Raw genomic sequence first — 144,179 nt, 5'->3', positions numbered from 1 at the left:
ATCAGAATTACCAGTGGAAGATTCACCTGCATAGAAATTGTTAGGTAACTTACTCTTTAAATTTTTGTCATCATCTTTTTCTGGAGTAGAGTGAGGTTGGGCAGGTTCATTTGCGAATGAGGAAGATGTTGCTGGTTGAGGTTCTTGACACTGCTTTCCTGAACTCAATGCAATGGCACTCACATTTTTGGGATTCTGGACAGATTGAGAAGGTAATCTGTCAGAATTCTGGGACTGTTGTTGATTTAACTTTGTAGCCAATTGTCCCATCTGATTAGTTAAGCTCTGAATGGAGGCTCTGATCTCTTGTTGAAACTGCATGTTTTGCATAGTCATTTGCCTCTCAAGTTCTTCAAGGGAAGGTAGCAGAGGAGCCTCAATTGTTTGCTGTTTCTGGGGCTGTTGCTGTTGTTGCTGCTGGATTGGTGGAGGAACGTATGGTCTGCTTGGGCCAGCAGCATTTTGAAAATAAGGTTGTTGATTCTGCTGTTGTGAAGGATTCGACCATCTAAGGTTGGGATGATTCCTCCACCCGGGATTGTACCTGTTGCTGGAGAGGTCATAATTGTTCTGTTGTGGCTGATTTTGTTGCTGAGGTTGAGGAGGTCTGTTGTAGATGTTTGCAGCATAAGCTTCAGGCTGTTCAATTGCTTCAGATTGTAGCACAGAAGGGCAAAGGTCTGTGTGGTGGTCAGAAGAGGAGCATAAACCACAGAGTCTGGCGACAGGTGCAGATTTTTGAATCATGGCCAGTTGGGTTACCAGGTTAACCAAGACATCTAGTTTACCTTCAAGCTTCTTAGTCTCGACTGATGAAGATGAATTCGTGGCTACTTCATGCACTCCTCTAATGACAATAGCATCATTTCCGACACTAAATTGTTGGGAGTTGGAAGCCATCTTCTCAATTAAATTTCTGGCTTCAGCAGCGGTCATGTCTCCAAGGGCTCTACCACTGGTAGCATCTATCATACTTCTCTCCATCTTACTGAGTCCTTCATAAAAATATTGGAAGAGAAGCTGCTCAGAAATCTGGTGGTGAGAACAACTGGCACATAGTTTCTTCAATCTTTCCCAGTATTCATATATGCTCTCTCCACTGAGTTGCCTACTTCCTGAAATATCTTTTTCGATAGCCATGGTCCTGGAAACAGGGAAATTTTTTTTCTAAGAATACTCTCTTGAGGTCATCCCAGCTCGTGATGGACCGTGGAGCAAGGCAATAAAGCCAGTCCTTTGCCAGTCCTTCTAAAGAATGAGGAAAGGCCTTCAGAAATATGTGATCCTCCTGGACATCTGGGGGTTTCATGGTGGAGCAGACAATATGGAATTCCTTCAGATGTTTGTGTGGGTCTTCACCTACAAGGCCATGAAACTTTGGAAGCAAATGGATCAGTCTAGTTTTAAGAACATATGGGACATCCTCATCAGGGTATTGGATGCACAAGCTTTCGTAGGTGAAATCAGGTGCAGCCATTTCCCTTAGAGTGCTCTCACGGGGTGGAGGTTGTGCCATGTTCTCAGAATGTTCAAAATCAAAATGTTCAAAACTATAATGCTCAAAATCACCAATAACAGAATGCTCAGGATGCTCAAAAGGTACTAAATGATGTCTAACTAATCTATGGAATGTCCTATCTATCTCAGGATCAAAGGGTTGTAAGTCAGATGGATTGCCTCTAGTCATACACTATATTCAGCATGCACAACTAGTTGTCTTCTTATGCAAGTAACAGTGAAGGTTTGAACTACAGCTACCATTAAATGATATCCAAATGACTTGAAATTTTGTGAGCAACCTTATAAAATGATGAGAAGATAGCACAAAAAATTTCAAATGAAAATTAAAAGTCTAACTATAGAAACTAAAAATGATAAGTTAAGAAAAGTAAGAGAATAATACTTGGAAAATAAAAAACTTTTGACAGAATTGCAATTTTTGGAAGCAGGAGACCTCAGCCCGCCTATGGCCAGCTGCCACAGCATGGGAAACTTTTTTTCTACCCCAAATACATATATAATAATTGCGATTCTGATAACCGGAGCAAAAGTTATGGCCGTTTGAAGTTTTGACAAAAATCAAATTTGCTACTTTTTTGGAACTTTCAAATCTGACCAAACTAAGGGCTCCAGCTTTAGTGCGCTTAGCACGATAGAAGAATCTGGAAGAGCATAAATATCAAGGATGCGCGCTAAGCGCGAGATCCGCTCACTAAGCACGATAGTTGTCTTTAGCCAAGCTCAGCGCATGATTGGCGCTATGCTCAAATCCACTAATTCGCGCTAAGCGCGAGGGTGGCGCTAAGCGCATCATCGTGGATTCAGAGCCTATTTAAAGCCTATCTTATGCAGAATTAGGGTACACAATTTTTAGCAAGCAGTACAGAATTCCAGAGCAAGTAGAGATTAATGAGCTGTAGAATGATTGTGAGATGCTGAGAAGAGGATGAGGGATCCCCCTACTTGTGTAAGGAACAATTATTCTGTACTCTCAATCTCATTTGTGTTAGGGTTTTTCTGTAATGGCTGGCTAAACACCCTTGTTGGGGATTTATAAGGAACAACTGATGTAATTACTTTAATATCTAATTAATTGTGCTTTATTTGTTCAATGCTTCTTTCAATGCTTAATTCCTGCATGCTCTTGGTCTGATCACCCATTTGTGTGTACAGTTAGGTGACTTTAGCATTGGGAAATGTATTGTTTCCTTAGAACTTGATAGAAGCAGGACTGAATAACCACATTACCAGGGATGGATTATTGGGGTTTTGGTTTTCTGAATATGTTGTTACGATAATGCTGTTTAAGTTAAGCCTATTCTTACAAAAGGGATCTACGGACGAAGCTTAGGTTAAATTAGTCTAAACTTAAGAGGGATTGAGGTTTAGTATTTTAGGCTACAACATAGAACACAAAGACATGGTTGATTAGAGAAATATCTTTATATGCATTAGCTTGTTGGTTAGAAAGACCCAATGCTTTTTACCTATTCCTGTCAAGTTTTACTTACTTGCATTTTCTGTTTTTACCATAGAAGTAGTTTATTTCTGTTTTTAACCATCGTTTATGAATGTTGCTCCAACAATGCTTTACTTCTGAATAAAACTCTGTCTAATAAGTAAGTTCCCTGAGTTCGATACTTGGATCACTCCATTTTAATTTTAAATACTTGACGACCCGGTGTACTTTTCGGTATTTCATTTCCCTTTAATATATTTGTTGAAAATTGGAGAAAAAGGAACAATATGGGAAATTGAACAAAGTATTTATGGCACCGTAGTCGGGGAACTTAATTCATTAGAAGAGTTCAGTTTAGTTTTAAGGCATTGCTTTATATTTTTCTCTTTGATTCATTGATTCTTTTTGTTCATATTTTAGTTATTGTACAAATTCATTGTTCTTTTGAATTGGATAATTGTTGTTTTGTTTTTCTTGTATGCAAAGAAGATCTACTGTAGGTGATTTGATCCCCATCGATTTGGAGATTAACGCTACTTGCAGGAGGCGCAACGCAGAGAGAATTAGAAAAATTTTGCAGGACTTAGAAGTAGCAGCAACTCCAGAAAAAGAACCTTGATCTTCCGAGGCGTCTTCTAGCTTTCCTATTCTAGAGCAATCTCATACAGATTTAATTGAAGAAGTTATCATGGCTAAAGAGTCAAGGAGAGTGACCCTAGAAGATTACTCAAGTTCAAGTATGCCACAATTTTTCACCAGCATTGCACAACCAGAGGTTCAGGCACAAACAATCACATCCTCCTTCTTTGATACAGCTGATTCAAAATAATCTGTTTCATGGTCTACCAAATGAAGACCCATACGCACACCTGGCCACTTACATTGAAATATTCAATACTATTCGATTGGTTGGTGTACCTAAAGATGCAATTCGATTAAGCTTGTTTTCATTCTCATTGTCTGGAGAAGCTAAGAGGTGGCTTCAGTCGTTCAAAGGCAACAGTCTTAAGACTTGGGATGAAGTAGTTGAGAAATTTCTGAAGAAGTATTTCCCAGAGTCTAAGACTGCAGAAGGAAAAGCAGCCATCTCTTCTTTTCACCAATTTCCAGATGAATCCCTTAGTGAGGCCTTAGAAAGATTCCGTGGTCTATTGAGAAAGACACCCTCTCACGGATTCTCAGAACTAATTCATCTCAAAATTTTTATTGATGGGTTAAGGCCACAGTCCAAGCAGCTATTAGACGCTTCTGCTGGGGGAAAGATAAAGTTGAAGACTCCCGAAGAGGCCATGGATCTTATTGAAAATATAGCTGCAAGTGACATTGCTATTCTCAAAGATAGAGCTCACATACCAATAAAGAAAAGTCTTCTGGCATGGAACTTACATCACAAGATGCGTTGTTGGCACAAAACAAGTTGTTGTCCAAGAAATTGGAAGCATTGACTGAAACACTAAGTAAGTTGCCAACTCAAATACATTCTGCGCAATCTTTACCATCTACTATTTTGCAGGTTGCAGGGTGTGCCATCTGTGGTGGAGCTCACAGTTCTTGCTGTTGCATCCCCAATGAAGAACCAACTCATGAAGTCAATTATATGGGGAATCAGCCAAGACAAAATTTCAATACAGGTGGATATTATGGATTTCAGCATGGTCAACCATATAATTCACAGCAGAGACAATGGCAAAATCACCCTGGTAATCAATTCAACAAAGACCAAGGTGGTCCATCTAACAGGCCACAATAGCAAGGGCCTAGTCTCTATGATCGAACAACAAAGCTGGAAGAGACTCTAACTCAATTTATGCAGGTATCTATGTCAAACTAGAAGAGCATAGAGTCCGCCGTTAAGAATCTGGAAGTCCAAGTGGGCCAACTCGCAAAACAATTAGCGGATAGGCCGTCAAGCAGCTTTACTGCAAATACTAAGAAGAATCTAAAGGAAGAATGTAAAGTTGTAATGACAAGGAGCAGAATGGAAATTCAGGCTGATGAAGGTAGAGCTGAAGAGAAGGTGGAGGGATATAAACAACAGCTGGCAGCTGAGCCGGCACTGGAACTAGTTTCTGACTTTGTTGAACTTGAGGAAGTTGTGGAAGATGAAGATGACCAACAGTAGAGAGAGACACCAATAAAAGATAGTCAAGAGGGAATAAAGGTGAAGGAAGAACAAGAAAAAGAAAAAAAAAAGAAAAAAGAAGAAGTAGAAAAAGAAAAAAATTAGAAAAATGAAAAATAAAAAGAGAAGGTTGATGAGGAGAAAAAGAAGAGCAAGAGTGAGGTTTCAAGAGAGAAAAAGAGAGAGATTACTTCAGCTGAAGGCAAGGAAGTACCATATCCATTGGTACCTTCCAAGAAGGAGAAAGAGCGACACTTAGCCAGATTTTTTGACATCTTCAAGAGGCTGGAGATCACTTTGCCTTTTAGAGAAGCTCTCCAATAGATGCCACTCTATGCCTAATTTTTAAAAGACATGCTGACAAAGAAGAACCGGTACATACACAGTGACACAATAGTTGTGGAAGGAAATTGTAGTGCGGTCATTCAGCGCATCCTTCCTCTGAAGCATAAGGATCTCGAAAGTGTCACTATACCGTGTTCTATTGGTGAGGTTGTTTTGGGTAAAGCTCTCATAGACTTGGGAGCTAGTATCAATTTAATGCCCACACACATGACCCTCCAATTGGCTGATCGCTCCATCACAAGACCATATGGAGTGATCGAAGACGTTTTGGTTAGGGTCAAACATTTGATCTTCCCAGCTGATTTCGTAGTGATAGACATTGAAGACGATGTTGACATTACCCTAATTCTTGGAAGACCTTTTATGTCCACCACAAGCTGTGTGGTAGACATGGGGAAGAGGAAACTACAAATGGCCATAGAAGACCAACAAATCAGTTTCGATATGTTTCATGAAGAGAAAGCTTTCCCTGACCAAAATGTTTGTTTGAAGGTGAATATGATGGAGGAAAAGAGACTAGAGAAGAAGGTTGTGGAAGTTGGAACCTTGTTGGACCCAGGATAACAGGATAATGCATCAAGCTAGTGACGTTAAAAGAGCACTTACTAGAAGGCAACCCAACTTTTCTTTCCCTTTTCTCTTTTTAATTCTTATCTCTTGTATGCAATTAGGATAATTTCTTGTGATTGTGATTAATTTTTCAGCTTGTTTAGTAGTGAACAAGAGGGTTTTTAAGCTTATGTGAAGAGATGGACAGAAAAGCATAAAATTTTTTTAGTTGTCCATCCACTAAGCGCAACCCTTATGCTAAGCACCATGTCTTCACGTGCTAAGCCTGAGCTTTCTCGTGCTAACCGCTTAGACCCCTGACTAGTTGGCTGAATAGTTCAGCTAAGCACACATCACTGCGCTAAGCCCATCATCTTCACTGGAAGTAAACTTCAAGCAGTGGGCTTAACGGAGATGATGCACTAAGCGCCACTTCTTTTCTGGAAAAATTTATTTTAGCAGCGCTAAGCGTGTTGTCCTGAGCTAAGCCCCAAATCCATTCTGGAATTGAACTTTCATGAGTTGGGCTTAGCGGTAGGATGCGCTAAGTGCCAATCCCTTACTGTTTTTGAAATGCTTGGAAGTGCGCTTAGCGTGCCTGTTGTGCTCTGCCTGAAGTACTCTCTGTAAGTTGAAGCTTGATTGCGCGCTAAGCCTCACATCTCAGGCGAAGCGCAAATTGCAGATATTTTTGTGTTGCAGAAAGCGCTAAGCGCCACCTGCTACGCTAAGCCCCAGATGCTTACTGGAATCTAAAACTTCAAGTTGGGCTTAGCGCGAAGTTAGGCTAAGCGCTTGGGCTTTAAACTCAAATGTCACGTTGGCACGCTAAGCACAACTATGCGTTAAGCACACCAAATGAAAATGCTAAAATGAATTAGAACTACCTTAGGCATGTGTGCATTTTGTTGTTATGCCTCAAGTACTTTCTGCATCTTCCTTGCTTCTTGCATTCCATCACAATCAAAGTAAGTAGTGCATCATTTTCACTTTCATTTTCATGCTTTGAACCTTAGGATAAACGATTTCTTGCTTTGTTAGCTTGCATTGTTGTTTAGGTTAGGGTTTCTAGCTTTAGGGTTTGTTATTTTAGGATTTTAGGTAACTTAGAAGCCCATTAGGGGCAATGCGGCTGAAAAGAGTGAAGACCCCTGTGTTTATGTTTAGAAATCGCGATGAACGCGCTAAGCGCACCTGCTGCGCTTAGCCTGTTCATCGCAAATGTTAATTTTTTTGGATTTCCAGATGATCCCGCAAAGAGGACCATGTCACACTAAGCGCATTCATCCCTGCTGATGAACAATAGCGATGAACGCGCTACGTGCATTTGTGCGCTAAGCAGGACTAGTGTTTCAGACATTTAGGATTTTTAAAATTTTTGTTCAGCGCTAAGCTTGACCTGTCTAGCTAAGCGCCAATATGCTTCTGTTTTTTGGTCTTTTGAATAAGGCTAAGTGCAACTGCTATGCTAAGCCCTTGTTGTCTGTCAAGGAGGTTGAGCTAAGCGCGCCATGCTGCACTAAGCTCAACTCTCTCACTGTTTTTGATTTTTTGTGCTTAGGCTAAGCGCGCCCTGTGTGCTAAGCCTAAGGGTCATTCTGCTAAGGCTGAGCTAAGCCCAGCATGCTACGCTAAGCCCAAACCCTCTTCTGTTTTGAAAATTGTAGATTTAGGCTAAGCCCAGCATGCTGCGCTAAGCCTAATCTGCAAGAAAATATTTTGTGTCTTTAGGCTAAGCGAGAGTCTGCTGCACTTAGCCCATGAGTTAGGTTTTATAAGGCGTGCTAAGCGCCCAGATTAAGTTTTAGTTTTATTTTTTCTGTTTTGTTGAAAATAACCCTGATTAATCTTGTTGTTTGATCTTATATTTTCAGATGGCATCAAAGAAGAGAAAGGCACCTGCCACAACTTCCCAGGTCCGATATGACCGATCTAGGTTCACTTCTCCTGAGGCCTGGGTAATCGACATCGTACCCAAATCAAATAAACGTTAAAATGCAGTAACTAGGAAGTGATCCTAGGTCGTTTCCTAATGAGCAATGATACACCAAATGTTCATAACAAATAGTAACGAATGGGGGGGGGGTTGTTTGCTTTTGTAAATTAAACAACGAATAGATGTGAGTTAGAAAATATCAGAATTAAAACACGTTGCTTCCCCTTGATTCACAAGCAAGTCTGTTATCCTAGGTTACGAGAGTTTATCCTTATTCAGTTCAACCACTTAATCCAACCCTAAATTAAATTACTAAGTGAAATTTAATATAAGGCATTCATTATGTGATTAAGCAACACATACACCAATTACTCATAAACAATCATTAAGCATGAACATAAATTAAGCGCAGAGATAATTAATCAAGCAATAAGAATGCATGAATTAATAGCAACAAATTCAGAGTAATTAGTGAAGAGGAAAAACTGAACAGAATTTAACAGTAATAATAAAACCTCAAAGAGAACTGTGCTTGATCCTCAAGAGAAAATAACGCTGGGGACTTAGCCTTCCATTAATCAATAGAGAATGAAATTATAGATTGCATAACGAAATTTTATTGCTGAAACGAAAAGTAAAAGATGGAATTTCTAAATGAAAATAATGTCTAAAAGAAGAAAAGCCTAAAACTAAAAACTAAAATAGGAGAGAGAGAAGAGAGACCTAAACTAGAACCTTGATGCTGTTATATAGTTTTCCAACCCCAAAGCTTACAAATCTGTTTTAAATCAAAGCCCATAAATAAAATAAAATCAAATGTAGATAAGATAAGATAAGATAAGATCTTGATGAAATAATATCTAGATGAGATCAAATCTAAATAATATCTAGATAAGATAAAGTCTAGATAAGATAAAATTTTGTAGAATAAAATAGTCTGCCCTCTTCAAGTCCAAGCCCAATTCTGGATTCAAACCCAATGCTTCATTAATTCCTGAAATTAGATTAAAAACATCAAATTAGCTGAATGGGCCCAAATAATAAAACTTCCTAGTTAATTTGATAATTAAGATTAATCAGTACTTAAAATGGTGCAAAAAGGGTTAAGAAATAGGAGAAAATAATGGCACATCACTGGAAAAGGTACATTGACATTGTTGTACCTAGGAAGCTGCTTCCTGAGCGGAATATGGTAATCTACCACACTAAGTTTGATGAGTTCAAGGAAGAATTGGAGAGAAGAAAATGGGACGAGGAGTTGACTAGTTTTGATGAAGGCAGCATTGATGTTGCCATTGTGAAAGAGTTTTATGCTAACCTCTATGATCTCGAGGATAAATCACCTAAGCAGGTGAGGGTGAGAGGCCATTTGGTGAAGTTTGATGAGGACACGCTGAATACCTTCCTGAAGACCCATGTAATCATCGAGGAGGGGGAGACATTATTAGCTTACTCTAGATTTGCACTCTTGGGGCCTGATCCTCAAGAGTTGGCTGCTAAGCTCTGCATCCTAGGGAGGGGATTTGAGCTTAATGTTGATGGTCAGCTTCTAAAGATCCTCGGGAAGAACATGACCATACTCGCTCAGACATAGAGTGTTCTTTCTTACTCCAACTTGATCCCTACCTCCCACACTTCTGACATCACATTGGATCGGTCTAAGTTGATTTATGGCATTATTATGAAGATGGACATGAATCTGGGCTACCTCATCTCACACCAGATTTCTATTATTGCCCAACATGACTCCTCTAGGCTTGGATTTTCAGCCTTAATCACAGCTTTGTGTAAAGCTAGAGGAGTCACATCAGATTCCAGATCTTTGGAGAGCCTTAGCCCTGCCATTAACTTGGCGTATATAAAGAAGAACTGTTGGAATCTAGATGATCCAACAGTGACATTCAAAGGGCCAAGGAAGGCCAAGGGTAAGAGATCTGAGGCTCCCCTTACTTCAACAACACCAGATACTTTTGCTCCTTCTTTACCAGATCCTTCTACAGCTCCTTCCATTACTGTTCCATCTTCTTCTACTACAGCTCCCTTATCAGCTCCATCAGTTCCAGCTCCTCTTACAGGACCCTCCTCATTCACCTTTGAGACATTATTTGCTATGCTACAGAGCCTGCACAGAGGCCATATCATCATCATACATAGGTTGCAGAGCTCTGGCCAACAACCATCTATGAGTATGGAGGAGTTCCTTACACAGGTGGCTTGTCCAGGAGTCCAGCCTTCTTCTGGAGGGGGTGAGGCCTCCGCAACCCAAGAGTTTGTGCCAGATGTAGAGGATGAGCTTGTTCCTCCTAAGCCATTTATCTTTGAGACAAATCCAGTCAGTCAGGAGGAAGCAGCAACTTAGGAGCCTATTTCTCCAATTCATATCTCTCCAGCACCCATTTCTGAGGACACCAGCCATGGAGCCAGGGCAGCCCATTTTTCAGGATGTACCAGCTGCTTCAATGCTGGATTTAAATGAAGATCAGCCACAGGATGAGCAGGATGTTTAAATTCTGTTTTGTTTTAATTTTTGCAAATCATGAACAATTTAGTTGCTTTTTGTTTCAGTCATTTAAATTCCAGTTATTTTAGTGTTGATTGCTTGTACAAAAAGCTTGTTTGAATAATGAACTGATTGATTATGATATTCGGTGGTGTGATTTCTTATGAATGAGTGTTTGTGAATGACTTGAATGAGCAAATGTATGAATTGAGTGGATTGGAATGTTTAGATTTTTCTCTAATCAAGCTTGCAGCCATTAGAAGAGAAGAGAAAGAACATGTGATTAGATGTATGACTGAAAATGTTAGTCAGTTTGTCAGATTTATTGTGAAGGAATGCATTGACCGTATCCCAGTGAGCGTGTGATCCTTAAATTTTAAGAGAAATGACTATCATTTAGTACTGATTTTTGCATGAATCTCTGAAGTATGGACTGAATGCATGAATTAAGGATGATGAAGGCCATGTTTGATTGTGATAGCCACTTAGCCAAAAAGCTGACCACGTGCTTGAATGATTTATCCCTTGCACCCAGTTTGAGCTGAATGAATTACTAATTGATTGAACCTTTAGCCTATACAGTGTTATCTCCTGCTACCTTGTTTTAGGTTGTAGGAGAGCATCATCCACTAAAAGCTTGGTTCAAATTAAGTAAATTTGTCCCAAATTTGGGGGAGTAATTGCCAAGGTAAATTTGTTCCAAATTTAGGGGAAATATTGGGTAAAGAAATAAAATGGTTAAAACAGAGCAGCATATACACACTGTTTTCTGTATATAAAAAAACTGTAAGTATAAATAAAAATGTATAAAAGTGTGTGTGCTGCAAATCAAATCAATGAAAGCTAAGTGCCTAAAAAGAGGCAAGTATTGGGGTGAGAATGAATGAAAAGTAGAGGTTTATCTATGGATGAATGTTCTCCTAGAATCTAAGCTTTTGAATCCTAGAAAAACCATGATTTGTTGGCAGCCCAACCTCATTACAAGCCTAGAAAGTCCTTCAGATTCATATTGTGTGTTTATTTCTGTATGTTATGAGATGAAATGCAAAGATTAGGACTTGTGTTAGTTGTTTATGATGGAATGAGCCTAAACATTTGTGTTTGAGTGAAACAATGACTGTGAGGCTTTGGTTGATGATCCCTCCTTGATATTTGTCATTCTTATTAGCTTATTTCAGTTGTGAGCCTAATAAATATGTTCCTATCTTTGAAAATCTGCATGTTTGTGAAGGGAAATTGATTGAAGTATTCCATGATATTCACTTCATATTATTGAATTTCTATGTGAAGCAAACACTATTTGAATTGACCACTATATTTTGTCACTTGAAGACAAGTAAACTGTTCTTTCTTTGCTTGAGGACGAGCAAAACTGTAAATTTGGGGGAGTTTGTTAGTCGTCTTATACGACTAACTTTTGTATAGAAAATATTTTCTAAAACTTGTATAGTTTCCCCAATTTATAGTTATTTTGGGATTTGTAAATAAATCTTGTTTTATTGTTATAGTTGTCTCTAGAGTATCTCCCATGTGATTTAATGATAAAATTTGCACAATTTCAGGTCAAAAGAGGCTAAAATCTTGAGGTGCTAAAGGGAGCAATTACGCTCAGCTCACCATTTGGGCACAACGCACATCCAACACTAAGCGTAGCTTCAGGGCACTTAGCACAATAGAAGAATCTGGAAGAGCATAAATATCAAGGTCGTACGCTAAGCGCGAGATCCGCTCACTAAGCGCGATAGTTGTCTTTAGCCAGGCTTACCGCATGACTGGTGCTAAGCTCAAATCCACTAACTCATGCTACGTACGAGGCTGGCGCTAAGCACAACGTCGCAGATTCAAAGCCTATTTAAAGCATGTCTTGTGCAAAATTAGGGTACACAATTTTTAGCAAGCAGTACAGAATTCTAGAGCAAGTGCACCACAGTGCAAATTTTGTGATAGAAGCTCTGGAGGCAGAAAGAGGAGCAGCTTTGAAGAGAAGCCTAGGGTTCTTCAATTAGAGAGAGATTAGTGAGTTGTAGGGTGATTGTGAGATGCTGAGAAGAGGAGGAGGGATCCCCCTTCTTGTATAAGGAACAATTGTTTTGTACTCTCAATCTCATTTGTGTTAGGGTTTTTCTGTAATGGCTGGCTAAACACCCTTGTTGGGGATTTCTAAGGAACAACTAATGTAATTACTTTAATATCTAATTAATTGTGTTTTATGTGTTCAATGCTTCTTTCAATGCTTAATTCCTACATGCTCTTGGTCTGATCACCCATTTGTGTGTACAATTAGGTGACTTTAGCATTGGGAAATGTATTGTTGCCTTAGAACTTGATAGAAGCAGGACTAAATAACCACATTACCAGGGATGGATTATTGGGGTTTTGGTTTTTTGAATATGTTGTTACGATAATGTTGTTTAAGTTAAGCCTAGTCTTACAAGAGGGATCTGCGAACGAAGCTTAGGTTAAATTAGTCTGAACTGAAGAAGGATCGAGGTTTAGTATTTTAGGCTACAACATAAAACACAAAGGCATGGTTGATTAGAGAAATATCCTCAAATGCATCAGCTTGTTTGTTAGAAAGACCCAACGCTTTTTACCTATTGCTATCAACTTTTACTTACTTGCATTTATTGTTTTTACCATAGAAGTAGTTTATTTCTATTTTTAACCATCGTTTATCAATGTTGCTCCAACAATGCCTTACTTCTGAATAAAACTCTGTCTAATAAGCAAGTTCCCTGAGTTTGATACTCGGATCACTCTGTTTTAATTTTAAATACTTGACGACCCGGTGCCATTTCCGGTATTTCATTTCCCTTGAATATATTTGTTGAAAATTGGAGAAAAAGGAACTATATGGGAAATTGAACACATATAATTCTTCTTAATTTCATTTCACAGAAGATGTTCTCTTATGTCGTCTAATGCTTGTTGTCTTTCATTCAAATAGTTTATACAAGGACAAAAATATTTTCCATCCTTACCCAAATTGACTTCTTTCAAAGGTAAATTGCCAGAACTATTCAACGTTTTCCTTATACACAGGGCTCATGCAACTTTGATCCATCTAATTAATAACTTTATGATACTAACAAAGTTATTCCATTCATGGAAATCTCACATTTTTCATTAAAGGTGTGACCCTATCCCATTCAGGAAGATATTTTTCTATAGTAGATTCATACATAAAGGTTAAGTCTTTTTTCTTTTAGGAAAAATAGATTTTTAACTAACATTCATCACTTAGGATATGGGTAATTCCTTGCACAAGTGTTCAACTCATTTCCTAAACATAATCTATTTGGCCCCAGAATGGGTGACATTCCCTTTGGACAAGTGTTCAACTCATTTTCTAATGAGTTTTGCTTATGAAAAGCCTATTTGCATGGCTCACATGACCATAAAACTCAATTTTAGACATGGACCAGGGTGTTCATTTTATGATAACAATGATGTCCCATCAAACAATTTCACAACCACATCAATTTTGTAGAAGAAATATATTTTGATGTTTTGATGATGCCAAAGGATCAAGTGCTTCTCAAGTTTTATTCAAGACAAGAATTCAAGAATCCAAGAAAATCAAGATATATGATCAAGTTGATCTCTAGAATCTTAGGAAGAAGTTTCCAAATTGAAAAAGCAAAAGGTTTGGCCAAAGAATTTTATCTAAATCATTTTAAATTGAGATTTACTCTCTGGTAATCGATTACCAGGGGATGTAATCGATTACCAGTGGTCAATATGCTTTTTGAAAATGTTTTAAATATTTTAGAAAGCATGTAATCGATTACCAGAGGTTTGGAACATTTTAAAACAGCCATAAGAAATTTGAATTTAAATTTCAAAGTTGTGTAATCGATTACAGTAAGTTGGTAATTGATTACCAGTGTTTAAATATTCAAATTTTAAATGAGAATAGTCATAACTCTTCAGAAGTAACTATGTAATCGATTACACCATTATTGTAATCAATTACCAGTGAGGATTTTCGAATATAACTCCCAACAATTACATATTTTCAAATGTTTTTGAATGGCCATCAAAGGCCTATATATAAGTGACTTGGGATACGAAAATTCTTAAGAGTTTTTATTGCCCAAAAAGTCTTATCCTCTCAAAAGATTAAGAGAGTTTTTCTGTACTGAAATGTCTTATCCTCTCAAAAAGGATTCTTTGGTCAAACACTTTTATATTCAATAAGGAATCTTGATTAATCTTCAATTGTAATATCTTTCTCTTTCAAGATATATTATTTCTTCTCTTCTTCTTACTTCTGAAAAGGGATTGAGAGACCGAGGGTCTCTTGTTGCAAAGGATTCCTGAACACAAGGGAAGGGTTGTCCCTGTGTGGTTTAGACTTTGTAAAAGGAGTTTTATAAAGAGAGTGAAAAATCTCAAGTGGGTTGCTTGAAGACTAGACGTAGGCACGGGAAGTGGCCGAACCAGTATAAATCAAGTTTGCATTTCTCTCTTCCCTTAAACTTCTTTTATTTATTGCTATTTATCTTTGGCTTGAAAGAAGTTTATTTTGAATTGTCTTTTGAGTAATTCATGTTAAGGGTGCATTGTTAATCCAAAAAGAGAGAGTGAAATTTTAATTGGGGGATAGTCTTTGTATCTTAATTCAACCCCCTTTCTTAAGATAACTGAGGCCATTTGTTTAACAAGCGGTATCAGAGCAGGATTCTTGTATAAAGTTTAAAAACTTCAAGAATAGATATGGCCTTATCCAACTTTCCATTTCCTGAGGGAAATTCTATTAATAGGTCTCTTATGTTCAAGGGCGAGAGTTGTCACTATTGGAAAACCCGAATGCAAATCCTTATTGAAGCCATAGATTAAAATATATGGGAAGCCATTGAAGTTGGTCCCTTTATTCCTACAAAGTTTGTGGGAAATGCAACTATAGAAAAACCAAGAGAAGAATGGAATGATGATGAAAGAAGAAAGGTTCAATACAATTTAAAGGCCAAAAATATAATCACTTCTGCATTATGCATGGATGAATATTTTAGAGTCTCAAATTGTAAAAATGCAAAAGAAATGTGGGATACATTGCAAGTAAGCTATGAAGGTACAACTGATGTCAAGAGATCTAGAATAAACACTTTCACACATGAATATGAACTGTTTAGAATGTTTCAATATGAGACCATAGAAGATATGCAGAAGAGATTTACTCGTATAGTTAATCATCTTGCATCATTGGGAAAAATATTTCCTAATGAAGATCTTATTAACAAAGTGTTGAGATGTTTAAGCAGGCAATGGCAACCAAAAGTAACATCAATTACACAATCAAGAGATCTCACTAATATGTCTCTTGCCACTCTCTTTGGAAAACTTCAAGAACATGAAATGGAACTTATGAGACTCCATCAACATGAAGAGAATGATATAAAGAGAAAAGGAATAGCACTCAGAGCCTCATCATCTTTTATTCAAGAAGAAAGTGACAAAGAGGACTTGACTGAAATAGAAGAAGATGATGATGATTTCAGATTCTTTGTGAAAAGGTTCAATAAATTTCTAAGAAACAAAAGAAATAAAAGGGAATCAAACATCAATACAAAGAAGAAAGAATAAGATTCCTCCTTAGCCCCAACATGCTATGAAAGCAATCAAACTGGGCACATGAGATTCGATTGTCTTGTCTTTAAAAGAAGAATAGAAAAATCCGACAAGAGGAATCTCAAAGAAAAGAAAGAAAAGAAAGCATAAATCACTTGGGAAGATCATGACATAAATTCTTCAAGTGATTCAGAAAAATAAAATCATAAATTTGGGTTCCATGTTGAAAGACTATGAAAGCGGAGAAGAGAAAAGTTGATACATTGATAGTAATTTCTCCAAACACATGGTGGGAGATGCATCAGAGTTTATTCATATTTCTCCCAAAGATAGTAAATATGTGATCTATGGAGACAACGAACAAAGGTCACTTGCGTTTGATTAATTACTTTTAATTATTTTTTGCTTATGATTGTTAACTCTTGATTGAATTTTGATGCTTGTTTTCTGCTTAAATGTTGATTGTCTTTGATGATTGTTTTTGAATGAGGTTTTGATTGTGTTTGAGATTGATGTTTGATTGTGTTTAATTGTAAGTATTTGATTGTGTTTTTGATTGATGTGTTATTGTGTTTTGATTTTGCTTGATTAATATTGTATGCTTGTTAGTATAATTGATTGATAGAGTTAAATGATGTTCTTAGATAATAGAAATATGCAATTTTTAGGAGAAAAGCCTTGTTTGGTGTTCTGATAATCGATTACCATTACGTGTAATCGATTACACAAGAATAGGTAGCCTATAATCGATTACAGATCCCTGTAATCGATTACCAGTAAGCAGTATGGTCCTAAAATTGATTACCAGTAGGCAATATGGCCCTGTAATCGATTACCATTCGTCCTCGACTATAAATAACATGTGTTTCAAACATTGCAGTCACGAAACTCATGATTGTGGCACCCTTTTTTTTTTCTTCCCAAACTTAAAATCCTCATATCTTCTTCGTTTCTTAACCAAATCAAGTTCCACAAAGCTCAAACTTCATCATTTTCTATCCTCTTTTGATTACATTGATTGAAATATGAAAAAACTTCCTCAAATGGCTGAATCGATGAAAAAGCAAAAGGGCTCTTCCACCACCACCGCCGCTGCTGGCCATCGACGCCACGGACCATCTGAAGCACCCACAACACCAGTTGCTCCTTCCTTGTCATCTCCATGATCATCTACTCTATTTTCTTTAGATGATCAACGTCTACAATACTCTTCTCAATTTTCTACTAGAATAATATTAGACCCTAAGTACCTAGACACAACTTTCTTTGATGATGAGACATTTGATTGCTATCAAGTATTTCAAAACTCTGGCTTATTTGATTTTATGTCTTTAAAGTTGCCTCATTATCCTGAACTAGTTAGAGTCTTTTACAATAACTTAAGAATTTAGGATAGTACACTTTACTCTAAGGTGCATGGTATTCCTCTTGTCATTGATCATTCTCTGTTTTTCTCATTGACTAAATTACCCATTCAAGGTGTTCCTTTTGAGGGCACTATTGTTGATGACTGGAAGTTTGATTATTCGAGTCATGATGCTCAATGTATGGTCTGTAATGACCAGGCTGATATGACCAGCAGATTACTTGTCGGGTCATTAACCTTTGATTGCTGCATCATGCACTACATCATTGTTAGAATTTTGTTATCCCGTTCGTCTAATCTTGCTCAAGCCTCTGAGAAGGACTTGATTTTGATGTGGGCTTTTCTTACCAATCATCAGATCGACTGGGCCCACTTGGTTAAGTACCGTATGCATAAGGCATTACGAACCAATGCACCTCTTCCGTATCCTCAGTTAGTCACTCTTTTTCTTCGTCACTTTCAAATTCCTCTCGATGATGAACCTTTTGTTCAAGTCAAGAGATCTTTTGCCATTGGTGATGGAGCGGTAACTTCTTTTGGGTACCGTAAGGATATTGATGGACAGTGGATTAGGAAACAAGATTTACCACCACCAATTCCTGATGAGCGTACTCCATCTCCTCTGCCACAGAGAGATGCTTCCTTTACTCTTATGCATGAAGTCATTTCTAAACTACGTGGCCTTCGAGCATTCATAGGTGACCGTTTGGATGCCATGGATGCTCATTTTGAAGGCATGGATACACGGATTACTCAGCTTAAAGACAACATGGGTTTCATTCGCCATTGCTTCGATCCACCGGCTGCCCCATAGTTCTTTCTAGTAGTTCTTTATTTCAGCCATGTATTTGGCTTTTATTGTTTTAATTATGGTTAACTTGCACTTTTATTACTATTTCTAGACTTTAAATTGATTGGTTAAGACTTTGTGTGGTCTGCTTCAGTTTATGACTGACTTTGTTTACTATTGATTGTTTTCCATAGTTTTTTCCCTTATACGTTGTTGGATTTTTTATGTTGCCAAAGGGGGAGAGAACATGGGTTAGAAATCACTAACTTAGGCGTAAATTCCAAAAGATAGGGGGGGTAAGGGTTGTGTGTACGCGCTATCAACTCGTATATAGTTTATCTTGATTTCAGGATATTGTCATCATCAAAAAGGGGGAGATTGTAGAAGCAAGATATTTTGATGTTTTGATGATGCCAAAGGATCAAGTGCTTCTCAAGTTTTATTCAAGACAAAAATCCAAGAAAATCAAGATATATGATCAAGTTGATCTCTAGAATCTTAGGAAGAAGTTTTCAAATTGAAAAAGAAAAAGGTTTGGCCAAAGAATTTTATCTAAATCATTTTAAATTGAGATTTACTCTCTGGTAATCGATTACCAAAGGATGTAATCGATTACCAGTGGTCAATATGCTTTCTGAAAAGGTTTTAAAAGGTTTTAAATATTTTTAAAAAGCATGTAATCGATTACACATGGCTTGTAATCGATTACCAGAGGTTTGGAACATTTTAAAACAGCCATAAGAAATTTGAATTTAAATTTCAAAGTTATGTAATCGATTACAGTAAGTTGGTAATCGATTACCAGTGTTTAAATATTCAAATTTCAAATGAGAATAATTATATCTCTTCAGAAGTAACTGTGTAATCGATTACACCATTATTGTAATCGATTACTAGTGAGGATTGAGAGACCGAGGGTCTCTTGTTGTAAAGGATTCCTGAACACAAGGAAAGGATTGTCCCTGTGTGGTTCAGACTTTGTAAAAGGAGTTTTACAAAGAGAGTGGAAAATCTCAAGTGGGTTGCTTGAGGACTGGATGTAGGCACGGGAAGTGGCTGAACCAGTATAAATCAAGTTTGTATTTCTTTCTTCCCTTAAACTTCTTTTATTTATTCCTATTTATCTTTTGCTTGAAAGAAGTTTATTTTGAATTTAATTGGGGAATAGTCTTTGTATCTTAATTCAACCCCCCCTTCTTAAGATAGCTGAGGCCATTTGTCTAACAAACTTCAGCCTGTGCCTGTTGCATCATGAACATTAGACAGCCAGATAGAAGATATGATCTACATTATATGCTTAAGAACCTGACTTTGCATTAGTTGAAAAGTTAAAACCAACTTCTGAAACTAATTCATTAGCGACAACTAATTCTAATGTTTTTTTATTGACTCTTTATTGAAATTAATAAAGTTAATCACAGGACATTATTAATTAAAATTTTCAAAATGCATTCAATTGTGGCTCTTTCTATTATTAAGTAGCATGTGATGAAGGTTTAAAGGGACATGGACAGAGAAATTATAGAGATTATAATGCTGATAAATTAATTACGATGAAAACCTAAAATGATTCAAAATAGCCCCACTTTTGACCATCACAGCCTACCAAAAATGAATAATGAAAACTACTTCAACACCCTAGAGCAACAAAATATGTCATTGGCAAACAAAATATTCACGATACAACTTTTCATACGAATTAATATGAAAAACTATGGATATGATATGACAAAGATACAAATTTGTGATTAAAATTAAAGGACCATGAGCTTCAGCTTCTGGAACTAGCTTAGCTTAAAACCCTTTTAGCCCATGATTTGTGTTAGAAACAGAGAACACATTTTCAGTACGAATATGAGTAAGTTAATACACCAAGCACTTTAAAATGTGAATGCAACCACCCAAGTATATAGCTCGAACAAGAAGCAAAGGCGTTGCTCAGAGAGCACATTTTCTGGTGCTAACATGAAGAGGAAGTGCCACCATAGAAACAAGCCACGAAACCAAAGAGGGCTTCAAGTCGCGAGGTAGTGAGAAGACAAAATGGTGACAATGTCATAGCAGACCACGTGGGAGGCAGTGATGGGGTCACAACAGTGAGGGAGAGTGAGAGCGGTGAGACTGAGGGTGAGGACCGTTGTGAGTCAAAGTCGTGAGGGAGAGGAGCATCACAAGGGTGAAAGTGAGAGCTTTGGTGAAGGGTTTGGAAGGAACATAACCGACTTTACATGAAAAGAGAACAGAGTGATGATTGGGATTTTAATTTGGGTTAAAACACAATATCGGTTTTTTTTTAATAAAAACCGATGTTAAGAATTAATAAAAAATAACATCAATTTTTATAAAAACCGATGTCATTTTAGCAGTTGTTAACATCAGGTTTTTTTTAAAAACCGATGTTAACGAATTAGTTTTTTAAAAATCGATGTTAGTGAACTCAAATTATTTATGAATATGCCAGTATATGTTTGTTAACATCAGTTTTATAAAAAGCAATGTTAACGTAGTGTTGTTAAAAACATTCTTTCTAGTAGTGTGAGTTTGTTGATTAGATTGTCATTCAGACTCAGGCTTGACTACATCATATGGTTTGACCTCATATGTTCATGGAAGATTAGACAAACCAATTTACATATTTTTTTTATCACCTTTAAGATTTTATAGTCTCGTATCAAACATTAGTTCATCATTGAACTTGACATTAGGGGTGAATCCAAATCGGAAAATCCAGATTGGTTCAGATCATTTGTTCGAAATGGATTGAAAAATTACAAATTTAATGAGTTTGAATCAAATCTCAAATTTCACTTGTGAAAATATAACTCGATTTGATCCACCTGATTACTTAGTAAATTTTTATTTTATTTTATTTTTTAATATATTTTTTAACCTTTAGATTTGGGCTTTTTAGCCTACCCAATTTATCGTATATTTTTCATGTTAAGGCTAGTGATCTAATATTACTATAATTATAATATATGACATGGTTTAATTTTTAACTTGAAATGAAAGATCTTTCATATTAGACCAGTGATTAAAAAATAGTTTTTGATTTAAATATATTAAATTTCTTACTATTAGTATCACTTTTTTTAAAAAAATGTTTTTTTATTTTAATAATAAATTTGATGATGCAATCTGATTATAATATGATTGGTTCGAATCAGATTGCAGACTTAAGTCTTACACTACACAAAATCAATCCGATCCAAAGCAATTACAATTGATCATATTAGATAAAAAGATGACACAAATACAATCAAATCGACCGTGCCCATCCGTACTAGACTTGGATAGATTCTTCAACAACTAAAGTTTTAGAGTTCAAAACTCTACAAGCCTTTGAAATATTAGAATATCAAAGGAGAATTCCTTTGTTCGCTATTAAATCAAACATTGTAAGCTGATCTTTGGTACTAAGGATAAAAATCCGATTATAATATGATTGGTTAGAATCAGATTGCAGACTTAAGCCCTACACTATGCAAAATCCAATCCGATCCCAAGCGATTACAATTGATCAGATTAGATAAAAGATGGCACAAATACGATCAAATCAACCGTGCCCACCCATACTTGACTTGGATAGATTCTTTAACAGCTAAAGTTTTAGAGTTCAAAACTCTACAAGCCTTTGAAATATTAGAATATCAAAGGAAAATTCCTCTATTCGCTTTTAAATCAAACATTGTAACCTGATCTTTGATACTAAGGATAAAAGACTCATATCCAAAAGGATGAAGTATGAAATATTGAGTCTTCTTCCTCTCCATAGTTCGTAAGGAATCTTATCAAGCATAGGTCTGATTAATGTTTTGTTTTGAACAGAGCTTCCTCCTGTACGGTCCCTCCGGCATCCAAAAATCAAGCTTTATCATAGCCATGGCTAGTTTACTCTATGATGTCCACGACTTTGATCTCTACAAAATCCCTAGCGATTCAGATATAAAATTGCTCCTCCTCCAAATGACGTCGAGTTGGGCTGTTAAATCAATTAATACTGCCTTGCAAGCGAACGGTGATAGCAGGGGGTGCGGCTTGATGAGACGATAAACAAAGGATGATGTAATGGATGAACCTGATGGGGTTGTGTGTGGTGAGGGTCTCCATACGTTAAGGATTTGCTGAAACTATACGATTTGGGGGCAAGCTTTTCTTGTTCATAGCCGAATTAGTCCCAACATTTGTTTATTGGATGCAACATTGGATTTAGAACTCATGGAAACTGTTGGTAATTTGTACGGTACTGCAAATCTTTAGATATAGATTGGTATATTGCATTGGCAAAAGAAAATTATCGAGTAGAGTTTGTTTTCCCATTTTGATGATGGTGCCGAATGCAGAAGGATGTGTGAATAGAATGTAAAAGGTCGCATGGTGGAAGGAGGAGGGAGTGGATTGAAGAAAAAAAGTAGGAAGAAAAAGAGAGAAGAAGAAAAGGAGGAAAAACTTATATTTTATGGGAGTTTTCAGCATCAATACTTTTATTCTATTAATGACAGTTATTTTTTTTAGTAAATTTAAATATGTAAATAATATTCCTTAAGTATTATTTGTCATTTTATATTTTAATAAAATTTTCTATTCTTTTATAATATTTATTGTAGAAATAATTGTATTTTTTGTTCTTTTTAGATAAAATATTTGAGTATTATTTTTAAAAGTTATAAATAATTGTAGTTTGTAATTAAATGATTTTATTAGCCTTTGCCAATGGGTCAAACTTTACAAATACTATGTATAATTGATAACTTAAATTTTGAAACACATTAACAAGCATTTTATCTTTCTTTCACCATATTCCTATAATCTCTCATTTTTTTTTGTCTCGTCTTTGTTTTTAATTTTTATCATTTGCGAGGTTTCATTATGCTTTTGATCTTAGTGCACATATTCATACTCTGTGCTATATAAATCTTAGGAAAACAAATTAGATATCAAGTTACACAAAATGTTTGTCATAACTTGTTTCAAAGTTGTAGCCTTTGTCATAATAAATATTTTTCTTCTTCAACTTTCCAACTTTCCCAAAGTAAATTATTCTGCCATGGTTGTTGGTTGGTAACTATTGTCCTAAAAGATAATTTAATGAGTAACATAACTAATTCAAATTTAGTAAGTTTTGGAATATGAGTAATAGGAATTTTCGTAAGAAATATATAGTTAACATAAATTCCAACTTTTATTATAAATTATGAAATTTGTTATTGTAATTTGTAATTTAAGGTCTATAAAAATATATTTAATATCTTATGTGAAAATGTATGTTCTTGTATGTTTTTAATCATTTTAGAAAAATATATAAATATTTTGTATGAATTTTAATGCTTACATATTTATTTGATTAATGGTGTGAAACTTTAGATGGATGAAAAAATCTTTTTGAATCAATTTAAAAAAAATAAAGGATCAAAATAAATTTTTTAAAATATAAATAATCAAATTGAACATAAAAAATAAGATAAAAGATCAAATAAGTCATCTAACCTTTTGAATATAACAAATAATGTTTACAACTTACCAAAAGTGTTTGGGAACTGAATTTTCACTAAGGCATAGTCCTAACTATTTATTGCAGAGTTTTATTTTTCCTTTTAAGCATGACCCAAAAATGTTAAAATATTTTTCATTTTGAAATCTTTGTCAAAATATTTCAAAGTTATATTTCTTTCCTTCAAGATCAATGTTTTGATTGGTCTAAAGAGATCCATTTGCAATAGTTACAATTAAGGTTATCAAACTCGAAAGTTTACGCAGACTCGTGAGAGTTTCATAGACTTGACTCATGACTCAACTCGTAGACTCCTAAGAGTATACTTCATATAAAAATAATAACAAAATATCTATAAATAACATATTAATTAAATATTTTAACAATATAATAAGACAAAATAGTAAATCATAATGTTCAGAATATTTAAGTAACTAAGTCTAGTAATAATGCATCACTACCAGATAATAACTCGCAAAAGTTATAGTAGTGGTAGATCATTCTCATCGAGAGTTTGATGTTATTAGAGAACAAATGTTTGATATTATTAAAGGTGAGAATTTTGTATTTGAGAATAATACACTAAATGAAGGTATGATGAATGCTATAAAGACAAAAACCTAAAATAATGACTTACATTTTGGTCTAATTTTTTTAACTTGCTAACTTGTTGAATCGGTATTAAACTCGAGAGTTTATAGAGTTTGTCTAGAGTCTACTAAAAAAAGAGTTTACTCAAGAGTCAACTAGCAGCTGACAAGTGGACTCGTAAGAGTTAATGAATTAACTCGAAAGTTTGATAACCATGGTTACAATGCTCTCACTACAAGAAAAATACCTATGCCTACGGACAAAAACCATCACTAGATATTAAAAATATTAACTTGTATCTACAACCTCCAACTGTGATAAAAGTGATTAAATTGTGTCTATTATTGAAAGACTGTAGATTCAAACCATTTACTTGTACTTATAGGTTTTAATTGTGGGTAAAAGTCACTTAATAAAAAACTAACATTAGTGGTTATCTATTGAGATGTTTATGTTTTCAAATTATTATTAATATTATTATAAAACAAAATCCTATTTTGATACCTTTGACAAACCAAAGAGACTTCCATTCACTTTTTAAACATTGAATTTCCCACATAATTGTAAATAACAATTTAATTTCCCTCGTTTAACCACATATAAAAGCTGAAGATGACATAATAATTACTTTAATCTGTTGATATTGTGCTTAATTTAATTGTTAGATACCAAATGAGCTTCGGACATTATTTCCGGTGGCACAACTGATTCTGTATGGAACCTGCTACGTACAAGTCGACTCAGCGGCAGATAGTGGCAAGCAATGCCAATGGGGGTGAACTTTTCGCAGGTGGTGGTGGATAGTGATGACCAATCCAAGCCGGATAATTGATCATGACGGAATCTTTCTGTGTTCCCTTCAATTCTCCAATAAGAGGTTTCTATAATGCAAGTTCAGCAGTGTTGTTTGTAGTACGTTGGACCTCCTATAAAATGTAATCATATTTGATATTACATAAACTACAAGTTTAGCTTCAAAATGTCCAACTTTCATCTAAAATTTCTAGTTTACTCAGATCAATTACATAAGATATTAGGAGCAAAAATATCCCAATTAATAATTGCAGCTCAGGAATCAGACTTGAGAAGATGAATCAGGTAAAGTCATGGATCCACTAATACAAGTAATAAAGAAATCATATGTGCATTGCATGATCTATGAAAAAAAGAATGGAGGCTTTATTATCCAAATGAAACCGAAAATGAAACCTAGGTGATTTGGGAAAAGAGAAAATACTTACAGATTCTTGAATTTCTTGTTTGACAACGTAGAATGGATCTTGAGCCAAAGGCATCGTATCTTGTTGTTTCAGCTTAAATATGCTGCTATTATTATTTAAGCTGAAAATTATAAAGTTTGAGGCTCCCACTGTAACTTAGGACTAGAGTAAGAATTTCTCTTTATTAGTTTACATCACACCTCATCCATTTAAGCCAAAACAGCAGTTGTACCAAAAATAAATCTGCATAACAGGTGTTGGAACGTACCTCACAATAATATTCAGCAGATATTCTACAAAACTTGGAAAATTATGGGACCTAGAAGGCTGCAAAGAGAACTTCCAGATCTAAAGTCCCCTAAAATATCAAAGACTAAGTCTTCCATACCTTAACATATGAACTTCCACAAGACAGCCTATCTGCTGTCAAAATTTGGCAGCAACCACTAACCATTTCAATTCTAAGCTTTCTTGAAGTTTTAACCATCTCACTCTTAACTTTTGTCAAACCCATTGTGCTAAGATTGTTAAACCTTAGAGTTGAGCTTATTTAGAAGATTTTACCCTTTTGGTTCAAAACACTCTAATTAAATATAGGTCCAATTAATCCACCGGATGAAGCACAACTTCTTCACAAATAATCCAAAACTCCTCATGAAATAAAAAAAATTACAGCTAAAAATAAACTATTGAAATTGCTTTCACCTTGTTCCAGACAACAAGGCCATTGGATTCACTTCCAATAAATTTTAGTTAAAAGAATGCTTTCTGACTGTGCTGCTTCCTAATCTCTCAAGCCACCAACACTGTTTCAGACCCACCTTGAGCTCCTGTGACAAGCATTTAAAACAACTACAGTCAAACCAAATATGTAAAAGAATCTCGTAGGACAAAGGACCAAAATAAAGAAACTATGGATGGCCAAAACACCTGAAAATATCCACTCTTTACACATACACATGAAAACAATAGAGTTAGTTTGAAAAAGTTTTTCAATAGGCACTTGTAAGAAAATGAAAAATATAAGGACTGGTGCCCAAATATAAGAGAAGTTGTAATGTACACAACATATTGGAGAAAAACATAGAAAATTCATCCTGTGTCAATGAAAGCAACTTTTCCATTGCCTCCATGCATATTAGTTGGCAGCTGGGAGGGGTCAGGAAAGGTCAGTAGTATACACTAAATATTTTAGTGTGAGTGAAAATAAGACTAGCACTGTACGCATACCAAATTCATGAGTGTTTAAGAAGCTACAATATGCATACAATAAATAGAAAAATGTGCTAGACAAAAAGAAAAAAAGTAATATAGTTGTAATTCAACTAAGTTCAACAATTATGAGAGTAAACCCATCCTAAGGATGCAAGATAGAAAAAAAAAACTGAGTGGAAACACAGAGAGTGTGGGCAAGAAAATATGAGAGCACAATTCATTTACAAACACTCATTTATAGTTATTAAGACCTAACATGTCATGATCAAGGATGCAAGATAGAAAAAAACCTGAGTGGAAACGCAGAGAGTGTGAGCAAGCTGTGTTTTCCCAAATCTGAAACATAATAAATCATATCTCATAATGAACTTATGAAATTAAAAATGAGTCGACTCTATCCGAATCCAGATATGAGTTGTGGAAATACATGCGTGCTCAATAATTATTATTTATTTTCTTATTAAAGTTACAACATAATAAAAAATTTATATATGTAGAATAATGATGCATGCACATACTAGATTCACAATTTTTCTTCAAATTTCTATTTTAAAAAAAGTAGAACAAAGTAGACCTACACAATTTAGCTCTAGAAACAAGTCACTAGCTACTGTTAATCAATTCAGCTACCAAAATGCGAACTCGCTCTTCAAAATCCACTCATAGTTTACAAAAACAACACACTAGGTTCACAAATTAAAGTCATATTCCATTTCAAAATTCTTCAAATTAAAATCGAAAAACGCGAAGAAATCACTCACTTAGTGAACATGAAGGGAATCAAGTGTCCCAAATGCAAGGCTTCGGAGGAAGGTCCGTGTTTGGTGTACAAGTAGAACCTATCTCCCCTCTCATATGCATCCAAAATCTCCGTGAAATCATTGTGACACAAAGAAACGACCTAATCAAATTTCCATTTAAGCTGAAAGAAATTGTTTCCTTGAATAATTCATTAAGCACCATTCACTTATATACAAGATTACAGGCTAAAATATATAAGCTAATGATATGGCTAAAGATAAATCTAATAGATATAACAACTATAAAACTGAAGATAAGTCTAATAGCTAAAGATATAATTAAAGATAAATCTAATAGATATAACAACTATATAAAATCAAAATATATTATCATATCTTCTAACACATTGTCGCAACCTACCCTTTTGCAGGTGAGCGAGGCGAGGCTCACAGGTGCGTCTTCCAAAGGAGGAAAATGCGCGAAGTCGCCACCAACGTTTATTAAAAAAAACTCTTTCTCTTTATATCAACATGGTCTATATAAAACCTCTATTCCCTTTTCAAAGATTTCTTTTTCCTTTTTCAACATACACTCGTTGTTTATACAAAAATTTTCTTTATATACAATCATTGCTTACACACAAGAATTTCTTTTCACACATTATTTATATACACAATCTTTTCATACACTTTTTATATACAAAAATTATTTTCTTTTCTTTATATACAGATATGAAATTTGTTCACAACGCCTCTTTCTTTTCCTATTCTTGGTGTTATCATGATGTTTGTTCATTTTATTTTAGGACAACATTCCTAAATGAAAACTCTACACGGTTCCGGAATTTCAACAAACATTATCGACAATAACGAAGTAAGCACTAACGCAATAGTCCAAACAAAATGTATGCACAAAACAAATGACAATCAAAATAACAAAAACAAACGTTAGTCCCTCAAGTCATAGAAATAAAATAACATGTAAATGATAAAGGATGAAACATAAAAAGGAATGAATCTGGGGATCCCATGGTCATGTGGCTCCGCTCCCACCCAAGAAACCGAGCAAATCCATCATCTCCTCATCCATGCGGGCCTCCTCTGCATCGCCGAGAGCCTCTGCAGGCGCCTCTCCTGCCTGGGCCTCGAGCCAATCTCCGGGCCACGCGACCTCAGACCTAAACTGATCAAGAGTAGGGCACGCAAAAGGAACGAAACCCTGCCCTGCTGACTGAGGTTGAGCTGGTAGAGACACTCATGTATCTGCACCTGCCCCCGGTGGTTGGCCGCCTGCTGGCGAACCAAGTGTTGTAGATACCGCTCCATGCCTAATGACCCAGCAGGATCAACCTGATGAGGTGGTGGCGGTGCGTCTGCAGCCTGTGGTGCATCACCATGCGCCTGCCTAGGCGTGCAATACTTCTCAATGAAGGTCAGGGTGATCGGTGGTCAGATCACCTTACTAGGTGTGATGGGAACCCCGAATGACTGGTAGAGGCCTGTGATCAATGTTGGGAACCCCAGGGCCCTATTAGACTTATCCGGGTTTAGAGGGTGTCTGGTGGGTGGCATACCTGCAAATAAATAGATGGCGTCAGCAATCAACTGAGCCACATGGACGCTCATCCGCGTTAGGATGACATACACCAGCTGACACTTTGGCAGAGGAAGGTCGGAATTATGATCACTAGGCAAGACATTGCTGAGCAGCAATGTCATCCACATCTGGGTCAAGGTGGTCATGCTGGTGCGCATGATCCACACCCGCCTCCCTGCAGCGGTCCGAGCGAAATCCTGACCCGGTTTGCATAAGAGCTGAGCAATGGCCTCTTCGTCGAACCCATCGGCCCTGTTCCTCCCTTGACTAAACTCGCACTCCTGGCCTTCCTCTAACACTAGCGGGTCACCCAGGAACTGGCTGAGGGCATCTGCGTCAAAGGGAATCCATTGACCCCTCACCCATGACCGCATGTCCCGCACTCCCTCTTCTGTGGGCCACACATTAGCATAAAACTCCAGGACTATATCTGGGTCAAACTTAGCCATGGGAGTGACTAGCGACGTCCAATGTCGGCGAGCTATCTCCTCCTAAAAATCCGTGTACTCATCGTCCCTGAGCTGGACTCGTCTCTCGTAGTGGAACGACCATCCTTTGATGGCCTCGAAGCGCTGCTGGTGCTCGGCGCTCCTGAAACGGTGGCTATCAAACTCAGGAGCGGCACTGGTCCCTTCAGCCGTGACGTCCCTCCTAGATCTCTTCGCGGAAAGCTTTCTCGGAGCCATTTCCTGCGAGGACAAAGTTTACAAGAAAATACCAATCATTACGAACAAGAGCCAAACAACACTTATATGGTGCGACTGTCAACATGCGCTTTACAAAATAATCATATTGGGACATGTGCTATTTTATGACACATATCTATATACATGCATTTACACATGCACACATAAAATTTTTTGGTGAAAGGCATTTTATGACACACGTCCATGTATGTTTTTGACAAGCCTTTCCATGCTACATCCCACATATATGCACATTTTTTGAAAGGCTCCTTATTCCACCTACTCACAAATTTTGAAAGGCATTTTTTGCGCTACCTATTCAACATATACAAATTTTGAAAGACATTTTTTTGCTACATATTCACACACTTTGCAAGGCATTTTCATGCTATATATTCACACACTTTACAAGGCATTTTCATGCTATATATTTACACACTTTGCAAGGCATTTTATTCACATATATACATACTATTGAGAGGTATTTTTTATGCTACCTAGGTGCAAGGTATTCCTCATGAGGCAGCAAATTCAAATTCTAGTCAAAAACATCTCAAACATGTTCTAATATTCATGCATTTTTTACATTCAAAACCAAAAACTTAGATTCCTAGGCGTAAGTCGTGCTTTTGGCACCTTGGTCTAGCTTCCACAAAACTGCCCACGCACTCACAATGGCAGCTATATGTGCATAATTTCTTTCACAAGTTAAGTCTCACAAAATCATGCGTAAATTCCATTGAGGCATTTCACCGAACACTTGGTGGGCGCATGTTTAAGCATGAAAATCAAAGGAATGGGGGCAATGTGGCATGCCCCATTATCTCAAAATGCACCATAGGCCTAGGGCCATCCCCTACAACCCCTCAATTCATCAAAAACAAGCAACAATCCAAGGATAAATCCCCCACGTTTTTTAGCAAATACATGCAACTTAGAGCACCAAAATACATCAATGGAAAGCTAGAAAGCCCAAGAATGAGGTACTTACTTGTTGGAGATGAATAATAGAGCAAAATGAAATAAAAAATGTGAAAAATGGTGACCTAAGGGCTGCAAAATTCGTGAATCCCGTGAGCTCTTGCTTTTTTGAATGAGGGGGGAGAGTTTTTGGTGCAGAAACCTTCCCCCTCCCCCTTTTTAACCCATTTTGTACAGGGGTTGCTCGCCCAGGCGAGCTAACTTGTAGTTTTTTTTTGGGGGAAGAAATAAGTAAGGCTTCTATAGGTCGGCGTTCGCTTACTCGAACCCCCTCAGGGTATATTAGGCATCCAATATTTACTTTAAAGACATAACAATAATAATTACTGGGAATTTAAAGGATACTGGGTTGCCTTGCAGCGGTGCTTTCCGTTTGTCCAGAGCTGGGCAAGGGACGACGATCCATCGGTCGTGACCCTAGCCTCTACTTGTGTCCGTCCCTAAGTACCTAAAAGTAGGAAATGACATTGCGCGGCAAACTGTGGCCGCGTTACCATTTTACCTTGATTGGTTTCTGCCTTTAGCTTCGTCCCGACATCTGACCACTGCCTAAGACGATTCTGCCCCTATTATCACAAAATATGTGTGCGTATACGTATGCATGAGTGTTTTCAAATGCAACAATCTTCTTAGTGAAAGCTAGTTAGGTTCAGTTTTAATTAAGCGCTTGGGGCACCCTATGAACTGAGCGAAAGGGCTCAGGTTATCATAAACTGCACATGGTTTAAAACCAAAGTGAGGACTGAAGCCTCAAACCCATGTTCTCTTCTTTTAAAGAACTGTGACGAGAAAATTACAGCGGACAGGAATCCCTGGGGGAAACCAAGAAGAACACACAAAAATAAAAGAACATGCAGTGCTTTCCTCAATTGCCCCAGATCTTAAGTGTAGTATCGCTTGACAACATCGGAGTTCACGGGTGAGGGTAGCTCCTCGCCATCCATGTTGGTGAGCACTAGAGCCCCTCCAGAAAAAGCCCTTTCCCCAACGAAAGGCCCTTCATAGTTTGGGGCCTACTTCCCTCGATTATCTTTAACAACGTGGGATATCTTTTTCAGCACAAGGTCCCCCTCGTTGAACTTGCGCGGGCGCACCTTCTTGTCGAATGTGTTCTTTGTCCTTTGTTGATACAGGCGCCCATGGCTCATGGCCGTCAAACACTTACCTTCAATAAGGTTGAGTTGGTCGTAGCGTGTTTGAGCCCACTCTGATTCTTCTAGGCCTGATTCCGCTAGTATCTTCTGGGAAGGGACCTCTACCTCAAATGGGAGTACCGCTTCCATCCCATAAACCAAGGAGTACGGCGTTGCCCCAGTAGAAGTTCGTACCGAGGTTCGATATCCATGCAGGGAAAAAGGCAACATCTCATGTCAATCTTTGTATGACACCGTCATCTTCTGAATAATCTTCTTAATATTTTTATTTGCCGCCTCCAAAGCCCCGTTCATCTTCGGCCGATAGGGGGTGGAGTTATGATGTTGGATCTTGAAATCCTCGCACATTTCCTGCATCATTTTGTTATTCAGATTGGTGCCATTGTCAGTAATGATTTTTCTAGGGAGTCTGTATCGACATATCAGTTCCCTCTTTATGAATCTGACCACCGCACTCCTCGTGACATTGGTATAGGAAGCCGCTTCGACCCATTTGGTGAAATAATCTATCGCCACGAGAATGAAGCGATGGCCGTTCGAAGCCTTGGGTTCGATGGCCCCTATGACATCTATCCCCCACATGGAAAAAGGCCAAGGGGCGGACATGACATTCAGAGGATGTGGCAGAACATTGACATTGTCTGCGTACGCTTGACATTTATGGCATTTCCTTACATGGGTGCAGCAATCGCTTTCCATAGTGAGCCAGTAATAACCTGCTCTAAGGATCTTCCTGGTCATAGCATGCCCATTGGCATGTGTGCCAAATGAACCCCCATGGACTTCCTCAATCATGTAGTTCGCCTCTTTGGCATCTACGCATCGCAGGAGGGTCATGTCATGGTTTCGTTTGTACAGGACGGTACCACTCACAAAGAAACCAGTAGCCAATCTCCTTAACGTTTTTTTGTCATTGTTGGAAATCCCTGGTGGATATTCTTTGTTCTCGACATACTGTTTGATGTCGAAATACCACGGTTTCCCATCTCTTTCTTCCTCTATCGCACAACAATGTGTCGGCTTGCCCCGAGATCTGAATTCAATGTACAGCAGATCCCCGTGTGGAACAACTAGAAACATGGATGCCAAGGTGGCCAATGCATTGGCCATTTGGTTCTCTTCCCGAGGTATATGGTGGAAAGAAATGTCGTCAAAGAATTCGGCTAACTTCAAGATATAAGTTAAATAGAGTATCAATTTTTTATCCCTAGTTTCCCATTCTCCTCTCAACTAACGTATTACCAAAGCCGAGTCTCCATATACTTTGAGTAGTTTTACGTTAAAATCAATGGCAGCTTGAATCCCAAGGGCGCACGCTTCATATTCGGCCATATTGTTGGTACAATCGAAACTGAGCCTGGCCGTGAAAGGGATACATTGATCATCTGGGGATACAAAGACTGCCCCTACTCCATGGCCCAAAGCATTAGATGCCCCATCGAAACAAATGATCCATTTGTCTATATCCTCATGCGTTCGCTTCTCTTCGAATAGGGCCATGATGTCTTCATCCGGAAACTCAGAGTGCATCGGCCGATAATCTTGGAGGGGTTGTTGGGCCAAATAATCTGCCAAGGCGCTTCCCTTTATCGCCTTTTGGGTGACGTACACAATATCGAATTCAGATAGTAGTACCTGCCACCTAGCGATCCGTCCTGTGAGGGCCGGTTTCTCAAAGATGTATTTCACGGGATCTATTTTGGAGATAAGCCAAGTGGTATGACTGAGCATGTACTGCCTAAGACGATGTGACGCCCATACCAAGGCGCAGCATGTACTTCTTGCTTAAATAGTAAATGGCTTGTTCCTTCTTCCCAGAGTCATCGTGCTGACCCAGCACGCACCCCATAGATTCGTCTAACACAGTCATGTACAGGAAAAGAAGTCTTCTTGTTACAGATGGCATGAGCACCGGGCCTCTTGGCAATCGCTATTCCACAGGACCGCCTGGTTTTTATGCAATAGTTTGAAGATGGGCTCACAGGTAGGGGTGAGTTGCAAGATAAATCTCGCGATGTAATTCAACCTGTCCAGGAACCTGCTTCTCCGTGCGTGGCTCTAGCATTTCAAGAATGGCCTTCACTTTCTCGGGATCTATCTCTATCCCTTTCTGGCTCACGATAAAACCCAACAACTTTCCTGACTTTACCCCGGAGGTGCACTTGGTGGGGTTTAGTTTCAGTTGGTATTTCCGCAGCCTTCCAAACAGCTTACGCAGATTGACGAGGTGTTCGTCCTCGGTCTGAGATTTGGCAATCATGTCATCTACATAGACTTCTATCTCTTTATGCATCATGTCGTGGAATAAAGCTACCATGGCACGTTGATAGGTTGCCCCAGAATTTTTTAGCCCGAAGGCCATCACTTTGTAGCAGAACGTCCCCCATAGGGTGACGAAAGTGGTCTTCTCCACATCTTCGGGTGCCATTTTTATCTGGTTATACCCTGAGAAACCATCCATAAATGAGAAAAGGGCGAACTTAGCTGTATTATCTACTAGTATATCATTGTGTGGTAAGGGAAAATTGTCTTTAGGACTGGCTCAGTTTAAATCCCAATAGTCTGCGCACATCTGCACTTTAGTTCGGTTTCCTCTTGGTGAGGCTTCATTTCGCGTTCTTCCTGGGTGATCAATCTCTCCAACTCTGGTGAAAGGACGTCCTCTTCCTCTTCTTCGTTTATTGTTTGACTTACTTCTCGGTCAAAATCGATTATCAAACCCTCAGTGTTAGGATCCTCAAAGGATCGATCCTCACATCTATACCATTCAAGACAAAAAAAAAAACAAAAACATGCAAAATGATATGAGAAAAGGTGGAATCGCAAGAACAGACGAAACAAGATCTCTTTGTTATTTAATAAGGTAGGTTTCACAAAATAAAAGAGAAAGGAATTTATAGCCTCCAATTACATTGAATCAGCGGTATAGACTTCCGACTGGCTCATCACGTGCTAGTTCCCCACTTGGAAATTGGGATGGCACGGTCGCACAAAACTCTGCGGATCTTGTGGAGCCTCTTCTCCTATCGCCACCACCTCTTCCTCAAACATTATCCCGACACTTGTGAAACACTGGTTAGCATGACCGGGCCATGCCCTATCTGCTCGGAGTCTTGATGGTGCATTCCTTCTTCCAGGTTTCCTGGGTACAAACCCCAACCCATATTTGTACGGGTTACCCCTAATGTCAACCACATTGGCATTCTCATGGCTGTCCTTGCCCAAACCCATTCCGGGCTCATAACCGTGCCTGAGCATTACTCGCGCCACCATCAGGGCCGCATTAGAGAGACAAGGTAGCAATGTACCTGTTTCCACAGAGGCACAACTTACCACCTCGAAGGATTGGAAAGTTGTTTCCAATGATTCCTCCACTGCCTCTACATATGGTGTTGAGGAGGGGCAACTTACCAACATATCCTCTTTGCCCGACACTATCACCAAGAGTCCACCAACCGCGAATTTCAATTTCTGGAGAAGCGTCGAAGGGACCACTCCTAGCGCGTGAATCCATGGCCTCCCCAAAAGGGAGCTGTAGGCGGGATTTACGTCCATCACTTGGAAAACCACATTGCAAGTGTGGGTGCCTATCTGAATGGGGATGTCAATTTCCCCCATCACCTCCTGCCGACTACCGTCGAAAGCTCGTACTACCATCGAACTTGGTTTTAGACGTGACACATTAAAAGGAAGTTTCTCCAAGGTGGTTTTTGGCATCACATTTAAACTTGAACCATTGTCGATGAGTACCTTAGCGACGACATGGTCCATGCATCTGACAGACACATGTAGAGCTTTGTTGTGCCCTCTCCCTTCAACTGGAATCTCTTCTTCCGCGAACGCGATATAGTTATTGGTAGTTATGTGATTAACAATGCCTTCGAAACCCTCGACTGAGATGTCATGTGCTACGTGGGCTTCGTTGAGGACCTTTACCAATAGTGCACGATGAGGCTCAGAGTTTATGAGCAGTTCGAGCAAAGAGATCATTGCTGGAGTTTTATTTAATTGCTCAACTACTTTAAACTAACTTTGTTGGATGAGACAAAGGAACTCATAAGCCTCTTCCAAGGTCACCGCCTTTCTTTGGAGACCTTCCTTCTTTTCAGCTCCCTTTACTACTGGAGGATCCACTTCTTTTGAGGGGGTGGCCACGCCCGCGGACTCTTGGGTCATAGGTGCTTTCCCCTTGGAGGGCAATTCCGCTGAGTGAGGGGTAAAGAATACCCAGCCACTGCGGGTCACGCCACTAAGGCCGGTAATGTTGATCACCTTGGCTGACAAGGAGTCAATCTCGGTTGCAACCCCTTCTCCAAAAGCGGGAGGGGGTATATTTCCATGGGACGACCTTATTGCTTTGATAGGAAAATGGCATCGATTTGGGCACTGTCGGGGGGTACTCGGACCTGGGGCCGGTCATATTCCTAGTGAAACATATTACTAGGGCTTTGGGGGTTGGGGGAGCCTTCATTTCTGCCGACTGCTTGCAAATCTGCGGTTCTTCCCTATCTTTCTCGGACACTTCGAGCTGCCCCCTGTCCATGAGCCATTGAAGTAACTCTTCCCTAACTCTGATATGAATGATGCAATGCACATGCATGAAACGAAAAGAAGAAAAACAAGTGGTAATTCACATATACGAGACCGAAAAAGATCCATATTTTTAATACTACGCTCTAGGCATTGCGGCGCCCCAACGTATGCATTTAAAAAGTGACGCGTTACTCTAAAGAGACAAAATATCACTAGATATACAGCAAAACTATAATTTATGAGCTATTCACAGAAGAATGCATGAGAACAAATGGTACATAGCGTGCTTGCTCCATGCCCCTATTTGGGGACCTATAGGATAATATCTAGGGGTCTCTAATAACTACTCCCAACGATCCATATCTTACATGGCTGTTTTCTAGAGGTATCATCACTCAAGATAATAATATTGCGGCGGTATGGAATACCAGCGACAACACATTATAAAGAGAGAAAGCTCTAGACGAGGTTTTACTATTATCAAGCAAGTTGAAGACCTAGCATGACCATAGATTCACCTCCACTCCTTAGATTTCCATGAACCCGGGTATAGGGCCCCTTTTTACTCAAACCCGTGGGTGCTTAGAATGCAGTGTAAAAATGTGGAAAAGACAGCATTTATTATTTTTACACAGTTCAAGAAAAGATGCACACACAGAGTTTCATAATTCCACATTTTCCTAAAATAGGCCTAACTCACAAAACGATCCCCAGTGGAGTCGCCAACTGTTGCAACCTACCCTTTTGCGGGTGAGCAAGGCAAGGCTCACGGGTGCGTCTTCCAAAGGAGGAAAATGCGCGGAGTCGCCACTAACGTTTATTGAAAGGAAAACCTTAGAAAAACCAAAGGAAACCGGTCATGAAGAATATTCCAGATTCAGGAGTTATCTTTACGTTTGAGGAAGGTATTAGCACCTCTCACATTTGTCCCAAAGGACAACAGCCTCAGATTAGAATTGCGTGAAATTATGTATTTAAACCTTTATTTCTTTTATTTTTTATTTTTTTTGAGGTCGACAAAAGCGGAGCTCTTGCTCCTACGTATCCTCCATTGAAGAGGAAATCAGACCTACGTAGTTCTTTCAAAAGGGGCGAATCAAGTGATTATTTTTTACTTGGATGGTGGTCATTTAAGGCGTTGGGCCTTAAAATGATCCATTTTACTTGGTGAGAAAAGCTGAGGCATTGGACCTTAAAACGTTTTTTCAGTGATTTTTGCAGACATTTTGTGAGTTGATTTTAGCCTTAGTTTCACTTTAGTTATTAGTCAATTCAATTAAGAAAGAAAAATCCCAAAGAGAAACGTCCGATTGATTTTTTTGTTTTATTTTACTAAAAGATATTTTTTGATTATTATATTATTATTTTACCTCTTTTTTGGTTTCCAACGTGGTTACGGCATGATCGGTGGAAATTTATTTTATTTTTTTATTAGGCGAGAAAATGACTTAAATAAATGACTAAAGCACGTCAAAAGGGGGTACAGAAAGTAAATGAAATGAAAATAAAAGTACGCGAAACAAGTGGGAACCACCAAGGGTACATAGAATGAATTAAAAAGTTCGATTTCGAGAACTTACCGGTTGAAGACCGAAGAACGACGGAGAACGAATGAAAGATGGCGGAAAATCTTCACGGAATCACCCACGGAAACGTTTCGGCCACGTTACGGAAGCGCCTCAGCGTGGATTTTCTTCACGGAAATGACTTTTTTCACTAATTTCAAGAGATCCCAAGATACCAGGAGGGATGAACGTTTTTCTTCTTCTCTCCTCCCCCTATTTATAGGAAAATGAGGGAGGAGCTTGCCACCCAGCTCGCCCAGGCGAGCTAGGTTGCTTCCTCCAGAAGCAATCGCCTTTTGGAGGAACATCCGGGAAGGCCCAAGTGGGCCCGGTTGCTATTTGCACCCCCCTGTTTACTAAATACACCCCCTGCTTTTTTTTTTTTGCTGATTCTTTTTCCGTAATGTTACGAAAATTTACGAACTTCGTAACGATAGTTGTTTTCCTTCCGTAATGTTACGGAACCTTACGGATTAAGTAATCATCCCTTTTTTGGCTTTCGGAATGTTACAGAACCTCACGGATTGCGTAACAATGTTTCCTTTTGGTTTCTGACATGTTACGGAATTTCACGGATCGTGCAACAATGTTTTCTTTTGACTTCTGGCACATTATGGAACTTTACGTATTGTGCAACAATGGGTGCCAAGTACCTCGAAGCGATCAAGCAAAGGTTGCATGCCATCAAACAATGGTCCCCATACAAAATTAGGGTATGACACACACCCCTACAGTTGAAGCAGGAGGTCGACGGACACTGAGACTGTCTCGAAAATCCTCAAATAACACCAAAGGAAGTCCTCTGGTAAATATGTCTGCAATCTGATAACAAGACGGGACATGTAAAACTCAAACTTGACCACGAGCAACTTTTTCAGGAACAAAATGTATATCCATCTCAATGTGTTTAGTGCATTGATGTTGAACCAGATTACCCGCATGATATATCGCACTCACATTATCACAATAAACCAATGTAGCCTTCTGGATCGGACAATGAAACTCCAAAAGCAGATTTCGCAACCAACATGACTCTGAAACTACATTGGCAACCCCTTGGTATTCAGCCTCTGCACTAGACCTAGACAAAGTAGCTTGTCGTTTAGCTGACCAAGAGATCAAATTATCACCAAGAAATACACAATACCCAGAAGTAGATCGTCTCGTATCCGGTCATCCACCCCAATCAGCATCCGTATAAGAAACATGAGTGGACGTAGATGATGGATAAAGATGAAGATCATGATCTATAGTACCCTGAATGTAGCGCAATATGTGCTTAAGAGCGTGCATGTGCTCATCCTTAGGGTCATGCATGAATAAGCACACCTGTTGCACTGCATATGTAATGTCAGGTCTGGTAAAAGTAAGGTATTGTAGAGCCCCAGCAAGGCTCCTATAGAGAGTCAGATCCTCAAATGGAGTGCTTGATGTAGCACTAAGCTTTGGTTTAGTATCAACAAGGGTAGGTGATGACTTACAAGAAGACATGCCAGCACGATCAATAATCTCCATGGCATATTTCTTTTGAGATAAAAACAAACCACCTGCATGATGAGTTACAACAATGCCCAAAAAATAGCTCAACTGTCCCAAGTCCTTCATAGCAAATTTTTAGCTAAGAACGGTAATAATGGACTTACGAAGCTCATCAAAGGAAGCAGTCAAAATGATGTCATCCACATATAACAAAATATAAGCCATAGAAGTACCTTGTCGATAGATGAAAAGAGAATGATCCGAAGTGCTATGAGAGAACCCGAGTGTATGAACAAAATTAGCAAATCTCTTATACCAAGCCCACGGTGCCTGTTTAAGCCCGTATAGATACTTCTTTAACAAACAAACATGATTAGGTTTTTATGGGTCCCTAAAAACCATAGGCTGATGCATGTAGATAGTCTCATTAAGTTCACCATGTAAGAAGGCATTTTTGACGTCAAGTTGATGAATGGGCCATGCCTTAGACAAAGCCAGACTCAGAACTGTGCGAATAGTTGTTGGTTTGAGCACCAGACTAAATGTGTCACCACAATCTACGCCAACCTATTGAGTTTTGCCATCACCTACAAGACGGGCTTTATGCCTCTTAAAAGAACCATCAGATTTTTCTTTATGAGCAAAAATCCACAATGAACGAATTACATTAACATCAGGTGGACGGGGCACCAACTCCTACGTCTTATTTTTAATAAAAGCATCAAATTCATCATCCATAGCCTTTTTCCAATTCGGGTCATGAAGGGCCGACACGGGGTTACGTGGCAAAGGGGAATTAGCAACAGTGGTATGAAGATTAAAGATCTTCTTTGGCTTAACTATCCCATGTTGGTTGCGTGTAATAGCCCGAGGAGGTGGGTTGGGACGTGAAGAAGGGGCTGGACTAGGAGGAGGGGAAGCAGTCGCTGGACAATTCGTATAATTAACAATATTCTTCTTTGGCTCAATGGTTGGGCCGGTTGCAATATTAGGGGAGTTAGGCCCGAATGGAACTAGACCAGGAGTTTGAGCATTAGGAGTGGTGGATTGAGACACTAAATGGTGGACCACATATGGGTTTGGGCCATAATCTAAGAAATCATAAGTCTGAATATGAGGAGTATGTAATTTAGCAAATGGAAATTGTGTCTCATAAAAAATGACATGACGACTCATAATTATTTTCCTAGAAGATAAGTCATAACATTTATAACCACGATGATTCGAAGGATATCCCAACAAAACACATGGAGTAGAGCGAGGTTGAAGTTTATTTATGGTAGTGGAAGGAAATAGAGGATAACATAAACACCCAAAAACCCAAAGATGAGAATAGGTCGGATCCTTATGATAAAGAACCCTAAGAGGAGATTTATAGTTTAATAACTTATGAGGAAGAATATTGAAAAGGTAAGTTGCCATTTGCAAGGCATGAGGCCAAAAGGAAGGAGGTAATGACGCATGGGCAAGTGAAGTACGAACAATATCGTTAATTGTATGAATTGTCCTTTCGGCTTTCCCATTTTTGAGGAGAAGTATGAGGACAAGACAATCGGAAAGAAATACCATTCACTTTACAAAAATCCCAAAAAGGCTTATTATTAAACTCTTTACCATTATCACATTGTATATTCTTTACTTCCCGTTCGAATTGAGTTCAGATGAAAGTTCTAAAATTTATGAATGTGGAATAAGCATCTGATTTGTTTGAAAAGGAAAAGTCCACAAAAATTTAGAATAATCATCTAACAACAAGATATAATATCGGTGCCCTGAGGAACTCAAAATAGGTGATGTCCAAAGATTAGTGTGAACAATATCAAATGGCATAAGAGTATGAGAATGTGACAAAACAAAAGGTAACTTAATATGTTTTCCAAGAGAACATGAATGAAAAATACGAGAATCTCTAATTTGATTACATTCAATAAATTTATTCTTCCTAAGAGAATGCAAGATAGATACTTCTGAGTGTCCCAACCGCTCATGCCAAAGAGAAGGAGCTAAGGCAACAAAAGTAGAGGAAGAAGTGGCTGGAGTGGTGGACTCGGTGATAGGATAAAGCGCGCCCCGACTCTCACACCTCATTAAAGGCATCCTTGTCTGAAAATCCTACACAGAAAACCAAAAGGGATCAAATTCAACAGTCACAGAGTTATTAGTGGTAAATTTTCTAACCGACACTAAGTTTTTGATTAGTTTAGGAGCATGAAGGACATTTTCAAGGCTAAAGGAGGATGTGGGGAAGGCAAGTTAGTTTGACCATGACCACGAATAGGAATTGATTGACCATTACCAACAGTGATACCACGATGATTGCTCATATTAAAATAAGCCATGCGATTACCTGAGGTGGATGTCATATGAGAGGTGGCATCGGTGTCCATATACCAATTCGGATCCGGAAAAGTAATATCGAGGGTGTGCATTGCAGCCTCGATGTCTGTTGGAGTAGAAGTTGTGGTTGTGTATGCCTGCTAAGGTCTAGACCCAAGAATATCAGGCTGTTGGTGCAGAGGTTGTTGATAATTGGGCCTGGCCGATGGAGCAACTGGGTATGGACAAGGAGGAACGACCCACTGTATCCATGGCCAAGGCCATTACTGACCTGCACGCCAGGGGTTGTTCTGGGGCTGCTGCTGTCCACCCCCGCCATTGCTGCCACCGCCACCAGAGCCTCCCTTGCCAGTGCCTCAGTTATCATGACCACTAGTGTTGTTGCGATTCTTTCTAGAATTGCCACGGTTTGAATACCGTTTTCCACCATTATTTGTGCAGCGTGCTGATGAATGATAAGACATCTCTTGAGATTCATCCGAGTCACGAGCCACCATGGTGGAGGACGAGGTCTAAGCCGCCTTCTTGAGGTCGGATTCTTCGAGAACAAGCATCGACCATGCTTGATAAAACTGAGGCAAGGGATCACTTTGACGGATGAGTGTGGCCACTCCCTTGTAGGGTTCAATGAGACTGGACACCAATTGCAGAACCAACCTACTGTTATCGACCGGAAAGCCGACGTTCTTGAGTTGATCTGACAATGACTTGAGATGTTGACAGTAAGCAGAGACACTTGAAAAGGCCTCCATGGTTGTATGGGTGAAATCATACTCAAGTGTAACGACACGAGAGTGTTTGTTATCTTGGAACATATCACGCAACCTATTCAAAGCCTCCATTGTCGTGGTGTCGGGTTCAAGAATAGTATGTAAAAGATCATGAGAAATGGTGGCAAAAATCCATTGTAGAACGGTGGCGTCTAGTGTCAACTAGAGTTATGTCTCCTCCTCCGTTGGTGGCGCCTTCTGCTTGCCATCCTGCAGAGGAATTATATAATCAATTACCCTATGGGATCGTGCGTGAATTTTGAAAAGTTCAGTCCATGTCGCATATTGGAAATTTTCCATCTCAAGAATGATTGGGACATGATTCTTGATGTTGGATACAGCAAGAGCAGGGTGAAAGGTAGATTTTGAGTCAGACATGGTGATGGAGAAGAAGCGGAGAAGAAGAAGAAAGGGGTTGAACGACACTAGGGTCTATGTGCGGAAGGCTGGGGAAGGTTCAAAAATCTTTCCCTAAGCAATCTGATACCATGAAAGAAATTGTTTCCTTGAATAATTCATTAAGCACCATTCACTTATATACAAGATTACAAGCTAAAGATATGGCTAAAGATAAATCTAATAGATATAACAACTATATAAAATCAGAATATATTATGATATCTTCTAACATAAGCAAATAAGGGGAGGAGTGACGGGCGGAAATGGTTGGAGGTACCGGTGTGCGAAGAAAAATTGTGTAAAATGAATAATTTTAAATGGTGAGTAAATAAATCTGACTAAATAAATTTATTTTAAGACATAAAATAAGACATTAAAATAACTAATTAAATATATTTTTTTATCAAGTATGATGGATATATCAAATGCTGATATTAAAGAAATTTCAGAGTACAAAAAAAGTTATACAAATATAGTCAAATTTGTATTTATTTTTATGTTAAATTTAAAAAATATATTTTTTTGGATATCAAATAATATTTAATAGAAATTAAACCTACGAATACACAAACATTTTTTTAATTTTATATTACTTTAATGAAAGTCATTTATAGTTTCTAAAAAATGTTAGAATTTATCTTCCTTGCATGAACAACTGTATGTGACATTATCAATATTACAACATGTCGAAGGATTAAAGATAACGAAGATGAAGATTATTCAAATAACACACGATCTTAATAATGCAAGTTGGAATACCACAATACTTTTGCGTTATTAAATTAATTACCATGGGCGTTTAGTACTCTTTTTAAAATTCTTTACACCAAGTGTGTTAATTGTTTATATTCCTGAACCTTGTTGAGAGTTAAGGACATGTAGTTTAAAGCGGACATAACCAATAACATGAAGAGCTCATGCTCGTGGCTAGAGTGGGTGAGAAATGGGAAAGCAAACCAAAAAACTGTTGGGATAATTATTCTAACAAAAAATTATGAGAGGAAAAAATAAAAAAAATTAAAATGAGTTAAACTTTTATAGAAGTTAAAATTAATCTACTTATTAATTAATTGATAAAGCCCTCCCATTTGACTTTTTTAAAAGCTGATTTTAACAGATATATAAGATAATTTTAAAAATATCCAAATAAAATTATAGGATGTTGAAAGAGACTCAATGTGAAAAAGGTCAGAAAATGCGTGAAAAAACTATTTTCCTTTTTTTTTCATTTGTTAAGATACAATATTCTTTTCTTTTTACCCGTTCTATTATAGGATCTTGATTGTTGAGTAGATAAAATTATTAACAATAAAATATTTTCTTAGTAATGTTAACACAATTATATTTTTAATAATTCTATTTCACACCACTAATTAAACTAAAACTATATTACACAGTGAGAAAATATAGTAATACGTTTTATTTATTTATTTTTACTCGGGCAATGTCTTTTTTTCTGATTTTTTGTCGTTTCATACTTAATTTTCTTTTTTTATGTATAGAAAATATCTTTTGAAATGTGTTGCTTTTATATAAAGCCATGTGGGTAGGCTTCAGTGTTATGCAAGTACAACTAGAAACTAGAGAGTTTGGTATAGCTTGGTCTAGTAGAAACAGAACATACTTCTATGGTCACAATACCTCTCTCCCTCTTTCTCTCTCCATATATCTGGTGAACATTTGGAACCAAATGAGAAAATTTTGATCTTTTTTGAGGGCCAATATTGTTTTTCCATATTTTGGAGCTATCAGCGCCATAATTGACAAAAATCTATATCGAAAAAAATAAAAAATAAAATGTATTATTTGTTTTGGTTGGGTTTTCCTAATATTTTCCAATGTTGCCCCTTACAAAAGTTTCTTTTTTGACTTCTGTTGAGTTGTTTTTTGTTTACCTGGATGAATTGCATGTTGATAAAGTTCATGAATTCACGTTGGTAACTTTGCAGGAAATTTTCACAATTCGTTCTTTGGCAACAAACTGAGAAATTGGTCTTGATTCTTGAATTTGGCCTATTCAGTATATCTTTGTGGCATTTCTGGGACCACTGGAATGAGATTTTTTGAGTTATAATGGTGGAGTAGGGGCACGAGTGTGATACATGTTGGATAATTATCGTACACTATATACATTGACATTCCTGTAACTCTTAATGGATGAAAATGAATGGTTGATCTTCTGGGTTTCCTTGGCAGAAGATTTTCATCTCTAGAGCCTTAAATTGTTTTGGAGGCTTTGATAGGTACTCAAAAAGGCATCACAAGATTCTAGCTTCAAAAAACCAAAGAGACAGGGTTGTGTTTGCTCAAGGTGATGAGAATAAAAACCTTGGTGGTTTTTTTGGTGTATGTGAGGACAAAGTAGGGGTTGAACTTGAGACCCTTTTATTTGTGCTATAGAATGGGTGATATTAGCTTGAGGCTATGGTTGGATAAACCTGAACGATCAGTGAATATCTTTGAATGCTTGCACATATTCAGGGAAATAATAGAAATTATTCATGCGGCTCATTCTCAAGGAATTGTTCACAATGTGAGGCCCTCCTACTTTGTCATGCGATCTTTCAACCATGTCTGGCTTATCGAGTCAACGACTTGTTCACATTCTGGATCAGATACTTTAGAAGAAGTTGTTGAGATCAAAACTCCAACATACACCTACCTTTATCCATGATATGCATCAGCAGAGATGTTTAGGAAGTGAAGATTTTGTGCCTGTCAAGACTTCAACAGCTTCTTTGACAGACTCCAGTTGCATGTTATCAGGTTTGGTGTTTCTGGAACCTGCTCATTCAACAACTTTTATTTGGGTCCTTTTGATCTGATTTTTCTTCTTTTTCATTCCTGTTGGAGTACAAGTGTGAAGTGAAGTCCCACATCAGGTAGAAGTAGAAAGGTTGAGCACCACATAAGTAAGGAGAAGACCCATAAATCTGAGCCTTAAGGTTTTGGGTTAGAGTGTGGTGTTAGATTTCCTTATGTGGTGGCTTCTGGTCCACAAGTGTACCCCTCGTATCTCCCCAACAATTCCAATGGAACTATAAAGTTTTCGCAGATCCTTTGTTCTTATTTTCGTAGCCTAACACATAGAGTTCTTCCTCCACACTTACTTTTAAAGTGGCCTAAAGAAGCTTCATTTTGTTTATGGTTATTACATCCTGAGCCTAATAGTCGTCCAACAATAGGGTAAATTCTCTTCATCACATGTTCCAATTACCTTCCACTTGTATGCATTGTTTTCTTTTTTGTTTCTGTGATCCATTTGCTTAATTGTTGATTGGAAGTTTGAGATTTGGCTAATTGGCTAATAATTTTTAATAAATTAAGATCCTCAAGATGGTTTTTCATAAGGGCCAACACTGCATTTAGGTCTTGAGATTATTTATTGTTTAGGGTTTGTGATCTGCATTTCTCCTTGATGGACTCAACCTTGAGTTTGTCTTTTAGATGTTTAATCATGGATAAAAGTAGTGCAATCAAACACACATGGAGAAAAGAATGTAGAGATTGAGTGGGAAACAAAAACAGAAAAGAGAAATTGATTTTGCATAATTGATGACATGCAATCAATTGAATAGCATGTAGTACAAGTAATTTCAATCAAATGATAGTTTTCATCCTTAGTAATGCCAACTGAGTGATGTCTCAACAATCTTCATCTAAATTTCTGTGATTGATTCTATATCATCATCATCATCATTATTTTATTGTGTTGTAAGGAGTTGTTGCAGAGTGATTTTATTAATGCACCAAGAGATGATATAGAAAAGTGTGAAGCAGCGGTAAAAATTGGAAAAAGGATAGATGACCTGGAGTTGTTGCTAGAATTCCTTTCGATAATTCAACAGAAAAAAAGGGAAGCTTCTGAGAAGTTACAACAAACTATCTCATTTTTGTGTTCAGATATTGAAGAAGCGACTAAGCAGAAAACTGTATTTAAAGAAATGACTAGCACTGAACTAGGGAGTGATGATTGTTCAACATCAAGTTTCCCATCCATTACTGTTATTGAGAATGAGGATTCTGCTTGTCTAGGGACCAGAAAACGGGTTAGAACAATTCCCTGTGTTGATGACACTGAAGGATGTGAACGTGATAGTAACATGGGTGATGATAAGAAAAATGACATGAGTATTCTTTCAAAAACTCCACGGTTTTTGAATAATTTAAAGAAACTAGTGTCAGCATACTTTTTGACACGATGCAAATCTTCCTATTCCTCAGGGAAACTTGTGGTTCAAGATTCATCTATTGATACTACTAATGAAAGAGGGTCTGTTGTTGCGGCTGAAAGGAGTTGTGCCAAAATAGTAGCATTAAAGGAGAAGAAGTTCAGGGAGGACAAAAGTCCTTGGACAAATCCTTTCCTTGATGGTTTGTGCAAGTACCTATCTTTCAATAAGTTTAAGGTTAAGGTTGATCTTAAACAAGGGGATCTTTTGCAGTCTTCCAACTTGGTATGCTTACTCAGCTTTGATCGCGATGCAGAATTTTTTGCTACTGCAGGAGTAAATAAGAAGATTAAAGTTTTTGAATGTAACACAACCATATATGAGGATCGTGATATCCACTATCCAGTAGTGGAGATGGTTAGCCAATCAACATTGAGTAGTACATGTTGGAATACTTACTTCAAGAGTCAAATTGCTTCAAGTAACTTTGAAGGTGTTGTAGAGGTAGGCCATCACATGAGAAATTATAAAATGATTTTGGACCATTGTGATCCCTATCAATTTCCACATGATGCATAGTCGAGCTTTATTAATTCTTTTTTGTAAATTAAAAAATTCGGCTGTTGTCTCGTAGAGATTAGCTAAGACCATAGTTATGTGATGGTTCTGACTTCGGAACTATGTAATAATTTCTCGTCAACACATAGTTTGTCTATGATTTCCATACCATTAATTGTACATTACCACTTATCATGTTTCAGTTATGGGGTGTGACAAGAAGTCGAGTGTAGTCTGAAATGAGGGAGCATGAGCGAAGGGGATTTCTCATCATCAAACCCAACATTGTTAGTAAGTGATGATGGTTCTGTCAAGCTACGAAATATCAATTAGGCAATCAGACCAAACATTCTTTTGCATGTTTTATGTGTTTAATCTAGATGCATGATGGATTGTTTCCCTCACATGTGCTTTTATTGCAGGGAGTTAGTGTTGGTACCATCAAAACAAAGTCAAATGTGTGTTGTGTTCGGTTTCCCCTTGATTTTGCTCATTTCCTTGCATTTCGTTCAGCAGATCATCAGATATATTACTATGATCTTCGCAATCTGAAAGGGCCTCTTGTATAATGGTTGGACATGATAAGACTGTGAGCTACATCAAGTTTGTAGACACCATGAGCCTAGTCTCTGCATCCATAGATAACACATTGAAGCTTTGGGATATGTCCATGTGTGCTTCTCGAGTTATAGACTCACCAATTCAATCATTCACTGGTCTTATGAATGTTAAGGTATATTTGTTGACAACTATTATTTGTCTCTTCTCTGGAAAATGAAGAAGCTTTGAAAAAAATATATTTTAAGGAATCACTACTAGAAAATAACTTTTAACGCCGGTTATTAAGGACTTTCTACATCAGTTATTAATCGAAGTTAAAACTATCGACGTTAAAAGTACATCGGTTACCATAAAACAACATCGATTTTTATAAAAATTGATGTTTTTTCTCGCGAGCATCGGTTTTAGAAAAGTCAATGTTGTTTTTGCACAACAATGTTTTTTGGATTTTTTTTAGTATCCTATCTCTTTTTTTAATTACCTACTATAATTATACATAACACAACTTATCATTCAAAGTTGTAAAAACTCTAAAAATAAACAAAATTTATAAACAATATATATCACAAAGTTGTAAACAAGAATTTACACAAAATATATTACCAATATACCACCAAGAGTGATAAACAAAAATTTCCCACAAATGTTTTCAGGATGTTTTGAGCATCATTTCCCACAAAATATACCACCAAGAGTTATAAACAAAAATTTACAGATATTAGTATAATAAAATGTACTTAAATTACAAACAAATCTAAAATAAGACAAAGTTAGATGTTGCATCTGGAAACTCAAATTCATCTTACAAATTTTGAGATTGTGCAAAAGTCCTTCCTCCATAGCCAATTTTTGCAGACTTCCTCAAATGATTATAAACAATCATACATTCCGTACTCCCTTCCAAATTCAGATGGATGAATCTTGCAGCTTTTATAAATGAGTACATGGTACTCAGCACATCCTATAATTAACATTAAGTTCATTTTAGATATGTATATGATTTTAAAATTTGATAGACAGAGGAGTGTTTAGTTACTCATCAAACTATTGCAAGTCACTTTGTACTCATTCAATAGGACTTTAAAAGTGACTAAATTAGGAATTTTGTGGTACAAGAAGTGTCATTTAGGATAAGCTTTTGGTTCAGATCTACCTTTGAAGATGGTCGGGAAGAAAACTCTGTCCAAAATGGATCATGGTCACTTGATGATTTCTTGTGAGTCCATAGAAATCTCTGAGTTCTATCCATCCAGTTAGTATAGTTGGATTCACCATATCTTGGTTGTATGTAATAGAGTGAATGTTGTCATTACTGTCTAGTATATGCAGAGTATGCTTTAGTTCATCCTTCCATCTTACATCAAAGGACCTACTCACTTCACCATAAGGCTACATTTAAAGAACACTAATATAAGCAATACTGATGTGTTATATCATGTCATGTTTATTTGAGAATAGTCTTGAAATTCTTAACCCGACCCTTAATATGAACTGTGTCGAACATTTCCTCTAATTTTTGCTAATCTTCATCATTGTCTTAGCCATTTCATTCCAATTCTTTTGATCTTTATTCATTATTTCTAAACTCCATTTACAATATAAAAGTTACTATTAAAAATAAATATGCATGCCTACCTACTAGTAGTAAACCAAGACATATGAGATTGATCTAGTACATGCCACGGAGTTGAAAGACACAGTGCACATACCCATTTTTGAAAACCAAGAATTATATTCCTATTTTGAAAAAAACAACTGGTGGCCTAAGGTTGTGGCAAAATTCTCACACCGGCCAGCACAAAGTCGCATTATAAGAAAGCAAACAAAACATATAATTTAAGATTAAATTCAAATTTGACTGCTTTATCATTTCTGGAAAACAAACAAAACATAGAATTCTCTCACCAGCACAAATCCCATATGAAATAGTATATTCAAAGTTTCAAACAATCAGTATTTGTAGTCATTAAAGCATAATAGAGCCAGAAAATAAAACCTATCTTGCATAAGTTTCAATATTTATATATCCGAAGGGCATTAAAAACCAAGATCTGTGTCAATCACAATGCAGCTTGTATCACAAGGCAAAAGTGTAACATGTTTTCAACAACATACATTAACACCTATCTTGCATAACTTGCATGGAGTATTAATATGTAGAACTTAGGACTTAGATAATCTACACTTAGGTTCTATTTTAACATGACTAGAGGTAAGGTATATCATTCACATAACCAAGTCTAACTCACTTAATTTGCACACAAATACAGTCAAAATCAAGCTCGTAAGATAGTAAGATACACACATTAACAAGAGTGATAGAGTCTCCTAATTCAAAAACAATATGCAAATTAACAAGAATTTTCGTGTTAGTAATGTACTATACATTCAAATAATATAAGGAACTAGCCCTAGCTTATCATCTACCATCACCATCAAAACCAAACACAAAAACAAGCATTTATAGAAGACTAACCTTTTGTGACCGAGAACAAGAACGAGAACGAGAGTGAATAGAGCTGTGAGTGAGAGTGAGAACGAGAGCATGGGAGTCAGAGACGACGGGTCACCATGCCGTCATAGAGTGCGCGAGAGTGATAACGAGAGTATCGTATCCACAGGGACTTTATTTTTATTTAGGTAGATGAATATTTAATTAAGAAAAAGATATGAAAAAGGTAGTAGAAAATAGTAAATTAAATTGCTGAAAATTAAATCAAACAAGAGGATAAATTAAACAAAAATTTAAATTAATTAATTAAAGATAGAAATAATGAGAAAATCCAATACTATTGTAGAAGAAAATTCAGAAGATGAGAATATTAGAAACTTAGCCTATCAGAGCTACTCTTTGATGTAATGTTAATGATTTTTCTCTATTTATAATTAATTCAATTTACACCTGCATCTACTAGTATACTCTAACTTTGGTCCTTGCAAGAAAAATCCAATATTATTGTAGAAGAAAATTCAGAAGATGAGAATATTGAAAACTTAGCCTACCAGAGCTACTCTTTGATGTAATGTTAATGATTTTTCTCTATTTATAATTAATCTAGTTTACACCTGCAGCTACTAGTATACTCTAACTTTGGTCCCTTGCATGGAAAAGCCTAATTTAACTATTTTCTCTCCCAAATCTCTTTGCAGAGCTAAAATAGTAAAATGAATTAAGAATAGAGATGTATAACTAGCTAAACAAATATCAACATGTCCCTAGCGATGACTTTATTTAGATATTCTTTCCTAGTTCTATTAGAAAATAATGTTTTCCAACGTTACACCTAAAACTTACCATGCAAATGGGTAATCAAGCCACAAGCATTAATGTTAAGCACAAGAAAATATAATGCAAATGTAATATTTATAAATAGATAGGAAGACAAAGTACATCAAGAGTAGTTGGTTGTCAAGTTCCTAACAAAGGGAATTTAGTCTCTCATTGTCATGGAAGTTTTCCAATTGCAAGAAGGGAATATTTAGTAAAGGGGGAAAAGATAAGAAAGGAAATGGAGGGAAGGAATGACTCTCAATGCTTGCTTCTCCTTCTTCTAGCCTTTGCCTTCTATAAGGAATTGTATTCTCTTTGAATTTTTGTGTGTCTTTTTCTTCTTCTCTCTGCTTCTTTTATAGGTGCAGATTGGGAATAGAGGGAAGGAATTACTCCCAATGCTTGCTTCTCCTTCTTCTAGCATTTTCCTTCTATAAGGAATTGTGTTCTTTTGTAATTTTTGTATGTCCTTTTTTTCTTCACTCTTCTTCTTTTATAGGCTTCTTGCACTAAACTCGCCTTTACTTTCCTTAATTATTCTTCTTTTTTTAATTAGTCATTCTTTTCTCAATTAATCTCTTTTCCTTAATTAGCCCTATTTTTCTCAATTAGTCTTCTTTCTTTAATTAGTTCTATTTTCCTTAAATAGCTTTGTTTTCCTTAATTAGCTTTATTTTATTCACTAAGCATCATAAATTCATCACTATTAATATTTTCTGCACAAAAACTTAAATGGTATTAATTTAACAATTATTTGCTAAAAAAGGAACAATTATGAGAAAAATTATAAATTCCTATGTAATTTAACTCCAAAATATACTCATTTATTAGCAGTTATCAATAGTACTCCAAAATCCAATAGGTGTAAAGTGAGACAAACTATAGAATTCCATAGTAAACTACAATGGCTAAGGAAGAAGCTTGTTGGGATTCTTTAAGTTGAAGGTATCCTTTATTGTCGTAAATATTTATTTTGCATTATTTTAATTTCTTTATCTCGTAGAATTGTTAATCAAACCTCTTGTGTCCACATGCCTTGGCAAAATGGTGTTGTTGTGAAAAAAATTAACACTTGGTTGAAATAACTCATACCCTACTACTTCATTGCAATGTTATTCTTTGATTATGGAGTAATGCTTTTCTTAGAGTGTTAATTGACTAATCACATGCCTTCCTCCATGCTTTAGAACAAAGTCCTCATTCTTTATTGTTTCCTCACAAAGAACTATACTTTGTTCATCTCTAATCTTCAGTTGTACATATTTTGTCAGTGATATCACGTAAGTATAGACAAATATTTTGCTAAATCTCTCAAATGCATTTTTCTTGGCTACTTATGTCTTCATAAAGGTTATCGTTTCTATTCTTCTACACTTATAGTATGTGTTGATGATATTGCCATATAGCTTTTGTCATAGAATTTGAGAGCTTTAGGTAAAAGAAGCATTAAGGATGATGAGCATTGTTCCACCATGTTCGTAAACCTTCAAACCTCAATTGCCTCTTATATTCCTCCGGTTCCACCAACTTGAGTCATTATCAATTCTCATTTGACCAATTGCCTCAACTTGTAACTCCTTCCTCTAATCCTATAGACTTTTCTTTCCTCAACTGAGCTTCTAAATATTACACTTTCACTTGAGCTTCTTATTGCTCTAAACAAAGGTATTTAGCCCTCCTGCAAATCCAATCTTTTCTATGCTTGTACTTTGAATTATAAAGCTTTATCTCCTCCTATTTCTCTTTCATTTCCTCTTTGGATTTTGTGACTATTTACAAATCTATAGGAGAAGCCATGGCTGATACCAGTGGATGACAAACTATGATGGACAAAATGTTTGCTTTGCATTCTAATGGCACTTGAGATCTTGTTCCCTTGCCTCCTAGCAAGACTATTGTTGGTTGTCAGTAGGTCTATACAGTAAAGATGGGACCAGATGACAACATTGATTGATTGAATGAAGGCTCATTTGGTTTCTAAGGGCTATATGCAAATTTTTAGCTTCAATTATGGGGATTCATTTTCTCCAGTGGTGAAAATCACTTTAGTCAGTCTATTTCTTGCCATGTTCCTCATTCACCATTGGCCTCTCCACCAACTAGACATTAAAAACACTTTCTTGCATGATGAATTATAAGAAGTTTAGATGGACCAACATTCCGATTTCAGTATTTGTAGTTACTCTGCCCTTATTTGCCCACTACGCCACTCTTTCAGTGGTTTCAAACGAACTACTTGGGCTTGGTTTGGTCATCTCAGTTTTACCTTGTTAGAATTTTGAATAATCCAATGTGAAGTCAGCAGGTCATCTAGTCTTCTTCACCTACTCTCCTCTAGTTGTTGCCTTTTGAGAGAAAGGAATTAATTAACTCACAGTTGTTTGATGAGATTATGTTGTCTAAAAAAAACCTGATGACTGGAAAAATACTTTAATGTCTAATTGAAAGAACAAATGAGATGTACAAAATTCTACAAATTACTGGGGGGATTAAGCTCATTGGTTACACTATGAAGCTATGAGAGAGGATTATTGAATAGAGATTAAGACAAGAAATTCACATTACAAGTCAATTTGGTTTTTCACATTAAAAGGTTGGCTATGGAAGTAATTTACTAGCTATTGACAATGACAGATGGAGCGATATGATAAGAATAAAAAAGGCTTACATAACACACGTTCTTCATTGATTTGTTAAAGACATACTATTGGGTGCTAAGAGAGGTATTATGGAATTCCCTATATTCAAGCAATGAAGGATATCTATGAGTAGGCCGGTTACAACTACTGAGAATCCAAGGTGTGTGGAGGCACAGGGGGGTTCACAACATATTTGACTATAATTATAGGATAGCATCAAGAGTTAAGTATGAGCACGCACCTATCTTCGTACTTTGGTCTTGGATGGGATTATTTATCATATACAAGTGTTATTTTTGTTTTTTGAAAGGCAGCATTTACTAGTATCGGTGCCATGATGCATGCATTTTGGTGATAATATAACCCTATTGGTGGAAAGTTAGAGATGTGTAGACAAAACTTGGAAGCACATGACTTTTATTCTAAAGTAGAAGTAAGACAATATGTGGAATGTACCTAACTCAATCTCAAAAACTACCATTGGGAAGAGGCTTGTCCATGTTTTATAAGAAACATTGTTTTAAATTGTGGTTGTGATCGTGGTTACGTTTAAGTGAGTTAAAAAACCTTTATATTACGGGAAAATGCAGCTGATGCGGTCGCAATTACGGTTGCGGTTGCATTGTGATGAGTCAGAATACATTGGTATTGTAGCCACAATTGTGGTTGTGGATGTTATTTAAACCCATGATAAGGAGTATTTTGTCTGAATTCCCAGGCAATGTGGGAGATCTTTATTCTTAACACACCCCTCGTGCCTAAGACAATATCAAGAATGTCAAGTTTGCAGGTCCAGACAATTTTCGATAGGCCTAACATTAAAACTAGATAAGCTTGACTCTACCATATTAGAAATGCACTAGGCCTAATAACAGAACTGATAAGGCCAGGTCAAGGGGGAACAGTACCCAAGTGTTATGTTATAAGCAGTATTCTGGCGAAATTGTTAGCCATGTGAGACTTCTTAGTAAGACATTATGGTTTATTTTAATCCCTGAATTGGACTTACTCGGTGAGAAAAAGCCTTGGTGGTTGTTTGAGTTCCTCAAGTGGTATGGTTTTTTGTTTTTATATGAAAAGTTTCTTTCTTCAGTAATGAAGTAAAAAAAAATCTTGTAACATGAATAATGACAGTATACCTAAGAAGTTCCTTAGAACCTGTTTTGACAATTACAGGAAAAACATGATGATTTAGCTTCCATCTTCCTGAAACATACAGATACCGGAAGTTAGAGCTTTTAGATCATGATCTACTTTAATAATTTTGCATGTCATTTCCTTAGTTCTTCCCTGCAAGTAGGTGACTATGTAGTGAAAGTACAAGCATTATATGCATAATTTGGGCCATTTCTAATTAACTACTGCAAATTTTTATGTATGGAATTTAAATTTCTGCGGCAATATGATGATGCACCTTCCCTTTGTTGCAGAACTTCGTGGGGTTGTCTGTATCTGATGGTTACATTGCTACTGGTTCAGAGACAAACGAGGCTAATTTCATTTTTCCTTTCTCATTGATTTATTAATTATCGTTGATATATAATTGTTACTGAGTTTCTTTTATTTGATTTTTCAAAATGTTACACTAGAAGATATTGCTTTTGCATACCTTTTTGATAGATTCTATTATAGATCAAGTTGTTGAAATATAGGAATTGTTTGCATGAGAAGAGAAAAGACAATATATTTCACTAATTCCACTAATTAGGACTATGAGTAATACTGATCTTATATGGTTTGAACCACTAACCTTATACTTCTATTTATACTGTGGTTTTGATCTAAAATAGCCAAACTTCAGGCATTTTTTCTTGAATTGCATTGTATTAATTAAGGTCTTATTCTATGTTAACTAGGTGTTCATATACCACAAGGCTTTTCCCATGCCAGCATTATCTTTCAAATTTTACAGTAGTGACCCTCTTTCTGGTAATGAAGAGGATGATTCTGCACAGTTCATCACTTCTGTTTGTTGGCGCGGTCAGTCGTCCACCTTAGTTGCTGCAAATTCCACAGGAAATGTCAAAATTCTGGAGATGACTTAAGTTGGTCTTTAGTTGGGAATAGTTTTCTACATTAGTTTACAGAATCATTGTTCATGCATGGTTAGCTTTCTGTTGCCAGATAAGGCTATAGAAAACTGTAAACAAATTCCATGATTACTACTTGTGATAAAATTTTGCATTAGATCACAGAGGAAGCAGTGAGAAAAAATAGTGAAAATGATCTTTTCCAAAAATGTTCTGTAGATAAAATTCTATATTAGAAGAAAAGGAAAGTGAAAATATATATTAGATTATCATACGGTTATGCTCCATATTTATTGACTCTCAGAAGCTCTGATTTCTTGAATTGGCTCCTTGGTCAATCCAGTTTGTTCTTAAGAATTTTTGTTATATCACTTTAATTAAAATAAAGGTTAAACGTTAAATTGTATTTTGCTCCCTGTATTTATTTATGAAATTCAATTATAAATGTTTGATTCGGTTCTTTTTTTTCAAAAAAAAAAAAAAACTTTAACTTTGTCATTTATGTTAAATTGACGGTGATATGCTCTTTTTATGTACAGCAACAAAATCAGATATTTTTCTGACATAATGTCAGTAATACCAAGGAAAAATGTGTTTTCAATCCTTATATTTCATAAAATCTTGTTTTTAGTTTCTTGTAGTTATATATCATTCCATTTTTAGTTCATATATTTTTATGAAATCTGATTTTTAGTCTGGGATAGTTTTATATCATTCAATTTAATTCATAATCTTAAAAAAAAACTTATTTTAGTTAATTCTTACATGTTCAATTTTAAGCCATGTGGGTTAGGCTAAAATAGCCCATATAATAAAGGGGCAATAAGTCTATAAGAAACGCTCCTAAAGAGTAAAAACCTGGTTAGCCATGAGTTAGCACTGAGACATTTTGTTGGCATAGACAAAGTAAAGGCAACACTAGTATTGCAAAACTTGTTGGCATAAAGGCCACAAAAGTGATCAATAGAAGACTGGATACATGCATTACCAAAGTAAGCTAGCTATTGAAAATCTTAGTGTTTCTATTACGGAGTCTAAGGTGTGAAAGTTAAAGAACTTACGCACCATGCAAAGCTTACATGAATGTGCAGAGAATCATGTGTACCATCAGATTTAGCAATAAAAAATAGAAATGGACAGGATTCGTTTATGTCTATCGGTTTGGGGGGTATTTGTAAATAATAATTAAGGTTACTGAAAATGTTTTATTTGTGTAGTGGTGAAATGTTTCTTATTTGTTTCGTAGGCGTGAGCTCGATCAGGCTACAATCCCTTGTTCTCTCTTTATTTTTGTTAAGGTTGTTTTTGTTAACAAAAAAGAAAGAGGAAATATTAATTGAAAATAGAAGTGATTAAGGGTCAAACTCACTACATTTCTGTCGTGGCCATTAACATTAAGTTATCACCATTCAATAACCAGTTAAGCAACTATAAATATTTTATAAATTTTACATGTTATCTAATATGTTTAATTTCACTTAAAAACAAATTATAAATTATTTGATAAGTTTTAATTTGTTATATGTTATGATTTCATGTTTAACATTTATTTGAGCATGCAACATTAAGTTAAATATTTTACATACATTATAATTAAGTTTTTACTACCTACAAAATATGTATTTAGTACCCAAACTTTAAATTTTTTTATTTTAGTATCGCATATATTTTTATTTTTTTATTATATTATATATCGTTAATTGATGATTCAAATAACAATGTGTTTACATCAAAGTCTATATCATTTAAAAATTATTGACTTACGATATCTTTCTCAAAAGTAAAAATTTGTCAAAAATCAAACAAAAATAAAATGTTAGGAGGATCGTTTCAATTAGAATTTGAAAAGATTTTAAAAGTTCCTTTATTTGATAAAAACTCGTATAATTCAATCAAGAATTTTTTTCAACTTAAAAAAAGACTCCTTATCTTTTATTTGTTATCTTTTTCATCCACTCTAATAATTTTAAATTTTATAAAAAATTCATAAAGTCTTTTAAAATCTTATAAATATATAAAGTTCTTTTGAATCATATGAACTTATATTTTATAAATCCATTAAATTATATCTAAGCTACAAAATTTTTCAGTATGATATTTAATTATTTAACTATTGTTAAGTCAAAAAACATGTCTTAAAGACGAATTATGACTCCTAATTATTTTAATTGGATGCAAATAAATACAAATGATAAAAATTGTGTCTGATGTGTTATCGGATTATGGTTTGTATTTCTGGGTTTGAGTTTTTTTATGTTACATCAATATAAGATGATCTTGTCATAACATTAAGTAGTGCATTTAATTAATACCTACATTTAATATTTTATGTATGAGATTCTTTGTTGCGGAAAACATTCTCCTAGAATCTATTAAATCCTATGAATAATAAATAAAGTCCATAGTCTGAAAGTGTTGATCTTCATCAAAAGACGCACTTTGCTGGTGCATACCTGCTATGATGGAAGAAGTGACTTTCTTGTTGAAGTATAAGACATGTCAACCTAGCTATTAGCATAGACTTTGCATGAAGAAGAGACGTGCATTAAATGCTCCAAGAGCTTCAAGACTTTAATGAAGAATATAGTGAAGAACCATCCGTTGAGGGACAACAAATACTTAAAGTTGAAGGCTATAAATAGAAGAAGCTTTGAAGATACAAAACACGAGCAACTTATGCAATTTATTCTTTCATTCTTTCTTGTGAAAAACTTTTTGTAAATCTCTATATAGATACTAAGCAATCAAAACACATTGTAAATCTTGAGAAAAAAGACTAAAGTGTTAAGTGATATATCTGTTAGTAAGACGATCACATCACTACTAAAAACTTTATTTTTTACTACACACATTCTAAGATGATTATGATGAACTGTCTTAGAATGCACGTAGTGACAATTTTGTAAATACGGAATTGTTCACAAAAATGATTTTTAAAATCGTCTTCGAAACTACCATTTTACGACGGTTTTCCAAAAACTGTCTTATAATGGTTGTCATTCCAAGATGATTTTACGAAAACCATCTTAAAAGTTAGTGTTTCTAATTTTTTACTCTTCCTCTCATCTCTTGTTTTTCACTCTCCTTTTCAGATTCTCCCTCTCCCTCTCCTCTCTCATTTCAATGCTGACTCAGAGATTGCAATGAAATTCTCAAAAGAATGGAAGTCATTCTCCCTAACAGGCGCATCCACAATATTCCACCTTCATCGCCACCAGCATACCATTCACATGGAGTACAAGTTGAGAATGTCCAAGGACAAATCCGTCAACATTTCATGCAATATGGTCAAGTTCGGTCGCAGTTTAGGCTACAATGATGTTAAGTTTAGTGCTCAAGATGTTGGAATGTTACTACTACTATTTATCACTTTCACTATGAAATGGTTTTATGAATAAAATGGCGTCACTTTGTACACTGAGTGTTGGTTGTTTTTTTGTTTTTTTATGTTTGTGCTACTTACCAGGTTGGATAGGGAGTTTCTTTATGAAATTCTTGGAGAAGTTATTAAGGCCGGGGCCACCATGCTCAACATACCTATTGGTATAACCATGCCAAATGAATTTGGAAAGTTGATTGCTAATATTAAAGCTAATATCCCTGGAGTTAAAAATTATTTCCACCCACTATCAGAATGATCTAGGACTTTCTACTACAAACACTATAGAGTTATGTTCAAAATTGTGTTTTACTTAAATCATGTAGGCAGGGAGAGTGAATTTTGAGTTTGTGTGCTCTTGGATGCTTTCAAGGTGTGCGTGCTGGTGCAAGGCAATTGGAAGTGACAATTAATGGGCTTGGTGAAAGGGCTGGAAATGCCTCCCTAGAAGAGGTGAGGGTCCATTTTCTTATGCTTTTAAGGTTATGATGGCCTTGAGATGCGAAGCACATGCATGTCAATGGCAATCTCTACACTGGAATTAATACAGAGCACATCTTTCTGAGGTACAGGATGGTCTTATATATGAAACTGATCTTTATGTTATTTCTTCTCCCTTTTAAAGGCTGTTAATGATCGTTCCATTTATCATAACCTTTTCCTATAGATCGAAGAGTACATTGGTTCGTAGGTACAGCCACACAAGGCACTTGTGGGAGCTAATTCCTCGCCCATGAAAGTGGCATAGATCAAGTTGGTTATGTCAAAATACATATATCCTTGTATATCTATGTAATACGACTTTAACATCGTCCTATTAACATCGGTTATTTGAAAACCGATGTCGTTAAGCACTTACAACATCAGTTTTCAAATAATCGATGTTAATATAAACTTTTTTTTAATTATTTACATATTTTTTTAAAAATCATATATTCAGTTATTAATTATATTTTAATTAAAAATAATATAATAATTAATAAACAATAACAAATTCAAAAGGTAAGCATTTAAAAATATTTGAGATCCTATAAATATTTTAACAAGATCGTACTGAAATAATTTTTCATTGACTGACGGTATAAATTTTATTAATTAAAATATTTTATATAAAAAATTCACTAAAAATTAGTTAAATTTTTCAATGTAGAGAAAAACATCATCGGCAACACAATACTAACGAAGTAGATATTTTTATATAGGGTAAAAGGATATATATACTACAGTATTTTTTCAATAAATGCTGCCCCTTCTTTTTAAAAATATTACAGTACCAATGCGTTGCCTCTTCGTTGAACATATATATATTATTTGGGTGTTGCTAGGTGCACCCAACAGTATTGCTGGTGCACCCAGCACTTATTGTGAAAAGTCACAAATACCCTTGTTATTTTTTTAAAAAAAAGTGGTGCACCCAACGACCCTTTCTTCTTCCTAATCCGCGGTTTTTTTCCCTATTCCGTCAGCCTTTCTTCTTCTCATTTCTTCCTCGAGCCTCTTCGTTTCTTTCTTTCGCTGGCGGCCCTTTCTTCCTCCTTCCTCATTCTTCTACGAGCCCCTTTGCTTCTCCAACGCGAGGTGGTTGTTCTTCTTCTGTGCAAGCTGCTGCATCTCCCTCCTTTGAGTGCGCTTCTTCTTCCATTCTCCCGCGAGGTGCTGCTCTTTTGTTCTTCATCGAGGTAAGGTCTATGTGCCTTTTGTTGTTTGTTATTGCTTCCATTGGTGATTGCTTAAGTATTTAGGTCATCCGCAGTAGAGACAAGTTAGGACCTAGGTGATCCGCAAATAGGGTAGATGATTCGTAGGTTGTGTTTATGTTATGTTCTAGGTGATCCGCAAATAGGGCAGATGATTCGTAGGTTGTGTATATGTTGTGTTGAACTTGCGAAACACGTTGATCCGCAAGAAGAAAATGTTGATCCACGTGCTTCATGCGGATCAAGTTGATCCACATGAAGCTTGTTGAACCAGTACAAATCTTGTGTTTGTCTTCTTCCCTACACTCTTTAATTTCCGCTGTGTACTTTTAATTGTCGCTTTTACTTTTGGTTAAGTTATTGTTTTTGTTCTTTACTTTCTCAACTTAATAGTAAAAGCCTAGTTGAATCTAGTAACATTAAGAAGGACAAATTTTTTAATTAGTCAAAACACATTAATAATTAATTCAACTCTCCCTTCTTAATTATTCTGAGGCCACTTGATCCAACAATAATGTATATTAGCATTATATTGAAAAAATTTCAAGAGTTACCTTTCTTTTTTGTGACTCAAGATCATTTATAGTAGCAAACTCATCATGTTTGTTGTGCTCTTAATTTTCACTTGAAGAATTTGATCAAAGTCCCCCTTCATATTCAGGTACATAGTCTTCATCATCATCATCATTTACCTTCTTTTTATCCTTTTGCCTAGCCTTTTGAGTTTTATCCTTGAAAATGGCAGCCAATTTGGACAACCTTAAAGCTTCTATTTTTGCTTGATTCTCTGCAATTCTCAGTATTCTAAGTTCCTTGTACTTGGAACCTTCAACCTTTGACATTATTTTCTCCTTCTCACTAAGAGCGAATGCTTATGGTTCCAATTTGTTCCTTAACTTTTTTCACTCCGCAACAGGACTTACCCCATTCGAAGTTACCTTTGGCAAGAAAGCCCCGAGCATCTCTCAATACCTTACCGAAACCTCTAACATAGATGTTGTGGATGACTTCCTTGTAAATCATGATACAACCTTTGCTATGTTAAAGAAGAAACTGCTTACGACATAAGAGACCATGAAAAAGTTTGCCGGTAGCAACAGACGCGAGGTTCACTTTCAAGAAGGGGATTGGATGCTGGTTAAGTTACGACCTCGCTACCAAATGTCTGTCGCCGGATAGACTACCTCTAAACTAGCCAAGCAATATTACGGTCCATTCCAAGTCTCACATAAAATTGGCCCAGTTGCTTATCATTACTCAAGCAATTCCATCACTCCACCACTTTGGCCTCGCAAGCCATTGACCTTCCCCCTCAATCAGAAGATAATGAACCCATAAGTTACCCCCCTTGTCATTCTTAACACAAAGTGGGTTACGACAGACACTGGGTCAGAATTGATGGTCCTGGTACAATGGCAGGGTCTGTTACTTGAGGACACTTCATGGGAATCATAGGCCAAACTGAAGGAAGCTTATCACATTGAGGAAAAGGTGCTTTCATATGAGCAGAGGGATGTTATGAATCAACCAACACACAACACAAGCAAAATACTACCAGACAAAGAATAGACAAGCACTCACCCGAGAATCAAAAGGCAGAGCACCAGGCCTCAGTACCTAAGGGACTTCATAACGAACTTGGACCATGGACGCTAAGCTGGCGTAGTAGCATTGGCCAAGTAGAATATCCTGTCTGCTAGAATATATCTTTGTGTTAGGATATTTCCAAATTCTGTTATTGCTAGCTATAGCACCTATGTAGGACCTGTAGAAGGAATTAGCCTTACCCTTAGCATTTGGTGCCTATAAAAAAACAATACATGTAATAGAAATGCAAGCAGAAATAAAAATCTCCTTCTCTTATCTTGTTTTCTAGAGGATTCCTAGACCTCAAACTCTAGGAACTTTCGCTGATCATAACATATACCCTTGAGAATCTTTTCGGGAATTTGTCATCAGCCACCGAAATAGGACTTTAAGTGTCACATAACGCCTATGTTTCACTGCAATATGTAGTGCGGTCTCACTTCTGGTAGTCACATCCTCAATGGAATCTGGACAAGCCTTGAGGAACTTATCCAAAAGCTCAGTTTTACTTTGTTGACTTGCAAAATGCAGTGGAGTGAAGCCTTCACTCCCTTTGACTCGGACGAGATCTTTGTTCATTTCTACAAGGCGAAGGACCATTTTATCATGGATGCATTGTAAAGCAAGGTGGATGGGAGTGAAGCCTTCTGGATTTAGTTTCACAGCAAGTTAAGGTTTCAGTGTCATGATCTCAGTAGCAAACTCAAAATGACCAAGAGATGCAGCAACATGCAAAGGAGTTTCAACAAATGGGATTGAATCTATGGACTCCAAAACACGTGGATCTTGCTGAATCTCTTGGTAGAGATCGTCTATGTTATTCCCTTCGGCAGCAACTTTCAACGGGTCAGAAATCATTATGTTGAGGGTACTTCTTGGCTTTGATTGAGAGTGTGGCTTTGTGAACAGTTGCTGCCTATAAATAGAAAGAAAATGATATTTTTAATGGGTAGATATCAAGAAAAGTATAAAACCTTTATTCTAATTAGGATAGGAAATTAGTCATTTAATTTTTATTGGCGAAATACCCCTTGATACGTTAATTCTAATGGGTAGTATTTTTAATGGGTAACCTTTATTCTAATGGGTAGATATTTTTAATGGCTAGATATCAAGAAAAGTATAAAAAAATAAACAATGTAATCTAGTTGAATTAGTTGAACAGGATGTGTAAATTATTATTAATTTTTTACCGGTTGTTCTTCTAAACAAATGTAATTAGTGCATATTCCTCTTAGAAAGGGTGTTTTCATGCCAACCCTTCCTTATCCACTTCCTTCATATTCCCTCTATCCTTTTTTCACATTCATCTTGTTCTCTCTTAGAATGTAAACGTTTTAAGATTATGTTTTTAAAATCATCTTGAATATATACATTTTAACACTATTTTTTGAAACCGATATTGTTTATTTTTAATGTTTATTTACCACGCAAGTAAAAGTTATTAAATTTTATGATAAATATTTTAAAGAATTAAAATAGAATTTAATTAAAATGTTCTACCAATAAATTGTATATAGATTTTTTTATGGTTTGTAAGAGTTGGCATTGTTTTACCTGAATGAAAATGAATGCATCATGTGTTAGGTTATGCATATGATCAATACATAGGCAAGCAAGAAGATAGGAAAAATAAAGCCATAAATTACCATATCTAAGGTCCCACATCTTGATGGTAGTGTCATGAGAACCCGTAACAACTTGGGGATTCTGTAAACAAAATATGAGCATAATAAGGCCTCTGAAGAGCAAGGAAATAAAGGTTTAAAAAAGTAGAACAAATTAAGACATGTTTGAAAGCTGCATTCAAATGACAGTCTGTTTTCACATTTATTATAGTACGACTAAACAAATCTGATAATCTGTGCACCAGTCTTTGCAAGCGGGGCATTAATTACCTGTAATATTGATACTGGGTACGAACGGGTATACGCTCCCAAATTTTCGCAGATATATATATTATTTTGGCAACATTTAACTTGTTTATGGTCACCAGCAGAGAACATGTAAGAATGTCTGTTGCTAACAGCAAGACCTGTTAAAAAAGCACATTGTTATTATTAACCTGGTTCACAATCGCTACCACCATCCATAATACCTTAGCATCTTACCTCTAACTTGTTCAATGTGGACTATTAATGTGAGCTTCAATACTCCACTTGCCAAGTCCCATAACTGTCCAAAGGAACAACTCGAGCAAAAAAACCAACTAATGTTACTGGGATCAACTGCAACCCATCCCAAATGACCGCTGATGACCTACAGAAAACGTATCAAGGTTCAACTCACTCAACTAAAACTATATCATAAGTATTACAATTTAAAAAGGCCTCTGAAAATTATGTAGGTCAGACCTCATTAAAACAAAAGACTACAAGAATCAAGACAATAACATAGAAACCAATTATTTTAATTTAGATATTATGTCAGAGTTTGAATGGCCAAGATTCAAAATTTAAATTTGCTAAGCTGAATAGAATCAAGACAATAGTTTATTTAGACCAAACACTAAAGCAATTCGCCATTTTTTATTAGTCAAATTGGCAAATTTAGTATTGTTTAATTAAAAGATTCTCTTGAGTAACCAACTTTTCCCAACAATACATTTATTTTCTATGAACTAATCTTGAAATTATACATGATCATTAAACATGATCACTCATGTTAAAAGGACTTGAATCCAACACATATTAACATTTAATATATGATAAATTAATTATGATATTAATATTCAAAATATTATTTTTACAATTCATCTTATTATTATACTTAATATTAGTTTCTTAAAAATAATTAATTATTACCTTAGGATTTTTTTTAAATTTCAAATAATGAAAAATATTGAAAAAAGAAGAACTCTTAACTAAGATCTCATTATTAGTATATTACTAATAACGCTATTATAAAATACCATAACAACTCACGTTTTAATAACGTGGTTTTTTTTATTATCATTATCAACGTATCAATTTTGTCTCAAAAAAGAAAAATCAACGTATCAACTAATTAATCATTGTCTTGTACTAAAGAGGGTAACTTCTACAAGTAAACAAATAAGTGTACTCATTAATTTATGTTGAGTCCCATATCATATTACTAATGTCCTAGCCAAGCGTTTACAGTAGGCGCGTGCCTACTCGAGAACTAATATATCACTTTGTATTAACACTCACCTGACTTGTGTTTTTACTTTTCACTCTGATTTCATTTGACTATATAGTTGCCGAACGAAATGGTACTAGTAGGAGTTGAAGACTCTGTATATTATAGACCTGGAAATTGTTTCAAATACATAATAGATAAGTTTTTCTTTGATTTCAATCAAATTACGAAATCCTAACTTGATATTTTGACTATGATTTCATTAGACTATGGTGTAGTCTTTAACTATACTGTTGTTGCTGAATGAAATGTACTAGGAGTTACGAAACTATGTTTCATTGGTTTTTTCCCCCAAATAAATTGTACAACTCTCATTAAAATTGTTGAACTAATCACAATCATAATTGGGTGCTCAGAAAATAGACTCTGCAGATTATTTTCACCACAAGACTTTGAAATTTTTTAAAGATATATTTCTTTAAAACTCTAACTAAATTCAAGTGAGCACATCATCATAGCTATATTCTGTTCAGTAAAAATAAAAATGTTAAATAATCAAAGCAAAGCAGCAATAAAGCTCTAAGATTCCCTCAACATTCTGGTGATTACTATGGTTGGGAGGAGAAAATGAACCTAATGTTGAGCCTGAGCCTCCAAACAAGCCCAAGAAATAGAGGCAAACAATTTTCATCTTTACTGTATTCAACTTCTGAAACTCTTAATATGACTCAAAGAAATGTAACACCAAGGATGGTATCAAATATAATGACCACGAACAAACTTTATGGGCCTAGCTAATATGACTCAAAGTGAAAAATCACATCTAATGACATCACAAGAATTCATTTTGCAAGCAAGAAATTCAAAAGAACAAGTATTTCAGGAACATGTTTATAGTAACTAAGTATGGTGGATAAAGAAACAAGTTCACAATGACAATGCAATAAACTAGCAAAATAATCAGCTCATCCTGAGAAGGGCATAATGCTTTCAGCAAATGGCACACACACAAGCTTGGGGAAACACTTAACTTGAGTAATTGACAAACAAGTTCCACCAAATCATTCATTCCATGTAGCACATTTTTCTTACTTCAGTCACATCTGAAGAAACACTTAACTTTCGGGGTCCTTTGGGAAACAAATAGTGTTGTTAACATCTTACCAAATTTGAAAATCATTACCATTCATTGGTGATGATTGCAGATTTTCTAATAAATAGAATCCTTTTTGCTGATAAAACAATACTGGATATTTGCACTGGCTCAAGGTAGCAAAGGGAAGTCAATAATGCAAAGATATATATCGTATTAATTACCGAAAACTATTTCACATTTTCACATTTCAGAACATGTGACAAATTTCCAAAGGCAGTATACCACAGTAACCGATTTTTTCTTCAGACTAATGTAAGGTAGACTTTACCAAATTGCTCCATCTTTATTACCTTACACTCTTGCAGTCGGATCCACAGCTAAGATCAATGGTAGTTCACTTAGAAAATTAAAGATATCTAAATTAAACTCCAAGATAACATGCATAAAAAGGGTATTCTCTACTTCTACATTATAAGCCATTTCTAGAAATTAAATTCTGTGTTTAAATTGTGTGCTAATTCTTTAAAGAATATGCAGTGAACCAATTTCTAACACAACACAACTCAACTAGAGGTATTAATGTCATGTATCACTACTACAAAAAACGCTTTCTACGTCAGTTTTACGACACAATCAAAGACGTCTTTGAAGTCAACGTGTTTGACATTTTAAGGGTCTTAATAAAATATCAGTAATCACCAAAAACACATTACGTTAGATTATCAAGAGAGGTTGTGAAAAATATTTGGATCCATGATAAGCAGCAAAATTGATGAGTCTGAGAAACTGTTAGTTTTGTGTTCTTCCTCAACCAAATCATTGTTCTTCTTTTGGGACCTTAAGTTTCTCGTCGGATGGGGAGAAGAGAATAAAATTTCTAGTTTGGTGTATTGGGGACCACAACCTTGCTTTAGGTTTTAACCTTTCTCATTATTCTCTAACGGGTCAAACTGGTTTTCGCGCTTATCAAGCCCATATTAATTTTTGATGATAGTCCAATAGGCTCACCAAATTAGATCACTTTTATTGAACTCATAAATGTAAATAACTAATATAAATGATAAATATAATATGTAGCTCACACTCTTTCTTCATGTGTCCAGACTTCTTGCAGAAGTAACAGGTAAATCCCTCATCTTTCTTTGGTTTTTTTTGCTAAGAAGACCCTTTAGCAGCACCCTTATATATATATATATATATAACAAGACATGTGCAAAATAGTTCACATAACAAACCCATCACAAGATACTCAACACAACATTAATTCATAGTATTTAGACAGAGAAATTAATTTGTAATTGATACTCTTAACGCAATGATCAAATATTGACAATAGATTCTATCAAATCATAGTCTTTCTTTAGAACGACTATAATTCACTTGAAAATATCTTAGAATTGTCACACATTTATCATCACAGGTACAAAATTATTTGGCCAAATTGTGTCTTCCTTTGGGCTGAGCACAATTAACATAAATAATTTTATACTATAATATCTATGCAATTTTAATTAAATTAATTTACGCAATAGAGATTGCTTTGACAATATATTGTTTCAATCAACTCAATCAAAATTACCAAACATAAAAAAGGAATAACTTTGAGGGTTTGTAATTTCTGAATTTACACCAAAACATAATGGGAATCACCAATTAATACACATAATTCACAAATAAAAATAAGGAAAACAAAAATAAAATACAAAAGCCAAAATGCATTTAACGATACGCAACAGGGGTTTTCTTATGATGATATAATAAAGCAAAAGATTATGTATCACAGGTTTATCATGTCATGGATTCATGGCATGCATGAGGAAACAAAACCAACAACAAAAAAAAAACAAACACGTGAACGAGAAATAAAAAATGAATGACTATTCTCGAGCGAGAAAAAAAAAGGTTTTTCTCATGGAATCCAAACGCAAAACATGAACGTGCATATGATGGTTACTATATCATGATTGAAAAGAAAAAAATTTCAAACTTACAATCATAATTATAATTGCAAAGATAAAATCTCAAAATAAAATTAGGGTTCATGTAACAAAATAATACAGGTATAACACAAACCAAATAACTTTAATTCTCAATAATCTAACAATAATGGTAGCTCTGATACCACTTGTTTGACATTTTAGGGATCTTAATAAAATATCAATAATCACCAGAAACACATTGCGTTAAATTATCAAGAGGGGTTGTGAAAAAATACTTGGATCCATGATGAGCAGCCGAATTGATGAGTCTGAGGAACTGTTGGTTTTGTGTTCTTCCTAAATCAAATCACCGTTTTTCTTTTGGAACCTTAGTTTTCTCGTCAGATGGGAAGAAGAGAATACAATTTCTAATTTGGTGTATTGAAGACCACAACCTTGCTTTAGATTTTAACCTGTTAGAGTTTTCATTATTCCCTAGCGGGCCAAACTGGTTTTCGCTTATCAAGCTCATATTAATTTTTTATGATAATCCAATAGGCTCACCAAATTAGATCACTTTTATTGAGCCTATAAATGCAAATAACTAATATAAATGATAAATATAATATGTAAGCCCACACTAATTAATTAATTAGGAATTATAAAATTCCTAACACAACGTTATGGAAAGTCAATACTTTCCACAACGGTTCCCATAAAAACGTCTTAGAAAAACTATAATTCTAAAATGATTTTTAGATAAATAACTGTCTTAGTGACATTCTAAGACGATTTTCAGTATCATCTGAAAAAATATTTTTTAAATAAAAAATTAAAAATTCTAAGACGATTTTCTCAAAAATTATCTTAGAATCAAAAATCGTCTTAGAATGTAGACATTAACGATACTAAAGAAGAATTGAGAAAATAAGGCACTTATACTAAAGATGTAACAAAATTGAGTTGAACTAGTTGTATTTTCCTTCTTCAACACCATTCATTTTGATGTCTTGTATTAAGACTATATGAATCACTAGAAAGAAGAAAATGCAACTCTTAAAATTTCAAGGCATAATAAACCTATTTAAGCAGATTTTTTATGACTGAGAAAAGAAAAGGGGGGAGGGATAGTTAGTAGTATACTTTAGAAAAACAAGTAAGGGACACACATGTACATAGGTCACACGCGAGTCTTGTAATATGTTCCCTTGCTTACGCGTTTGCCATACACCATTTGTACAGAGAATTTTGAGTAAATTTATCACCAACTGCATGCATGATATTTTTACATATTATATAGTGTCTAATTAAACAAATCATGAGATTAATCATATAGGAATAATATCGTCATTGAGTTAGAAAATCTAAGTTGATTATAAAAATTAAACAAAAAGACAATAATTGAGCCTTCATAACTTCTGGTAAAAAGATGATCATGATCAAAAGCATGCATGTCTATACAAGTTCAAGATCACATACAAAACAGTGAGAGAATTTATGATATGTAGATCATTAATAGTATGCCATACCAATGGCTATAATTGCATTACTTTTCCTAGTTGCATCATAAATTCATTTTTCTGAATGTCGTGATTCTCTGTGACTTCAGGTAATCTGGTAGCTCTAGTGATCATAGAAAACATAGGATCCCGACCATAGAGTTTCCCGTCCTGGACCAGCAAAAGCTGATAACAAGTTTTAATGGTGTTAGGACAGATAATCAAAAGTAAAGGTTACAGTGAAGTTTGGTGAACATGTAAGTTGACTAATAGGGATTAAGTTTATGGATAATGAGGGAAGAGGTGAGGATTGGAAAAAGCTATAGCCTATGTGATCAAAAGCACCAAATCCAAGATCCAACAGGGTGTAGATTGGGAGAGACAAACTATGGAATTTCCTCTATAGGCTATAATGGCTTAAGAAACGACTTATTAGGCTTCCTAAGCTGAAGGTACCCCTTGTATTCATGGGTTGAGAACAAACTAAGGTGATTTCCCTCAGACTTAATCTTTTGCTCAATAGCCAAATTTAGAGATTGAGAAATCTTAACAATTTTATATGGAAACCCATGCAAAGAGTAGCAGTTGTCTTGAGCATGCCCATCTTGCTTACAAGACTAATGAAAGTTACCTCTATCACCTCTTCCACAGTCACACATCTCCTCCATGATTACTTGAGTAGGAGAGAAAAGCTAAGGACACAACTACAATCAGAGAATCGATACAAGTCTAGGTGAAAGGATTCAAATTTGGAATAAGATGATCAATTAACCCCTTCACAACTGGGGATATTAGGACTTGTCAAGGTTTGAATTCTAATAGATTCAAAGTCCTCGCAGAGATCATGGAGAATAAAAACCAAAAAATATATTATTTAGCCTTAGCAATTTCACAATCATCGTAGATTAATATTAACTTGATCTCGTCAATTGTTGATTGTGCCTTGTTCTTTAAGGACATATCATGGTTTGTCATCTAGAGTGTAGCTAATCTATGAACAAACTATGCAACCCCTGTTTATCATTGACATAAATATATTGAGCTTTCTTCCAAGCATCATAACAAGTTGATAATCCACCCATTTCCATTCATCTGTCTCTCAATAACAATGATATCCTCTACCATCTTAGTGAGATTCTCAAAAAGACCTTGACTGAGAAACTAGACATCAATAGTAGTCTATCAATCCAAGTAATTTTTGCCATTCACCATAGGGGAATCAACCAAGGTTTTAGCCATTGAAACAAGTCACTCAAAAAACAAAACCAAACTGCAATAGTAGGCTCTAACAGAGATAAGGTAGGAACAACCAAAACCCAACACCCAAACAAGCAAAGCAGAAGAAACAATTAGGCCAGCAATCAAATAGTAAGGGGTCCTACACAGAAAGGGAAACCCACTGAACAGATTTGGCCAAAAAGAAAAAAGAAAACAAGGATGGGCAGCCTGGATAATGGCTAACAAAGACCAAAAATGAATCAGAGGAGCTCTAATGCCAACTTGAATTCAAAATTGAATGCTTCATTGATTTCCTGAAGAAGAGAACCCTCAACTAGGGCTGAATATATATACACATGATACAAGAGATAAAGCAAGAAATAATTATCTCTTAATCTTAGGGATTAATATAAAAATAGTCAGAGATATCTAACTTATCTAAAATAACAGAAAATATTAAAAGAATATTTCATTTGATAATTATACAAAATCAACTATAACTAACAACAACAAATGGAAAAGGGATACCACCAAACAGTCCAAACCCTTGGTGTGTTTATACTCTTCTCTTTCTCTTTTTTTTTTTATTCTCTGGAAAGAGAAAATTCAAAATAGCTATGCTATTTGTATTGTGGTTGAACAAAACCATTAGAGTCATAAGAAAATGGGCTAACCTTTAAGCTTTGATGATGATCCCTTTGAACTACGGGATTTTTGCTAGGAAGATCCTTTCACCCATAAAGAAAATGACAATTCAAAGTGTTTAAGACAACTTGCTTCCTATGTAAAAAAATCAGAAGATCATGCTCATAACTTCATCATTAGCAATCCAAACAAAGAAGGTATGGGTACCTGTTCAAGACATATAAGCGAAGTACTTGAAAGCTCATAAGAGAACCATCATTACGCTCGAGTATCTGAAAGCTTAGACAGATAAGTGCAGAGAAAATCATGTGAAAGCAATGATATTTACAAAGAGAAAAAAATTTAGTGCATATACAAAATATTAACTTACTGTCTTAAACTCATCGCAACATTTAATAGGATCTGCATATTAGCTGCAGAAGGAAACAAGGCCCGTTACAAGGAATTAAATGTGCAAGTGCACGCGTATGGATAACCATTGCACCCCTTTCAAAAGTACATTCCAGTTACAAAAAGAATATTCTTCACCAAAAGTATGTGCAAAACGATTATACAAACATGCACTATATTATATAGAACATAAATATGAAAAAGTACTACTTACTATGTATAGCTTCCATAATGCCTAACAAGGATGTCTCCTTGCAATTGTTTGGTCCGTTTGCTTGATTTAACGCTCTTATTAACACTATTATCATCAACAACCTACAACAAAGTCAATCATTTTTTTTTAAAAAAAAAAAGATAATTTAAACATCAGTTAGTTAACATTAAACAAGGCATTTTTGCCTTTCATGAGGTCATAGAAACTAGCAAGCATGAAAATTGACTTACCTGTGCTGCCCATCATGAGCTACCGTGAAGCTTGACAAATATCACATCTCCCACACTAGCCACGGAATCATTTTCACCTCCTTCACTTATCTCACTTTTCCCTCTGATACTCCTACAAGCCATTATAGTTTGAATCCGGGCTAAGAAAACCCAGAGGTTCTAACCTGTTAGTTTCATCACTAAATAATGCACTAAACACACAAGAATCAGTTGCCTAGAGTAACACAAACAAACACGTCGAAGCATGGATCACACTAATCAAGTTGTCATGTCATTCTCCTTCAGCCATAATTCTATTGTCATAAAGACGAGGAGCAAGAACTAAAAATTGTTGAAAATGTTTTACCTAAACCAAATCTTGAAAGCAAATGGAAGTGTTTCACATTTCTTCTTTCACCAATGACATGCAATTATAAATAAAATAAAATAAAATAAAATAAACAAAAAACGAAGGTGTGTTTGGTAGAGACTTGAAAAGGAATGTGTAAGCAGTAGCGAAGAAGAGAGTAGGAGGGAGAACAAAGTCAGGCTTGAGTTCAGTGTGTAGGAGATAACCCCAAACAGCATCAATTCATAGAAACGTTGATTTCCCAAAAAAGAACAAGTTTCAGATTTTGACACCGAATTGACAAATTGTTTATCATGTGTTTATAAATATGCTAGCTACATTATCCATTTTTTTAAATGCCGGTGCATCAAGTGAGTCATGTGATTTTGAATCTACGGTGAAAAGGAATAAAAATAGGGAAGTAAAACCCTAGAAAAGGGATAGAGGGAATACTTGCGAAGAGTGGAAACCATCTTGTTGGTGAGAGCATTGATGACGATCAGACTGGTGAGGGCTGGGCCTAAAAATGATGTCGAAGCGATCAAGATCATAGCAGGCAGCGTTGGTGTGTGTCATTTTGGTGGTGCAGCATGCGAGGCCGAAGGTCATGGGCCAAATGGAGCTACGACGAGCCTAGTTCATCAGATCGTCAACCTTCAACATCACGAACTTTTCCACCTTCTACACATCAGCAAGAGAGGAAGCACGAGCGAAAGGGAAATTTGAGAGGAGAGAGCTACGCACGAGAGAGTGAGAAAGCACGAGGAAAAAGGAAATAAAAAATGTAAATGGAAAGGGACTTCAAAGACAATTTTATGAAAAACGTCCTCGAACAATTTCAATTAATTACAAAAATATCGCTATGGTTATAAAAACAACGGTCTTCATTCAACTATCTTTAAATTAATGTCGTTGAAGGTAACTTTTGTAGTAGTGTACACTACAACAAATGTGTATTACACTGTGGCATATTTCCAATCACACACACATATGTCTACATGATTTTTCATGCTGGAATTAAATTCTGAACGTAACTCTTCTTGTACTATGTCAATTTATATCCTGACAACTTATAAGTTATAAATCAAATCATGCAAGTTTAGGAAGTTATATATATTCTGATTAGTTTGCTAAATTGATAATGACATGAAAATTCTTCTATACTTTTTGCTCAGCACAGCTTCCATCTATTACTTTCATCCTAATTTCTTTTCCATCATCATGTCTCTAATTTGGGGATTTTTCTCTGGCCATTAGGGACACTGTTTTGACATAATTAGCATATAAAACCCAGACACCGTCTTAGTCCCAATTTGGAAGCATTAATTGGTGTCCCCCCCTAAGTACCTCTAATCTAAGTAAAAACACTGCAACAACCTCCACCACTCATTTCAATATCCCACACCCTGAAGAAAACTAAAACTAGTCTGAAAATAAATGTGGCATGCTCACAATTATTTGAAGGAACGAACTCGAAAGGACCAAAAAGCCCCACACAACTCATCATTCATTGTATTAGTCCTACTCTTATAGAAATGCAATATTAGATCACAGGAATAGATTAAAAAAAAAAACGCTTACTTGAACAGAAGTGCAGAACCTACAAGAGTCTATGAGAGTGGCTGATGCAAGAATCCAAGCAATACATTGAAGGTAAATGCGCTCCATGGATAACTACTGGATCAAAGAAAAAATCCTAACCATAAAAGAAGCTGATATATGGTCTTAAGATTTCAAGATAAAAGAATGCCTTGATTTATGTAGCTTCAGCTTCAAATTTCTTTCCTTTACAAAGAGGCAAAATTTATCCACCCAAGACAAGGTGCTTCTTCAATTTTGATGATATATTTTCACTGACACCACTATTTATTATACACATACTCTACTGTTCAGTCATTGAATCATGTCCTGTGTGATAGCATCTCGTTCGGGTTCAAAGAGCAGGTCATGTAAGAACCCATCGTATAGTCTGCTAGTTTTGTCAGATGAGGAGGCTTCCACATATAATTTTTGAGAAGCAATGGAATCAGCAGTGCCATGGAGAACAAAAAATGGAACACTCAATTTTCTCAAATTTTGCTACACATAGCACTTAATTCTTAGAATCTTTAACCTGTACGTACTCTAAGAGGTCCAGTACATACTAATGAATGAGAATATTTAGCAATTATATTAGTGCCTCTTGGTCTCTAGACACTGGCGACCCCTTCTTATATGTAGAACTACATTGATACGTTGGCAGCAAGAAGGATCCACACCCTCTTCAATCTCGTTGTCGTGTTTGTTATCCACAGCCATTAGATTGCAATACACGTGGTCACGATCCACGCCTTCTAGAGCGAAAGGGACCAAATGAGGTTGTTTGCCTGTAACAGAAGGATGTAATCATTGACAAGTCAGAGCTCCGAGTCAGAGCGGTGGACTCCACTTAAATAAGGGATGTCCATGATTACATCGAGGATTTTTAGAGGCGAGAGTGAGAGGGAGAGAGAATTTAGGGCTGTGAAGTAGGCAATGTTTTAGTAAAAGAAAATCTTCTAAGACAATTTTTACAAAACCATCTTAAAATAATAGTCTTCTAAAACGGTTTGTGTGAAACAATCATGGAATGATAGTTTCTAAGACAATTTTTGGAAAACCGTCATCAAATGGTTGTATTTATTCACAAAATACTGTCGTGTTTTATTCCTCAATGGGTTTTTCTCAAACGACGTTAAATTGACGTCGTAAAAACACATTTTTATAGTAATGAAAGAATGTCATTTGTGTCATTTTATGTCTTTATAACTTTTTGGTGATTGTTCTTATTGAATGGGAAAATATTTGGGATTGAAAATTGATTGGGTTTATAATTCTTATTATTATCATTCATTAAAGAATGCCTTTTGTGTTGTTTTATGTCATTGCACATTGTCTAATGCATGGGTTAAGATTTGGGATTGAAAATTGATTAGGATATAATTCTTATTATTATCATTCATTAAAGAATGTCTTTTGTTTCATTTTATGTCTTGGTAAATTTTAGTTATTGTTCTGATTGAATGTGAAAAAATTTGTGGAACGTGACTACTTATTAATGGCATGTAAAGAAAAACAGAAAGAAGTCTACATTTTTACTTAGTGTAACACTAACCTGGATAATACATAACTTATTTATACATTTAAGTTATATTTGACAAGAAATTTTAATTAACTTTTAACTTTTTTTACTAACTAAAAAACTCATTTGACTATTCAGTAAATCATTTTTTTTTGTGCAGCTTCTCAATAGCTAGCATTTTTTGAAACGCTACTTGTCTTTTATTCCACTTTTATCCTCAATATATTCATTCATTTTTCTTGTTACCTTTTTTTAATAAATCATATATGGTGGTATTATTTTTCTATCATTTTACATTATTCAACTATTTCAATAACTAATTTATCGAATACTTCTAATTTAATAAACTAACTTTTGAGCTTTCAGCTTCCAACTGCCAGCTGACTTTTAATTTTCCAATCAACTTTTCAGCTAGTTTTATCGAACATAACCATACATGCATATGCATAGAAATTAGAATATAGAATAATTAATGAGCTATTGTACGTATCATTGGGCACATTCCAAACAATACAAAAGTAATACATTTAAAAGAGAAATTGGCAAAGTGGAAAAAAGGCTAAAATATAATTTTTGTCATCCTATTTTTTTGAATCCGTAATTTTTGTCCTTCTATTTTTTAATTGAGGCATTTTTTCTTTCAATGTTTGAAAATCAACAATTTTAATCCCCCAATTTCTTAGTTATATATTTTGTCCCCCACTTTCTAAAAAATTTGCAATTTTAATCAACCTTTTCAATTTCATAATTGACAATGCACATTTCTAATTCTTTTTTTAATTAATTAATTAATTTTGTTAACAATTAAATAATTTTTAAAAAATTATTTGTCATGGATAATAAATAAACGCATGTCAGTCAATGTTTATTGAGTACATAAGTCAACATTTGAAATCAGTCACAAGGATTAAAATTACAGATTTTTTAAAAGTGGGAGACAAAATGTCTTAATTTAAAAAATAAAGACTAAAATCGCAAACTTTTTAAAAGTGGAGATGAAATATGTCAATTAAAAAATAGGGAAACTAAAATCACTTATTTAAGGACGAAAAAAACACTTTAGAAAAGAAAAAAATAACATATAGAAATGAAAATAAACGAGGAAGTTCATATTCAAGATGCCTAAGTACACAGATAGCAACAATTGTCCTACTTTGTACTTCCATTTTGCTTTCGCCTTGTGGCTGTCATTTTTTGTTTCTCTCAAAAGTAAAATTGTTATCTGGTATTCGAAGAGGCAAAAATAAAAAAGGGAAAATGCTTATTTGAGAAGTAGAAACATGTATACCCATGGTTTTAAAAGGAGAGAGATGAAATATAAGTTGGAGATGCAAAGTTATAGTTTTTGTGCTTGTACTCTATTTTGTTCTTGACCAGAAAATGACTTGCTAATCTTCAGACCCCAAAGCCTCCTAATTCCAAATATCTTCTATGAAATTTGATTTAAATGCCTCACGTGAAACAGAACCCTATAAATCAGAATGGGATTTTACACTATTAGAAAATATGCTTTCTACATCGGTTATTTATGACTTTCAACATCGGTTTTTTAATCGATGTTGAAAGTATCGACGTTGATAGTATTATCGTTAACATCGGTTTTTGAAAAACCGATGTTAACGTAAAATTACCAACATCGGTTATATAAATAACCGATGTAGCTAATATGAATTACACCCAGAAAATGTATATTAATGCTGAAAGTTAACATCGGTTTTTACAAAAAAACCCATGTTAACGAATGTGTTACTGTTGACAGTTAACATCGCTTTTTTACAGAAAACCGATGTTAACGAATGTGTTACTATTGACAGTTAACATCGGTTTTTTAAAAAAACGATGTTAACCCACGTTAACATCGGTTTTTTATTTTTTTATAAAAAACCGTTGTTAACGAATGTGTTATTATTGACAGTTAACATCGGTTTTTTATAAAAACCCATGTTAACGAATGTGTTACTATTGACAGTTAACATCGGTTTTTTCAAAAAACCGATGTTAACGTGGGTTAACATCGGTTTTTCGATGTTAACGGATGTGTTACTATTGAATTTTAACATCGGTTTTTTATAGAAAACCGATGTTAACGAATGTGTTATTATTGACAGTTAACATCAGTTTTTTCAAAAAACCGATGTTAACGAATGTGTTGCTATTGATAGTTAACATCGGTTTTTTATATTGTTTTCAGGAATTTTTTTTATATAATGTCTTTGTTTTTACAAAAAAACCAAAATTTAACCTGTAAATTTAAAATCAGACCACACAGCACACAACATATATCATTTGCATTCAGTTTTCAAATAGATTTTAGCAAAAAACTAGCTATCAACAAAGGTTGTTCAATGTTAAGATGAAACAACAATTGTAAAAAATGTAATTCAAAGTATGTAAACTAATTAATTAACCTAAAGTTACATAGTTGCCTAACATCCTATGTTTGATTTCTAACTTTTAGATAATACTGTGCCCACTGTATGCGAAGTGCCTTGAATCTCTCTGCTTCCAATGGTCTAACTTCATTAAAATACTGCATGATCAAATAAAAAAAATAAATTAATAATGTAATAACAATTATAAAAAAACCAAATTTATTTGTAATAAACAATTACCGTCTCCCAATTATTCCTGAAAGATCCTAAGATTATCGTGGACATCCAGTGCATCACGTAGTAGCCACATTCAGTGATTCCTTTTTGTCTATTACACTAAATACATAATGAAATTTGGATATTAATTAAACGTTAACTACAATTAGTGTACACACACATAAAATATATATAAGTAGAACTTTTATTTAAATCACGTACCTTAATAACAATCCACCTAGCAGCAGCCTTGGATTTCGGTTGTGGAGTATCATCAAGTCCTTTCAAAGCACTAGTGTTGAATATAAGGAACATTAAAATATTGATGTTGTTGAGTTATGCCAATGAAAATGTATTGAAAACAATACGGACCTGTTAATTATTCCCTTAAGGTAGTTGTCTGGCCTGTTATGCAAAGAACAAAACCAGACAACTAGGTTTTCCTTAGGTAGAATGACGACCATTTGCCAGTGTCCATTGCAGTAGAGACGAATATGGGTTATTGTAGTAGTATAGATTATTTAAATTCAATTATTTTGTTTGACTTACCTATTCAGATAGGCTCCAAGGTAAACATCTCGTTTTGAACTCTGTATCCAACTCTTAATGTAACTTTCGGATTCAAATTGTGATTGCCCAGATCTCTGAATGGACTGTGGCTCGAGGAATCCATACACATCAGAATTCCCCGCTCGCACACTTGTCTCAGTCAGATGGTTGTGTTGTTAAGTCAAAGTTAATTATGTATGAATTTAAAACAATTACTTTGGTAATTAATAATAATCTAAAATGACTTACAGAATCCACAACTGTATAACAGATATGCTGAGACATTGACCACCATGTGCAATTTCAGAGAGATCTTCGTGCTTTATATACAATGGGAAGTTTTGATTAAACACCCCGAATATGGTAGCATCCCACATAACTTGGAGCGGCTTCAAAAACAGTTGTGGGATGGTCAATGTCATCAGGTACAGGGGATCATCAACCTCTTCATCCGGGCTTTCTGGAGGTTTTGCTGGAGACACAGCTGCCTATTGATAAAACATAGTTAATTAGCAAGTTTTGATTACAGTGAACAAATTAATTGAAAACAATAAACATATAATCAAAGTAAAATACCTGTTCTGATAAACGCTTCACAAGATGTGTTGGCCAAGCAAGGAAAGTGTTAAGTGCCTGCCCCACTAAGGTAACCTCGTCAGTGGGTACAGGAATGAGAGCCTCTGTATCTTTAACCTCCTCAACACCAACCTTGACTTGGCCATGCAACAAAGGGAAGTTGTGAACTGTTGTGGATCCCTCGTAAAGTCTTCCTAGGGCAACCAAGCGGGAAGGATTTTCTTCAATATATAGGCCGCATTTGTCTGAGTCACCCATCCCTGGATCGTTCCCTGAGGGAGCAACACAACTCTCCTTTGTGCTGACACGAGGATCTGAGGGACCAACCTCTGGCTCTGGAGGTAGTGCAATTCCCTGTGATTGCATCTGAGACTGAAACTGGGACTGCATCTGGCTGAAACATTCCATCATCTTTCGAGTCACTTTTTCTGTGATTGACTCCTCCAGTTGGTCTCTGATTTGTTGGGTCAACTGTTCTAGGTCTTCAAGAGGCATGGAGGAAGAACTGCGGGATGTTCGTGAAGCTGATCCAAAGTATTGCTTTATGGTGACATCGGCTCCAACAGCACTAACACGGACAGGGTGCTCTGGTCGCCCAATGGCAGCAGTCAGGATATCCTGACGTCCATGGGGGACGAACGATCCCTGTGACGCCTGCTCGTCCAAAGAATCCTGTACCGAACACATATTTGTCCAAGGAATTCACAAAATACACAAAGATAATTACAATTATTAATTAAAAATGACTTACAATCCTGTCAGCTATTTCCTTTGCTACCTCAGACGTCATGTGTCCAGTTTTCTTCGTGCGGACCATCTTCCATTTCACGTGGCGTCTGATGGGAGATGGAGGGTCAATGATGCCCTCAGTGCTTCCAGACTGGGCAGCTTCTTCCAGTCTTTTCTTTGTCTTCTCAGCCATGAGCTTTTCTTCTAAATATTCATAACCCCCACGAGACAATACGTGGGGGGCAGTGTTTTGCTTCTGGGAGGCCTGTGCCTTTTTTCGTACATCCTGGAAAAGTTTAACATTAATGAAAATGATTATTACAATAAATTATAAGAAGTGATTTTGTTGTGGAAAACAACTAAAATGACAAAATACATACCTCCCATGAGGGGTCTCTGCGGGTCTGACAAAACTGAGTCCATTTCTCCTTGCTAATGCCATATTTTTCACAGACAATGTCGTCCACACCGTCCTTGTCGACTGCAAGTGCCCATTTCCTAGTCAAGTCAGATTTAAACTGCCTCCAGCGCTCGCCGACAATCTGAAGAATTTCTTCTTTGTCATACTGTCAGAAGCTTCAGGGATTTGAAATTACGCCTGACAAACAATAAATTAGGTTTTATTGTAAGTAAATAACAAATTTAGACTATTAAAGAAAATCAACAAAGAAAACTCAAATACCTGAATATCCTCCCATATCAAATCCTTCTGAGCAGTAGCAACTTCCTTCCAGGTGTCATATGTCACGTCGACCTTATCACGAGTGACAATCCCCAAATATGTTCTTAATTTCTTCTTGTGGGGACCGTCGACCTTGCCGGTAGTAGGATCGACATTGACCACAGGTCTTTCTGCCCTAGGTGGTCTAGTGGACAATGATCGTAGCCGTGTCGCCTTGCGTGTCCGCTTCAACGTAGATGGAGACGCATCAGCGTCTACAGGAGGAGGAGGAAGAGGAGGAGGAGGCGAGGCAGGTGGAGTAGCCATGGTCCTTTAAAGAGAAAAAGTTGAGTTAGTTAATATTATCAAAAAACACTGTATGAGTTATGTAAATGAATGTACCGAAATGAAATATTATATTAGAAAATTATGTTAGACGATATTAATTAATTCTCCTTCATCATCATCATTACGATTAGCATGAACATCGTCAGCTTCTTCTTCTCCGACGTTGTTAGAAGTCATTTGTGTAGACAAAGGACTAACATAAGTGTCCATGTATGAATCATCATCTTCTACATTAACACCAATTGTTTTCCCGTTTAGAACCACAGACCACCTTTCATCACAAGGGTCTTGCACATAAAATACTTGCTTAACTTGTTCTGCCATGATGAAAGGGTCATTCTGGTAAGCTAGTTTCTTTAAGTCTACCAACGTAAATCCTACATCATCAGTCCGCACACCGGTGTTTCTGTCAACCCACTTACATTTGAAAACACAAACAGTAAATTTGACATAGTTAAGCTCCCATATTTCATCAATGAAGCCAAAGTAAGGGATTGAAGCTACACAGGGATTGTCATCATGTACAGTTGCAAAGTGTTGAGATTCAGCCCTTAGGGTGACCCCGTTGTTTTGCATTGTACTTTTGTCGTCTTGTGCTTTTGTGTAAAAGGAATACTTGTTTATGTCGTATCCTTGCCAAGTTATAACATTTCTTTTAGGCCCATGAGCTAGCTTTCTTAATGTTTCAGAAGCATTTTCGTCAGCAAAGATTGTATCTTTAAACCAATCAGAGAAAGTCTTGTTATGATTTTTCAAGACCCAGTTCTTTGACATTTTTGGATTACTTTGTTTGACTAAATGTTCATGCTGAACTATGTATGGCAAAACTTCATTACTGTTATTCAATACATACAAGTGAGCTTGCAACAAATCTTCTACACTTGGAGTGATAACATGCAGTCCTCTTAATTTTTGAAGAGTATCCTTGTGGTACTTTAATATTTGAAGAGTATCCTTGTGGTACTTTAACCTGGCGCAGACACTGGCACAAACTGATCTTCTCCTTTCTGGATAAAGTATGACAAGCTGGAGGCAAGTATATTTTTTTACCATCAGACCATGGATGCAACTGCGATCGTATGCCCATGTCAGCTAGATCTTGACGGGTATTTAGACCATCTTTCGTCTTGCCCTGAATGTTAAGGAGTGTCCCAATGACACTGTCACATACATTTTTCTCTACATGCATAACATCAATACAATGTCTAACATCTAGATCAGACCAGTACGGAAGATCAAAGAAAATGGACCTTTTCTTCCATATGCAACTCTTACTTTTATCCTTCTTTTGGGTCTTTCCAAATACAGTATTAAGGCGTTCAACCCGCTGGAAGACCTGCTCACCAGTTAACGGTGTCCGCGCAGTTTCGTGCTCTTGACTTCCATTAAAAGCTTTTTTCAATCTTCTGTAAGGGTGATGAGCTTTTAGAAAATGGCGATGTCTAGTGTACACTGTTTTTCTACCATGTTTCAGTTGTATGTAGCTTGTGTCTTCTTCACAGATGGGGCATACAAGATGACCCTTAACACTGTAACCACTGAGATTCCCATATGCTGGAAAGTCATTAATGGTACAAAATAGCATTGCACGCATTTGAAAAGTCTCCTTGCGAAACCCATCAAACACTAAAACCCCCTCATCCCACAACTTTCTCAGGTCTTCAATCAACGGACTTAGATAAACATCAATGTCATTTCCTGGTTGTCTTGGGCCTGATATCATCATAGACAACATCATGTATTTTCGCTTCATGCACAACCAAGGTGGAAAATTGTAAATTACTAGTAGAACTGGCCATGAACTGTGTTGAGTGCTTAAATTGCCATATGGATTCATTCCATCACTGGCTAGTCCAAGTCTAAGATTTCTTGCCTCTTTGCCGAAATTCGGATACAAACTATCAATCTTCCTCCACTGGGAGCAATCAGCTGGATGACGGACCATTCCATCATATTTTCTCCCATTTGCATGCCAGGTAAGATCTTTTGCGTCGTCCTCATTAGCAAATAAACGCTTAAACCTTGGAATGATGGGAAGATACCACAACACCTTTGCTGGAGGGCCCTTCTTTGAGTTTTCATCAGAATTGCAGTCCTTATCATCCTTCACCTTGTACCGTGACGCCCTACACCTAGGGTATTTTGACATTTCTTCAAATTCATGTCTGTACAGTATGCAATCATTAGGGCAAGCATGAATCTTCTGATACTTCATACCCATCGGACACAATATCTTCTTTGTCTGATAGTAGCTTTTAGGCAATGTGTTATCCTGTGGAAGCAGATCGTGCACTATTTGAAGCAATGAAGTAAAGCTTTTATCACTCCATCCATATCTGGCCTTGACATTAACCAGACTTAACACCGCCGACAATAGCGTCAAGGAATTGTTGCACCCCGGATACAAAGGCTTCTTTGAGTCACCCTGCAATCTTTCATACACAGGGGCATGTGCTTGCTGGAAAGACTCTTGTCCAAGGTCACGAATCATATCCTCCAAGCGATCTCCCATTTCTACATCAAACGGTTTGGATTGTTGCCCACTCTGCATGTCTGTCATTTCACCATGCCATATCCACGTCGTATAATTTCTCTTAATTCCATCACACAACAGATGCTCTCGTATGTCATCCAGTATTTGTCGTCTTCCATTCAAACAATTGATGCAAGGACAATAATATTTTCCATCTTCATCTGGTTGACCTCTTTGTGAAGCAAATTGTAAGAATTGCTCGACGCCTTCCTCATATTCTGGGCTGATGCAACTTTCATTCATCCAACTTCGATCCATCTAAGTAATAACTCGGTCATACTCTCAAAGTTATTCGATGCATGAAAATCTCACTTTTTTATTAAAGGTGTGACCCTATCCCATTCAGGAAGACCGTCTTTTATGGTAGCTTCATACATCAGGGTTAATTCTATTTTGTTAAATTTGACAAAATTTTGGCAGCATTTCGCATTGGTCTCCAAGTACACGACATGAAATCGGTGAAATTAACTTCCCGATAATCAAGTATGCACTCAGAGAACAACTAGAAATGCATTACCGAAATTTCATCAAATTAAACAAAATAATTTTAACCTTAACACATGAATCTACTATAAAAATATCAGTCTCCCCAAACTGTCCAAACGGACAATTCAAGATTGAATACAATGATTAATGCAAACTGTCCGCAAGAATCATTGCATCCAATCTCAAACGGGAATCTAAGGTTCACTCATCATGAACACAATTTGTATAGCATATATCAATTGTCATTAATGGCAGTGAACACGTAATAAAAATATTCATTGGTAACAAACATTTGTACCTGTGATGATGAGCAGCACGATCCAAAATGAAAGCAAGAATCAAAGAAATAATTGAATGAACACTTACATAAGACAATCTTGCGTATGATAAAAAAAATAGTAAGATTAAGTATAATAAGCGCTCAGAAGATATGAGAACAATTTATTCTAAATTATATTAAATTTATTCTAGAAAAGAGAGTTCTTAAATTTATCACAATTTGACTCGAGATTCTGAAATTCGCATAACATGGGATATCGTGTTCATTTTGTACTTAATTTTGTTTTTGTTACTCGCAAGTGTCTTATGTTGGGTCAGTGGAAGGATTTCCAGTCTTGGACTGCTCTTCAGAAGTATCATGTATTACACTCATATTTACTTAGTTCTTACTATTAGTTTGTGGTTCAGACTTAATGAATTCTCTTTCATTGGAAGGGAGTCATAAAAAGATATTGGATACCAAGAACTATCTTTGAACTCTTAATTGCATAAAATTAAAAGAATTGTTCTCATCAGAGAAATGTGCTTTACTGTAGACATGTACTGACATTTGTTAAATACTGAAGTGCATATGGCCATGCTGGGTTTTCAAGTGGTATCTTGGGGTGAAAGTTATTGATTGTGTATGGCTCTATTTATTGTGACATTTTCATGAATAATGACGTGAAATTAAAATCATCATATCTTATTCTAATGGAACTTTAAGGCTGATGTGACGTGAACTTCAAATCGATCTACTCATGAATTAATTTTTTTTGTGATGTTTAAGTGCCTGAAGCAAATATAAATGTGCTTGTTTCTTGGTAAATGTTTTGTAATTTGTAAATGTGTAAAATTTATTATGAGCTTGAACCTTTTGATATTCGAAGGGTAACATGGTGTGAATCAACACGTGCCCCCAACATGCAGGGGTGTTGCGGAACAAAATGGTGAGGGATCACTTTTGTAGGTTCAGTGTGAGACATAAAAGGAAGTGCAAACATACAATATTGGTTGCTCTTTAAACATGTCGATTTTATATCCTAGCTAGTAGAGCACCTAACTATTTTACCATTCAAAACAAAGTATCCAAACATGGAATGAGGAAGCATTGGAAACATGTACCAGCCCCTGAAATAACGCACTCAGTTTAACTCTTCATTAAATAAACTCAAAATGCCAAAATGATCACCAAATACAATAGGATTTATACCAAAATCAGATAATAATACCAGAAATCTAGTTCTATAAGTTATAAACTAAGTTCTTTGTTAAACTAAAATACCATAAATATATATATATATATATATATATATATATATATATTCATTAATGTGCGTGAAAAAAAATCAAGCTAGTAATTTGGTGTGAATTAGAAGGAATACCTGGATTCCGTTTCAGTATAGCTGCATGGAGTGGAGAGTTTCCAAAGCACAGTGGAAGCTAGCTTCTCAACAGATAGCCTGTTTAACCAAGTATGATTAATTAATTAATTACTTAATCAATTTCTGTTCGTTGGAATAACTATAAAAAATAAAATAAAAAATTGTTACAGCAATCGTGAGCCACGATCAAAGGCCAACCAAGTCCTTGTATATTTTCAAGCAATCTGATTTATAAATTAGAAATCCAAAATAAGAATAAAATTAGTTTTATAAATTATAAAATGTAAATTTAAAACTCATAGACACAATAAAGAAATAATAAAATTTATTTTTAGAAATTATTTTTTTTATAGATAAATAAAAAAGACACGTATTTTAAAATTACTAAAATTAGTCACAACAATATCTTAATAAATAAATAAAAAAGACAAATAGGACATAGTAAGTAAAATACGAATCAAATACACGTATTTGAAAATATAGAAAAAGAAAAAAGAAAGAGAAAGCAATATTTGTAGGCTTCCTCAATAAGTGCCTTCCACACCACGAATAAGTAAATAAAACTCCTAAAAATAATTCATATAAAAACACAGTAAAATCATCACAACCCAAAAATTATTATAAATTTATTATTGCTCCCCAGTACTGCAGCATTAGTGTCATACAAAACTTAATTGGATAATGTTTTGCAATTGGTCCATGTGTTCCAAACATCAGATAAACCAGAACAATTGGTTATTCCATCCTATCAGGCCTTACTAGGTGTGCCAAGCAAGGCCTAAAGCCTGAAGGTATAGCTTATTTGTAAGTGACAAGTTAGACCCTAACACCTGCAACTTCTGTAACATTAGAGCAGGTCTCATACATTTTCCCCATAAACAACTAATTCCTAATTTGATATTAGACAAATTGCACTTCAATAAGAATATTATATTAGAGGGTGACCATGTATAACAAGATAATCCTAATCCTATGCCTATATTGTGACAATGAAAGTTACGCAAACAGAAAATTACGCAAACTGAAACAACAGGAATTGAAAATTATGCAAACAGAAAATTACTATGATCAATTTTATTTACCCGTCACTCACAAAATTCGAGCTGCTTCCAACACAAAATCAATATAAGAATGGTAGAAAAATGAAACTGCACAGCAAAACAAGGAAGAGATAAAACCGCTATTATTGTTATGATTATTATGTCTTAAAGTCGAACAGGTAGTTAAGTTGGAAATGGAACGCATTTCACTTACCTAGGTTTCACCAAGTTTCAAGGAAGCACCATTTTTGTGGTGGCGAGAGCATGAGAGAGAGACTGCGAGTGCGAGGGTGCGAGGTGCGAGGTCATGGTGGAGTGCGAGGAGAGGAGAATTAGGGATTTAGGTATCTGTTGTGATTGCGTGAAAAGATTTGGGGTTTTAGTTTTGCTAAAACATCAATTTTACTAAATCACAGGTTATTTTATTTTTTTTAAGTAATAAAGGATTTTTTTTTGACAAAATATATAAGGATCCTTTAATTTAATATGAATGTTTCTATAATTATTCAATCAAGCATGGGGAAATGATTCAATCGAGGATACACGACAGTGCTATATATTTTATCACATAAATGATCCATAAAATGCCTTTTTTTTATTTGTGGGGATTTTTTTATGCATTTGAAACTATATGTTTATTTCTGAAAGTTTTGGGGAAAAATATTGTCCTTGGTATATGTTACTTTAAGTAATAAAAGTTATATATTTAAATTTTATTATTCGACATATACTTTATATGATTTTTTTTTCTAAATAATAATAAGAAACATAAATATTTTCGTATATTAAATGTTATAATAATATTTTAAAAAAATTATAAAAAATGAAAAGTCATACATGTAATTAAAGTCCAACAATGAATATATCATTTATCATATTATTTAAGTTGATTATATATTATTTTAATAAATATAATATTTCATATTTTCTTTTTGAAGTATTTTCTTTGGGTAACGTTTTATTTAGTGAACTTGACATATATTTCATATTTGTTAGTAACCCTGCACCTCACACAAGCCACGTCCATGACGCAGTGAACCTTTCTTGACTTGAGTCTTCCTCCTCTCATAATCCACGTCGCATTCGAACAGTCCAAATTTCTATCCAATAATCAAATACCACCAACCATCTCGTGATGTCTCCCTGAACCAGTCTGCCGTGACTATTTACCATAATAACGTTGCTGTAATAATAACCTACTCTTCATTATTAAGAATAACACCAAACAAACACATAACAATTGATAATTGACAGGAGTAATAATCACAATACAATAGTGGCCACTCCTTCCCAACCCAAACAAACAAAACAGACCCATTCCGTGACACCATTTCTCGGTTGACGGCTACGAGACAAAAATCACAGCCACTAGAATCACCACATACTCCACGTAACAACACCAAATATTAGTCACAACAATATCTTAATAAATAAATAAATAAGACAAATAGGACATAGTAAGTAAAATACGAATCAAATACACATATTTGAAAATATAGAAAAAGAAAAAAGAAAGAGAAAGCAATATTTGTAGGCTTCCTCAATAAGTGCCTTCCACACCACAGATCTTACAGCGTGTATGTATGTGTGAGCTGTGCTTAGACGCTCCTCTATTTAAGCAATATTTCTCGACACTGTCTTCCTCGACGCATCACATAAGTCATAAGGCAATGCGTTTTCAAGTGTATTCGAAATAAGTCTTGACATACTATTTTAGTTAATTTTTAAATTTTTCTTTCATCAGCTAAAAAAATATTTTAAAACATTTACTTTTTACTTTTTTAATTTAATTACTCTTTTAAAAATTCATCACTATTTAAATATAATTCTTTTTCTTTGTTTCTTCTTTCCTAAATGATTTTTTTATTAAATTTATTAACAAAAAATTCACATAATTAACAAATGTGGTTCAAAATAATAAAAAAATGAAAAATGTAATAAAAATAAATTACATGTGGATTATAATTAACTCTAAATTTAAAGACTTAAAACATAATTTTCGTGTCTCATGAAAATATTTTTATTTTTGTTCTGAAAATTTTGTTTAGAAATAATGAAAATATCATTTTTTTTAAATCCTACAAATATATGAGATAACTATAATTATTTAAATTAAACCACTGCAACATATATTTTCAATAAATCAAATTAATATATACAAATATTTTAATTTATTTTTAATTTAAAGATAATACGATAACATAAATATAGTAGGATTTCATAGAATTTTTAAACAATATTCTCCATTTACCTTTTTATGAAGATTTTTTTGAATTCATTTTTTAAATTTAGTTTAATTTTTAAATGTTTACCTTTTGAATTTATTATTGTTTATTAATTATTATTTTTTTAATTAAAATATAATTAATAACGCAATATATGTTTTTTAAAAAAATATATAAATAATTAAAAAAAAGTTTATATTAACATCGGTTTTTTCAAAAACCGATGTTAAGAATAATACTTTATTTACAAATATGCCACCGCGTTTAACTTAACATCGGTTTTGTCTAAAATCGATGTTAATAAACCGATGTTAAAACTGCTTTTTGTAGTAGTGATAATATATCCGTTAAAAAGTAAGATCCTCCTATGGTGTGTGTTAAAACCTGTTTTGAATTATCAAGCTTAACTATAACCTCACTAGGGTATATATACATGATGTTTTATGTTTCTACTGGGTATATATATAGGGGATACTTTTTTGGCTAGATACAACACATCTTTTGGTTTTATGGAGGACTTATCCTTTTTTGTTGATGAATCCCTTTGTACCTCTGGTACACTGATGTAAATATATAATTTTATTAATAAAACCTTTATTTTACTTTTAAAAAAAGAAACCTTGGTTCAAACTACCACCTTAGGTGAAAGAACCAAACAACAATATCAGCTCTGGTTTTTACATCAGGATTTGAACCGATATACTAATTTACCAATTTCACCAAGAAGTATATAAATTGATAAAGCCATTCAATTAAATAGCTAGCAAGAGAACAATGTTTAACAACAAAAAATAAATCAAAATGTAGTATCCAGGATCAAACATCCCAAAGCCTAAGCAATCAGGAATTAAAACCAATGGAATGATCATATGATTCAACCAAGCAAACAGTAATCATACCTTCATGTCAAGATGGTACAGTGCATTGTAGGAGTGGAGTTCTTAATGTCTATTCTTTAGTGTAATATATGAAAAGGTGTTGGATATAAACTGAAAATGCTCAAATAGATTGCGTCAAGAGAAAATCATTAAAAATATGTTTTAAGCATAAAATGAAATGCACCGTTTTATTATTTCATGTATATGAAATAATAACTCCCCCCCCCCCAGTCTTATAAAACTCGAGACCCTCCCCCTCCCCTCTCCAAATTCCCTTTTCATATTCAATAACCCACCCCCATCTCTCAAACCCTTCATTTTCTTTCCAATTTTTCATCTCTCAACCTTTCGCTCATCTTTCTCCCAAGCACGGAAAGGTGATTAGAGTAAAAGAGAACATCACTCATTTTCTTAAATTTTCTATTTGATCTCTTTAAGGTAAAATTTAATAACCCTTTATGTTAGATGAGTATTTTATAGCATAGTTTAGTTATGAATTGTGTGAAAAGGGTTAGAAAACTAAGTATCCCAGATCAAGTTCAGAATTTGCATGTTTTTTGTTCTTTTATTCCTTTCATATTCATTTTTGAGATAGTCCCATATTAGCTTTGTTGAACCAAAATTTTTTATTCTTGCAGTAATGGTGTTTGAAACTGCAGAGAATAAACAAGACTTGGCTTTGGCCTTGCTTGTCTTTCTTTCTTTGTGATATTTTGTCTGAGCAACGGTACGTTATAACAACCCAAAGCGTGATAGTTTTCACCATCAAACATGAATATGACAATATATAAACATTTTTTTTTGTTTTCATTCTTGATGGTTTTCAGTTTTCACACACCTCACATGTCCCTCTAGAAAAAAGGATTCGCGCCAATTTGTTGTTATATGGAAGGACAAAACAAGCAAACTGAGAATTAAAATATGGAAAGGCAGAAAATATAAGACTCAAGCACACATTACAAGCATGTCACTGCTCTTTAAATAAAGAGCTAAAACATAACTGAAATTATTCAACACATTATAGTGAATTAGTGCTATTAAAAATAAAACATAACAGAAAAACATTTCAATATACCATCAACTAAAGGCTATGGCCACTGACAATTAATTATATAGTAACTGTTGACGTGTAAATAGAAGTTAAGAAGTTATTGGTAGTTTCTTGTAAATAGGAGTTATGTGCAGTAGTTATATGGAGTAGTTTTAAATATATTGTAACTGCAGTAGTCTATATATTGTAACTTTGTAACTGCAGTAGTTGAATTTGAAGATTAAGAAAAAGAGCATTCTCTCTAAAACTTGTATGTCATTGTTTTTTTTTAACAATTGGTATCAGAGATCCATTGTAGGGGCCTGATATTGAGTGCATGTGAGGAAAACAGTGAGTGTATGAGGAAAACAATGAGTGTGAGTCAAGAAAGAAACTGCAGTTTTTCTTTCTTTCGAGTAGAACGAGTTGAGAAGAATAGCAGAAGGTGGGAGTAGCAGTTTCGTGCAGCCTGCAATTCCAAGGTTTAATGGTCATTATGACCATTGGGCAATGTTGATGGAGAATTTTCTCTACTCCAAAGAATATTGGGATCTCATTGAGAATGGGATATTGATGGTGGTAGATGGAATAGAGCCTACGGAGGCACAATGCAAATTGATCGAGGAGCAGAAGTTGAAGGACTTAAAGGTAAAGAATTACCTTTTCCAGGCAATAGATCATGAAGTCCTTGAAACAATCCTTAAGAGGGACACGGCAAAAAATATATGGGATTCAATGAAGCAAAAATTTCAAGGTTCAACCAGGGTCAAAAGGGCTCAACTGATGCAAGCTTTACGCAAAGATTTTGAGATTCTTCAAATGAAGGAAGAAGACACAGTGAATGCATATTTTTCTCGTACTTTAACCATAGCCAACAAAATGAAGGCTCATGGTGAAAGTATGAGTGAAACAATCACTACTGCAAAGATTTTGAGATCAATGATCTCAAAATTTGATTATGTGGTATGCTCAATTGAAGAATCCAACAACTTAGACATGATGACTATTGATGAGTTGCAAAGTAGTCTTCTTGTTCATGAGCAGAGGATGAGAAGTCATGGAGAAGAAGAGCAGGTTCTGAAGATCTCCCACGAAGACAAAGCAAGTAGAGGAAGAGGTAGAGGTAATGGTTCATTTAGAGGAGGTCGAGGAAGGGGAAGACAATCATTCAATAAAGCTGTTATTGAATGTTTCAAATGTCACAAGTTAGGACACTATCAATATGAATGTCCTGATTGGGAGAAAAATGCCAATTATGTTGAATTAGAGAAGGAAAAAGATGAAGAATTGTTATTAATGTCTTATGTTGAATTGGAGCAAGACAAAATGGAAAAAGTGTGGTTCCTTGACTCCGGTTGCAGCAATCATATGACTGGAAACAAGGAGTGGTTCTCAGAACTGGATGAAAGTTTTAGCCAAACTGTAAAACTTGGCAATAACACCAAAATGACTGTTGCGGGAAAAGGTATCATTCGTATGCAAGTGAATGGATTTACTCAGGAAATTTTTGGTGTCTATTATGTTCCTGAACTTAAGAATAATCTATTGAGCATAGGGCAACTTCAAGAAAAAGGCTTAACTATTTTGATTCAACATAGGAAGTGTAGGGTATATCATTCTGAGAAAGGATTAATTATGCAGTTAGATATGAGTGGAAATAGAATGTTTTCTTTGTTGGCTACCATGATACCAAAAGCTTCTTCGTGTTTCCAAATTGTATCAGAAAATGAATCTCATCTTTGGCATTGCCGGTTTGGTCACTTAGGCTATAACGGATTGAGGACACTTTTTGATAAGAAGATGGTAATTGGGTTGCCTTCGGTCAAGATTCCAAAGAAGATATGCATAGAATGTTTAACTGGAAAGCAACACAGAAACTCTATGCCTAAGAAGAATTTATGGAGAGCATCAAACAAGTTACAACTTGTGCATGCAAACATATGCGGGCCTATTAAACCAGAATCAAATAGCAACAAGAGGTACATCCTAAGTTTTATTGATGAATTCACTCGTAAAACTTGGATTTATTTCTTACATGAAAAATCAGAAGCTTTTTCCATGTTTAGAAATTTTAAAGCTCATGTTGAAAAGGAGATTGGTGCATATATTGCTTCTTTGAGGACAGATAGAGGTGGTGGATTTACCTCAAATGAGTTTGTAGAATTTTGCAAAAATCAAGGCATTAGTAGACAATTGACTACAGCCTATACTCCTCAACAAAACGGAGTTGTAGAGAGGAAAAATAGAACGATAATGAACATGGTGCATTCTATGTTAGCTGAGAAGCAGGTTCCTAAAATGTTTTGGCCCGAAGCTGTAAAATGGAGTGTGCATATCCTCAATAGATGTCCTACTATGGCTGTGTAGAACAAAACTCAAGAAGAGGCATGGAGCAATGTGAAGCCAATTGTTGATTATTTTTTAGTTTTTGAGTGTGTAGCTCATGCACATGTCCCATACCAGAAGAGAAGCAAATTAGATGAAAAAAGCAAGAAGTGTGTTTTCTTGGGAGTAAGTGATGAATCAAAGGCATACAGATTATATGATCCAGTTTCCAAGAAAATCATCATTAGCAAGGATGTGATTTTTCAAGAAGATGAATGCTAGAATTGGGGCAAAAGCAATGAAGAATGCAGATCAGATGTTTTAAAGTGGAACGATGATGGTGATGAGAATAACATGGAAGAAGGAATAGAAAACAATGAAGAAGAAGGTAACATTGAAGGAGAAGGCAGTGATGTTGATACAAGAAACTCAAGTGAAACTGGTGTTTCTTCTAGTCAATCAACTGAAAATGATTCACCAATTTTGAATGAAGGGAGGGTAAGAGGACCACCATCTTGGGCAATAGACTATGTAACAGGTGAAGATTCGTCAGATGAATTGGGATATGAGAAGAAATGTGAAGAAGGTAAAGTTTACAAGCTAAGAAAGGCATTGTATGGCTTGAAGCAAATACCAAGGGGGTGGTATAGCAAGATAGAGGCTTACTTTGTTCGAGAAGGCTTTGAAAGGTGTTTATGTGAACACACACTGTTCACAAAGTCGAAGGAAGTAGGTAAAATTTTAATAGTAAGTCTTTATGTTGATGATTTAATATATACTGGAAATGATAAAAGTATGTATGATGATTTTCAGAATTCCATGATGTTGGAATTTGACATGACTGATTTGGGGAGGATGAGATATTTTCTCGGGATTGAAGTAATACAAAGTTTAGATGGGATTTTTGTGTGTCAAAGAAAGTATGCTCATGAAATTCTAGGAAGGTTTGGAATGGATAAAAGTAATCCAGTGAAGAATCCTATTGTTCCAGGCACGAAATTGTCAAAGGATGAAGCAGGAACCAAAGTTGACGAAACTTTGTTCAAACAGGTAGTTGGCAGTCTAATGTACTTGACTGCAACTCGACCTGATTTGATGTATGGAGTGAGTCTTATTAGTAGATTCATGTCTTGCCCAACTGAATCTCATTGGCTTGCAGCAAAAAGAATATTAAGGTATTTGAAAGGTACAACTGAGCTTGGAATTTTCTACAAAAAGGATGGTCGCACAAATTTGGTGGCTTACACCGACAGTGATTTTGCTGGTGATTTGGATGATCGTAGGAGCACTTCTTACTTTGCATTCTTACTTGGTTCTGGAGTAGTTTCAGGGTCTTCTAAAAAACAACCTGTAGTGACATTGTCTACTACTGAGGCTGAGTACATAGCTACTGCGTTTTGTGCCTGTCAGTGTATTTGGTTGAGAAGAGTTTAGAGAAACTTGGTCATAAGGACGAAAATAGTACTTTGATTCAATGTGACAATAATTCTACTATACAGCTATCAAAGAATTATGTTTTTCATGGCAGAAGCAAACATATTGATATAAGGTTTCATTTTCTTAGAGATTTGACCAGAGACAAAATTGTGGAGTTGAGTTACTGTAACTCTCAAGAACAGGTTGCAGACATAATGACAAAACCTCTCAAGTTAGAACAATTCTTGAAATTACGGAGTATGTTGGAAATGGTTAATGTGTCAGTTATAAACTAAATGTTTGTTTTTCTTTTTGTTTTAAGGGAGGGAATGTTGACGTGTAAATAGAAGTTAATAGAATTTAAGAAGTTAGTGGTAGTTTCTTGTAAATAGGAGTTATGTGGAGTAGTTATATGGAGTAGTTTTAAATATATTGTAACTGCAGTAGTCTATATATTGTAACTTTGTAACTACAGTAGTTGAATTTGAAGATTAAGAAAAAGAGCATTCTCTCTAAAACTTGTATGTCATTGTTTTTTTTAACAGTAACATCCATAACTGAGTAACTAGGGCAGTTCCCAACACAAACACTTAAAAATACCTAGCAATGAATGCATCGATCACTACTATAAAGATAGCATTTTACGACAGGGTCTCTACGACGGTTGTGAAGGAACCGCCTTAGAAAGGTGTGCGGTGGCATTTTTTGTAATTATCATAAGAATTAGAGCATTTTACGACATTGTTCTAAGGTGGTTTTTATAAACCGCCTTAGAATGTTAAATATAATTAAAAACCCGCAACACCTGGTCCCTTCTTCTTTCGCGCTGAACAAAACCTTGTCTTCTTCTAACCCTAGTCATGCAGCACCTCTGTCTCTCTCAATCAACAAACCCTATTTTTTCTATCTCCATAGTCTCTTTGCCTGTCTCTCTCAATCAACGCCATTCCCTTTGTAGAAAACCTAGAAATTTCTACAAGCGATTCTACCCTTTCCATCAACAACGCTGATAAATCCAATAAGGCTCACAAAACTCGTCAATCTGGTGCCAAAACCAACAAGAAGAAGACTAAGAAGAAGCAGAATCCCGATGACGTCAGAGGTGAGGATCCGAGGAAGCAAAACCCTAAGCCATTCGCCTTTTCTTCCTCCAACAAAGCCAAGCGCTTGCAATCACACGCCATCGAGAAAGAGCAGAGCCGCCTCCACGCTCCCGTCATCGACTGCTCCTACGGCGAGGTTGCTCCTTACGTCGTCGTGGTGTAGGGCCCTCCTCAGGTGCATATTATTCTATTCTCTTTTCCTTCTCTCGAATTCAACTCAACACAACACAATTAGTTGCTAATCTTGCTCTGATTTCAGGTTGGGAAGTCACTATTTTGGTTAAGCATTACACGAAGCATTACGTGTCTCAAATCAAAGAAAAACATCAGGAAAGAAAATACATATATATTTATTAAATTACTCATGGGAATATTTAGTAGTTTCCCCAACCCTTTTTGTTGTGCAGCCTATATGTAGGCTATCAGCTTGACAAATATCATTTTGAATGAAAATCATAGTTCACATCATTTTTTACTGCCATAATTCATAATTAATTGTATGGAAAATTTAATTATCGTGTAATTTGGCTATAATGTGAACTTATAGATTAAGTTGTGTTCCGTGCTTAGTGATGTAATACAAGTTTGATAGGAATTGTTTCAGCCAAAGTTGGCTTGTCTTTGAACACTAATTAGTAACTGGAGAGCTTATTTGCTTTTCTCCTTCCAGCTGCCAACAACATATCTCTTTTTAAGTCCTACTTGGCATATTCTATATTGCAGGTCAATGATTATCATCATTTTTAATATTGTTAATTATGTCGAAGTTTCATGCACACCTTTGTTTTGTATGTCAATTTGTTAAACTACAAAAGATTTGATTGTATTCATTCATAATGGACACGAAAGTTCCTATATGTCACTACCCTATTGTTGATTATGATTTATTTTGAGATGTCATTTCTATAGTACTATGATATAATTGATTACAGCCATATGTTCTTTATCATTTTTACAGGTAAGGTGGGATGACATAGAAGCTGCTAGGCGCAATAGGGTTTCCCCATTGGAAATTGAGCCATCTGGTTCTGCTTCAAATTCCAGTAACTTGATGTCAGCTGGTTTGAAGTGGACCAGGATTGGAATGACTTTAGTGAAGCTGGAATTTCCCACTCCCGGTAAGTCACTAAGCCTGTGTTCTCTATATGCTTCATTAAATCCTATTCCTAAGTACTATAAAAAGTCGCATTAGCACAACGGCTTCCCTAGCTCACCAAAGAACCAAACCAAAGCATGCCATCATCCATGGCTTTCCTTTCACATCCTTATTTCTTTGCAGCTTTATCTGCACCTTTGACTCTTTTGGTGGTCCAAATTCTGTCCAGAAAACTGAACAAAAGGCATAATAGAAAGAAGTACCACCCTGTTGCTGCTGACACCATCTTCAATCAGATGCCGAACTTCAACAGGCTGCACCATTATATGACTGATCTTGCTGCCAAGCACAGGGCTTACAGGCTGCTCAACCTTTTCAGATATGAGGTTTACACCACTGAGCCAACTAATGTTGAGTATATACTCAAAACCAATTTTGAGAATTATGGAAAGGTAGGTACTTTAATCATAGCTAGATGAATTGTTATTGGTAAGTTGACTGTATTTTTTTAAGGATGAATAGATTATTATGCACATGAATAATTCTAAATTTTCCTACCAAATCTTTGTACTGATCTTCTTATTTATGGGTATCTTTAAATAAATTTCTCAATAAATAATTGTAGGTGCAGAAAAAAGGCGTAAAATATAATTAAACTTTTATCTTAAGTTAAAATTAGTTTATCTATAAAATACTTTACATAAGTTCTCTTATTGCTTGGGATAATGCTAAGAGGTACAATGAGGTGAATTTTAAATTTATTACATTTAGCTAGAAGTTTAGAATCCTGAAGGTAAGTGATAAGCATTATATTGAATTTCATTGTATATGTTCATGTTTCTATGAAGCTTGCTGGACCTGAAAGGGAGAGGCAACTATCAGATACAGATGTCCAATCAGCTGTGTGGGAGGTCTGTGGTGATTCTGGAGCTTTACAATTGCTTTTTGATCTTCTTCATGTGAAGTGAGTGTCAGGAATTAGGTAACCACAACTGCTGATAGGATCATGTTAATTATAATATGAAATGTTATTTGCCTTATTCCTAATCTGTATACTTGTGATTACAACTTGATTTCTGCAAATGATTTTTTTGAATCTCTTTTATATTCAATGCACCTTATACTAGTTATGAAACCAAATCAAGTTTAGAATCTTTAGATGCAGACCTTAGTTGCCTCAACAAGCTCGACTGGTATGCCACCTATTGTTTGATATCTTCACCTGTTGTTATATATATATATATATATAGCTAGTAGCAGTGTTGCTGTTCTTAATATTCCCAGGTTGTGGCAGGAATAATGTTCTTATTAATATTCTCATGCTTGGATCTGATTCGGATCTTCTTTCTTGATCTGGTTAGTCAAACAATTTATATGTACACTTGCTAATCATAATTTTATAATGAGTTTTTTATGCACCGATTGTAATCTTATGGTATGATTAGGAATATTTTTTTATCTTTATCTTTATAATAATAATAAAAGTAAATAAGTTTGAGAGGGAAAACTTATGTAATTAAATTATTCATATTTAGAGATTTTATTCTTTATTTGTTAATTCATAGAATTATATTAATATAGTAATTAAGGTAATCAAAATCATCTTATAATTTGAAATAATTTAATCAATTGTTAGTAACTCTGGTATATGTTTTAGTTAACGTTATTAAGATGGTTTTAAACTTTTTATATAAATATAGTAATTAAGGTAATTAGAATTAGTATATTTTCTAATTTGAAATAATTAAAGTCATTATTGGAATATGTTTTAACTAAGGTAATTAAGATTATTTTAAATTTCTTGTTATAATAAAATTATAGGGACATTTTATGCACTTGAGCAAGAAAATTTTAGAGAAACTTGTTATATTTTTAATTCATAGAATTATATAAATATAATAATTGAGGTAATTTGAATAATTATATATTCTGATTTGAAATAATGAAATTAATTATTATCCACACATATATATGTCTTAATTAAGATAATTTAGTTATAAAAAAATATTATTTCTTTTTAATTTCTTAATTAAATTATTTTGTTTCCTAGGAATAGACAATGTTGTCTCCATCATCTAAGATGTTTTCACCTTTCCATTATGCAGTAACCATTATATTTATCGGTACTAGCTAGGGTGTGCTCATATCAAACAAAGTCCCCAAGTGATTGGTACTTTTAATTCCAATTTCACTTTTTGGTTTCAATTTAACAGAGTTATGCTGTGTTTTTAACCTCTTCTGCTAGTAATGTAGTTCTAATTAGAATTATCTATTACCTCTACAGAGCCAATAATAATTGTCCTGCAGAACTACAATACATCATCTACAAATGTTTATGATTATGTTTCAATTTTATTGGAACTATCATTCAAATAGTATGTTTGAATGCTGAATTTTGACTCATGAATCCAAATTCCTTTGAATGACCATGATCTAGAACACTTACTAAATTTGCTGTCATTTTGAAAAGAACTTTATCATGTGGTTTCAATGCAGTTATGCTTGACATTTCCCTGCATCACTTCAACCAATTATTATAGCCAATACAGGGCCCCCTTAACCTTCAAATTTAATTAAATTTCCCCCTAGATAAAATTCTTAATAACAGGAAAGAGAACTAACTTTACACACCAGAAAGCCCAAAATGTATAAACTCATTTTAAGAAGCTTATCAAAATAAACTTAAATTAAGGATTTTCCCACCATAAATGCAGAAAAAAAGATGTTACATATAGGTGAACAATTAAACAAATTTATTTCAGTTTCAGTATGTGATAGGGAAAAATCTGTGAAAATAACAGACAGTGCCTAGACACACACAGATGCTGTTCAATCATTAATATCCCTCACTTAGTTATGTTGTAACTTGTAGTATGTTTGGAAGGTTACAGGCATGCATGTGGGTCTCTCAGTAAATTCAACAAACCAAGAAAGAACTCTTAAGTTGGTTCTCTTAGATTATGGATGTTATGTGGGAGACTTATCTATAAAGTTAGAAGGTGGTGCATCTTGGCTTTACCAATTGTAAGCAATCTTCTTCTTACCCACGTTTCTGAAAAATGGGTAATTTTCATATATTCTTTTTTTGATAATGATAATTATTCTTTTCTTATTGGTGTTTTTAAATTACCATGGTGAGTATTTGGTAAACAACTACTAAAACAAACCTATAATTTTAATTCTATTCTCTACTGCTTTGTTCTTTAGTCAAGTGTAACTTGAAACTCAGAGAGCCGAAAACAGCTGCTTCCATTAACTCTGTAACAATTTGTTTTATTGGGAATGCAGAGCTACAGTTTGTAGAATATGTAAACTTATTCTAAAAAGAGAAATAGTAGTCTTTTGCTTACTACGAATATGCTTATATTGGCAAAGTTAGTTGGATTGCATGTCTTCTTTGGCCTTTCTTTTTTTCACATTCCTGAAGTCTTTATCAATACTATGCCTTTAGAGTCAAGACAAAGTTTAGGGACATAATTTTGGGGAGCATAAAACTGTTTTAGATTTAATTACCTATTTAATAAGTAAATTTTTAGTCCCTGAAGTTTACATTTTAATTCCCCAATGGTTCCTACCATTAAAATTTTGGAAATTAAAATGTAAACTTCAAGGATTAAAAAAATCCACTAATTAAATTTTGGAATCGCCTTTGCAGATTAAATTTGGAATCGCCTTTGCTATATACCAAGTAGCAATAGGAATTTGGAATTAGTTATAGCCTTCACTATCCTATGCAAGCATAGATAGTCACGAACAAACCACTACTACCACTTGCAATTTATCATTGTTGAAAGGAGCTCGAGGAATATTTGCTTATAGCTCCTTAACACTTGCTCGCTCAAAAATGCTTTATTCTCACTTTGCTCTCTCATTTTCATCGCCTTATATGTCCTTTAGAATTGAATCCCAATGCAAATTGCAACGCGTTGTGATTTTCCACCATTCAATACTATTTTTTGGGAGTTTGTTTTTATATATTCTTAGTGTTATTATCAACTAATCACAAATCACAATAAATATATTGTAAGATACAACCACCTTTTTATATATGATAAATTTTAATAATAATAATTTAGGTTAATTATATTTTTAGTTCTTAAACTTTTTCATGTTTTGATTTTTAGTCTTTGAACAAAATTTTGATTGATCTTGATTCTTAAATTTTTGTTATATTAATATTTTTAATCCCTACCATTATATATGACGTGGTCATGATTTTATTTTTATTTACGTTTAGTAGGGACTAAAAGCTAAAAAAATGCTTGTTAACTTGTTTAAAAGATATTAAATCATTTGTAATGATTAAAAATCTATACATCTAATTATAATTCTCCTTCAATATAATGTCCCTTCTTTGATTCCACAAATTAAACCTACTTTCCATTCTTTCCACAAATTAAACCTACTTTCCAGGCTTTGTCGTTAAAATTATATATATTATGGCTTAATTGAAAAGCTTATATATAATACATACATTGGCACGCGTTAACATTACCACTTTCTTACTTACACCACAGCACTTCTGCTAACCTTTCGTCTTCAATTTCCCTTTGGATTTCATTCATTAGGTAATACACACAAATGACAAATCTCTCTATTTTTAATTTTAATAATACTTTTTTTATTCTTAATGAAATGAAATCAATTTATATTCTTATTCTAATTATTAATTATTTTGTGGGTTTTTGACGTGTGTGTAATTGATTCAGATGGATTCGAGTTGAGGACATCAAGAATTCGATTATTTGTTTAAGTTGTTGATGATTGGAGACTCTGGGGTTGGCAAGAGTAGTCTTCTTCTCAGTTTCACCTCCGATGCTTTTGAAGATCTCTCCCCCACTATCGGTCCGTTTTTTTATTTATTAATTACTATTGTTTTCTCCTCTGATTTGTATATTATAGCTATGTGTCTTATTTGATTTGATGATGCCTCCTGCAGGTGTTGATTTTAAGGTCAAATATGTGACGATGGGGGGTAAAAAGCTGAAGCTTGCAATTTGGGATACTGGTATTCACTTTGTTGTTATTCCTTTCATGATAACTTTGCTTATGGATACTGCTGAATGGTAGATATGGCTGGCATTCATGGAGGATTTTTACATTGTTATGGGTGGCAGCCAATACTATATGTGATTGATTATGCTTATGCTTTTTGATAATACAACTGGTCAAGAGAGATTCAGAACACTGACAAGTTCTTACTACAGAGGGGCACAAGGAATCATCATGGGCAAGTTTCTGTTCTCCATTTTTTGACTTTCCATCCTTCCCCAATTATACATTTATTGGATTAGGTGAAATGCCTTGAATGACAACCTGGACTAGAATGTATTCAATGGATAGAATACTATTTACTGTTCACAGGCACTGCTTATGGTGAATTCCTGTAAATTGAAATCTTTCCCATTTGTTTCAGTTAAAGAAAAGTAAGATGTAGATTATGCATCACCATAGTGGTCTTCTTTGACATTTTTACTTGCATTGAAATAAAACTTGGAATCAATACTCATTTACTTAAATTTGGATTTTAGCATTTTATTTAGGGACAATAAGCTATTTGGCTTTCTTAATATATTACCTTACTCAGCGGTAATCTAGTTTGTTCCGTTATATGCATTGAGCTAGTTAGTTCCTTGCTAAGAGGAGTTAACAGTAAAACTTTCCTATGTTAGGTTATGGAATTGCATGCTTATTCCATCCATCATTAAATTTTTTTCATTGCCTTGCTTAATCATAGTATGTGGTTACTTGCACCTTAATTCTTATCTTACCTCTAATTTGCTGACCTCTTCTGTGAAACATGTGGTGACCTGATGATTCTGATTCTTAGCATACTGTATCTATATCTACTCTAATCAAATCCAATTTTTATTGCTTTATTGTGAGAGTTGAATACCTTTCATGTTGCTTGGGAAAATTTTGATTTGAGAGTTGGTATGAATATTAGTGTGTAAATCCTGGAATCAGTTGGTTTGTTAGTGATTCTCTGTCATCTAGTTGATATGTGGTAATCCAAACTGGAATTTTCTCTCTTATTGGTTGGATTCACCACAAAATGGCTGCAATATCTGTATTAGGTGCAATGTGTTTAATGGTCTTTGGAAACCAGGAGGTGGCCCTTCCAAGTTAGTGTAGTGGTGAAATTTGACTTTGGATTAGCTGCTAATGTTGTTCCTCTAACTAATGCAGTTTATGATGTAACTCGGCGAGATACATTTACAAATCTTTTTGAAATATGGGCAAAGGAAATAGACCTTTATTCAACTAATCAAGATTACATCAAGATGCTTGTTGGAAACAAACTAGACAAGGTATCTTTGTTTAAGAAGTTTACAATCATATGCTCCCATTATATAGTGTAGGATGTGTTCATTCTTGAGTTGTTCAAAATCTATATAATTCCAGTGTAAGTTTTCTTCCTTGGGACCTTGTATTCCAAATCAATTCAAATATTTAGGAAATTTTTACACATAATATACTAGCAAATATCTTTCAACCAATTTATGTTTCATCTATAAAATATCTTTGAAGCAAATTTTGTTCTTTTCATTTTAGAGGTTTGATGCAAGGGTGGGGGTGACATCCTTTGCTGCTGTGTTATGTTTATTGGAGTTATGGTGGTTTATGATGGGTTGTTAATACTCGAGTTTTAATCAAAATATTCCTCCTTCCATCTGTTATGGAACTCCATTTTGGCTACCATGATTTTGTGACAATGTAGATTCATGTTACCCTTAAATTTGTCAAAGAATAGGATTGTGTTTACCATTACTTGTTGATGTTTTGCTGATGGTTGTTTTAAAGAAATTTCCATTGCTGATATGCAAAGAATTTGGAAAGTTCTTTTTGGCCACGTTGGCTTTCTGTTTTCTTTTTGGGGAAATTATAAATTTCGCAAAAATAAAAAAAAAATCATTATTCTACATCGGTTGAGTGATAAATGATGTAGAAACCCTTCAAATTCTACATCGGTTGACTTATAACCGATGTATAAACTTTGTCATTCCTACCCATTCTACATCGGTTCAGTAATAAACGATGTAGAAATCCTTCAAATTCTACATCGGTTGACTTATAACCAATGTAGAAACCTTGTCATTATTACCCATTCTACATCGGTTGACTAATAACTGATGTAGAAACTCTACCGTTCAACATCGGTTTCAACCTTAGAACCGATGTAGAAAGATCGCCCTTCAAAGGCGGTCCTCCAACCGATGTCGGTATTCAACGACACTGTGTTACCACCACGCGTCATAACCGATGTAGAAAGGCCATTAGAACCGATGTAGAAGACCTTTTTTTTAGTAGTGAATTTACCGAGTAGATTTTCTCCTCTTGTTCGCATTATTCTTTTTGGTAAAAGATAACTTTTTTTTCAGGTATCAGGAACTTCTATTTGATAGCTAACTATTGATCTTCCTTCCCCTAGTGCGGATGAAGTGATTATTCAAACAACGAGCTCATCATACCTACATAATCTGGTAACAACATACTAAAGGATATGACAAAAGAAATGAAAAACCAAATAACAAAGATTCCGGTAACTAGGGTGGGAGATATCACCAACATGGTGAAGAGGTAGCTTAACTGAAAGTAGAGTAATGTTGGTGGATATAGTACGTAGAAACCAGGTAAGATTCGTCTTTGGCATTAGACATAAAATTACGATAGTTGATTCCATAAAACAACTCATATATAGTCATCAACGAAAACAATGTAAACTCAATGCTTGACAAGATTGAGTTTCCTTCAATTCAAGTTGTAGATTTGAAATTTATGGATGAAGAAGAGGCCGCCACATGACTCATCACAGTATTGTTAGTCCCAACATGAGTCTGATAAAGTCCACCATGGGGACTCAGGGCTACTTGATAAGTGGCAGTTGCAATAAGAGTGGTAACTACCAAATATGCATTGCATTCCTCCTGTGTCATATACCGTCTCTTATGAAAACTACGAACCAAATGTGTTCTTGACTTGGTCGCTACCTGCTATGTCAAATGTTGTTTTGCCTTCCAAATTCTACTCTCTAAATCATAAGCGTTCCACCATTTTAGTATTCAGATTTATTGAACTTTTATTTGACTCTTTTACTCTTTTAACTTGTTTATTTATGAAATAAAAATGAAAATAACTAAATTGAATTTCAAAAATTAAAATGGGAATTTTATAAAGTTTAAACCCTATAATTTGCTCGGTAAATATCCATAATTTTTTATATCAAAAGATTTTAATTCTTTGAATTGCTACCAATGCATTATACCTATACCCTATTACTAACATTTTACTCATATCCAGATAATATATATATATATATATATATATATATATATATATATATTAAAAAGGATACTTTTATGCGATTGTAGAGTGCTGCAACGTGCAAAATAGAATTGCCTTTTTCATCCTTCCAGCTCAATGTCGTTGTTCTTATGAACTGTCGATCATCTTCTTTGGAATTCCTCACGAGCCACCGAAATAGGACTTTAAGAGCCCCATAGCGTCCATGTTTCGCTCCATGTTTCGCTGCAATAATATGCAGTGCAGTTTCACTTCTAGTATTCACATCTTCAATGGAATCTGGACAAACCTCTAGGAACTTGTCCAAAAGCTCAGTTTCTCCCATTCGACTTGCCAAATGCAGAGGAGGAGGAATGCCATCCTCAGCTACGTCTGTTCCAACTTTCAAATGCAAATAAGAAAGTTCATCATCAGCTTCTTCTTTTCGACTTGCTAAATGCAGAGGAGTGAAGTCGTCCCTCCCTTTCAGTTGAATGAGATCTTTGTTAATTTGTACAAGGCAAAGGGGCATTCTCTCTTGGTCGTGTTGTAAAGCAAGGTGGATGGGAGTGAAGCCTTTTGGATTTTGTTTCTGAGAAAGTGAAGGTTTCAGTGTCATGATCTCAGTAGTAAACTCCAAATGCCCAAGAGATACAACAACATGCAAAGGAGTCTCAACAAATGGGATTGAATCTATGGACTCCTAAACGTGTGGATCCTGCTGAATCACTTGTAGAGGCCGTCTATGTTATTCTCTTGGGCGGCAACTTTCAACACCTCAGAACTCATTATATGAGTGTAGCTTTGTGAAGAGTAGTTGTGTGTTGTGGACACACCTTGGTTACCAACCACAACAATATTTTTTTGAAGACTTTGTTTGAATCGGTTTGAGCTGTGACCTTATATATCGAGACGTAATGAGTTGATTGTTATTTAAAGAAAAGAAAAATGACATTTTTAATTGTTAGATATTAAGAAAATAATAATAGAGAAAAAGGATTATACACTCAAAGTTTTATACCATCATCCAATCATAACTCACTATATTATATGGTAAGTTGGTTGACTTTAATGATAATCAGTTTAAAAGTCATATATTGATAGCAAATAATTATTGAATGGCATTATAAAAGTATTTTAACCTATTGGTGTACGATAATGAAACTCATACCAAAATTTTTTATTCTACTTTGGAAAGAAGATGAGTCATTTAATTTTATGTTCAATCATTTTTTCCCACTACTAGAAAACATGGATTTAACGTCGACCAACTAGCATTAGTTCTAATGAAAATCGATGTTAACAAAAGCACAGAGACATTTTTGTAAATAAAGTGTCTTTTTTAACATCAGTTATAAAATAACCAATGTTGTGAGTTTCCCTTAACATCGATTATTTTAAAACCAATGTTGTGAGTGCTAAGTTGACATTGATTTTTAATAAAACCAATGTTCTTTTTTCACTTAACATTTGTTTTATTAAAAACCGATGTTGTATGTGGAAGAAACCTTAAAAACCTAACCAAAATTGCCTAGATTTTTTCCAACAAATGAAAGGTGGTGACACTTGTATGCCTCACCCACTTTTTTTAGCTACTCCATTCGATTCATTCGTGTGAAGTTGTACGATCTGAGCAAGGACAAATAGGAGGAAGGTTCATCTTCAACGACAGCGACAATGCTGGCCCTCTCCAGTTCCCACTCCCCATCATCGAAACCCTCCTCCAAACAAAGCCTGAAGGTTCTCACCTCCATCTCTTTTCTTCTCCTCTATTTTGCGCTTTTAGTTGCCACACACACACTCACAAGCATTAATATCTCTCACACGCTTTATTTGCCTTTTCAAGATTTGTGCTTGAACCTTTGTTTCCTTCCTTCTGCTAATGAGTCTCACCTTGCGTCGCTGAGTTTTTGTTTTTTGTGCTTTTACTTCACAGTTGCACGTCGTTGTTTCACTTTCGTTTTTGTGTCAGATTTGTTCTGGTTCCGTTCGTGAGCCCGATCACTCACTTTTAGTGTTTTCAACGTTATTAAAAAACTATTTGCAAGCACACTCCTTCTAATGATTTTGTACATGATTCTTAATGAAATTTTTAAATCATCTCTTGAATCTAAAATGTCACTACTACAAAAAGCATTTTTCACGACGTTGCTTTCACATCGGTCGATAAAAAACCGACTTAGAAAGAATACAGTGGCATTTTTGTAATTAATTTCAACAACTTTACGACGATTTTAAAAAATCGCCTTAGAAACATGTCATTCTAAGCCAGTCTTAGAATATTTTGCACCTATATATTTATTTCTCTTTGTCTTGTGGGACTCCCTAATTAAGAAGAACCCCAGGCTGTGATTGATAGAGTTTATGGTCTTAGTTCCTCTGTCCCACATCGCTTGGTCTGTAAAACTTGTGTGGTCTTAGTCCCACATCGCTTGGTTTGTAAAAACTTGTGTCTCATTAGTGTTATATATAGAGCACCTTGTAAGCTTTTATGTGCAAGTAATAAAAATTTCTCCTAGTGTAGTCGTGGATGTAGGCACATACATTGTGTGCTGAACCACGTTAAACTTTGTGTCTTTTTCTTTCTTCCCTTTATTTCTTTCTTTTCTTTTATTGCTTTATACTAACAACTAGTATCAAGAGCTTTTGGTTACTCCACGGGATTTCCTTAGTTTAAAGAAATTAGTAGGAGTCTTCTCAGTTTAGAGGAGGCAGTGGGAGCAATGGTATTAGAAGAGGGGAAGGTGAAGATCGAGAATTTCGATGGCATAGATTTCAGCTTTTGGAAGATGCAGATAGAGGATTATCTATATCAGAAGAAGCTGTAACAGCCCTTATCAGGGGTTAAGCCAGAAGACATGAAGCAAGAAGAATGGAACTTGCTAGATCAACTGGCTCTTGGCGTGATCAGATTAGCATTAGCCAAGAACATCGCATTCAACATCATGAACAAGAAGACTACTGCAGGCTTAATGAAGGCGTTATCAGATATGTATGAGAAGCCGTCGGCAGCTAACAAAGTATACTTGATGCGCCGGTTGTTCAACCTCAAGATAGGAGAAGGTATCTCTGTAACTAATCATATTAATGAATTTAATACTATTCTTGCCCAGTAGGAATCAGTGCAGATTAAATTTGAGGATGAGGTGAAGGCATTGATTCTATTGTCATCACTACCAGATAGTTGGGCTGCAACTGTTACTATAGTTAGTAGTTCTACAAGGGAGAACACATTAAAGCTTAGTGACATCCGTGACTTGATCTTAAGCGAAGATATTCGCAAGAGAGATTCAGGAGAATCTTCCAGTCATGTTTCCAATTCAGCATTGAATACTGAAGGTAGGGGAAGGACTACCCAAAAGGGTCAGAATGGTCGATGCAAATCAAAGTCAAGAGGGAAAGGTCAAAGAAAATTTCAAAGTGACGTTACTTGCTGGAATTGTGACAAGAGAGGTCACATACTTTAGCAATCAGTTCAAGGCATCAAAGAAGAACAAGTCACACAAAAACAAGAAGCGCGATGATGATGAATCCGCAAATGCAGCAACTGATGAACTTGATGATGCATTAATTTGCAGTTTGGATAGTCCTGATGATTCATGGATTATGGACTCAGGTGCGTCGTTCCACACTACTCCCTCTAAAGATTTATTGTCTAACTATATTTTTGGAAGATTTGGGAAAGTTTACCTGCAGATAGAAAATCTCTTGACATTGTCAGAAGAGGTGATATAAACATCAAGACCTCCAGTAGATCCCTATGCACATTGCACAATGTCAGACATATTCCCGCCTTAAAGAGAAATTTAATATCTATAGGGTAGTTGGATGATGAGGGACATCACACCACTTTTGGAGATGGAGCTTGGAAGGTAACAAAAGACAATCTCGTTGTGGCTCGTGGAAAGAAGTGAGGATCTCTTTACATGATTGCAGATGAGGATATGGTAGCAGTTACTGAGGCTGTTAATAATTCAACCATGTGGCATCAAAGACTTGGACACATGAGTGAAAAAGGAATGAAGCTTATGGCGGCAAAGGGTAAGCTATCAAGCTCAAGCATGTTGATGTTGGTGCTTGTGAACATTGTATCCTTGGAAAGCAAAAAAAGGTCAGCTTCTCAAGGGCAGGGAAGACTCTTAAAGTTGAAAAGCTAGAATTGGTGCACACAGATGTTTGGGGGTCAGCCCCAATGAAATCTGTTGGAAACTCACACTATTATGTCACCTTTATCAACGACTCTACCATAAAGGTATGGGTTTATTTTCTTAAAAATAAATCTGATGTGTTTTCTGTGTTTAAAAGGTGGAAAACAAAAGTTGAATATCAGACAGGTCTAAAGGTTAAAAGTCTGAAATCTGACAATGGCGGGGAGTATGATAGTCAGGAGTTTGAAGACTTTTGTTCAGAACATGGGATCAGAATGATCAAGACAATACTAGGAACACCTGAGCAAAACGGTGTTGCAGAAAGGATGAATAGAACCTTGAACGAGAGAGCAAGGTGTATGCAGATCCAATCTGGCTTGCCTAAAGCATTCTGGGCAAAAGCAATAAACACAATAACATATCTCATCAATAGAGGACCATCAGTTCCTTTGAATTATCAGTTGCCCGAAGAAGTATGGTCTGGAAAGGAGGTAAAACTTTCACATTTGAGAATTTTTTGTTGTGTTTCATATATACTGACAGACTCTAATAGTAGAGATAAATTAGATCCGAAGACAAGGAAGTGTTATTTTATTGGTTATGGATCTGACATGTATGGCTACAAGTTTTGGGATGACCAAACCAAGAAAGTTATCAAAAGCAGGAATGTTACTTTTAATGAGAACTTATTTTATAAGGACAAATTTTCTTTAGAATATACATGTGTAGGTAAACTGTTAGAAATTTCTGAGAAAGCAACACTTGAAGATATTTCAGAAAGTGATGTAGCCAACATAAACTAGAGCACAAGCGTAGAGGTTGAGTCAGAACCAGAACCATCAACTCCTCCAAGAAAATCTAGCAGAATTTTAGTACCACCAGATAGGTATTCCCCTTCATTGCATTATTTGTTGTTAACTGATGTTGGTGAGCCAGAATGTTTCAGTGATGCTACACAGGGGAATGACACTATTGAGTGGGAGCTAGCGATGAAAAATGAGATGACATCCCTTCAGAATAATACGACGTGGTCTTTAACTAAATTGCTAGAAGGAAAGAAAGCGTTACAGAATAGGTGGGTCTATAGGCTAAAGAAAGAATCTGACGGTAGAAGAAGATACAAGGCGAGACTTGTGGTGAAAGGGTTTCAGCAGAAACAAGGAATTGATTTCACAAAGATCTTCTCTCCAGTTGTAAATATGACTACCATCAGATTTATTCTGAGTATAGTAGCTGTAGAGAATCTTCACTTGGAGCAGTTAGATGTTAAAACTGCATTCTTGCATGGGGATTTAGAGGAAGACATATATATGACCCAACCAGAAGGTTTTGAAGTGCCAGGCAAGGAGAATCTTGTGTGCAAGCTTCACAAAAGTTTATATGGCTTGAAACAAGCACCGAGGCAGTGGTACATGAAGTTTAATGAGTTTATAAGCAACTCAGGATTCAACAGATGTTACATGGACCATTGCTGCTATGTTAAGAAATATACTAATAGTTATGTTATCCTTGTTGTGTATGTTGATGACATGTTGATTGCAGGATCTAGTATGGTAGAAATTAACAAGTTGAAGCAGCAGTTGGCAAAAAACTTTGAAATGAAGGATCTTGGTCCAGCTAAACAAATCCTTGGTATGAGAATTCTTAGAAACAGACCAGAAGGAATTTTGAAGCTGTCTCGGGAGAAATATATACACGAGTTGCTTGACAGGTTTTACCTTAAAGATTCTAAGACCAGGAATATCCATTTGGGATCTCATTTGAAGTTTTCAAAGAAGCAATCTTTGCAGACAGATGAAGAAAAATGTTACATGTCAAGAGTACCATATGCATCAGCAGTTGGGAGTTTGATGTATGCTATGGTGTGTACCAGACCTGACATAGCACATGCAATGGGAGTTGTCAGTAGGTTCCTATCAAATCCAGCAAAGGAGCATTGGGAAGGCATAAAGTGGATACTCAGATATCTGAAGGGTACTTCAGAGATGTGTTTGTGCTTTAGAAAAGGCAATCTCACTTTACAGGGATTTTCAGATGCAGACTTGGGAGGAGATTTTGATACCAAGAAAAGCAGCACAGGCTACATTTTTACTTTGGGAGGAACTGTTGTGAGTTGGAAGTCTAAACTTCTAGAGTTGCTCTCTCAACCACGGAAGCCGAGTACATAGCTATCTCAGAAGCAGCTAAGGAGATGATTTGGCTAAAGAATTTTCTCAATGAATTAGGAAAAGAACAAGATAATGCTCCAATGTTTAGTGATAGTCAAAGTGCTATAAGTCTTGCTAAGAATCCAGTCTTCCATTCTAGATGCAAGCATATTCAATTAAGTTACCATTTTATCAGGGAGTTGATAAATGATGGAGACTTATCTTTATTGAAGATCTTAGGATCAGAGAATCCAGCAGATATGTTGACTAAAGTTGTTACAACTGACAAACTGAGCCTTTCCATTGCCTTAGTTGGCCTTCAAGGATAATTGAAGATAAAGGCGCTACACAAGGTAAAGAGCCGATGAACTTATTGCTTACAAGGAGCTGCTAGATTTTGGAACTTAGACCCCAAGTGGGAGAATTGTTAAAGTTTGTGGTCTTAGTTCCTTGGTCCCACATCGCTTGGTATGTAAAACTTGTGTGGTCTTAGTCCCACATCGCTTGGTTTGTAAAAACTTGTGTCTCATTAGTGTTATATATAGAGACACCTTGTAAGCTTTTATGTGCAAGTAATAAAAAGTTCTCCTAGTGTAGTCGTGGACGTAGGCACATACATTGGGTGCTGAACCACGTTAAACTTTGTGTCTTTTTCTTTCTTCCCTTTATTTCTTTCTCTTCTTTTATTGCTCTATACTAACAGCGATTACCACCTACACCGCACTCGTAAGCTTCGGCCACGTTGATTCCGACAACCGAAACCTGCACATATCGAGCTCCAGCTAGTCGAGCGAGAGCTCTACCGAGCCACCCTCCTTCACCACGATCTTCGTCACGCTGGGGTGAATTTCCATCGTGTGTGCCCTCACGTTGCCAATTTCGTCAGTCTCCGCCACGAACCGGAAGAAGTTAGGGGCCTCCTCCACTGCCACATCGGCGTCGGAGCGGAAGGGAAGCTCCAGCACACAGCTGAACACGTGCGGGAGTCACTGAAGCTTCTTCCCAGCGATCCCCAGCAGTGCCTGAGCATCCGACATTGGATTCCCCCCGTCGCCACCGAATTGGATAGAGATTTTGAATTTTCGAGGAACAAGGTGGACCTTCATGATTTTGTTCCCACCATGGAACGCTACAGAGAATTGCACCACCAAGATTAACTCCGCGATGATGACTAAAGGTTCCTTTTCTATGATAAAGGAACGGTTCTTCTTCTTTGTCTTTCTTCGTCCCCCTTTCTTTTCCAAGCGAAGACGAAATGAAAAACCTAACCCTATTTCAATTTATGTACGCGACGATGGCGTTTTGGGAATAAGAAAAGTCTTTGTTTCTTCACTTGCTCACAAAGCCGCAACTGCTACTATGTACCCAACCTAAACCCAACGAAATGGTAAGCGAATCATCAATTCTATGCTTTTTTGGACTCTAGGTTATCATAAAGTTTTATTTTTCTCTGTGATTCCTATTTCAATTGTGTCTTAAATATTGTGATTTGGGTGCCATTTTGATGTGGTAGGGTTGGATTAACTTGTTGAGGAACTGTGTTATGGTTTTGAAGGGTTCTTGAATTTCATTTTTGGTAATGATTTTGCAGGGGGCGTAGGATCTTTCCCAAAGGAAGGAAGTAGAGATTGGATTGGAGTTCTTATGAGCAGCTGCTTTGGTTATTGCAATTATTACCATGACCTTCGATCTAATAAGATGAATGTGTTCTGCGTAGACTATGCACTTAGGATGTGTAGGCACTGTAAGGAAGCTCATTCCCTACATAGAAGGTTTCAGATTTACAAATATTCCTACCCGGATGTCTTCCGCCATGCCGAGCTACAGAAGTATTTTGATTGCTCCAAAATTCAGGTCCTCAAGATAGTAATGATTTCATTGTTAGGGTTTCTTGATTGATTTTCTAGCTGACTTTGATCAATTCAATTTCTTCTTCATAATTGATCTTGTTCATTTCTGATATATTGTGCTTAACTTGTTTTGCTCAAATGAATGATAACATGATGTAGCTCGAGTAGCTCTTTTTAGTGGATGTAGGCACTAATGGCGTGTGTCATTAACTTGCTAGATTTACTACAATGACTAAGTTTTTCATATGGGATTAGTCTAGAAATCTTTTATCCTTTATTAGCTTTAACCAATGAATGATATAGGTACTGATTTTATAATGTTGATATCTGTGAACTAGGCTTTGTTTATTTTTCCTTTGTATTGTACTTCTTGTTAGACTTTTTTATAAATGAACCTCATTGCTTATTTGGTATATCCGACTCATTAAATCTAGCTATATTCTCTTAATAGTAAACTCTGAACTTAACTTTCTAACTGAAAACTGATTGTTGGATGTTTATTTTCTGCTTACAATGGTGATGCAATTTGTAAAATCCATTGTGACTCTAAAAACGATAACCTTACGTTTGGGGCTATGCAAGGTTCAATATCTAATAGCTCTAGCATTCTGCCAATGTATATGACAAAACATTATTATTTGGTTTAAATCTACATTGAGTTTTTGATGTTTCTTTGTTGGCCACGTATTTGTTTGCTTTTAATGGTTACAACACACAAAGGACGAAGAATCTTAATTTCTTTTTTCGTTTGGTTTGTTTTTGTTTTTATATGTTTTAATTAATAGTTGCAAATAGTATTACGTTTATATTCACTTCCACTGATGAGTTTATAAAGAAATTTGAATGCTTTGGGCCATTTTTTTTAGAAAGCGTGTTTTATTTTTATTATTATCAATAATTATAAAAATGTTGTTTTATTTTACTTTCAGGAGAATGGTAAAATCAACTGTGTAGAGACTGTAGACTCTGTTTTCATCATTTTATAATACATGGTGTTTTTCTTTTTTAAACTACGCGTATATAACTTTAATAGAAGTCAATTATATTTGAGTTAATTTAACATAATAGGGTTAGTTTCCTCAAGATATTTTCTAAGGAAAATCAAGTATTATTTGTTGGTAAAATATGGTGTTATTTAATAAGCATATAAAAAATTAAGAAAAAAAGTCTCAAAACATATTAACTATCTATAGACTCGCTACTATTTTGTTAATAGTATTACTAGTTTACTATTGTTGTCCTGTATTGGTTTAGTTGTTTCTTCTCACTATTCTATTCTACTCGTTTATTTCAAATTTCTTGGCATTTCTCGTAGCTGTTATATTATGTGGATAACATTGTAAGATAATGGTCTAGTGTAACATTTGTAGTTTAGTAAATTGTTTTTCCATATTCTTGTCAAGTGCTTAACCATAAAAATTGTCTAGGTAGTCTGCATTGAAGGCCACCAAGGTTTGAATCAAATTCAGAAGACATTCCAAATTGAACTGTTGATTGATTGTGGAATAGATAAGGAAAGAATTTAAGCGGGAAAAGTATAGATGAACAAGATAATAAGTATTAACTTGCTAAAGTGTCAATTTTTGCTTGAACATGTTTGATTGAGGGTATGTCATGAATTCTGCAGAAGGGGGTGGGAGACAAGGCATTGAATCAACTAGAAAAATCAATTAGTTCAAAACTTGAAGCTATAGTGGCTAGGCAGATAAGCAAGCTCTTCAGATTAGCAGCTTCTGGTGAACATCAACAATATCTCTTAAAATTGTTTTTGCATTCTCTTTTTTTCTTTTTTTGATAGCGTTGAGTATGAACCTTTGTCTGCCTTTGCTTTCTGTGCTTTATCATCTTCTATATGTGCTGGTGGAAATTGTTTATACTTGGGAGTCTTGGACAACCTGACACATATGTTCTTCATAAAAAAATGGCAGACTTATGTTGAGCTGTCAATTATATATTACTGATAGTATAAGAGTAATGTTGTAATAGACAGGAGGTTAAATTTCTCTTAAAAAATGGATGAAAATATAGTAACACTAGTATCATAAATCCTTATCAAATGCTAAGAATTTAATGTTGCTATTAACTGCTAAATAATTATAAATTAATAATAGAAAATCAGGCAAATTTTGGCTTAGAATTAATTATTTAGCAGTTATTTGTAATTAAAAGTTAAAGAATTAATAAAGTTTGAACTTTGGGCTGCTGATTCAAAGGCTGGAGGTGTAACAAACAAAAAGGCAACAAAAATTGAAGAAAAGAAGAAAATCTGAAGCAGGCCCAACCCAACACGCATGCTTAGCACACGACATGCGCTAAGCGGGCCAACACAGGCGCTCAGCGAGGCGTCAAGCTCGAAGAATAGCAACATGCACTGAGCGTGCATCTCGCACTGAGCGCACGATCCAACAGAAGCACACGCTGAGCGCACAGCAAGCGCTAAGCGCGAGGTGCCGTGCTAAGCGCGCCTACGAAAGCCCGAGGCCCATTTCAGCAGCTATAAATACAAAGTCAGTCCAAGGGGGAACGTACACCTCGCCTCAGAGCACATTTCTCAGCATTCTAAGCCCGAGCTTCTCTCTTTCTCTCTATATTCCTTATTTACTATCCATTCTTTCTTTCACCCCTCAGTTGTAAGCCCTCAATGGCCATGAGTGGCCATGAGTGGTTGATCCCCTAGTTAGGGCCTGGCAGGCCTAAAAAGTCAACAATATATGGTGTACTTCAAGAGTTATCAATGCAAAAGAGGATTCCTTCTGGGTTTTATGTTCTAATTTCTTTTCTGTTATCTTGCATTAACATCTTTAATTTTCTTTTTGGTTTTATTCACTTGGGAGAGGGTAAGTCCTAATAAGGGTTAAAGAATGAGTGCATGCATTAGTTTTAAGGGTTATATGCTTGGGAAAGGGTAACACTTAATAGAACAATTAAAGAAAGAAATCATAGGGTCAACATTGCTAGGCATAGAATGATGGCCCAATGCCCAGGCATTTAGCAACATCTAGAATTCAATCTTAATGCATTTTAATTATTGAGTCTTCACAAAGGAATTTGGGAGATAAGTAATTGAAATAGGCTTGTCATCGTGAGGTATCAGGGGCAAGTAAAACTGACAGATGTGGGTAGAACAGGTTCAATTGCATTGGTAAGGAAACATGATAATTTCATGCATCGTAGGCCAATTAGGTTTGTCCGGTCTTAACATCTTTATCTTAATTAATTATCTTTTTAATTGTTTGATCTAGTAGTTCAAATTTACTATCGCATTTATTCCTGTTTTTTACTATTTATTTCTCACTTACAAATTGAAGAGTATTCAATAAAAGTGCAATAAAATCTCTGTGGAAACGATACTCGGACTTCCAAACATTACTACTTAGAGCAATTTGGTACACTTGCCAAAACCTCAACATTTACATGTCTTAGTAATTCTTTTATAGCCTTATATCATTCGGATGTTCATATGGAGGGCCATTGTAGCTTCACATCTTTGTGTAGAGGCTACTCCTAAGCTTGTTCTTCAACTGATGGATGTTAAAGGGCTCACAATTTCACACGTCAAGAGCCATCTGTAGGTTGGTCATTTTTATTAACCTGCTTAATTATTACAAAGTTATATACATTAGTTCCATTATCATTGGTCAAAGTACACACCCTTATGTTCACAACTCGCAAGGCTTTTATTTGAGGTTCCTTATAGTTTTTTTTTTCTATTTTTCAAAATCAAATGTACAGAAACATGAAAGGTGACTCGTGTAGACAAGTTACCAAACTTTGTAAATTTAATCTAACCTTCTTTTTACTGCATAACATGTGTACAACTAGTAGCTTTAGTTTCCTTGATCATGGCTCTTCAATAACTCTCTCCTACCTTCATTTTCTATATATGTTTATTATTGTGTAGTGTTCATAAGGTTATATTTATCAATGGATAGATTTGAATATTATAAGAGATTACCTTAGCAGAAAAAAAAGTAAAGGTTTTATGATTCATTATTCAAAAATGGTTTCTTTTTACACCTTATATTTTTATATGGAAGAGACTCTTTTTGACTCTCTTCTTAGTGCATTTTTTCCGTCATCAAAATTTACATGGCCATGTTTGATTTTAAAATGGGACTCACTATATATATATATATATATATATATATATATATTTAATTAAATTTATATCAATTTTATTCTCTCGGGTAGGGAATAAATTTTATTCTCTCGAATAGTGAATAACAGAAAGCGTCTCCCCAGCATTCCTCTTTTATTAGCTCCAATGTTTCCTATTTATGGTTAAAAGAAAAAGGAGAAAACTCGACAGAGAGAACTCAAATCAATAGAATAGAGAAGTCTCTTTCCCAAGCCCGGATAAAAGGAGAGGGTTGTGTTAGGCTTTCGACAGCCAACGTTAAACTTTGTCGAATCTCTATGACATGGATCAATTACGTAATAATGTGAATGCTAGGTCGTTGCCCGGAAGCAACGTGCTGTATGGCTCGAGTACAGTGTCAAAAGAGCAAGGGCCGCTGCATCGCCGCCCGGATGTAGTGAAAAGTAAGCAAGGGTTCCCACATTTTCGTGAACGGGTGTGGGTAAAGAAGCTAGTTCATGACAGGAGGATTCGCTTTGGTACATGGAATATAGGCACACTTACTGGAAAATCTATGGAAATAGTGGATGTTATGGTGAGGAGGAAGATCAATTTTATGTGCCTACAAGAAACTAAGTGGACAGGTGAAAAAGCGAAAGAATTAGACAACTCGGGATTTAAGCTGTGGTATACGGGAAAAATCAGATCAAGAAATGGGGTAGGGATTATTGTGGACAAGGAGTGGAAGAAGGATGTCGTGGATGTAAGAAGAGTAGGAGATCGTATCATAGCCTTAAAATTGGTAGTGGGACAGGACACCTTTAATGTTATTAGTGGGTACGCACCTCAGGTTGGGTTAGCAGAACACTTTAAGGTAAAATTTTGGGAGGATCTAGAAGGGGTACTTCAGGATATACCCCAAGGAGAGAAAGTTTTCCTAGGAGGGGATCTCAATGGACATGTAGGTAGCATGGCTAGAGGTTTTGAGGGGGTGAATGGGGGTTTTGGCCTAGGGGAGATGAATGGGGAGGGTAAATCCATCTTGGAGTTTTCGGAGGCTTTGGATCTTTCTATAGCCAATACATGGTTTAAGAAAAGAGAGGAACATCTTATCACTTACAAAAGTGGAGGGACATGTTCTCAGATAGATTTCTTCCTTATCAGGAAGTCTGATAGGAAGTATTGCTTGAACTGTAAAGTTATCCCGGGAGAGAGCTTGACTACCCAACATAGAGTTTTGGTTATGGATGTAAGAATTAGAGATAGGGCAAAGAGAAGAAGTCCTATGGTAGCACCAAGGATCAAATGGTGGCACTTGAAGGATGAGAAACAAGGAATCTTCCAACAAAAGATATGGGAGGGATGGTGTGGACAATCACAAGGAAGTGCAAATGATATGTGGAACAAGATGTCCCAAGAGATTATTAAAGTGGCTAAAAAGACGTTGGGTGAATCTAGAGGTTTTGGACCTAGGGGTAAAGAATCGTGGTGGTGGAATGAAAATGTTCAGAGCAAAGTTAGAGTAAAAAAGGAGTGTTTCAAGGAGTGGTCTAGGTGTAGAAATTCTGAAACTTGGGATAAGTATAAGATAGCTAGAAATGAAACCAAAAAGGCGGTGAGTGAGGCAAGAGCCCAAGCTTTTGACGGACTATACCAAGCTCTAGGAACCAGGGACGGAGAAAGATCTATATATAGGCTTGCTAAGGGTAGAGAGAGGAAGACTAGAGATTTGGATCAAGTAAAGTGTGTTAAGGATGAAGAAGGCAAAGTCTTAGTGCATGAAAAAGATATCAAGGAAAGGTGGAAGGCGTATTTCCACAACTTATTTAATGATGGATATGGATATGACTCTAGCAGTCTAGACACAAGAGAAGAGGACCGGAACTATAAGTACTATCGTCGGATTCAGAAACAGGAAGTAAAGGAAGCGTTGCAAAGAATGAGTAACGGTAAAGCGGTGGGGCCAGACAACATACCTATTGAAGTGTGGAAAACTCTTGGAGATAGAGGTCTTGAGTGGCTCACCAAACTCTTTAACGAAATTATGAGGTCAAGACGCATGCCGGAGGAATGGAGGAGAAGCACGTTAGTGCCAATCTATAAGAACAAGGGGGATATACAAAATTGTGCAAATTATAGGGGAATCAAGCTCATGAGTCATACCATGAAATTATGGGAAAGAGTGATCGAACGGAGATTAAGAAAGGAGACTCAAGTTACTGAGAATCAATTTGGTTTCATGCCGGGAAGGTCGACCATGGAAGCGATTTATTTATTACGGCGGGTGATGGAGCAATATCGCATGGCCCAACAAGACTTGCACTTGATTTTTATTGACTTGGAGAAAGCGTATGATAGAGTGCCTAGAGAGATTTTGTGGAAAGCTCTAGAGAAGAAAGGGGTTAGGGTTGCATATATTCGAGCTATCCAAGATATGTATGATAGGGTATCGACTAGTGTTAGGACACAGGGTGGAGAGTCAGACGATTTTCCCATCACAATTGGTTTGCATCAAGGGTCAACCCTTAGCCCCTACCTTTTTACCTTAATTCTGGATGTCCTCACGGAACAAATCCAAGAGATAGCGCCGAGATGCATGCTTTTTGCAGATGACATAGTCCTCCTTGGAGAGTCGAGGGAGGAGTTGAATGAGAGGTTGGAAACTTGGAGACGAGCTCTAGAAACACATGGCTTTCGCCTAAGCAGAAGCAAATCGGAGTATATGGAATGTAAGTTCTACAAAAGAAGGAGGGTTTCTAACTCAGAGGTGAAAATAGGAGACCATATTATCCCTCAAGCCACACGGTTTAAATATCTTGGGTCTGAATACAGGATGATGGGGAAATTGAAGGGGATGTGAATCATCGCATTCAAGCAGGATGGATGAAATGGAGAAAAGCATCGGGGGTGTTATGTGATGCAAAGGTACCGATCAAGCTAAAGGGAAAGTTTTATCGGACTGCGGTAAGATCGGCGATTTTGTATAGAACAGAACGTTGGGCGGTCAAGAGCCAACATGAGAATAAAGTAGGTGTAGCGGAGATGAGGATGTTGCGGTGGATGTGTGGTAAGACTCGACAGGATAAAATTAGAAACGAAGCTATTAGAGAGAGGGTTGGAGTAGCGCCTATTGTAGAGAAGATGGTGGAAAATAGACTTAGGTGGTTTGGGTATGTAGAGAGAAGACCGGTAGACTCTGTAGTGGGGAGAGTAGACCAGATGGAGAGAAGACAAACAATTCGAGGCAGAGGAAGACCCAAAAAGACTATAAGAGAGGTTATCAAAAAGGATCTCGAACTTAATGATTTGGATAGAAGTATGGTACTTGATAGAACATTATGGCGGAAGTTGATCCATGTAGCCGACCCCACCTAGTGGGATAAGGCGTTGTTGTTGTTGTTGTTGTTGTTAATTAATATAAATTGATTTTCAGGGGTAACATATAACTACTAGTGAGCAAACTAAGACAATGTTACACTTTTGCTTAATTTTAATAAAAAATGTTAATTAAATAAAATAAATATATTTTAATATTTAATATTAGTACCATGGTTGTAGCATTTATTGGTCAACAGGATTTATATTCATGAAGGTTTTATTTATCCACCCTACACATCGTAAATTGAATAATGTAGATGCTTTATGCATTAAAGGCATATACAGACTCACTCAATCGTTGTTTCCCTTATTGGTTGCAAGTTGTAGTTCAAAATTTGAGCCAAAAGCTAGTCTTCATGCATGAGTTTAGGAAATTTTCAACTGTATATATATATAATTTTTTAGGCCATGTTGTAAGAATTGATCAATTTTTTAAAATTCTAAGTAAGAACCCAAATTGTCAAAACTAGAAGCAGAGCAAGTTTATTTCCTCTGAAATTAGACGTTTTGATCTCCCCAAATTATTGTATTAAATATATAGTTATTTATATAACTAGTTTCTACGGTTCACGTGTTTAATTTCTCGCCTAACATATTAGTGTGTTATTCAATTCATTATATATTATGGTTCACGTGTTAACTGGTTTAGGGGGGGAGGGGGATTTTGTTGTCAAGGTTAGATCACTGCAGGTAAGATTTATTTGTTAACTTAGTTCTTATCCTGGATTGATGGACTGAGGTAAAGCTAGTAGTGTGCACACCAAAAAAAAATACAAATTCCAAGTCAGTTACGTAAAAAACCGTCTTAGAATGATACAGTTACTAAGGCGGTTATTTGGACAACTGATGTAGAAAATCATCTACAGTATTGCATTTCTAAGATGATTATTAACACAACGGATCTAGAAACCCAACTACAGTAATGCCTTTCTAAGACGGTTATTCACATAACCGATGTAGAAAGTCCCGCACATTCTAAGATGATTATCCAAATAACCGACTTAGAAACACTGATGTACTAAGACGGGTTCAAAACCGGCATTGTATAGCCCACCATATTTTACAACTCCCCTATTTAAGACGGGCCAAAACCGTCGTTGATTGGCCCCAATAACCAACTTAGAAAGGCTTATTTCTAGTAGTGTGTGGAACACTTGCCTAGTTGATATCTTTGTGAAGGGCGTTTATTCTCACCACTTGAGGTGCCTTGTAATTCTTTAGCAAAACCCCATTCTATTAAGCGTAGGTTATGGATTCAAATTGATTATATCTGCGGTCATTTTTGGATTTAAACACACACATGCACAAAATTTGAAAACTTAAGAATATTGAATTCCAAAAATGCATCAAAAGAGTTTGAATAATAGAATGGCAAATATTGTCGTATTATTTATGTTGGGAATAAAATAGGTTGTGGCATGATGAAAATCATGACCAAATATTTCAAAAAGTTCACTGAACATTTTCCTATGCTAAACATTTATTGGAAGTTAAAGCTAAGTAATTTTTTACTTATTGCTATTGTTTGTATTACAGTTCTTTTGAGAAGGAATGTAAAAGGTGAAATCCCACTTAAGCTTAGCAATATACAAGCATTAACAGAGTTGTAAGTACATTGATCTTCATAATAGAAGTACTTTCAGTTTTTCTTTAATGTGATTTCTCGTGTAATTCATTCTGATTTACTGAGGTTGTTAGATGGAAACTTCCTTATTGGACAGTTACCTGACATTAACAAACTTATAGACCTAAATTGTGTAAGTTCTTGAGTTTGACGCATGCCACTCCTTGGAGGGTTGGAGAACAATCAAAATTTCAGCTCATATTTCAAATTTCTTAGTTTTTAACCCCAAAAATTCTTCTTTCTATGTTTTCCTTTTTATTATTTTCATTTCTTGGTGACCTGCATGCATTTAGAGAACAACAAATTGACAATTCGACTTCCATCATACATGGGTAGTTTGCCAAGCTTATTACTAGCATTGTATGTAGCACTTAAATGTTTCTCATCTCTAATTTCAGTTCTTGAAGTACTTCGCTAGTTAACCTGACTTTTCCTAATTGAACAGAATTGAAATTGCTATCCTCATATGTTTGTTAATCACACATCATCTGTGAATTTGTGACAGGTTCATACATAACAACTCATTTAGCAGGGAAATACCAGCCGGATTAATATCTAAAAAAATCATTTTTAAGTAAGTATGCTTAGCAATGGAACAATTTTCTTACATATTGTTAATTATATGCAATTAATTGCTTTAAATGCTCATCGATTTGACTAGGAAATGGAATCAGTTTGAACATAATAGAACAAGGATATTTTCAACTAGTCTTGTACCAAGATTTAAGTAACATCCATATTTAATTTCTGCTCTAGCTAGGATGGTATTCTTGAACTATACAGAGGAAACAAGAAGCATTTTAAGATGCTTGTGGGAATTTCAATTGGAGTACTAGTGATTCTATTAATATTATTCTCGGTAGTATGTTTGGTACCTTTCTCCAAAATAAAAATGTGAATACCTCATTGTCAAAACCTTCTTGATTCCAGCTCATGCCTAACTGCAGTTGCATTAAAACATGGATTTCTTAGATAGCTAAACGTGACAACAATAATATATGAAAAATCTTAATTTTCAGTTATTTGATTATAGAATCACAATTTTCAGTATTATACTTCCAAGTTAAAATAGATGAATAACAAATTCCAATTTCTACAGATCTTGAATATCTACACACAAGATGCCGTCCTAGTATCATTCACCATGACAATTAGATGGGAAATATTCTCCTAGACATCAGTATAAGAGCAAAAGTATCAAACTTTGGACTCTCCAGATTAGTTGAAGAAGATTTAACCCATATATCTAGCATTTCATGAGGAATTGTAGGCTACTTGGATCCTAAATATGTCATGGTTCTCATGTATGTTTGTCTTTTCCCTTGAATGTGTCAAATTCAGTTTGTAATTGTTCTTTATAATTACAGGTACTATGCAAGTCATCAATTGACAGAAAAGAGTGATGTGTACAGTTTTGGAGTTGTTCTACTAGAATTGATTTCTGGAAAAAAGCCTTTGTCATCTGAAGATTATGGTAACGAAATGAACATTGTTCATTTGGTATGTTTCCCATTCATTAACCACAAGATGAAGCATTGGCATCATTAAAGGATGTTCAACAAGAACTAAACACAAACATGTACAATTTCATACATCGAATGCAATTAATTCTTCCAGAAGCCTAGGAGTATATTGCAAAATTTTAACACATTAAAGTACAACTAACCATATTTTAAAAATTTTGTTGCTGACTTAATGGTAAATCAGCATTAAAATCTTAATAGTTTAAAAAACATTGTTTGGCAGGCAAGATCCTTAACTTGTAAAGGAGATGCAATGAGCATCATTGACCCTTCTCTAGAAGGGAATGCCAAAACCGAGTCCATTTGGAGGGTGGTTGAAATTGTCATGCCATGTGTAGAACAACATGGTGCCTCCAGGCCAAGGTTGCAAGAAATAATTTTGGCTATACAAGATGCTATCAAGATTGAAAAAGGAATAGAAAATAAGCTAAAATGTTCATCAACATTTTCAGCTTATTGCATGTTATTTTTCTTCCTTATCTTGTGTAGGTGGTCATGATCGAGCTTAGCAAAACTACTAGAAACGTTGGTGGCAGAGTAGCTTGTGGTAAGCATAGTTTCAATATTAAATGTTGTCTTTTTTGACATTCCTTATTACCTATTTACCTATACAATTAACCTTATAAGGCTACCACTTATATGGAAATGACTGAACTTATTAAGAAAGGAAAAAACAATGCATTTGCTTATGACAAAAGGTCTGAGTACTGTGATCATGAACAAGCAAAGGCAGATATAGAGATGTTAACTAGATTAGATCCACTTCGGATCTATCCTTATAGATATTGTGTTGTAGGTAAGTATTTTACCTAACTGACTTGTGTCCTCAAAAATCATAATGTCTAAGAATAGTAAATATGCATAAATCCAGACTTGTTTTGCTAGATTCTATTGAAATTCAGCGCATTCTGTGGCATTGCTTGAGTATACGTATTCATGTGCATGTGAATAGTTATGTGCTCTTGGGTTTACCAAATGGTATAAAGCTAAACATGGAATATTAAGCATCTATAGACTATAGTCTATACTGCCTAACTTTGATGGTTTAGCTCCTAAATTGTTTAACTTTCTCGCTTTAGGATCCATGTTAAACATTTTTTCTTTCTCATGTTATTGACAAATATTCTCACCTTATTTAAAATATATTTCAATCATATTGCTATCTATACCATTTTTTTGGGTAAAAAATCAATTTATTATTTGTAGAAATATGAATTTAAAGTTTCTAGCAAAATATTTCCAGTTTAAGGTCAATCAACGAAAACAAATGGTTGACAATTTTCAAACAATGGATATTGGAGTGAACCATGCTCCATTTCATTTTTCATCAACTAAGTCATAAAAAATACACTTAATTTCTACATTGGTTGTGGTTGCAACCAATGTAGAAAGTGTCTTTACAACATTGGTTTTGAGGAAAACGAATGTTGTAAAGACACTTTCTAGATTGGTTGTAGCCACAATGGATGTAGAAAGGGGCTTTCAACAATGGTTTTTGAATCATTCTCGAAAGTTGTCCACTTTCAAGGACAGTTGATTCAACATCAGTTCTAAACAGATGTTAAAAGTCCTTTGAGACCAATGTTGAAGGCTTGTTTCTGTAATAGTGTCCAGTTCTTATGATTGAAACATCTTATTATGGTTCATCTAGCTATGATTTTTTTACATTTTAGTCATCATTACTAAGTGTCGACTAATGTTGTTAAAAACAAATTAACATGATGCATGTGACTCCTGTAATTTATGTTAATCTCAAACAGAGTTTGAAAACTTTAGACGGTGAGAATAAAAAAAATTGTAATTACAAGAACTAAATTTGAATATTTTAATATTTAAATTACAAAGATTAAAAGAAAAAAATGTTGTAATTATAAGTATTAAATGGGTAATTAAAACTTAATTATTTTAATGTGTGTTTTGATGTTCAAGCTTATGCAATTAAGCAACAAAGACACGTCTTGTCATTTTTATTTAACTTGAGTAATTATACATAATTTAGTCTTTATTTTAAACATTCCATACCTACATTATTCTATCTTTTTTACTCTCTTTCTCTAAATGTTGGATAACACTTCGAGTATTTATCAAATACTTTTAATTTATTTTTGTTAGGTAAAACGCAATTTGAGTATCAAATCACAAACCTACATTATCTTGTTTTATAGGTGATACCTTGAGTGTATTACAAAAAGGTTTTAAGGATAAAAAATATAATTAAGTACCTTAGTAACAAAAAAAAGTTGTCACAAAAAATAGGTTATAGTTAGCAAATAGGGTGATGTTGTAACTAGTAAATATATAAGTTTCTTATAAGTTGGGCTTGAAACAGTAATACAAAAGTTGTGATTAGGATTAATTATGGTTGTCTTGCATTTTGGGCTTGGTAAAAGATTAAAACAAGTTTTTTAAAGAGTGTTGCTAGGTGCACCCAGCATTTTTGCTGGTACACCCAACAGTTGATGTAAAAAGACTTTTGTACCCCTAGCTTAATTTTTCTTAGAAAAAATGGTTCATCTCTCTCCCTCTCTCCCTCCCTCCCTCCCGCGTTGGCCCTCTTCTTCCTCCTCACCCCTCACCATTTTTTCTTCTTCTGCCTGACGTGAAATGCTTTTGGTTTCCTTCCTCACCCCTCACCTCATCTCACCCGCATTCTTCTTCCTTTCACTGTACCTGGTCTAAAAAAAGCGTCACCCACTGTCGTCATCCTCTGCATCGCGTTTGTTCTCCCGGTGAGTGTCGTCTTCTTCCTTCGCGCCGGAAGTCCCTGTTACTAGATTCAATTAGGCTTTACTACTAAGTTATGAGAAAGTAAAGAACAAAAATAATAACTTAGACAAAAGTAAAGCGGAAATAAAAAGTACACAATGGAAAAGTAAAGAGTGTAGGGAAGAAGAAAGCAAACACAAGATTTATACTGGTTCGGCAACAACCTGTGCCTACATCCAGTCCCCAAGCAACCCACGGTTCTTGAGATTTCCAATAACCTTGTAAAAACCTTTACAAGCAAAGAGCCACAAAGGATGTATCCTCCCTTGTTCTCTTTGAACAACCAAGTAGATGTACCCTCTACTTGAAGCGAACCACAAAGGATGTACCCTCCCTTGTGTTCATTATTATAACCAAGAAGTTATCCGCTTCTTACACAGAATTCTCAGATGGTTAGTTCTTTGAATTAAGTGTTTGGGCAAAGAATTCTCAGGCGGTTAGTCCTTTGAATTCTTTGTTTGGGGAATCAAAAGAATACTCAGACAGTTAGTTCTTTGAATTCTTTTGGAAATAGGGAGAAGGAAAGAATCAAAAGAATTCTCAGACGGTTTGTTATTTGAATTCTTTTGGCAAGAGGGAGAAGGAAAGAATCAAAAGAATTCTCAGACGGTTAGTTCTTTAAATTCTTTTGGCAAGAGGGAGAAGGAAAGAATAGAGAAGAGAAAAACAGAAGGATAGCACAATTTTTGTCCAATGAACTTTTCTTCACAAAGAAAGTATTGAACAACAATTTATAGAAAGAAATTGAGAATTAGTAATGAAATGAATTGAATGAAACTGTGTTAATCAGTGTTAATCAGTATTAATCAGTATTCTTAAATTTGTGTCATGGTCACATATTTATAGCCATTTGATGGCTCTTGAAGAATCATGTTAAAAAATGTGACTCTTGGCAAAAACTAGTCACTTTAAAAGTTGTGACTCTCTTTAAAAACTAGTTACTTTAAAAGTTGTGACTCTCTTTAAAACTAGTCACTTTAAAAGTTGTGACTTTTGACTATTTCTTCAAAAAACCAGTCACTTTAAAAATTGTGACTCTTGGCAATTTATTTTTCAAAATCAGTCACTGGTAATCGATTACCATTATAGTGTAATCAATTACACATCAACAGATGTGACTGGGATGTTACAGTGACACTTCATGTTTAAATTTGAAAACCAAACGTTTAGAAACACTAGTAATCGATTACAAGTAGTGTGTAATCAATTACACAAGTTTGAAAATGTTTTATCACAAGTTGTGACTCTTGAAATTTGAAATCCAATGTTTAAAAACAATGGTAATCAATTACATGTCCATGGTAATCGATTACAACTTTGTAAAATAGTTATAAAACTGTTTGGGCTTCTGGTAATCGATTACCAGAGAGTAAAAACTCTGGTAAAAGATTTTTCTTTCAAAAATTCTTTTGGACAAGTTGTGCTATTCAATCTTTTTTGAAAAAATCTTTTTATACTTATCTTGATGCTTTTCTTGAAGTTCTTGTATATCTTGAGTCTTCTCTTGAATCTTTACTTGAATCTTGATTCTTGATTGAACTACTCTTTGATTCTTGAAACTTGCTTAACTCTTGACTCTTGACTTGAGTTTTTGGTATCATCAAAATAAACTTGGAAAGCTTTGCTTCCACAATCTCCCCCTTTTTGATGATGACAATCCTGAAATCAAGAGAATACATGCAAGTTTTGTTCTATCGTTCACTCATCTTTTTCTCCCCCTTTCTTTTTGAATTCATGCTTAATTTTAAAACTTTGAAAAAATAATATCTTGATTTCTAAAATATCCATTTTCTCTCCCCCTTTGGCAACATCAAAAAGGCCAAAGTGCGTAAATAAAATCATATATAAATAATTTTAAAACATACATAAAGCATAATTTGAATAACACAAAGTTTAAATACATACCACAAGTCACATATCATCAAAATAACCAAGTTTAAAACACATAACATAAACAACTAAGAGCAAATAAATAAAATCACCATGTTCAGTCATAATTAACTAAGTACCAAATACCTAATCATAACCAATGTTCAGAGAATAAAGCCACAAAATATAGCCAAATACACGGCTTAAAATTAAAATATAATAATAATCTAAATCTATGAAGATGGTGGTGGAAGGTTGAAGCACTGATGAACAAAACTCATATCCTCCTCAAGCTGAGTGATGTGTGTATCCATCCCTGCAAACCGTGCATCAATGGCATCAATGTGGTTGTCCAATGAGTCAAAACACTCTCCGACGAAGGTGCGGAGACCATCCAACTTGTCTAGAACACTTTGCATAAGGGAGAAGAGTCATCCCTCTGTGGAGGTGGTGATGGAGAGTGGTCTTCTGTGTGACACCCTCTACCCCGACATATATATAAATAAATAAAATATATAAAAATATTGGTAACCAAATTCACACGGGTAAAAGGTTCACATTCACTTCACTATTATCAATTAAAACTTATTAAAACATATTTGGCTCAAAATAAGGCCATCAAAATTTACATAGATATTTTATTAAATCAGTGAAATAAAATAAAATAGACTAACATCATGCAACTAATATAAAAACTTATGTCCCACTGTCACATTCTATCAGAGCGTTGTGTCTCGACGTCCTTCAGCATAATGTTCCTTAAAGCAATTCACCTAGTCATCTGCTCCCCCGAACACAAAGTTCAAGATCATCACAGGATCCAAACACAAACAACACACAGGGAGTGAGTTATCACATTCCTAACTAATAGAGAAACAAGACAGCTAGATATACATATCATATAAATCAAATAAAACTTACTTACACGTAATTCACGTAATTCCACCACTTTGTCATTCAAAGTTCACTTTTCATCCATCAATCGCATTTTTCAATCATCAATCAAATTACACAAGAATCACACGCTCTGATCAAGACATAATAACACATCAATTTCATAATAAACAATTAGCAAGCGCATGAAGCAGTTATGCTAAGCCTCAAGCCTATATGCAATGTGGTACCATGTCAGTGAAAAACCTCGTCGGGCGCCTAGGAGTACATGACAAGACAAACCACACACTCGCAAGTCAAGTCACTCTCACTAAGTAATATCATAGCGAGACCAGTCAAGGTCACAGTGTTTTGCGAGAATGCTCCAACCATATGGGATCAACATAGGCTTAAAGGAGCACTCAAACCGTGTGACCCCCAAGGCCTTTACTCCGAAGAGTCTGTCAGGGCCTCTCCCTCCTGATTCAGGTCCAACCCAGAAAATATTTTAGCACACAGACTCTATCTATGAATTGTACAAAACACACGACTCCTCAATTGTTCTCAAAATAATTTTAACTCGTCGCCCTTTAAGGGTCTTATCATTAACTCGTCGCCCTTAAAGGGACTTAACATTAACTCGTCACCCAAAAAGGGACTTAGCATCAACTCGTCGCCCTAAAAGGGACTTAGCATTAACTCGTCGCCCTTGAAGGGACTTATGATCGTGTGATTGTACAATTCATAGTTCACAACTCGATGCACACAACACCTCAATGCACATATATATCTCAATCATATACATACTCAATTTATCACATACACTTAATCCCAATCACAATGGTACAATCTCAATTTAACATGTTATCACACCTCATGAATCATATACACTTTACCTATGAACTATGCAATACACACATTTACTCAATTGTTTTCAAAATCATTTTAACTCGTCGGGTTTCCACAGTGAATCTCATCACAATACTCGTCGCCCTTAAAGGGTCTTACAATTGTGTGATTGAACAGTTCATAGTTCACAACTCAATACATACATCTCATCTCAATACACATGTATTTCATCATCCGTCACATGTTCAATTTATCACATACGCACAGTTTGAATCTTCATTTCATAACATAAACATAACAATTTATACAAAAGATTTTATCACAACATGGGGTGTAAAACCTCTTAAATAGTTTCTCACAATTGTATCAAAATCAATTAATCAAAATCATGGGTTAAACACAAAGACATCAAGAGCACTCAAGTTTATCAATCAATCCTCATCAAGACATCAATTGGTACATAGAACACAATAATATTGTATTTATAATCATAAACGAAAAATTATAATTCAATAAACATCCCAAAATAAACCCAAATTTAGTTCTCTATGGATCCATACACATGTTCATTCTAACCCCCAATTGCGATAAACTCATCCCTTACCTCTAAGCGGACTCACGTGTCTTCAGCCAGCGATAGTAACATCTCTAACGGTTTCCTGAGATTCCTTCAATTATTCCTCTGACTACTCAGATAGAATTCCCAAACGTCAAAGAAACGGAAAAGAGATTGAAACCTCCACTTGTACTGTTTTCATGCGATTCCTTTTTCTCCCTCTACAAATACTATATCAAAAATCCCAACGGTGGATGTGTTCACAATTGAATTTTGCACAACATATCCAAATTTCATGAAAATCCAACGGTTAAAAAAACCGGGATCGTAGTTTTACCGAGACAGTTTTGGGTTTCTGCGGGATATTAAAATGCTACAACGCGAAGCGTTTTCCTCTAATCTCAGATATGATATTGAAATTCCCAACGGTGATAATCTTCGAAAGTTGGTTGCGAACGTGGTACTCAAATTTCACGACGATCCAACGGTGAACGAGTCTGAGATCGTCATTTTTCTATGACAGGTTTGGTGGGCTGCGGGAAAAAGAAAGGGTTTTGAGAGGAGAAGGGAAAAAACGAAAATGAGACCAAAAAGAGACACCTGACTTAACATAACTATTTATACCTAGGGTACTCAGCCTATTATTTGCTCTATATTTATTTATTTTATAAAACAAACTCTATTTTATTTTCTATCAAACAAATAAATGAAATACCCTTTTTATTTTCTCTCAAATTATTATTTTAATTAATGATTATGTCTCATTATTTATTTATTTATTTATAAAATCTCATCATTTTTCTAAAACTCCATTTATTTATAAATAACAATCCTTTTTAATCTAGATTATAAAAATTGGGATGTTACATTCTGCTGCCTGTGTGGGAGCGTCCTTCTTCACCCAAGAACCATCCCTCTCTTTGTGGTATCCAAAAGAGGAAACCACATTTGCACCGATAGAGAAAGATCTCTTGACTTTAACAAAGGGATCAGAGTCAAGAGGGACATTAAAATGATGCAAAAACAAGGTGATCAGATGGGGATATGGAAGAGGAGCATTTGATCGCAATGCCTTATGCATGCGATATCTAACAAGATGGGCCCAGTCGATTTGACGACCGATTAAGAAAACCCACATAATTATCAACTCTTCCTCAGAAATCTGTGCAAGGTTAGATGATCTAGGAAGTAGGATACGCACAATCAAATAGTGCATGATGCGACATTCAAATGCCAATGATCCGGCAAGTAGCCTTCCGGTCATATCTGCTTGGTTGGTGCAAACCAACTGGCAGGCATCAAAAATATAAAAATCAAACTTCCACTCATCATCAAGTGTACCTTCAAACGGTACACCATCACTGGATAAATGGGTGAGTTCAAAGAGAAGTGACTGGTCTATGACCATCTTAATCCCATATACCTCGGAAATCAAGGAATCTTCTTGAATTTCTAAGTTAGAATAAAAAGTTCTAACTAATTCAGGATAGAAAGGAAGTTTCATGGAAATAAATAGGATTAACCCAGAATTTTGAAATGCTTGAAAACAATCAAATAGTTCATCATCAAAGAAAGCCAAGTCTACATACTTAGGGTCTATAATGGAACGAGAAGAGAAAAGAGAATTGTACCGGATACATTGTTCTTCCGAGGAGAACAACGTAGATGATATGGAGGGAGGAATTTGTGTTGTTTGTGCTTTGGATGCCCCGTGGCTTCGAGTTTCGGTGGTTGCAGATGAAGTCGAAATGCCCTTTCTCTTCTTTGATGATTCTGCCATTTTAGGAGGTTTTTGAAAATTTTGATCGGTAGAGATGGAAGAGAATGAAAAAAGATGAATTTTGGACTTTGTGGGACTTGATTTGGACAAGAATTGAGGGAGAAATCGTGTTTTGAAGTTTAAGGATTTTGGGGTCACGTTGCTGTAGAAATCGCATTCTAGCAGTTTCTGAAAATTTTGAATTTATAGGCAGAGACACTCTATAATCGATTACAGGAATGTTGTAATCGATTACACTTAGCCTAACTGCCAGTAATCGATTACTTGTGAAGGTAATCGATTACCAGACACCCTTTTTCCTATGACTAAGTGCTAATTGACTATCAACACTTACCAAGATGAGTTTTTTATAACATAGAAGGTTTTAACATATCAAGATAATTATATTTGAAATAAAATATAATAATTTTAAAAAAAACAAAAAAAATATTTTGAGCAATCAATCAAGTAATTCAAACATATCAAACAAGAATCACATAAAGATTAAAAGATATAGATCACAGACATCATCAATCATTTAGATTTGTTAAAGGTAATTTAAAAACTTGGAAAGTTCAAAGAAATTCCAAAACAACAATAAAAAAAAATATTAGTTATCATGTTAACAATTTAATTTAAAATTAATGAACTGAACCACTTAAGTTGAGTAATTGGATAAGATAATACCTTTTTCGTGATTGAAATGCCTGATCTTCATCATTAAAAAAAAATGAAAATCAGATTTCCATCTTGATTTTTGTCCCTTTGAGTGATGTCCTCTTCACTCTCATAGTCTTTTGTTAGAAGGTTGATTTCCTCCTTTTCAGATTCTTTGGATGAATCGTTGTCATTCCAAGTGATGTAAGCCTTCTTGGTCTTTCTTTCTTCATGGCTTTTCTTATAACTCTTCTCAGGCCATTGCTCATTTAAGGGACAATTTGCTTTGATATGACCAAGTTTGTTGCACTTGTAGCATCTAGGAGTTGGAGAAGTCTCTTGTGATTCCTTATTTTGATTGAAATTTTGAGATCTTTGATTTCTTCTTCTTTTGACAAATTTGTGAAATCTTTTCACAAATAAAGAGAAATCTTCTTCATCATTTGAGTCCTCATCTTCATTTTCCTCTTGCGTTGATGAGGAGGCTTTTAGTGCTATGCTTCATTTCCTCTTGTCAGTTTCTTCATTTTCATTTAGCCGTTGAAGTTCCATCTCATGTTCCTATAATTTTCCAAAAAGTGTGGCAAGAGACATAGAAGAAAGATCTTTACTTTCAGAAATGGTAGTTACCTTGGGCTATCATTCCCTAATTAAGCATCTCAAAACTTTATTATTAAAATCTTCATTATGAAAGGTTTTTCCTAAAGAGACAGGGTGATTAACTATGTGTGTGAATCTTTTCTGCATGCTTTGGATGTTCTCATTTGTGTTCATCCTAAAAAATTCATATTCATAGGTCAGTGTATTAATCCTAGATCTCTTAACATCAGTTGTGCCTTCATGTGTGAGTTGAAGTGTGTCCCACATCTCCTTTGCATTTCTACAATTTGAGATCCTAAAGTACTCATCTATACCTAAGGCAGAGGTTATTATATTTTTGGCTTTTAGGTTGTATTGGACCTTTCTCTTGTCTTCATTGGTCCATTTGTCTCTAGGCTTTGTTGTTGTTGTGCTTGTTGATGTGCTTCCATCTACTATGGTGGGGACAAAGGGTCCTAACTCTATGGCTTCCCAAATGTTGTAGTCTATGGCTTCAATAAAGATTTGCATTCAGGTTTTTCAGTAGTGGTAACCCTCACCATTAAAGATAGGTGGCCAAGGGATGGAGTTTCCTTCAGAAAATAGGGAATTTGAGGAGGCCATTGATCTTGAAGTTGTGAAACTTTTCTCTAGATACCTGCTCTGATACCACTTGTTGGATCAAGTGGCCTCGAAATAATTAAGAAGGGGGGGTTGAATTAATTATGAATGTGTCTTGACTAATTAAAAATTTATACTTCTTAATGTAACTAGATTCAATTAGGCTTTACTACTAAGTTATGAGAAAGTAAAGAACAAAAACAATAACTTAGACAAAAGTAAAGTGGAAATAAAAAGTACAAGGTGAAAAAGTAAAGAGTGTTGGGAAGAAGAAAGCAAACACAAGATTTATATTGGTTCGGCAACAACCCGTGCCTACATCCAGTCCCCAAGCAACCCACGGTTCTTGAGATATCCAATAACCTTGTAAAAACCATTATGGTAATCGATCACTGCTTTATGGTAATCGATTACCAGAGAGTAAAAACTCTGGTAAAAGATTTTTGTTTCAAAAATTCTTTTGGACAAGTTGTGCTATTCAATCTTTTTTGAAAAAATCTTTTTATACTTATCTTGATGCTTTTCTTGAAGTTCTTGTATATGTTGAGTCTTCTCTTGAATCTTTACTTGAATCTTGATTCTTGATTGAACTACTCTTTGATTCTTGAAACTTGCTTAACTCTTGATTCTTGACTTGAGTTTTTGGCATCATCAAAATAAACTTGGAAATCTTTGCTTCCACACAACTTGATCCGTATGTTTCTTCAACACCTTACGGATCAACGTAGTCTTCAATTTTAATTTTTTAAATTGGGAAATATTTGATAAATAGTGAGTTTTTTTGAAATTAGGATTTAGGATTAGTTTATTAAGTTTATAATAGTTTGAAATTTTGGGGTTTATATGTAGAATACAATAACATTTGAATTTGGTGTCTTTTTGTTCTTAAATTTGCAGGTTACTCATCAAGTTGGGGGTTTGAGTTTCTTTCTCACAAGGTGTTTATTTGAACTTTGAATTGTATGTACTTTATATATTATAGACTTTTTTTTTCAACATTGAGTATTACTTTGGTAGAAGATTAAATAATACCTGTAATTTGGATCATTCTTATTATATTGTTGTCACAATTTGGTTTGTCAATTTAGCAAGAGCATTGGTAACTGTGATGTTGTATATTATATTCTTGGAACCTGTTGGGGCTTTTTTGGTCTGAATTAAAGTTTACTATGCACACTATATTTAGTTCACAACAATTTGGTCATCTTGGCCTAGTTCAAGCTGTAATAGAAGGCAATTTCTTGGTCTTAACCCTCCCAAATATCCTAGCCCTTCTTCTTTTGTCCTTCTGAAGAAAAAAAAAAGGTTTATGTCTCTTGAGCAACACAATTTTCTGAAAAAGAATTTTAGTCAAAGAGGCAGAACATTTTACCTTCTCTTGTGAGGAATGTGTGACCCATAAAAAGAGCTTCCTAAACATGCTAAACCAACCCTTCTTACACATTTAACAATATCACATGGACCAACTTTAGTTTCTGTGATCTAAGAAAATGCTCATAAGAATCCTCTCTTATATGGCAGATATTTTGGTGTTTAGTTATCTAATGGTCCCAGGTCAGCTTGAACAAGTATATGGGTGAAAGCATAGATTTAAAAGCGTATACTAATTGTACAGTGTTAGACTGTTAGTCAATGTTTAGTAAAAGTTATTTTTTGTTTATTTTGACCTTAGTAATCACAATGGTGGAAGTATATGCAAAATCCTTATATTACATAGAAATAACATCTGATACACAAAACAACAGGTGCATTGGACAATCCTTTAGGTCTTGAAACTGTTATTTGTTGAAAAATACATATTTTTATAATTTGATTTGCTTTCCCAGTTGAATATATTGCCTGTCAAGGATCAACTCTCCTAAAAGCCATCATTGGAGTGCATATTAAAATTTAAATGAGGACAATGCACAGGCTTGTTGTGCCTCATTTTAAAATTCAAATTTAATTAGTAGAATCTAGTTGACAAGAATAAAGCTCTTGAGTCTTGACTGATTAGTCATGTAGATGTTTTAATATTATGTCCAAGACCTACACTTAAAAGTTAAGCAGAAGATTCAAGATTAGTCTTATATCTTCTATTATTACTAATGTCTTTTGTAGTTGTTGTTGTCATTTAGAGTAAGTAGTGAAGCAATCTAATTGAGTAGCAAGTTAGGAAAATTGTTTTTGATCCAAAGATTAAAGTTAACTCACATGCAAGAATTTGTTAGACCTTTCTTTTTCGTAAGGGAAGTAGAGAATAAATTGAATGAAGCACTTATATGAAGCTCGGTTTGAGCCAAAATGTTTGAGGTTGAGTGTTGTTTGTCTATTATATGTCAACTTTTAAATCTAAACATTAGACTTGTCCTAAAAAAAAGGAACAATGTGCAGACTTTGTCATAGAAGTAACTTCTTATAGGCACAAATAGTCGTTACAAAGACCAAAACATGCACATGAATAAAAACTTTGGTTTTCAGAGTAATTTTAACATTAATGCACACAAATCAAGATAATTAAAAAAATGATGAATATGATGCAACATCCCAGTATTTTACATTCCCATCTTATGAAATCCTGACAACTTTTCAAATAAATAATTAACTGAATAACAGCCCTACAGTCAATGAAATCCTGACAACTTACATGACTTTGAGTCAATGAAATTTGTGTTAGACCAATGAAATTTGAGTGAATGAAATCAATGATGGAATTTGTGATACACATTTGCAGATTATGGTTAGTACCAGAGGATTAGGTCGTGACTTAAGTCACGTTACTGGCAGAGGTGTGGGCAAAGGAGATCGTGATGATTTCGATGATGCTCTGCAGCATCGATGGCCTACCGCATCCACTCGCAGGCAACGAGTACCTGTCACTACTGTGCATAATGAGCCAGTGGTCCCTGTGGCAGAGGCTGACGGAGCTTCGATTGAGGCTAACGTATATGCGGATGAGCCAATGGCAGGAGGTGACGTACAGGACACTGGGGCAGACATTTCTGCAGACACAGGTGCACAAGCTGCTGAGGATGAGCCTAAGGGATTTTCGGGTGGTCCAAGCGACCCATCCGTGTTGATCGGGTATGCGGATCACATTGCAGGCAACATATGGACGGGAGAGGTATTTATAATATTGAATTTTAGTTAGTTGTTAATTATACTTTATCATTGAAATTTGTTTTCCTTTAAAAGATGATGTTAACGAATTGTGTGTTCCTTTATACTTCAATTTAGGAGCATCCTGAGTTGAAGTTATCCTCTCATGGGAGGAAGGTCCATAGTTTAGGTAGGTTCGTCCCTACCATTGAGGGACTAGTTGCTGGGACAGGACTAAGTCCTCTGATCGCGTGTTTGATAGACACTGACGATCAGGGACTTTTTTCTTCGTTTGTCGAGCGATGGCATCGGGAGACTTGTAGTTTCCATCTCCCTGTGGGGAGTAGATGCACTGGTGCATATGTACGACCACCTCAACGATGCTTCTATCAGCACCAGCCAACAGCTTGGCGGTTACATCACGTTGTTGCAGGTAACAAACATGTTTTTGATTCATTGAGGTTCAACAATGTTTAACTTGAAATTTTTTTAGACTTTCATTATTAATTTTTTTTATTTTTATGTTACCTCTGTAGTGTTGGATATATAAGCACTTTCCCTCAGTTGCATAGTCCACTGCTAATCTGGACTACGACGAAGATTCACCGCGTGCTTGTAGGTGGATTGCTACGAAGAATACCGTGAAGAGCATACGTACACCGACATACAGGGAGCGCCTGGACTGACTCTGAATTCCGGATGTCTGTTGGATCCCATATGGGGAGCACCGACCGGTTCGGGACTTCCATATGATTTCATGCTATTCTGGTCTGTTGCGTTGGGGGCCCGTTGCTGTGTACTACCGACTAGAGAGGGTCTTGCGATAGTTTGGATTCACCCAGACCATTTCTGCTCTGCTTGTCGATTCATGGGTGTCGTATGATGATATACACGACACGTGGATGCATTACTCAAACCATATGGTTGCAGCGACTACATGGATTGGTTCTTCTGCATTTCGCATCCATTCATGACACCAGGTCAGGCATCAGATCCTCTGCCAGATCGTCATGCTACGCAGCCCAGAGTCATCCCTCAGGTCCCAGAGACAGATATCCCTCAGGTGCCAGAGCCGGCAGCACCATCGACATTTGCAAGGTCCAATGTGGATGAGCCGAGACATGCAATGGTAAGTAATACTAATAATTTACGTCATTTATGTCAATATTTTCATAATAATTTGTCTAATCTGTTTGTTTTGTATTTAACAGGAAGCTTGCTATGGGACTGCAGAGAGGTTGGAGCGCCATCTCAACCTAGGGATGGTCACGCCAGGCACATCGACACATGAGGTGATCGAATAATGCCTCAGGATTGCCAGGAGTGTCACACAAGACTAGCTAGTATATGTTAGGTCTCGACATAAGCGGCGCACGAATCAGTCATAGTTTATTTACATATTTTATGTTGAAATTCGATGTATATAAATTTATTGTACTTGAACCCATTTCATTAGTAACGTTAGTTTTATTTATTTCCATTAGTAATGTTAGTTTTATTTATTTCCATTGATTGTGTATTCCCTTTGCCTAATCTAGCTTAATGGATGATATTAGGATTGTGATCAACTCGTTGCCTATTCAATAATTTTTTGAAAAGTGTTTTTTTAAATATGTTTTAAAATTTAATTATCGCTATACTAGGTATAATTATAGGATTGTGATCAACTCGCTGCCTATTAAATATGTTTTTTTAAATATGCAAGGGCTCGACAAAAAAAATTAATAACAAATCAAACTAATGATAGGCTCATCAACTGAAACAGTCAAAATTAAGCTCAACTAGCAGTAATAATTTTCATGTTTATAATTAGTTTTTTTTCATCTTAATTAATATTTGTGTGAATTTGTTCATTAAAGATTAATGTTTACTGGAGAGCTTTACTAATCATCTTAAGTAGGATTTCTTCATTCAATCATATTTTTTCATTCAAAATATTTAGATCCAAGATTTTGCTTAAGGAAATCAAACATAATTAGTAATAATTTAAGATCTTAACTCATTGGGAGAAACAAAAGTAGTCAGTAGCTATTATTATTGAAAAAACCATAATTTTTTTAAAATCAAATACTTGAAAAAAGAAGAAGAAATTGAGGAGTGGTGGATGTAAATATAATAAACTAGAGAGGGTAAAATACAAACACTTCTTTCCCAAAATATAGTCTCAACCAATTAGTTGCATCTCATAAAAATTATTCATAATTCTATTAATGTTTAATTATATTTTTAGTCCTACAAATTAAAAAAAAATTATTTAGTCTGCAAATAAACTTTAATTTTTTTCTTTCAAATTAAAAAAAAATTCTTTTTAATTTCTCTTCTCAGATAAAAATCTATATTTCTTAGTTCCTTAAATTTGGCGTAACATTTATATTTTATTTTAAGAGACTAAAAAATAAAACCTTCTAATTTAAGAGACTAAAAAATAAAACCTTCTAAATTTGGTGTAACATTTATATTAAATTAATAATTGACTCATATAATTTATTTATTTTCTTGATTTCCATATTTTGCATCAGAGTTAAATATACTTTGTTAAATATTTTTAATTAGTTTAACATTAAATTAACTTTAATTGATGGCAAAATATATTTTAATTAAATTTTAATTTTATAGTAGTTTCTTTTAAAAAAATGAACTACTCGAGTTTAAATAATTTGTCTAATTGTAATCTTTACAATTAATTATTATTTTTCGTTTGTTGTAGTTGTTTTTTTATATTTAAAATAAATTTGTAACACCGACAAAAAAGTAAAAGTAGTAGAAATCAAATATAACAGAGAACGACAAGTCGTCTTCCATTTCCAGAAAAATAAAAAAAGAACGATTGTGCGATACATGAATTCAAACAGTACATTAACTTCAACATAGTTGAACGAAATTAAATTTTCATCAAATACTACAACTAACTCATGCTAATTTTGTGACAAGGACAACTCGTCTTCCATTTCTAGTACAGGTTTACTGAAAACAGTTAAAATTTCTATTGGCCCAATCTTTTTCCAGTAGTTAGACTCAATTAACACCTTCATCACGTCATCTTTGGTTTTGAGTTCAATTATTTTGAATTTTATAACTTTTTCTGAATACTCATGGTGACTTGGTTTTTGAAAAAACAATCGCCTTACCATTTTGTGTTTCATGAATACCATAAGGGGGAATCCCAGGAGGCGCAACTTGCTTGATCAAATCCTTCAATTCATCCATGGTACATCCAGAAGGAATGTCTAACTTTTTGGGATTTTTTCCTGTGAACGAGTAACCAACAAACTCATTTTGGCGTGACATGTTCCACCTCCCATTGTAATATAGCAGGGCATCATGAGTAGGGGTCATAGTGGCTTGAAGTTTAAAATACCATCTGGTGTTCTAGCAATGCTACATAATAACTCAATCAGACCAACAAACGAAAATTGATGATTACACATTAACATTGTGTTAACATCAGCATCATTTTTCAGTTGCATACATTGAAACCAAAATTGATTACCTGCATAAGTCAAAGGCTGCCGGTAGTAAATTTCATCCAAAAATTTCTTGTCGGTTAGCTTAAGGGTATTGTGTATTCTAGTTTTTAACGTTTGAAAATCACAACCGTTAGATACTCAAATAGGAACTGGAGTGGAAGCTTGAAAGGAAACACCACTATCGTTGTGAACTGTAGAAGCAAATGACTTTGATGTTTTGATGATGATCATGATGATTTGATGCAAATGATGCAAATGCACTTTTCAAGTTTAAATTCAAGACAATGATTCAAGAATACAAGACACAACATCAAGATGATCACTAGTATTTAGGAAGGGAATTCCTAATTGATATAGCAAAAGGTTTGGCCAAGTAATTTAAGTTAAAAAGTGTTTTTCAAGATATTTACTCTCTAGTAATCGATTACCAGAGGATGTAATTGATTACCAGTGGCCAAAAATGGTTTACAACAGCTACTAAATATTTGAATTCAAATTTTAGACTGTGTAATCGATTAAACAATATTGGTAATCGATTACCAGCAGTTAATAAACATTTTAATTCAAATTTTAAAACCTGTAATCGATTACACAAAACCTATAATCGATTACCAGAGGAGATTTTCAGAAAATTATTTCTAAAAGTCACATCTTTTCAAATGATTTTTACATGACCATCAAAAAGGTCTATATATATGTGACTGGAAACACGAATTTGCTCAGAGTTTTTCATAACAAAAAGTCTTATTCTCTCAAAGAGCAAAAACATTTCATCCTCTTAAGAATTCCTTGGCCAATACACTTGCAATTCAATAAGGAATTAATTGAGTGCTCAGATTGTAAAATCTATCTCTTTCAAGAGAGATTCATTCTTCTTTTCTTTCTAAATTCTCAAAGGGGATTGAGAGATCGAGGGTCTCTTGTTGTAAAAGAATTCTGAACACAAAGGAAGGATTATCCTTGTGTGTTCAGAACTCGTAAAAGGATTTTTACAAGGTTGAAAAGAAATCTCAAGGACCGTAGGTCGCTTGGGGACTGGATGTAGGCACGGGTTGTTGCCGAACCAGTATAAAACTCTTGTGTGTTTGTCTCCTTCTTCCCTACTCTTTTAATTTCCGCTGTGCATTTTAATTTCCGCTTTTACTTTTGGTTAAGTTTCTCTTCTACTCCTTATTCACTTAACAACATAGTAAAAGCCTTAAAAGAGTAAATTTTTAATTAGTAAAGGTTTAGGAATAATTAATTCAACCCCCCCTTCTTAATTATTCTAAGGCCACTCGATCCAACATGAACAATGAATCCATTTGGAAAAATAAAACCTAATGTGGAGTTCACAATTGTCTGACTTCTTGTCTCTCCCAAGAATGCCATAGTTTTTTGTAAGAGTTGGGTTACAACTGAAACTTGTGGTTTTTTACAGTGTTAGGTAGTGTCATATATATAGATAAGTTTTAATATCAGTGCTACATTTTTTAAAGATTAAAAATACGCATGCACATGCTTTTTGTATGTGTTGTCAACTACACCAATGATGTGACACGCTTTATCTTGCATCAGATCTGCATGTGTAGTCATGATGTGCAAGGTCCTGTCACGTGTTTTATGTTAACGCATACAACAATTTATCATACATGCTTTTTCACAATGTCTTGTCAACTCAGACGACAATATATCTTACATTCTTTTTTAGAATTAACTAGTAATTTTGTTGTGGACGTAACAAATATACAAAGACACATAAATGTGAAAATCCAATTCAAAACGATCAGTCATTATAAATTACATGTTCAATCATCATTTATGTCAACATAGTCTCTCTTAAACATCACAAAGCTCTTGCCATACTGCATTCTGCTAATATATGGAGTTGGCCATGGCTTCGCCTAAGGATGACAATTGCTAGACCATAACAATGTTATAGGTGGTAAAGGATAACGTTCTTTTAAATAAACTTGTACATGCGAAAAAAGTGTTTAGACAAAATGATTGCATAAATATAAAAAAAAAAACTTCATATCTACAATGTACCTCAACAAAATGATTGTCATACACATGACCGATACAAATTATACGATGTAATGAAGAAATTGCCCGCGGTTGACTTCTAAGAGGAAAAAATGCCATGCTTTGTTGTTTAGACAAGGATACAATGATTACATTATATCTTGATGCAATGACATGTCCCATGTCCGTTATATCTATCCATTTATCCGTAGTCACCTAAATGAAACAAATATACACGTCAAACTTAATTGTAAAGTTAAGTATTAAAAAGCAAAAACATAACTTACATACCTTGGTTAACCCATCAACATGT

General features: G+C 35.3%; 6 protein-coding genes, 2 long non-coding RNA genes and 3 pseudogenes across 9 annotated transcripts in view; 4 read left to right on the top strand and 7 right to left on the bottom strand.

Annotated features, from left to right (window-relative positions):
• The first annotated feature begins 5,435 nt into the window (after positions 1-5,435).
• Positions 5,436-5,990, top strand: LOC114416176. The gene has a single exon (XM_028381046.1). The coding sequence runs from the start codon at positions 5,436-5,438 to the stop codon at positions 5,988-5,990; it is 555 nt and encodes a 184-aa protein (XP_028236847.1).
• Positions 5,991-42,239: 36,249 nt separating this feature from the next.
• On the bottom strand, positions 42,240-42,569 carry LOC114416174. Its single transcript, XM_028381044.1, has one exon. The coding sequence runs from the start codon at positions 42,567-42,569 to the stop codon at positions 42,240-42,242; it is 330 nt and encodes a 109-aa protein (XP_028236845.1).
• Positions 42,570-42,737: 168 nt separating this feature from the next.
• Positions 42,738-48,195, top strand: LOC114416173 (protein SPA1-RELATED 3-like). Its single transcript, XM_028381042.1, has 3 exons — positions 42,738-42,855; positions 46,800-47,572; positions 48,049-48,195. The coding sequence occupies exons 1-3, from the start codon at positions 42,738-42,740 to the stop codon at positions 48,193-48,195; spliced, it is 1,038 nt and encodes a 345-aa protein (XP_028236843.1).
• LOC114416172 lies at positions 48,195-60,313 on the top strand (annotated as a pseudogene).
• Positions 60,314-62,802: 2,489 nt separating this feature from the next.
• LOC114416862 lies at positions 62,803-63,699 on the bottom strand (annotated as a pseudogene).
• Positions 63,700-72,515: 8,816 nt separating this feature from the next.
• LOC114416864 lies at positions 72,516-72,943 on the bottom strand. Its single transcript, XR_003667609.1, has 3 exons — positions 72,874-72,943; positions 72,640-72,682; positions 72,516-72,541 (listed from the first exon to the last, which is right to left on the bottom strand). It is a non-coding gene; the product is annotated as an uncharacterized LOC114416864 (long non-coding RNA).
• Positions 72,944-79,664: 6,721 nt separating this feature from the next.
• Positions 79,665-81,810, bottom strand: LOC114416171. Its single transcript, XM_028381041.1, has 5 exons — positions 81,793-81,810; positions 81,354-81,539; positions 80,996-81,259; positions 80,022-80,156; positions 79,665-79,709 (listed from the first exon to the last, which is right to left on the bottom strand). The coding sequence occupies exons 1-5, from the start codon at positions 81,808-81,810 to the stop codon at positions 79,665-79,667; spliced, it is 648 nt and encodes a 215-aa protein (XP_028236842.1).
• A 20,430-nt stretch (positions 81,811-102,240) lies between these two features.
• On the top strand, positions 102,241-102,982 carry LOC114416863. Of its 2 annotated transcripts, XR_003667608.1 has the most exons (4): positions 102,241-102,325; positions 102,467-102,602; positions 102,697-102,765; positions 102,875-102,982. It is a non-coding gene; the product is annotated as an uncharacterized LOC114416863 (long non-coding RNA). The 2 variants fall into 2 exon arrangements; XR_003667607.1 differs by having other exon boundaries at positions 102,697-102,982.
• Positions 102,983-105,514: 2,532 nt separating this feature from the next.
• On the bottom strand, positions 105,515-106,659 carry LOC114416170 (ankyrin repeat-containing protein BDA1-like). The gene is made up of 2 exons (XM_028381040.1): positions 106,114-106,659; positions 105,515-105,685 (listed from the first exon to the last, which is right to left on the bottom strand). Exons 1-2 carry the CDS (start codon positions 106,657-106,659, stop codon positions 105,515-105,517), a joined length of 717 nt encoding a protein of 238 aa, XP_028236841.1.
• Positions 106,660-112,975: 6,316 nt separating this feature from the next.
• On the bottom strand, positions 112,976-114,150 carry LOC114416169 (annotated as a pseudogene).
• Positions 114,151-143,649: 29,499 nt separating this feature from the next.
• Positions 143,650-144,179, bottom strand: part of LOC114416168 — a 757-nt gene continuing 227 nt past the window's right edge. The window contains exons 1-3 of the mRNA XM_028381038.1: positions 144,158-144,179; positions 144,020-144,082; positions 143,650-143,745 (exon numbers count right to left, since the gene is read on the bottom strand). The exon at positions 144,158-144,179 is cut by the window's right edge and continues 227 nt beyond it. Coding sequence (XP_028236839.1) covers positions 143,650-143,745; positions 144,020-144,082; positions 144,158-144,179 — 181 coding nt within the window. The remainder of the gene's footprint in view (positions 143,746-144,019; positions 144,083-144,157) is intronic.

This window comes from Glycine soja, chromosome 6 (genome assembly GCF_004193775.1).
Source record: "Glycine soja cultivar W05 chromosome 6, ASM419377v2, whole genome shotgun sequence".
Lineage (NCBI taxonomy): Eukaryota > Viridiplantae > Streptophyta > Magnoliopsida > Fabales > Fabaceae > Glycine > Glycine soja.
This window is presented reverse-complemented; position numbering and strand designations above follow the sequence as displayed.

What these genes read in the sequence shown, in the direction of transcription:
- LOC114416173 (XM_028381042.1), top strand. Translation starts at nt 42,738, where the DNA reads ATGGGATCGTGCGTGAATTTTGAAAAGTTCAGTCCATGTCGCATATTG. An exon ending in CAGCAAGAGCAGGGTGAAAG is followed by an intron (nt 42,856 to 46,799) that starts GTAGATTTTGAG and finishes TTTTGTGTTCAG; the next exon opens with ATATTGAAGAAGCGACTAAG. An exon ending in ACTTTGAAGGTGTTGTAGAG is followed by an intron (nt 47,573 to 48,048) that starts GTAGGCCATCAC and finishes CTTTTATTGCAG; the next exon opens with GGAGTTAGTGTTGGTACCAT.
- LOC114416176 (XM_028381046.1), top strand. Translation starts at nt 5,436, where the DNA reads ATGCTGACAAAGAAGAACCGGTACATACACAGTGACACAATAGTTGTG.
- LOC114416174 (XM_028381044.1), bottom strand. Translation starts at nt 42,569, where the DNA reads ATGGAGGCTTTGAATAGGTTGCGTGATATGTTCCAAGATAACAAACAC.
- LOC114416171 (XM_028381041.1), bottom strand. An exon ending in GCAGAGACCCCTCATGGGAG is followed by an intron (nt 81,260 to 81,353) that starts GTATGTATTTTG and finishes AAACTTTTCCAG; the next exon opens with GATGTACGAAAAAAGGCACA. An exon ending in GGGATGCTACCATATTCGGG is followed by an intron (nt 79,710 to 80,021) that starts GTGTTTAATCAA and finishes AGTTGGATACAG; the next exon opens with AGTTCAAAACGAGATGTTTA.
- LOC114416170 (XM_028381040.1), bottom strand. Translation starts at nt 106,659, where the DNA reads ATGACACTGAAACCTTCACTTTCTCAGAAACAAAATCCAAAAGGCTTC. An exon ending in CACTCTACAATCGCATAAAA is followed by an intron (nt 105,686 to 106,113) that starts GTATCCTTTTTA and finishes TATATGACACAG; the next exon opens with GAGGAATGCAATGCATATTT.